Here is a 144,179-nt window from a genome sequence, read left to right as displayed (position 1 = left end):
ACATTAATGCAAGCTGCATGGGCACTGAAAAAAAAAAAAAGGAAAAGAAAGAAAATACTTTTACCTCTTTTGGAATTACTTGCCAGTCCGAGTCATTGTACCCATTTAACCTGATTTTGAATCTTAGTCTTTTGATTTCGGCTTCCAACTGCAAATAGTTGGGAAATCTGATCATATGTACTTCATCAGCAAAAATAATTTCCCTTTCATAAACTTCGCGTTTTCTTCCTCCTAATCACAGTGAATATGCCCTCATTCTTTTGAAGATGAGACATAAGCACTACACATATTTTGCTTATATGAGTGCTTATTGTCATCATCATCTTCCCCACAGCCTCATTTTTTTTCATACAGCTATGATTCCATATCCTTAATTGTTTCTGAAGTAGTTTTGTAGTACTCTTTTCAGGTCTGTACTACTCTAGCCTATTGGACGTCATCTCCATTAAGAGACTGACATTTTTTTGCATTTACTACTGTTTTAAGAAGAATAAAGATTTTATTGATGATGAAGATTTAAGACAAATAAATATTCTGTTTCCTATCCAGGCATTTACTTGAAATCTGTAGCAACCAATGAAGGACTCTTACCTTTCAATGACCAGATTTGGTGTTGTTTAGTATATGGAAGTTGTCCAGGAGCTAACTAACTGCTTCTGCTTACATTCCATCACCCTGGAGAATGTAATTTCCATTATACAGATTGAATGAAGGAGCTTTTGGGGTGGAAATAGCTGTAAATCTGAGTGCTAACATTGAATTCATATAGGCGTAGTTTACAATACCTCTTCTTGTCTTCAAGAAAGCAAGGTAGCCTTTGCTAAGGGTAGGTATTACAAGAGCAAGTATTCTTGATGTAGGAGTACATCTTTTAAAGTGTTGATTATCACACCCATTTCTTTAGTGTATACACTTGGAAAGGCAGTGATTCTAGGAGGAAATATTCTGAAACAAATGTATCTCAGGTTCCTCATAAGAAGAGTCTTACATAGCTCAATTACCATAAGCATTGTGGAAAATAATTTGATTTTTGCCCTGAAAAAAACCCAAACTGTTCAATGTTCTAGCAGATATAAGACTGAAATCGGAATCTGCATGTATTTTAATTGAATTGGTGAATTGGTACACATTCATGGTTAATGAATTCATGAGTTAAATATCCCAAGAAGCTGTGAGTCTTTGGACTTGAAGTCATTCTTAGCTTTCCAGACCAAGCAGTAATAACAAAAAAAGTGTCTTTCTTTTTCTTATTAAATCTATCTATTGTAAATGTCACCTAGCAGTTGTACAGCCCACTCTATCAGGAAGTGTGCTTTAGTTCAGATAAAGTTTATCTGTCCTGAAGTGGCCACCCTGTTAGATAGCAGCACCCCGTGTGTTTTCATAACTCACAGAACATCTTCTTCAACATATAATCCCTCTGTTCTTCTCATTACAACCTTAGAGCAGAAATTCAGTTTTCCAGTGAAACAACATCCCCAAACTACTTGAATCTAAACTCTGGCTGCAACAGCCCATACTCAGCAACTGTAAACTTGCCAGGCAACCTTGTTCGTGGTTCTAAAGCAGCAGGAGGATGTGTCTCAGCTACCTGTCTTGTCCTACATCTTTTATTTGTCTGATAACAATATCCAGGGTGGAGAGCTTCTGCAAGAGTGTCAGTCAAAACTAGATAAAAAGTGATCAGTTCTGAGCAAGACGACTGGCTACCTTGCTGGTCAGATTTACAGTCTGTCTCAGTACTGGCCATATAGCAGGTATTTCTGAACAGTGCAAAATGCAAGAAAATTTTTCAGGACATAGGGGAAAGGGACTTTAGATGCCTGATCAAAAAGCCTGATCAATGGAGAAATTCCTTGACAATTCTAAGTTCTGGTCTGACCTCCTCCAGGCTCTGTTTCAGCACACAGATCTATGAAGGTTCTAGCTCCTCATAAATAATAACTGGTGGCTTGCGGCTTTCACAATACTGTATGTTTTGTAAACTTTATTTGAGGTACCTTTTGGTAAAGTTCATGATTTGATTAATATTTCTTACATATTATCTTGTATTTCACCTTTAAAAACATGTCTACAAACACCTCCCAACCCCCAAAAAACCTCTGAAAAAATCCACCACACCAAAAAAACCAAGAAGAAAATGGTAAGTATTCTGATAAATTAAACTAGAGAAGGAAAGAGCAAGAAGAGAAAATGATGCCTAGTATTAGCCACTCAGAACTGACGAAAACAGTCTACACAGTACCTCTTTCTTATCTGCTTTTATCTTCATGGCATGGCTGAGGAGGATGAGATCTCTAATCACCAAATTTTCATAACACTTTAGATCAGAGAGAATTATGTATTCTTTTTATTTTATTTTTTTTCAGTATCAGAATGCAGTGTACAAATGGCTGAGTTCCTCACTAAGTGCATTAGTTCATGATGACTCTGGCATCTCTTTTTCAGAAGCAATCTCTCGGAGCGTCTTTGAGTATAACAGGTGAAAATGAGCTATTTTACAAACTGAGAGAAAGTTTACATTGTAGGCTGGTGTTCAACTAAAGCCCACAGTAAATTCTGTAATGAAATTTTGTGCCACAGTATTTCTCAAACCATCTGTCATGTCATAGAGCTCTGAGAGGACAGAAACCTTGGGCATTTCAGGGTTACAAAGGGCTGGAAGAATTAAAGTGAAGCATAGACAAAGGGGCCAAATGTTTTTCAGACATGTCAGCACGTAACTGATGAACAGTTAATTCTTCAGTAACGGGTTAACCTGCTGCCCTGTTCTACCCATGAGAAATGTTCCAGTGAGGAGTTCCCTCACTTGTCATTTGGACTGTCAACCTGCTCTAATGAGTTTGCTTCAAAGCCCAAGCTAGTTTACATACTGAAGCACTAAAACAGCTAATTTTCTCTCTCTGCTGCAGACATTTTATTCTCAAATCATTCTTTCCTTATCACCTCTCTCTCTCAAATGCTTTCCCAGAGCCTGGTGGCTAGTGGGAAAATTCTGCATTGGGAAAATTACTAATGGGTGAAGGACGGAAAAAAGTCAGATTTGAAAAAAAATTAAAGGCCTCTTGTAGTTTAATGCTTTGGGTTCAGACACTTGCTAGTGTCTGTTTGGCACTGGTTTAATTTTTCATTAAACTATAATGCAGTTGAGATGGTTGTGTACTATGCTTCATCTTCAGATAAGTGTGTTTTAACCTTTCAGAAAACATCATGTAAAAGAGTGGGTAAGGTGCTTGACTGGGAGGTGGGAAACTGAGAAGGGAGATATACAGCACACCTTCTAAATGGTTTACCTGACTCCTGAAGGAACTGGATATACAAACTATAAGTCTGTACCTCCCATAACTCTCAATGAACAAAGCATGTACTTGTTTGTCTTTAATCTGCTTGTGGGAAACATGAAGGTGACAAAAAGAATTCCCTCAATTCTTTGGCAGATCACTGCTCTGGGGCAAACAACCCAGAACTGACTTGAGTCCCCAAAAAACCGATGAAGTATAGCCGTTGTAGCAGGGGAGTCTCTCTCTCCTTTTTCCTTTCAAATGATAGACCGAAATGCTGTAGGAGGTATTTCTATGAGAGCTTCCACCATAGACTTCAAATCAGGCACTGCAGCATGTTGGCATACCTTGTAATTGGGTGTAGTCATAGTAGAAGGGAAAGTGGTACACAACTGTGTGTGCTGCACTGACAATATATGCAAGTAAAAGCAGATCCATAAACATCCATAACCAGCCTTCTCAAGTACATGTTCATCTGTACTTTAACCAAGAAAGCACGGCCTACGTTTGGTTTGTCGGTATTCCTTGGCAACATATTCACACAAGCTGGCAGAATTTGGTCTTTCATCTTTCAGCGGTAGATAATTTACTCCCAAGAAACGTTCTGTATGACCAAAGGTTTTTTTTGGTTTTTTTTGTTTTGTTTTTTTTTTTTTGTTTTGTTTTTTTTTTTTTTGTTTTTGTTTTTTTTGTAACAAGACCAAAATCCTCTGTTCTATGAGAAGTGTAATGATTCCACAGTGCTGGGTTTTTTTTTCAGTACGACACGCTGTTTCCCAAGTCTATGAATTTTCAGCCAAAATTCTCCTTCCCCTGCTGATCTCCTGTCTGCTCTTCACCAGTTGTCTGCTGGGATCCCAACCTCCAGCTGAGGGATGGAGGCATTTCAAGGATGGGCAGAGTAACTCTTTCATGAATATCGTTTGTAAATTGCTCGGGGATGGCAGACACTGAAATATATCATTACTATTAAACTGTCATTCAGCAGCATCTTCCGTTCATTTCTTTCTCTTGGAAATAAGATGGAAATAATCTTCACCATAAGAACTGGTTGATAACATCTACTGAAACAGGTGATACCCTGACTTGTTTAATAGAAGTGGATTCTTATATGGAGCTCAACAAATGAAAATGTCAGTGAACGCTGCTTACCTTTCTTAACATGGGTATCTTAACATTTAGGCATCTTTTGCCAAGAGGATTTCTAAATCCCTGCCTCATGTCTGCCTGGTCATCCGGAGCTCTTAATTGTATTAAAACAAATGTTTGTGGAAGTGGCTATGGACATTGGGTTATATATTCAGTCCTACTTGTGCAGTAGCATGAATATTTGAACACGTGTGTGTAGAGATCTTGTGAGTGTGGATTGCAGGGAAAGAGGGCTTGACTGAACTGAGGGAGAAGCCATTATTTTGCCAGCTGGTGTTTTCTGGGAGGAGTGAGGGAGGAGGTGATGGTTTGAGTAAGTATAGGACAAGCCACAGCTACATATATGAACCTTCAGAAGCTCTGTAGGAACAATATAACACAAGGTGCTAAAGGCATCTGTTTCTCTCATAAAAAAAAACACCATTCAATGCATCCACCACCAGCTAGTTTGCCTTTGGATAAGGTAGCTATAGAGCTCCTGAGTGTCTCCACGGGAAAGACAGTGTTAAGCATGTGCATGCGCATGTGTGTGTGTATGTGTCAGCCTTCCTGCAGGAAGACTGAGGCTTCCTATGGTAAGAAGCACACCAAATAAAGCATTAATTTCCAGGAAATATCCCAGCCTAGCCAAAATCTGAGTAGGGAGGTGGGGGGAAGCAAAGATGGAGGGAAGATTTCAATTTGGGACTTGATTGATCACAGTTCACCTGTTTTTATCCGAAAGAAGAACTGTCTATATCATTCATCTGTTTCTAAACGGGATCTGTTACAAATCCAGACTTGGCTAGTAAAATCTCTGCAATAAAAGCATGTCTTTGATGTCCAGCCCAGTACATAAAAACCAAAAGTATGCTGTTACCAAGGTGAATGGGTGAATGGTTTGGGTTAACATCTGAGCAGTTACAAATGTCACAAGCTTGGAGAGATTTAAAAAACCAATTGAAACATCCACTGGAGCCAGGTTTCTGGTTTAAATTTAAAAGAAATGAAAATATCTAATATATTTTAAGGAGTTGTCAGGCATGAAATTGCATCTTTGAGAGTTTAAAAAACACTGAGAATTTAATACTTGTACTTTAGGTAATGACATACAAATAAAAGAGATAGCAAATGATTCATGATGCATTATGCTAAATACCAGACTATGCAGCAGGGGCAATATATGTCTGAAGATGGCATGCGGCACGATTATGATATTGTCCTTCCTTCTGATAAGTACACACTAAGAGAAAAAGAACACCTGACAGGCTTTGTCCTCATGTGATGTGAGCACGATACTAAACAAGATAGTCACAAGCTTTAATTTGCAGAAAAAAAGTCTGTGAAGCAAGGTTTTTGTTTTAGGGGATAAACACCTTCTCTAGCCTTTCCTAGGAGAAATTATAGGTTGTTGCTATTGCCCTTTTCTGCTCATGAAGGAAATCAAAACTTGGTTGGACAGAGCCACCTCCTGTGTCTTCTAGAATCTCAGCACGTGTCCTGTCTATATGCTTCATTACCTGGAAGAAGAGGGCATGAGACTGAGAGGGAGGCTGAACTCTGTACATTTGCCTGTGGGCGGGGGGGTGGGGTGGGGGGTGGGGTGGGTTAGTTTCCATCAGCAGCTATAAGTTTCCATCAAAGCTGTGCTCCCAGAGACTATACAATTGCAAGCCATAAATTAATACACACACTTCATATTTTTCTGCATGAAGGGAAGAATGCCTTTCTTGCATAATCTTCAGGATCAATAGAGTTTTCTGATAACAGTTTATACTCCTTGAAACTCCACCAGGAGATACTAATGGAGCATCGTTCACTCTTTGCCACATGATGTTAGTATACAGCCCAATGGTCCCAACTGGTCAATATGTTTTAGACATAGCTTCTTCTGCACAGAAATGCCAAATAAGGAAAGAAGTCCGGGTCAATAATTCAGATAATGTAAAAAAAAAAGTTAGGTAAAGCAAAACTGTACTGAAAGAGTTCAGTAAAACTTGGGGAAATCTTTGGCAATTCCTGAAGTTTTCATGAAATGTCAGTGACTATAGCAGGAAGCCATGTGTGAGTTGTATGACCAGTTGGATAGCAATATTTCCATCTAGAAAGACAAAATCAACAGGAATGTTGTGTGGTGTTAGTGGGAACAATATGGGGAAACCTCAAGCTCTTATTCTTTCATGAGGGCTTAATTTTGTTGGCATCATTCAATCCTGAAATCTAGTATGCACCTCTGTGAGTTACAGCAGCTAAAAGAAGTATATACCAAACTGGAAAAGATGAGAGAAATAGACTACTTTGGAGCAGGAATGTGAGCCAGAAGTTGACAAGACAGTGAAGTGAAAGTTTTGTGGATTTAGGCAAATTAAAATGTAACCAAGTCTTCAGCATCATGGCTCTTTGTCCCCCTCTGGTGACTGAAAAGTTGCAGAGGTCTGTGAACCTGATACAGCATTTGGGCTGAAAGGAAGGAGGTGTGGTTGTTACGTCTATTTTGTTTTATATCCAGGCAGTTGCAGCCAATCCTGGGCTATTCTTGTTGCTTCACTCCTAACAAGCCATACAGGAGTCTCCTGTTTCATGAGTAACACATGATAAAGGTAGTCACAGAGTATTTCCAGTTAAGTGTGAATTATCTTCTGTGCCTAATGGGTCTCAATGGAGGCAGAGGCAGGCAGGAACCTTTTCCTATGGCTAAATAATTTGCTCCAAATGGCCATTTTTCATGGAGTGTGAAGGTGGTGGGTATTGGCATTTCAGAGTCACAGAGGTGCTTTTTCAAGGACAGTTGTGCTCACGTCCGTGTGCTTGTGGGGATCACAGAGTGGCACGCCACTTTGTGCCTGCTCACGTTAGAATTCAGAAAAGGGATTTTGGGGGTCAGACCTTTTCCATGGTGTAGCTCTATTGTATCCTCTTGCTAAAACCCGAGTTGTTCTTAGCTATCTATTAAAAGCTTAGTGTAGGAAATGGGTATATTAGTTCATGAAAGTACAGATCTGTCCAATAGTCAGAGTAAGCATTAAAAAAAGATGTCTGCAGTGAAATATGGAGCTTAATTCACCAAACCTGTGCCTAACTCCTAGATATCTAGGAGTACACTATTGGCCACTACAATACATTTAGTCACCCAGGTATCCTAAAAATTGCAAGGGGGCAGAAAGCGTTCCAGGAAAAAAAGTGCCAAAAGGAAGCATGTTAAGTGGGGAGCTGCCTAAAATAGACAGTAAGAAAAACTGAGGACAGATGTGAGTCTGAAGACCTCCCTTCCCCTCCCTATGAAAGTTAAATGCCCACATTTGCTTAGCCTTCACCTTTGTGGTCTTTCTCCTACTGTAAAAATGAAAGGCTGGACAAACTGTTCTCGTCAGAAGAAGTAGTGGTGGTATCACTCCTTTCTCCCCACTATCACCATCTACCCAGAGCCCTTGCTTGGGCTTGGGAAGGCAAAGGTCCTGTTCCTTCCTCTGCTTGGTTTGGAATGAGATTGTTTACTTTCTTAATTGTTGGGCATTGCTGTATGTGGCATGGCTTACCCCTCACCCAGCTGGCTGAAACTGTTCCACTTTTCTGTAAAACGTGTAAATATTCACTCAGCTAGGTCAAGAGTAAATTATCAATATAGTAGCCCAGTGTTAGAAAACTCATCTGATGTGTCTGCCAGGGAGGTTCAGGTCCTTGTGCCAGAAGACTTATGTGCCAGCAAAACATAACAAATTCCAGAGGAGATGATACCCAGTACCCTAGGTTGGATTATGTTGCTGGGAGATGTGATGTTTAAATTTCCTCCTGCACAAAAGGAGGTTTGAGACTCCAACACCTTAGGTAGCCATTCTTACAGCTAGTATGTAAGAGGGCATTGCCTCCTTTTAGGTGTGTCTGATACAAATGTAAGTATGCCTAACCTCACCTCTCATATAGGCCCTTGAACCAGGTAACCGAACAGGACCGAAGATACGAATTTTATTTGGCAGTCATGGGATCAGTGCTATTTAACTTCCTGCCCTGAGGATAGATGCAGTTCTACTGGTGTCCAATGGGAAAAGTATAGATGCGGAGGGCACTTCGTTGGCCTTGGGAACTTTGGTAACTGCAGAGTAAGGAAGTATTTTTGCTTTTCCTTGGTGGAACTGTATGTTGGGCATATGCATCTGAAGTGGCAATTATGAACCTCTTTCCCTTGCAAATCTAAGCTGAAAATCCCATTGCAGGTGAAGCAATGCTGGCATACACAGAGTTAGTAGGTTACTTTCCACCAGCTGGTGCTACACTAACCCACAAATAGTATCATCTGGATCTCAAACACTAACTGCAGGTACTGTTTGGAAATCTTATCAACCTGCTTGTTTACTGATAAAACTGAATTGCCAGCATGATACATAATTGCATTGTTTTATTACCCATGTCTTCACTCTGTGAGTATTTATACAGAACTCATCCTTCAAAGAGTCTGTCGTTGCATCTATTTGGCTCCATGTAACCACTACGAAAGATTGTTTTAGGGTGTGATGGTCCTTCAGCATTTTGGGTACACTGAGTCTAGTTCAAAGCCCATGAAACTCAAAATGAATCCATGAATTCAGTGGACTCTGCAAAATGTTTGATTTTTCCACCATACTAGGGTAAGAGTCATTTTTTCCAAAATATGTAAACATTTCTAGTAGTGTTAGGCTTAATTTTATGTATTATCCCACCATCACTGAGATCACCTACACTACCAGTAACGTGTATGCCATGAGAGCAGTGCAGTTAAATAAATTAGATAAAGATAAATTTATACCTGAAGATAAATCTATTGTTTTGGAAAATGCTTTTAGATCCTAACTTATGTCACAGGGAGAAATACAAAGTGCAAACCCTTAGAGGTTTTGTTAACACACTGACTCAGGAAAAAGCTGTACTAGAAAAGACTACCGAATTATTGCTAATGTATCAAGGGCCACACTAGTCTACCTATTTGTCTTCTCACTGAGTCTTACAGGAGGTAGAATTGTACCTTCTGCATAGCTCCAAAGTGCTGCTGCAGGTCTGTCTGCCTGTCCGTCTATGGCTTCTGAAAAGACTGGAATCCCCCCAAATACCTCATTTCAAAGCAGCTAAATATTGAGAAAAATGAGAAGTGATAATGTCAAGATCCTTAGGTCTAATTACTGAGCCCTGGAACATCTTTCAGATGTTCAATTTGTGACTGGTCAGAAAGGGTTAAATCTTCAGGAATGTTGGAATGATATATCTTTGCACACTCTTTGTGACAGCTTTGCCTTTTATTTATGGTAATTGGGAAGTAATGGCATTCTGTCAGGTCACCTGTGAAACATCTGGCTTCAGTTTTGGTAAAGTAGTGCATCAAAGGAGTTAAAATTTATTTGACTATGTTTGGCACAGGTCAGAAAACATTTGGCTGTCAATACACCAGGTAGATTTATGGTTATGCATGGACAGAAAGAAAGGATTGAACAGATTTCAGAGAAATAACAATGCCCTTTTCCTTTGATAAAGCTATTGGAATTTCATTTTTGTTCAAGTCAGCTTCCAGCAACAGATGCAAAATGCATCTGGTTTTGATGGCACAGTACAGAGTAATATAAATCATAAAGAAAACAAGACAGAAAAGGTTGCTCTTCAGTCAATAGAGGGACAATTTTGTTTTGATCACCCCCCGTACAGTAGATAAATCAAAGATATTTCATGTCAATGCGATGCCTGAGCTTGAAGTCATGTCTTAGCTAAAACACTTTCTGAGTACAGTATTAATTTACTGTAACTTACTCTAATTGTGGATAGCAATTACAGAATGGCTGAAGTTGGAAGGGACCTGTGGAGGTCATCTGGCCTAACCCTCCTGCTCAAGCACAGTCATCTAGAGCTGGTTTCCCAGGACCATGTCCAGACAATTTTCTAATATATCCAAGGATACAGACCACAACCTCCGTGGGTAATCTGTTCCAGTGCTCAGTCACCCTCACCGTAAAAAAGCATTCCCTGATGTTTAGATGGAGCCTCTTGTGTTTCGGTTTGTGCCCATTGCCTTTGGTCCTGTCACTGGGCATCACTGGAAATAACCTGGCTCCAACTGCATTGTCCCTTAGGATATTTCTATTCATTGATGAGATGTCTCGGAGCCTTCTCTTCTCCAGGCTAAATAGTCCCAACTCTCTCAGCCTTCCTCACATGAGAGATCCCGCAGCCAGTTTACCATCTTAGTGGCCTTTTGCTGGGCACAGTATGTCCATGTCTCTCTTGTACTGGGAAGCCCAGAACTGGACCCAGTACTCCAGATATGGCTTGATCAGTGCTGAATAGAGGAAGGGATCACCTCCCTCAACCTGTTGATAACACCACTCCTGATACAGCCCAGGATACCATTAGCCTTTTTTGCTGAAAAGGGACATCGCTAGCTTATGTTCAACTTGGTGCCCACAAGGAACTCCAGGTCCTTTTCTGCAAGGCTGAAGTGGTCATTTTTGCAATAGGCATCAGATGTCCTATTTTTTTAGTTTCCCACATTTTCTTTTGTCCAACTGCTTCTCCCTGCAATATTCAGAGTAAATTTTATGTAGAAATCTTTCATATTGTATTGTGTTTGTCTCAAGTGAAAGTTATCCATTCTACTCCATCAAATAGTAGGTTATTCCTTCTACAGAAAACATACAAAATTTCTTTTTCTTCTTTTCCGTTTCTACTGTATGCTCAGGACTGAACTACACTGCACTTTGAGAAGTACCTTCACACTGACATACATACCTCTGCTAGAGACTGATCATGATGCAGGTGCCAAATAGTTCTTCTAATCTGCTTCCTCATTAGTGAAGGGTTTTGGGTGTTTGCAAGCAAGAGGATATTAAAGGGAAGTTACTGAGGTCAAATGTAGGTGGAAGGGATTAATAGTCTCCCAACAAAAAAAGCATTTAGCATGTATTTCCTTTTAGTGTATCTGCATCTCTAGACTCACAAATATGAGGAATCATAAAGATATTTTAAATCTAGAAATGGTTCTATGAAGAGATATGATCTGTGTTGTGTAGGAAAGCAAGAAAGATGGCTATTCTCACCCTTACTTGCTTTAAAAATTTGTTTACCAATATGAGTGCAAAGGCAAGGCAAGGCAGGCAGGGCTGCAGTGATGCAGATGATGGAATTGGTTTGGAGCTGGTCTGTTCCTGCCATGGGAGGGAGAGTAGAAGGACAGAACTGGGGTAGGGGGTGCTGGACTCTGGGCTAGGTATACCTGCTGCCAGAGGACTATGAGGCAGTGCAAGTAACTAACGTCTCCCACTTCCTCAGAGAGGTCATCTCCACACACTGATGCCTGGCTGGCAGCAGGAATAGCTATCTTGGCTCTCTGGGGGCCTGCACACACATAGTATGGGCAGCAGTCCATGGCTCTGCAGAAGCACATACAGAGGTTTTGCTCCCGCTGCAAGTGGGGCCATTCTGAACCAATGTAATCTTACCAACAGCTCTAGCAGTCATGAAACATGAGACAAGAAGGATGGGGAAGAGTTCAGCCTAAAACACAGAAAATTGCTCTAATGTGTTTGAAATCCTTCAGCCTTCTCAGTGCATGTGGAATCTGAATTTTAAGTAAAGCTTATGCTAACTGATGGTTTATGAGAGATTATTTTAGAACTCGGTACTTCAGTACTGTCTGAAGGCAGCCAGGATTCAGCAGCTAAGGCAAAATTGTCCCGACAGCATTTTCATTTGTGCCATCTCAATCTCTAGGCTTGTGCTGAGGCTCAAAGTCTGAAAATCCAAAGGGAATTTGGTACTTGATGGGGACTGTTTATCTCATTTCCTCAAGTTCATTGACAAACCTGACCGTTGAAAACTAGTCCAAAATTTCATAGGGTTATTTGAACACTGGTTTGAAGTCCAGCTTACAGCAGCAGAAAGCATACAAAATTTCACAGAGGTCTGACTGAAAAAGTGGGAGAACTCGGGAACTGAAAACAAGTGGTGGCACAAGACTACTGGAATCTCCAGTTCGCTCAGTGAATAGATCTCAACGACATTTTCATTCAATGTTTTCACTTTTTTTTATTCCAGTGTAAAGGATTGGGCAGAAGCCCCCCCTCCTTGCACATTGTGAAAGCATCTACCACACAGGCAGCTCCTACAAAGTTAGGCTGGAGAAAAAGTCAGGAAAAAAAGTACAAAGGGTCCAACAAAAAAAGGATTCATAAACAGAAGTCCCAGCAACAAACGCATTAAATAGTTCAGGGTGATGATCTCCACACCTACAATATCAGAGAAGTAACTATAGACGTGTGAAACACGGTGTTATGTTTTCCAAGCTAAATGCATAGGGGATTGATTGAGGGCAGTTCTAGGCAAAGGAGAAATGACACTAAGAATATTTCATGGAGGCCAAACCCACAACTTTACAACCTGCAAAGGGAGGCATAAGACTTCCTAAACACCCTGGCTAGAAATAAGTGTAGCTGGAAACATAAGCTGATGAACAGGTTTTTTACATTAAACCTTAAGCTATTTGAAAGAGGGTGGTATGGGAATTAAGGCTAGAAAAATTCCCCTAAGGGAGAACACTGATGGAATAAAAGACAATGCTACAATTATTTGAAATGAGAGGAAAGTAACAGAATTCAAAAGTGGAATTCTTTCCTTGAAAGGAATCTGCTTTGGGCAGGGGGTGATGGGAAGGACTGTAGCTGGAGGGGAAGAGGCGGCAGCAGGGTGAGAGGGGGTGAAGGAAGAGGGAAGCATCTGGACACCTGGGCAGTCTAATAGGAGATGGTGCCAGAAGGTACTATTTTCTCTGATTTTAACTCCATTGTATTCTATCTTGCAACAGATCTGTATTATGCCTGCTAGCACGTTAGTTACCACCTGTACTGTGTTTCGGGGGCATAAGAAGAGAATCCTATGCATTTTGTATTTCCAACATGTCTTGCATCCACCATTCCATGGGATGGACTGGACCAGGTGACCCTGAACTCGTCTTGCAGCCAGTCTTCGTAGGATCAGGGGCTGATTTGTGTTGGAAAGGACCTCAGAAGGTCTCTAGTTCAATCCCTTGCTTAAAGCATGGTCATCTCTGAGGTCAGACCAGGTTGCTCAGGGTCTTGCCAGTTGCCAGCCAGGTCTTGAAAACCTCCAAGGACGACGACAGCACAACCTCTCTGGCCTATCTCCTCCACTTCTTGACAGTAGTCATGGTGTAAAAGTTTTTCCTTAAATCCAGTATGAATCTCTCCTTTCAGATTATGCGTGTTATTTCTGATCCTTCCACCATGCACTGGCGGCTCCATCTTGTTGATGACCTCCTCACAGGTACTGGGGTCCTGCTGATAGGTGTCCCCAAGCCACCATTGCTAGATAATACCGGCAACATCCTCCTCTCTCTTTATGTTGCAACACCAAAAGGCTAAAGGGTAGTAGTATCGACAGTATACATATACTTTACCTTTCTTCATCAGAGCAAGAACTTTCTGAAATGGGCACATAAAGAAAGCACTGCAAAACAGCCAGAGGTTTGGTCTTGTTAAACTCTAGTTGCTTCTCCAGGTTTTCGTGGTGCTGAAATGTAAATCTCCCAAGAACAAATTGACTTCTGAGTTTTCTGCTACATCTGTATTTTTTGCCTTGGCATCTCAGCATTCACTTAAAACCAGCTCTGTAAATGAGGAATATATAATTAAATACATTTTGGGAAAAGTAATTTTTTTAAGGCTTTGTGTAGACTTCGGAGCCTTTTTTTTTATTGTTATCCAAAGTGGCTAATGGTGCCTGTCAAAGATAATCTGAAGAGATGCACGAAACAGAATAAAAACTAGCTTTAGTAATTATTTCTACCAGAACATTCTCAGAAAGAAACTGTAGCTTTATTTCCAGGCTTTTAGCACCTACAGAAACTTTCAAAGCAACCCATCAATTTTATCAGTACTTTGAACATTATTTTAAAGGAAAAGCAGAAAATTCCTGTTAATTTTTATCAGGCATATAATTTGTCAATAAAATCTGTACTGAAAAAGATAAAATATGAAGCCTCAAGAATTGGGAAGCTATATGAACATGTTTACAGCAGGTTCAACATAGACTTATTTAAGCAAAAAAGGGCAGAAGAAAATGTCTTACATAAAAACCTTTATCCAGAACTTCACGTTTTGATAAACTTTATAGAAAGGCAAAAATAGAAACTAAAGGCTAGGATTTATAAAGGACTCCCTGGAAAAGAGGGACCTGAAGGTTCACAAACATTTTAATGACCAGCTCCTAAGCCAAAGTTCCTATCTAATATAAATAGGAAGAAAATTCCAGCTAAAGCCAATATGAGCTACAAGATGAAACAGGCAGTGATCCAGGTCCCATCAGGCATTCAGAATACTTAAAAAACAAAACAAAACAAAAAACCTAACAAAAGAAAAAAAACCAACAAAACCCCTCAAGTTCTTTGTAGGAAAACTATTTTGGCTTCTGCCAAAAATGTTTCAACTTTCCTAGATCCCATCTGTGAGACAAGGACAAAACAAAGGGCAAGGACAGAACCTGGTCAGGATCTGTACAGTCATTCACTGCCTTGTAGTCTATTTCACTGATAAATCTGAATGAAAGCTGCTGGCAAGCAAGCTGGAAAATAATATGTCCTAAGCTGATAAATACTTAAAATGCAGAGCCTATCTCAAGCTGCACAGATGAACTAACTGATTCCAACCATTCTTATGAAAGCAAAGAGGAAAACAATATTTTCTTCCCGTAAAACAAAGCAGGAAAAAAATCTCTGGTGCTGGAGGGAAAAAAGGTCAGCTTTTCTAAAGAAGAGATTTGGGGGGAAAGGTGTTTTTTTTTTTTTTATTCTCCACCTTATTGTACTGACACATAAGACAGGATACAAACAAATAGTGTCAAGATCATACTTGTGTTTAAATTTTTGCAAGGTCATTAGGCATTTGGAGGTTCAAGGGAGTTCACTGAACGGAAGAGATTCAAGCAATAGTGTGCTGGATCTTCATTCTTAGAACAGAGCTGGTATCAGTGGCTGTAGAAATATTTTAAAGCTTAGTACAGAAACATTAAGTTATATCCTCTTCAGATATTTTTTTTAAGTCTAGGTTGATAAGCAAAATGCTAGAGTCCTAACTAGTCTTTTTATAAATCTACAACAGCATGCACAGTATATATGCTGGATATAAATACATATTTGCTTGATTTCTTTGGTAATTTAGCATTTTATATGTAGTTACATAAAATTCCATTAGATCTGCACATATATATGAGCATAAGCTCATCGTTCTGTTCCAGCAGCAAGTAAAACAAAATAAAAAATCTCTGGATGAGAAACACTAATATTTAATCTGCTGCTCATTAAGAAATGTCTAGGGGCCTCTGGTAAGATGACAAGCCATTGTGTTTGTTTTAAATACTTTTTACTTTTTTTGTAATAATTGCTTGACTATACTTGATTGATACTTTACTGAGTGGTAGGAAATACAAAGATATCTCCCAGAACAAGAGTGAGATTTCACTAATGTGAATAGCTCTTATCCTAGACGAGAGCTTTTCCTTCTGAAGTTTTTTAGTCTATTTGAAATAATCCTAACACTGTCTAGTTGTCAAAAGCAATTGCAACGTTTAAAATGAAATTGTTGATCGCTGGAACAACCACATAAACCATAGAATCATAGAATTGTTTAGGTTGGAAAAGACCTTTAAGATCACCAAACCCAACCATTAACGCAACACTGCCAAGTCCACCACTAAACCATGACCTTAACCACCACATCTACACATCTTTTAAATACCTCCAGGTATGGTTTCTCAACCACTTCCCTGGGCAGCCTGTTCCAGTGCCTGACAGCCCTTTCAGTGAAGAAATTTTTTGCTAATAACCAATCTAAACCTCCCCTGGTGCAACTTGAGGCAATTTCCTCTTAGGGGTTTTCAAATGATTGTGACAGCTAGTTCTGTGGTCAATAGACTCATTCCCACACATAATGTCTATGTGTCTGTAGATCTCAAACATGAACAAGGTTAGGAAAAATCCTAGGAGAAGACTGTAAGGGTATTTTGTCCCCTTCATCACGAATAAATGGGAAGTACTTGTGTGTGTCAACCTGAACTTCATCTTTGGCTGCAGTGCCATAATACACCCAGCAATTCCCTGCAGTCGGTGCGATACAGTCCACTGCAACTTCTGCCCCAGCACAGCTCAGCTACGCACACCAGACGCAATGTCCCTACAGTGGCTGCACCAGGGTATACTCAATCTTCTCTTCTTTGTGCTCTGGTCCAGTGAACGTGTCCCATGCGGCTGATCTGCATGTGTGCACAAGGTGAGTTTGCTGTTTGCTGTTGAAGTGTGGCAAGGGCACTGCCTTCTGCTTGTATGGTACTCACTACACACACACTGCAGCTCCCTGACCCCAGAGTCCCCATTTGTTGGGGCTGTGGGATGTCCAGAAGCTCTGCTGGAGGTGATGTCACAGCCAGGTTTTTCCAAAGATCCTGGACAAATGGTTGAATCCCACTGAAATAACTGTCCCAGGAGGCAAAAGAGAATATGCGCTAAAAAAAACGCAAACAACCCTGAGTGCATTTAGTCCTGCTCCTGCTTTCAAGTCACTGTTATTGTCTCATCCATCACAGGCACCCCTTACTGCTGGATGAAGTCTCTGCCTTTAGCTCACTCAGCTCATTAGTGAACCATTCAATGTGTCTTCCTATTATGATGCCAGTATTTATTACTCCAATATGGGAAAAAACATGCATGAGAGAAGGAAAAGAGCAAAGACAGTAGGGATAAGATTATAAATACATTTTCTTAGCTTTTTGCACTTATTCTGTCAAAAAGATTCATAACTGAGCAATATAACAGTAGGATAATTAAAAGGCCATTCTTTTGGAATGTCTTCAAAAGCCCCTGTTTCTGGCATATTGCTAAAATAAAAGCCAGCATGAAAAGTTACAAAAGATTCTATTTTTATTTTCACTCCAGTGATTTTTTCCCCCCTGCTATCCCAACTCAGATTTCTTTCTTTTTAATGTGCTGAGCTGGAGCAAATGAAGCACACATCAAAATACTTCAGCTAAGAGAGGAATCATTGAAAGGATCATTGCTTTAACAAGGATCACTCTCTTTCCTTCCATATTTTCTACAACCACCTTCATTTTTCTTCTGAAGTCAGATGACCCTTGGCAAAACTTAGCTAAAAAAAAATAAAAACTGCCTCACGTTCCTGCAGTCCGTATACAATTAAGCTTGTATTATTTCTCTACAATTTTCAATAAAATTGTGAGCTATTTTTATTTACATTCATGTTTTAAATAGACTACTAGAATCCTCGGATATCTCTTTTTATATCACATATACCCAGGTCACCTCTCAGGAAGAGCCTGTGGTCTGGACATTTTCAACTCTGACCTTTAATCACAAAAGCCAGATTTGGGGAGTTAAATAGTCTTACAGATTTCCACTTTAGCTGTCTGAACAAAATTCACAAAATTAATGCAACTCAGGGCCTGGAAACTTCTTTTGGTTGAGGTAGGCGGCTGTGTCTGAATAGTCTTATGCTTCCATTGAAATTTTACAGCCTATCATCTGAATTTTAAGGAAAAGTGTTGTGATTCTCTTCTTATTTGTTTATTACTCTTTGTGAGGAGTTGAGCTTTCCTCAGTGTTAGAGACAGGTCACTGAAAAGTAAATACAGATTGGTTTTTTATTATTTTTTTTTACTCAGATCAGCTCTGACTTTGACCTACCTCTGAAACATCATTAAAAGAATGGGGATGCAGATCATGGCATTTATAGAGCTCGATGTTATGATATTCTCCCAGTTTATAGCATTCATTTATGATGTTTCATAAACATCTTTTGTGAAATTCTAGCTTCACTCATGATAATGGCAAAATTCCCATGAACATCAATGGAGCAAGGCAGTCACTACTCAGCTTTTTTAGGGTCTTGCTGATTGTTTTTCAGCCCTTTTCTGCACTGTAGAGTTTCTGCTATCATGGTTGTGTTAGTAAAACCTCTTCATGCAAATGCAGCACAAATGCAGTGTTTGCTGACTGGAAAAGTGTTTCGTGGGTGTACGTAAACTATCTTCCCAAAAGTCATAACCAAGGTCAACTATAACTTCCTTCTAGCAACATAGTGATGTCCATGTCAATAATTTTGCCGATATCAGATCATCAGTTCAAGGAGGATGCACATCAGAGCAAGCTTATAGGCTAGGCACAGCCCACTTGAGGGGCTTATGAAATACGTGCATTTTAAAATTAGCTGTTATGGAAAAAAATTATACATAATTAGGAGAAGAAAAGATGTTCATTACTTTGATTTGTGTTATTGGATGACTCAATTACCCTGATCATGTTCTAGAACCCCACTCTGGCAGAACTTCATAGTACAGCACCTGCACAAAACACCTACAATGTATATACATGAGGCAGAGCAGAAGAGAAAGATACAGGCACGCTATGGGCATGCATAAAGAGCATTAGCACAGCATCAGCATTAAACCATTTTTAGATTTTTTTTTCAAAAGAGATCTAAACAAGGAATCAGAAGAGAACTAATAAGTGACTGTCACAGCTAAGAAGTTTTTGCCAAGTCTGAGGGTCTGCTTGAAAGCAAGTGCAAAAATGGTCTTGCATGAAAATGCAACAAACAGCCGTAAAGGTTAACACCATAGGTCAATCAGAGGTGGAAGCTGATGTCTTGATAATGAATAAGAGATAGGTGGAAGAAAGCCATGAATGGTCATAGAAGCGAAGTCACTTCTGTTTGGGGGGGAGATGAGGAGCCAATTGTGTGCATAAGGAAGGAGTACCAAGATCAAAGCAATGGGCTGGGAAAATGATCATTAAAGCAGCATTCTGAAAGGCTCTGACCAGACAAGACTGCATTTGTCAAGGTCAGGGGAAAGGATGTTTAAGATATGAGTGTCTGTGTGACTTGAACTGCCTGTTACAAATCTTGTTGAAAGATAAGATTCCTTGAAAATGTAGGATGTCAGGAAATGTCTGGTTAGTAGCGTAACGGATTGTGCACATTCGTATGGGCATTAACAGAGCATTTCAGCTCTCACTCATTCATGACTATGGCATTATACAAAAATGAGCAAGAGTGGGAATAACTATAGTCCAAAATAGAATATAATATAATGAACATGAAGTCTAAAGTTCCTGCAATCTAAATAATGTTTTCTTCCTTTTTATGGCAGTCGATATATTAGGTGCAGTTAGTACTGTGATCCTTAGGTTTAACAGAAGAAATCCTATATATAGCAAAAGATGTAGCTTTCTAAAAGCATAAAGAACAAGGAAATTTTAAAACTTGCTTAGTTAATATTACAAAAAAAAAGAGATTATTTGACTCTGTGGTGCTGATGAAATATATGCTAGAAACATAAGCATGCTGAACAAGCCTTCTCCTAGTACACTATTCAGGACACACATGTCTAGAGAGCTAAGTCGTGGTCTGGAAAAGGTCAATAGACCATCAAATATCGTGCAAATTATGAGTGATGGGTTGCTTACTGAGAGAGTGCTGAAATCCATCTTACCAACTGGGAAATAAGAGATAGCTCTGGTAAAGAGCTAGTAGAACCACAAGAATTTTTGAAAAGAATAGTGGGTAGATACTTGTTTTGCTGAGGCCCGTTGCTAAGCTTCTGTCAGCATCATATATAGTTTTAATTCACCACTATATGCCTGAACTGCATAACCATGTTTAAGCAGCAATTCTTTGTCAGAAAGATGCTCTAGTTGTGTCACATAGCATGACAAGCAATGCATACTGAATTTCAGGTCATATGTTTGGCCTGACTACATGTAGTGGTTTACCTCTATGCCCAAATGTAAAGCAAGTAAAGAAGAAAACGAATCCGAAACCATTCCTCACCACAGAGTTGGCCTCCAGAGCTGGCTTTTCTGAAATGTAAACAGTGAAGTGAGAATGTTCCATTTGCAACTGCAGTACTGTTTATTTAAACTCAAATCGGCAAATATGATTGACGTTTGGCTTGGTTTCAACAATTTGATATGGTATTTAAAGCTGCAGTGCCATGTTTTGAATCATAGGCGATTTACCTTCTTCGGTCTTTCTATTATGTCATTAGGTTATTTCTCCTTCTTTTACTTATTTTAAAACTGTTTTTAAGAGATGTTAAAAGTGGAACTGTGGGAAACTCTGCTATAAAATTCAAAACCACACACAAGCCTCGTCTGCTAAATAGAATCTGGGCCTCAGAGGCCCTTGTTGAGTTTCAGAAGATTTGCAAGAGTTTGCTCCAGGGTCATCTTGGAGCTTCTGGCTAATGTGAAACTATAACAACAAGAATTTTCAAAGAATTTTAGGCGCTAGGAAACTACAAACAAAAAATTGTCCTAAGATCTGTAAGCCCCAATGGAGCAAACAGCATTTGGAACCTGAAGCACTTCAAAGCGAAAGGATTTTTTAAATACATCAGCAACATTTAATAATTCTTTACTCTTAGATGGCCTGATAAAACAGGCTGAATTTAGCAGAAAGCTTTCAGTGAAGGTCAACACTCCCTAGATTGCAACCACATAGTATTCTTAATTGAAAAATATTTAAAGACTGAACAAAGAAAAGAAAATGTCACTATCTCCTATTTCCACGCAGTAAAATTAAAGCACTGCATAAATAACACAGCTTCCCTGAGGTCACCCCAAAAGATCAGTTGCAACGTAGGAAGAGGAATAAGGATTTCAGACGGCTGATCTCAAGCTTTATCCTGAAAATAGCACTGTTTCTCTAATTACGAAAAGCCTGACCATCACTCAAAGAAGGAGTCTCAGATATTCACTGAATTCCTACTTGTTCTACTACCTGTTTTGAGGAGAAGACTGTAGTTTAGCTAGGTATTTGGAAACAAAGTGAAAATACACACACTATTTGCATTGATAACAACAGAAGGTCTGTTCTGAACTTCTGCTCTCTTGAGGAGGCGATGATTGGATCTTTTTATTACAACTACAACTGAATCTAAGGTATTTTTACATCACCTGCTCTTAAAAGCAGTTACCTAAATGGGCCACATGACATGCTTCAAATTGAAATTCAGCTGACCAATATTCAGTCTTCTTTTTTTATTCATTATGAATTTAAAAAACACCTACAACACAACAAAGCAGGGTATGGAGTTCAGTAAACAACATCACTAAGCATTTGGGAGATCTACACAATTTAAAGTTTGGTAAGAATACTGGACTTTTCTGTCATATAGAAAATTTCTTTCTTCTCCTCCCTTGACTAAGTATACTGTTCTCAAAATAGTAATTTGTAAGATATGCCTCTGCCAAAGGGACATGGCATTTCATACTTACATGTTGGAAAGTTACATGCCAGCATCTGCACGGAGGCTACTGCTGCTACTCAAAGGAATCGAAGGCATTTTTACCAAATGCCTAAGGACTGTAATTCTCCCAGAACATCCACTAGGCTAGTTTTTCTTCATTGGAAAATGGAAATGTGTCTTTCCCATGTGGCAGTTTCATGCCAAAGAGAAATTTCTTCAGTTTGCCCACAACATCCAGAGTGGTTCAAAGGATCTGCAATCAAGCATTGTGGTATATCCTAAATGGTGGGTCAAATCCAAGCTGTGGATTGCATGGATTTAATCATGGCAAAACTGAAGTCAGCGTTATACCATTTTACCCCAGTTGAGAATATGGACTTCAGTTTACATCTGGACATTTTTCGTGTTCACAAGACACTACTGTCTAGGAATTTTTGAAAATTAGTTTTGTCTGGCAGAAAACAGCCTCTACGCTGTGGATCACAGCTGCCTCACAGAGTCTTTAAGTGCCAGAACATTCAGCAGCTAGATGGGCCTCTGCCGATGGATCCATAGAAAATATTAAACTCACAAATGTTAACATTGAGCCAGCACCATACATCAACTGTGTGACAGTGATGGCTGGAAAACAAGAATTCGAATACATATGCTTATACAACATATATACACACAGGCATATGCACACCAAGTTTCAGCATTTGGTTTTATTTTGTGCAAGGAAAAATCTGGGATATCTTGAAATCCTCTTTTTTTTTTCCTTTGAAACTCAGAAAAACACAGAAGCTTGATAATGAAAAGCTGCTCCCTGAGCTCCTGGAGCCTTGTCACCAGTAGCCTCAGAACTCCAGACTCCAGACCACTTGTTAGCATGGGACACAGCATGTGCTCTCTCCTTCCCTCACCAGGAATGCCATCCTGGACCTGAGACTACAAAAAATCTTGTCAAATACTATACTTTTTCCTGAAAATTTACAGTTTCAAGAGATCAACATTTTCAAGGAGAGATGTGTTTAATCAAAAAAAAAAACCTGACCAGTTTGTATGTGGAAAATCCCTTGAGAATGTGTCGATCGGCAGCTTGATGCGTGATCCATGCCTGCCTCACCAAACCATATCCTTAAGATTATACACATGTAATGTTATCATGTCTTTCATCTTGAAAGAATATGAAAGCAGTCCCAGGGTAGCATAAACATGATGCAACTGACTCAGTTCTGCCCTCAGTAAATCTCTGAATTCCACTTGCCCTTCAAGCCAGGGTAATAGGGGCTTGTCCTCATGTGGAAATGACCCTCAAAATTAACTGGAAATTTTATGTATCCAGGCCAGGAAGACAGCAGTGCGTGTGGCACAAGGTCTATTACCTTAGATTTGGACTTCAGCTGTTGGTGCCAGTAATACAACTTTGTGCAGTTACATGATATTTATCTTTGAAAGACCATAATATCATATGATCTTTTGAAAGATCATAATACTCACTGGCGTATGCTGAATCCATATGCCAGTGAGTATTATGATCTTTCCTACAAGCATGTACTGCATCCCTCCAGACCCAATTACTTTAAATAAACCTACGTTCACAAATGGGCACACCCATGTCAACACCAATACATAACATACAAGTTTCAGTTAACTCCAGCCCAGTCAGAGCCAGGTCTTAGCTGTACCGATCTGGCAAATTTCTCATTGGAATACTTTATTCTATTAGTTAAGTATAGAAGTGGCTATTCCAGGAACTCTGAGAGAGACACATGTTTGGCTCATTTTTATTAGGTAAGTCTGTAAACAGCAGAGCTGTTCTAGCTGGCACCAAAACAGTCTTTGGCCCTAGACATTGCATAGGGAACATAAACTTGGCAAGTCTGCCTTACAAATCACATATAAATCAGAACTGCCCAGCAAAGCGGGTCCCATTGCTTGAGTTCCTATTCCCACACACAGGATTAATCTTTGAAGCCAAGTTGCCTTAAAGATGTTTTTGTTTAAACTGTGGCAATGTAAACATTTAGGTTTCCAGGAGTTTATTCCTTCAGAAAATATTTTTACAAGACAAATAATAATTTGACTATTTTTACATTGTTTCTCATTTTCTTTGTGGAATCATAAAATTTAATCTACAATAATCTGATGAGAAAAATATACATATCTGTGTTAAATTTCTTCATTACTGCCACTGTTTCACAATTGCTCTCATCCCACATGGTTGTGGGTATTTGTTTTCCTCTCTAACATCCATACATGCATATTAATCTATATGTGCTTGCAGCTATGTGTATGGAAAGTACCATGTTAAACTTTTATCTTGTTGGGACAAAAGATGAAATATGGTAGAACTGATATGAAGAAGTACACATTTTGGTCTATTAAAATCTAACATATGTTAGTTGTTTCCATGAAGGCTTGACATTAACAAAGTGGAGTTAATTTTTCTACTTCATGAAGTTTTTTGAAAGGTGATTTTTTTCCTGATGTATTCATGATGTTTCCAAACACAAAAAGTATAGGTATTCACACTTCCAAGTGAAGTCAGTAGGCACCAAGTTCGTCAGTCTCAACTAACAGTCATAGGACGAATATTCAGAAATCACTTCTGAAAAATATTAACTTCATGTTCTAGTTCAGAGTAGATAGTGGCTCAAATAGGGTTTGATTTTCTTAGCTCTGATTAGCGTGTGGCTAAGAGTTTAAGTATTTTATCCCTTATCCTTGTGGATTACCCACAAAAGAGAGAGACTGAAACCCAAGCAGAAAACACTTCTTGAAGTCATGTATAATGTTGCCTCAAAAGATTTCTGGATTGCAGCCAAAATTCACTAATTTGCAGAAGAGACTGATATTTAAATAAATACCTATGTATTTATGTATCACATCATGTAGCTAGATGCTCGGGAGGCGAAGTAATACTTCTCCGCAGACTATAATATTTCCTCTATAGACTGGAGGGAGTTTTATTGGCTTGAAGAGAAGATCTCTTAATGAAAATATCTACAAAGAGAGGAGTTCTGTTTGACAAGCCTGTTCCAAAGTAATACTCCTATCACTAGTAACAGCTTTTATAATTAAAACAAACAGATCGCATTGGTCAGAAAATCGTTTAAGTTACAAAGGCTGTAGCTGCTGCCATTAACAATTACATTTGCTACAGCTGTGTGGGAATAACTTACAGTACTGAGTGTAAAATTTAATTTAATTTAATTTCTCGTGCAGCAAGAGTTGTGTTGTTAAACGAAGCCAACATAGTGATAAGGTTCTCAAATAGCAGTACAAGTTCATTAGTGCAAAAGACTCAAAACTGGCTATTTTCTCCAAATTGTGTAAATATAAAATTTACACATCCAATACTGTGTGTTTTTGAAAGGAAAAGTATCAGCATTTTTCTTAGGAAACTGCTACTAAAGGAGAAAGGTGAAAGAGATGAATACTAAGCACTCACTGTATTTTCTCTGCAAGACATTCTCCCTCAAAACCTTGTACATAGAAGATGCAGAGCTTCTCAAGCAGTGACTTTTTCAAGAACGTTCCTCCCAATCCTTGTAGAAAGGTGCTTGCCAAATTCCTGTCTATGTTTCCAACAAAGGATGCACTTAGAAACCTGGCAGATCACTTACAAGGCAGAGGGGTGAAATGTGCCTGGAATGGAGAAGGCTCACTCTGGATGCTGCGGTCCCACAGAAGGATGAAGAGAAATATTTATTATTCTTGTTATCTCACTAATGATTTTGAGGGCATTTGTAATGATTCTGACTGGAGATCAGCCACATCAGTACCAAATACCTGATAAAACACAGTTCCTGTACCAGAATTCCCTCGTCAGAGAGAGAATATACAATTTAAACTGAAGAAATACAAGACATAGATAAACAGAACTGAAATTATATCAAGTACCAAGCTTAAACGTTAAAGTGATCTAATTACACAAGTAGTGACTTTTGATACAGAGAAGCATGTACTGTTCAGGTGGGGAACAGTAAGCAGCACATTAGGAGAAAATGATGTGGTACAATATCAGCAACAGTGGTACAGAAGGAAAGATTTAAATGAAAGAAAAGGGTAGTTTGCACACTTGAATAAGCATGACCCAAATACCACATGCAAGGATGGGAAGGGAGGATACAACAATGAAACAAGAGGAGCAGGAAGGGCAAACAATCATGATAGAAACCACATAGGAGGTTATAGTAGAAACAAAACTTCTGTCAGTGCTTTTGAAATGGCTGTAGAAAGAGCGAGAGAAAAAGACACTTAAAGCAAGAAAGCAACATTGATTCAGCTGAAGGAGAAGAAACTATTATAGCTGGTGAGCATTGGGTAGGCTATATTGGGGAAGCTGAGTGCCAGGGAATGCACAGAAAAGGAGACTGAAGTAGGCCTGGAGAGCACAAAGATGAGTGACACAGAAGAAAAATAGAGCGGCGGTTTTAAAAGATTATAGAGGCACAAAAGGCAAAACTTGATGCAGACCCGGATATTAGGAAGTGAGGAGTGAAAAATAATTTCATGGTTGTCAATCTGAGTGTCTGGGAAGATGGAAGAGTTGTCAAAAGTGGCGAAAGAAAAGGCATGGGGAATGGGTTTGGAGGAAAGACAAGAATTTCCCTTCTTTCTGATTAGTTAAACCAGGGACGAGGGGGGAGGGGAGGGAGCAGAGAAAAAGTCTGTACAGAGGAATACGATGAATTTAAAGAATTAGATTACAAAATTGCAGTATAGGCATTAGACAAGACATCAAGGTGGTTGTGAGCTCACACAGGAGAACAGTACATATGAAAGACTGAGAAGATTAAGGAAAAGCACTTAGGAATCTGTGAGCTCACATCAGCCAGCAAAAGATGCTCAGTTTACAAACCTGCACCATGGCACCAAGCCAGCATGCTACAACTGCTGCATCAGCAAGGCTGACAAAGTCTGAGGAAGGGTTTTGAATTAGCAATTTCACTGAGGTCTGCACTTGACACAAGTCCAACAAATACATGTTGAGCCACAAACTTTCCATATGTTAAAACTACTGATCCCCCAGAAAGCTGTGCACATCTCATGGAAGCCTGAAACAATATCTCCCGAGAGACTTCAGCCCTGGCACCTAGAAGGACTAAACTAAGAGCAACCTTCCAAAAGTCCACTCTGCATTAAAGACAAGTGTTCGAACTGGTCCTAATCTGACAAGTGTTATACTGTTAAAACAGAGCAGAAGCTTCACAAAGCAGCAACATGACGTTCACATCTCTGTTATCTGCCCTGCAATAACTGACATAGAGACCTCTGTATTTCTGGTCCACAAACTTTAAATTGCAGTGCTGTTTTTTTAAAAAGACAAAAAGCTATATGATGTAGAGGAGGCAAGAATTTGTTTAAATCATATTGGACACTTACATGAACCCTAAGAATATCTGGAATAAATATAATCAAAGTTAAAATAAATATTGGAAGGGACATTAAACCTCACGCTTCCAGGCCTAATCCATATTGTGACTATATAGTGTTAGGAGAAGTTTTCCACACCTTCCTGCTGATGCTGGTCACAATCAGAGACAGGACACTGGGCTGCATCGCGCTGCGGCTGCCATGGCAAGCTGCTGTGCACTTACCTATGCCTACTGCAGGTACTGACAGCCCAAATAGACAGTTCCAGAAACGCCCAAAACAGAGACCTGTCAATCACCCTTAGGTAGCTCACTGCCAATATTTCTTTTTTCTCGCTTCTCACTTTCTTTTTTTTTTTTTTTAAAAAATGCATATAGACATCCACCATTATAAGGAAACCATAGCCTTAAGGCAGAGCTTTTCAGAGTCAAGTGGTAGAGTCAGCTTGTAAACACAACTGAACATAATAGAGTTTGCTGAACCACAGCAGAGCAGACATTATTTTTGCCATGTAGAGTCTTGACCTTGTAACACACTTGCATTTAAGTGTCAACTTGCAATTTTAAATGGGCAAAGTCAGAAAATCAAATGATCTCCGAATGTCCCTTCCAACCCCTACAATTCTGTGATTCTGTGATTCAATATACGACACCAATCCTCTGCCTCGATTTACTCCTGTGAAAAGCAATTTAGTCAAACTTCCAATTAATTTCATTGCCATTCTCCTTGCCATTCATCTCCACTCCTCTAGAAAGAAAACAGGCTGTTCAGAAAGGAAGTTCATCGCCTAATCCTCCATAGGAAGGTGGAGGAGAAAAGCATGAGGTGGAAGAGGATGAACTGTTGAAGCCTGTGATGTGTGTTACCATGGTTGATGGAGTAGAGGGGTAGCTGCTCAGTAGTTCCAGCAGTGGAGGGGAGTGGAAAGTATTGCCTCACAGGGGGCTACGGTTCTCTCCTGGCACCTCTACCACTCTAACAACCCAGTCTTAATCAAGCAGACAATGTGAATCTAGCCTTGGACCTCCTGTTGCCATTCAGCTGGCTGGTGATGTACACCCTCAGCAGATGGGTCAACCTCTATCAGAAGAAGCAAATGCCTGACTGGGGACTTTGTAGGGTTCTAAGTTCACCTGAGTGGTACAGTAACACTGTCCCACCAGGAGGGAAGACTTGCTAGCCTCTTTTATCCTGCCCACTTAATCTGTGCAGGCATGCTATGTCATAATGCAGGGATTCAAAAGTGTGCACACACACATAATGTTACTACTGGGCGTCCCTTCAGGCTCACTTATTTCTAACATTGCACCCTTAGCATTCCTACAGCCCTGCTCTCCATTAAATAGAATAATATCCTGATGCCACATGACAGCAGCAGCCACCAGATGAAGGAAACTCACCTCAAATCTACATTAAAGAGCACAGGAAATTTAGTGCTGAATGTAAGGTCAGCAAAAAAGAAAAGGAGTATTTTCTCAAGGAAAAATACTCCTTGAGAAATACAAAGTTGAGGAAAGCTTAGTGAAATCAGACCATTTGTCAGAGGTAAAGAGCACAGAGAAATCATGAAGCCTACACAAAAAAAGAAATATTTTCAGAAAGTAAGAGGTTATGTAAGGATTTATCTTGCCTGTTTGGGGAGAAGAAAGTGGACATGAGTATTTCCTTAGGTGTTGAGGGGGATCATGAAGCATGCTTGAATGTGAAAGAACTTGTAAGACAAAGGAAAAATGAGGGTATAATGAAAATTGGCAGACAAACAAGGAGACAACTGATAGGACTCTGAGATGCTTTGGACCTCACATGATTAACAGAAAGCAGGGAAAAAGGAATAAAGGACGGAGAGTTTTTTCTAGAAAATGTCTGCCAGGCCTTTAAACAAACTATCAAAATACTGGACGGGGGAAATGACTGAACAGAAGGGAAAAGGCTCAGTCAGTCCATGACAGCAAACAGTATGACAGTGAATAAGAAAGAAGGAAGCTTGTCTGGAAAAAAAAAGAGCTACAAGTGCATAGGATGCTGTCAAAGTCATGGTGCTTCCTCCAGAGATGCTGCAAAAGGTAAACTCAGTAGCAAAGACAGCAAAGACGAGGAGAGAGCCAAGAAAGCATCCAGTGCATCAGAGGGACAGACAAATGGTGGGGAGAGAGGTGAAATGTCTGCCAAGCGTGAAACTGAGGACAGCGTTGAGGTTGGCAGGTAATACAATCAAGAAATTCTCACAGCTGTCTGACAACATGGTTTATGAAAGTCTTATAAATGTTTGTAGTTTGCCTTAACATTTCTGAGGAAATACCTCCATGACTATGTTAATGATCTCATTCCCTACCTTCTCCTCTGGCCACACTGCCTTTGAATCCCTCCATCCTGCAACGATTGCATAGCTCTTGAGTGGTGTTAGAGGTATGTGGGGGGGTTACTGTAGGATTTCCATTTAGAAACAACTGAGAATGGGGTTAGTCATGTCTAAAGGTAAAATTCACTTTTTCATACTGTTGCTGACGCAACAGACCTTTCCTCAAAAAAAAACCAAAATAACCAAAAAAAGGACAGTTTTCCCCATATTCTGTGATTCTTTCACTAGAATTTATGTAGCAAGTCTCAGAATTGTCCCTTGGTATTCTAAATTAAGCTGAATAGGTCTTTCCCTTCATCCATGGGATTGACTTAATACACAGAGGGTAGAGTTAGTCTGCTGACCTTTGGCATTGAAAATGCAAATTGAATCCTGGCGTTGACAAGAATGTTTGGATTTGGTATAAAAGAGACTTAGTCATGGTACATTTCCAGCTCCTGATTATGCCAAAGCAGGAGGGCTGAGCGAATGCCAAGAAACAGTGGTTGCCACTTCCCCCCCGAGGGAAGGAAAAATGGATAGCCCACTCCTGGCCCACACGCGTTTTCTGTATTTCAGTCTTGCAAGCTGCCTGAACAGACACTTCAAAATAAGTAGATACATGCAATTTCAAATTGTCTGTTTCTTCTTACTTCTGATATTTGTGCAGAGGAGACTCGCAGAAGCAAAGCCCTCCGCTAATGACTGAACAAGCACTTCACTGACACCAAATGGCTTCTAGAGCTTTCAAAAAAGAACATGTCAGATAAAACCATTGATGGTTCTTCCTGTACTTATGCACCAATACAACAGTCCTTTGCACTCTGTAATATGGACTATATTAGTTTAGGTGCAGGACTTCTCAGTTCTTGCACAAAACTCAAGTTGCTCTGACTCTTTCTAAGGACTTCTGCCTCATCTAAAGGATGGATATGTTGCTGTTACCTGCAAAGTTTCTCCTCGTGTCTCTGCATGCTTTCTGCTTTATAAGGCAGTAATGGGTGAGCCTTTCCAGATCCTCAGGTGAAAGGACTGATAGCAACATTAACCATCCTTAGGGATCCAGTTGCAAAACTAAGGAAGAACTTCCAGTTTTTACATAAAAATAAAAATCCAGGAAACATATTTTTAAAAAGCAAACTCAATTCTTCTTAATCAAATAAATACAGACAGTGCATTTTTTCTCATTTATATTTGCATTCTGGTTCACGGACAACACATTCTAAAACATAAAGACGGATATAAAATTGGAAAAGTCCCAAATCATATAGAATTAGTAAACTATGCTAGATCTTAGTTTGCAGGAGACAGAATTCATAAGGCAAATTAATATCACTTGGTCTCCTGTACACAATCAGTGTATCTGAATAAATTCAGTGTTTGCCAACGGTGGGAAGGGAACAGGAATTGTATATTTCCATCTTCTCTTTCTGATAAATTAAGATTCATGGGAAACCTGTACCTCAATTATATTTAATGTTTGAAGGTTGCATGGTGGAAATAACAAAAATGACTGACAAAAATGGGAATTTAGGACTTGTATCTGCATGAGAAGGGGAAACACAAAAGACTACTTAGATTTCCTGGGGACACCTCTTGTCTTGAAGTTAGAGTTTCTTTGCTTGCTGACGACTCCTGGCCATGTTTTAGCTTCTTTTCTATACCTGTTATGTACCATAAAATCAGTAAAAGAAACAAAGATAGTTAAGGTGGTGAAATTTTCTGCCAGGAAATGAAGGAGTGTTGTTTGGGTTGGGTTTTTTTTTGTTTGTGGTTTTTTTGGTTGGTTTCTTTTTCTGTTGTTTTTGGGTTTTTTTATGATAACACCTGTAAAGATTACTTCAGGGGAGTCATTAATTATTATTAATGACTTTGAGAGTTTCACTCCATTTCTCAGAGTAAGTTTAGCTCAGTCCAGCAAAAGGTGCATTGCCTGACTAAGGACTGAAAGCCATGTTAAAACTAAAAATAGACAACTATGCAGGACAGACCTCCTCAAAGTTGACTTCATTCATTAGCATGTGAATAACCTCTTTTGCAGCCTTCACATCATTGAAGGCTTGGCACTCCTTTTCCTTGTCCACGAAGTCTTGCTTTTAAAGGAAAGTGCATTTGCCACCCAGATGGATGATGGGAGAGGTGCAACACTGCGTTGCCTCCTTTAGGTAATCTTGGGATTACTAACAGAGGGAGGAAGATTTTGGTCCTCCAAATGAGCTTTCTCCTCGATAAAGCTAACTTCAACTTCCTGATTGGGTCTCAGGGGTCTTTTATGTGAAAGACAGATAACCGTCCTTTCCAAATGGTTAAGAAAGGACCTTCTTTACAGGGAGCACTCAGGGGCTGAGGCTGGCTTCTCAATCTGAGGAATATTACTTTTCCATTTTTTATAAGACTAACATAGAACATTTTCATATCCACTGTTTTCTGAATATGTATGCTCAGTGAAACACCATAAATATACACTACCATTTAAAGAAAGGCTATGCTTAATGTAATAGCACCACTCTGGGAGGCAGTGGAGTATTCTGGATATTACCATACAAGTCACTGAACTTGTTTCAAATTCCCATCCCTGTAAATATTTTTCCCAGGATGTTACAACATCACAGGAAATCCTCAGATGTTCTATTTCCTTCGCAGCTTACTACTTCTGGAAAAGCTTCGGTATTTTCAAAGGTAAGATATTTGTGAAAAAAAAAATCCTTCTTCCTTTTTTTTTTTGTAGCCTGTCTGCCTTGTAGCTGAACTTGGATTCCTTGGGATTTAACAGCTGAAGATACTTATGCTTGGAAGAGTCTATCCTTTGTGAAACAGAGGAGCATATGGATTTGTGAAGATAAAACAGCACAGCAACTGGCAAAATCAGAATTGAATAGAGTGTTAAACCTTAAAACTCAAAAGGATTTTGAAGTCTCATGCTGACAAACTTGGATGCAACAGGCCAAATTCCACTTTAGTTGTGGGAACCGAATTAATGTGGGAACTCCCTGCCCCTCTCCATCCGCAACAGAATTGTCCTTCAATGGTTATAAAATTGGGGGTTCTGGTCTTCATTAGGTACTTCTTTGCCACACGGGGGACCCTTGGATTTCCAGCTTTCATTTTCCTTATCCTCCTCTCTTCTTTTCATCCTTTTTACTTGACTTTTTGGGTGTAGCTCTTCTCTGAGTTAGTCACCCTCAATTCCTTTCACACCTAATGGAAAGAAGTGGGTATTTCAAGGGTGTGATTCATCAGAGACCTTTAAGATGTCTGACTGCGGTTTAGATGAATCCGGACTGAACCTAACTGACCAGAACTTTGTTGACCGTAACAGGAATACAGAATTGGTAATTGTGATGGAGGTGTCCAAATTGCAGATATCACCATTTATCCTGTTGAAACACACCCTTTGTCTTTTTCCTCACAGTGGAAATCAGTGCTGATATTATGAGCTATTTCTGTGGCACCCTAGGGAGTTTACTGGGGGCCCAATGACTTGAGCCTTCATGATGAGTCTTCACCATTAAATGAGTGAGCCTTCTGTGATTCAGGCTGTCTGTCATCTCAGGAACTTCATACGAGTTTGCCTGAAATTTGCAGTTGGTAGTTTTGCGCACATCCGAAAGGGCAAGGTATTTACTCTAACTTTCCTACTTTCAAAGCAGAGTGTAATACGGCTGTATTATGCCAGCCCCATAAATTCAGTTAGCAGAGTGCAGCAGGTGTGCCCCATTTCATGCTCTTCAGCAGCTCGTTTCCTTTGCTTTCTTCATCTCTTCCTCTCCCAATGAAGCTCACAGATCTCCATCTCCTGCTTGCTCTGAAGAACATTCCCATACCCTTAGCTGTTTCTGACCATGGCCATCAAGGACATCCGACTGGTCGAGCAGTCTCACATTGACAGCTTGGGACTCCTTAGCCACAAACACACCTCCCTGCCACAGACCCTCGCTGGCCTCTCAGACAGCTCTTCTCTTGCCTGAGGAGTGGTTAGCAGTCACAGGAACTCAAATACAAAGGCTTTATATTTCTCCTGCATTGTCTTCCCACCCTCCAGTATCTCCCCACTCCTCCTCTCCATTTTGCTATTTCATTAGATTAACATTGTTTCCTTTTTCTTCTTCTCTTTGCTTGTTACTCTAGCTCATGCATCATGTAATTAGCACAGCTGTTGACTGGAGTGCGGAGCATGGTCCATGCCCTTTCTCCAGCCCTTCTTGCCCATGGTTCAATCCTAGCCTACTTTTCCTGAAGCAGGCCCAGCTGTCTATGGCTAGGATGTGACAAGGCTGTTGACAGGAATAGCTGGCTTCCCACTATTCCCCTCTGAGCTGACTTCCCTGTCGCTTTTGCTTTTTATGAGAAGCACTGGGTCATTCGTGGACAATCCACTCAGTACCAGGCCTGTAAGCTTATGATTTTAAGCTTGAAGTCTGGTGAGTGAACGACACAAAGGACCCTCTTGATTCTTTACGCCTGCTACTGCTTTCCCTACAATCACTATTTCCAGAGTGCATCACACTGTTTTCTGAAAAAACAGAGCTAGAAACAAAAGGGAGGCTTTGGAGACTCTGCACAGCTACTGGCTCACCACCTTCCACAGCAGAAAACAAATCATCTTAGATTACCCCACACAAATAAATACATCATAATCAGCCAGAGAATTTTGTGGACGCTCAAAACATGCACAGTACAAGCCACTACAAACCAACTTCCACCGCCAAAGGAAAACAGTTTTCCAGTCAAACACTCTGTGGGGAAGTGTTCTTCTCCTGCATGGGGTATTTGGAGTGGTAATGTTTCAATCTAGTATAGCATGCAATTACCTTGGAAAAAGCTATTGCATTTTAGCATAATCTTTGATTTGAATGACCTCAAAGTCTACACAGATGATTCAGAGACTGTTTTGAGACATAGGAGATGGGAACTCCTGGATCCAGCTTTTTTTTCTGTAAAAGAAAATAAACTTAGTTCTACCATTGTCATGAGCTTCCCTCAGACAATGACATCAGCTGACGTCAGCAGGAAAGATGACACAACGTATGTTTTTAGTTGAAGATTTTTTCCTACGTTATCATGTTAGTTTAATTATTGATGATTCAGAATAATCCCACTGAAAGTAAGAGCATTAATCCTGATTTACACCAGCAGAGAGAAGTGAATTTAGCTCCCTCTTTCTGACAGTGATCATTTCACAAGTAGCGCAGCACTTTGCGATTTGTGGTGGGTCCTTTTTGTTTATTTTGTGTGTGTGTGTCCATATCTGTTTTGGGAGCCTGCATTAATCTTGCTATAATCTGAAGTCCCAAAATACCACAAGAAAGACTGTCTTACAGTGTCTCCAGCCTAGCCAACGATAAATAATTCCTAGGAATACCACAAGGAAGTTGATTTATGGTTTGATTTCTCAAACAAAGAGCTCTGGACAAGGTTCAGATAAGCAAGTAATCTTATGGATGCTTATCTGGAATAAACTGGTATATCTCTGGGGCTTCACTCAAGACCAAAATGACCACAAGATAGAAAGCAGAGAAATTGAAAAATGTATCTCATATGAAAGTACAGAAAGAGTTTAGAAACAGGCATGTTTCTCTTCAGGTCACCAGCACATTTCAAAAAAACCTAATTAATTTTAGCGTGTTTAATTGTTGTCTGTTCCCCTCCCTCTCATTTTTAATTTCCCCTTTATATTGCTTATAAGCCAAGAGTTTTTAAGACTTGTAAGGTTAACCCTGAGTGCATGGAATGTATAAACCAACTTTTCAGCAGTAGGATTTATATGAGGGGGAGAATGAAGGATTTGCCAGGTGCAGACAGACGTAGATGATGCCTGCACGGCTTTAATACCCTGATGATGGTAACTGTAAACCTGAGAATATGAAGAGACAGTGGGAAGGGGCAAAGCACGGCACCAATCTGAGCCTTGCAGCATTCATGGGTTGCAGGTGACAGAATGACAATTCTCCTCATGTTGCGTCAAGCTACTGTCTTAACCTCTGGTTCTGACTAGGCATGAAATTAAAATGGTTCTTGTTTGCCCATGAAGCTGAACTCTGCCTCGTTCTGCCTTGGCTAACCCAGGTGCTGTCAACTATTTTCAAACTGGTTTAATTTTGCAGCCTAAACACCACCTATTGCTTTCCAAGGATAACAATGACTTGTTTGAATCCAAGTAATCTTAGGGCACCCGGGGGCATACATTAACTGGAATGAATTTAGTTGCGTTTGGCTATTGTGCTGTAGAGCAAACCATGGGGAGCGCTGGGAGACCTGCAGATCTGCTGCAGGGGCTGGAGGGGCTGAGGGAGCAGCTGGATTAGAGACAGGGCAAAACAACTGTGATTCTTAAAAGAGTTCAGGCTGGCTAGCGTGGATGCATCCTGGCAGCCATTCCTAAAAATTTGTGGTTGAGAACCTGGTTGCTGGAAGTGGTAATCAGTGTATCTTTGAATTCCTAAGTCCCTGTATAAGGTATGTTACACTTTGTACGTATACTTACCCCTACTAAGTATGTAGTAAAGTAAAAAAACAACCAGAGAATGTTTTGACTTACTGCAGGATAAGACACGTGGCATTTTGATCAAATTCCCAGCAACACATTTGGGTGTGTGCATCCCAGGGATGCCTTTGTAATTAAGGTGAAGCTTTGTATGCTTTCATCCAGGCCACAGACTAGATTATATGCCAGTCACCCATATTATTCTTCCAGTTGAAACCACAGCACCTAAGGCTTAATATCTTACTAGACAAAACAGGAAAAACTAATCCTGGTTTTGCAAGGAGGGGACAGAAAAATAGTTCCTTAGAAATTGCCACATTTGTTCAAGAGTTTAAAAACAGTTTATGCAGTGTGCTTGCTGTACAGGGAGTGAAGAGTGGTGTAGTGGAATGGTTTTAACTTCCATTTAGTTGATATGATCTGTATAATTCACTTAGGGCTTTGCTTCCTGTGATTAATCCCATGATTCAGTATGAATGACCGTACAATTCTTTTGCTGCATGACATAATCATGCAATTCGTTGTACAAATGAAACTAAAGGTCATTTTATTGTGGTACAAACTGCAAGGTGACATTAAAAAAAAACAGTATAAGGCAGAAAAGCAAAAAATCTGAAAGATGGGAGAAAACACCTTAGTTCAGTGTCCTTTAATATATGTATTATAATATAATTTTTAATTTCGTGACTGCACAGCATTTTTTCCATCCAGTGCAAGGAACAGGCAGTTCTCATTTACTTAGCAGCTATTTCAGTGGTGGTTTTATTTCCCACTGTGTCTATTATTTATGTTCTCTTAGGCTTTTCTATGTGCTCATAACTCTAAAACACACAATTACTTTACAAATACTATTTAGTGTATCTTCAGAAGTTCCCTAAGGCATGGTATACATTGCCCCTGCTTCACATACAAGGAAATGAGACTTGCACAGAGTAAGGTCAGAAGTACTCAATAACTTCAGATGCCAAGATTGAGGTGTCTAGGGCCTATGTTTTTAATGTATTATGCAGCATTTCTTATGTTTGACAGCTCCAGCTGATACGCACTGCTGTTGGGAATGCAAAGACCTTTGTCTTCAGATGTAACTCTTAAGTGGATGTACTTATATACGGTGCCTGACTGATGACCACCACTGATTGTTTTGATTTATGGGAGCTTATTGGATGCTCTTGGCTGAGGCAGGGGTAAGGTCTGTACCCTACAACAACATCAGCTGCTTTAACTGGGTCCACCTTGTGATTCTGAGCAGATGAAGAAGAGAACTTTTGAGATGCTTATCTTTCATTATATTGCCTTATTGTGTTCTGTGTTTGGTGGGTCAGTGTCTACTAATAGTGGATCTATCAAGGTGAGAGGGAGTTATCAAATCTATTGTGATATCTGCCTGGAGTAAAAGTCTCAAACTACAGCATTAGGGTACTAGAGCAGTAAGGACAGGCAGAACTAGGGAATCAAAACCTGTCCTATTTCTATATCATATATTCACATGAATCTGATGCCACGTAACACACTCAGCAGGGTGGTGAGAGGGTGTAGCTCAAATTTTCTGTCACATCTGCACCAAGAGGGAGAGTGATCGGTAGGAAGACTAGCTAGGGGCTAGGGAAATCTGTCCTTTGGTCCCTCCTTTGTCTCAAACATCTGTGACTACGGACTCATTCCAATGTGCTGTCTACATCTCCTGCCCATGAACAGGACTTGCTGTATTCTCCTCACTTGTATGGATATGTTTGAGGATTAATGTATTAAAGATTAGAAAGTATTATGCTGATACTGCAGCCATAGAGATCACACAAGAAAGGCAGGGCTTTGAATTATGCAATTTCTGAAGGTTCCTCCCAGCTTTACATTCACTCAATTTTAATGTTTGTAATGCTCATATTACATGGGTTATTAATACATTAAAATCTGATAATAAATATTTTTACATGTAGAGACATATCAAAAGCTGTCTTTTGGTTTCAGTGGGAAGTGTCACTGGATTTGATGTACTTTACCAGACAAAATAATAAGTTCATTTCCTCCTTTATTTGACTTCCAGAACTTGGATTTGAGGGCATATGTTTCCTAGGGCACAAATAACATAATGTCTGAAGTGAGGGGTGCTGGGATTCTTCTTTGTATACTATTGTAAAATATGTAGCAACAGATGAGGTTTCAGTCACTACAAGATAAAAATAACAGAAGCCTGAACTTGGGTCTCAAAAGGACCTTATATGATTTTCAAATCAATTTTAATGTTTTGTAATAACATATTTAATTAAGTTTTTGATAATTTCATCTGGAGGGATCATGGCTTGATAAATGAGTGTAATGCAGACACAGAGAAGTTCAGGCCAAAATTTGGCAGCTGTTTAATAACTGCAGGAATGATTGGAGATTAATTCCTATGAAAAAATGTTCTACATGATATATAAATGGATGAAGCAGAAAGAACAACAGAATCTGCGCTTTTTCAGTTATTGGCACTGAAGGTGAACTGCATAGAACAAGACATTTCTGAACACCTTATCTGAACTTCAAAAAGCTTGCCCAATTCCCAAATATTTTGAAAACTTTTTTGCTCAGATTCTTAGTTTTTCATGACTTATTTCCGTACAATAAACAGTCCATGACTGATGATTGAAATAACAATCGTAATAATCTTACCACATAGAAAACGAACAAACCACTTTGCTTATATTCAGATATGGGACGAATGAAAAAAAAGTAATCAGGAGAGTCACATAGAAATTAAATTTCACTCAGTATTCTATTTCGGTCTCTGATTTTCCCTGTGTAAATATGAACTCATTACCTTAGCATCAGAGAAAGACTTTATTGTTATTATACCTGGAAGCAATTCTTATCTTTAATGCACCAGGTCTCAGCACCAATACCAGTACAGCCATATGCTGGTCATTCTATCTAACTAAAAGAAGATTGCTTTTTTTCAGATCTATTGCAGTTGTGAAAACAGGAACACATGCAACGAGTAGCATAGCAAAAAAGCGTGGGGTGTTTTTTAAAGTACTTGGCTTGGCTAAACTGGAATAAGTATATTGTGTGACACTGTACCCACTGAAATGCAGCTTCAAAAGAACTGAAAATCCAGATGTGGCCATAGCAACTACTCTTTCACAAAGAAAAAAAGTATAAATCCATCCCTCAGGGCAGAACTGAGCCCCTGAACCACTTTGAAGTCCCATATCTCAAGCAGGTACTTCATTCCGGATTGGAACCAGAAAAAGAACACCACTGACAGTGATGCTACAGTGTCCCCTGAAGTTATAACAGACATACAATACTGTGGTTATCTAAGGAATTATCTCACCTGCTTTTTAGTATATGAAACAATGATGACATAAATGTGTTCTGAGGATGATTAATAGCTGAAGTGGAGCTGGAGCTTTTAATTAGTCTGAAAAATCAATTATTAAAACTAGGTCCTACTGTAAAAAAACTCTCATACTGGATGAAATATGCCTCCTGTGCAAAGGACCAGTATGAGGTCTAAGCATCTCTTAAGTCTCTAAATCTCTGCTGCAGGGCATGACTGTTTCTTAAGGATCCCATAGGCTTTCAGAACAAAGGTGAATTTTATGAGACGTGGACAGACCAGTTTTTAGCAGTACTGCAGAAAGCAGCAAAAAGTGTAAGAGGTAGCAATTTGTTCTTAGACTCTTATTTCTAGAACATGAGCCTAATTTGTAGTGCAGAAAATTTGCTGTGTCATGGCTTTTCAGTGAAGTGAAATGAATATCATTGCAGTTTCTAAGTGAAGCAGATAAAAAATGCAAACAGTATGCACAGCTATACTGAATATTTCAACAAGAAAAACAAAACACCGAACAAGAAGTGAAGTTAATATGGTTTGTTGCTCACTGCTTTCAAAGAGTGTACCTACAATGAAGAAAAGTCTGGAGAAAGAAGCAGTCTCCATTCACTTGGGTCAGCTCATCGTGAAACCCAATGCCAGGAGAGTGTGTAGATGCTATAATGAAGAAACTTGAAATAGTGCAATATCTAGTATAACCACTCTGAGAACAAGAAAGAACAAGACAGCATATTTTACGAGACATCAGTTACTACTTCATTTGATTTTCTAGTGCCTTACAGGAGGAAGAGAATAAGCCAATATACAGCTTTACAAAAGCACAGCACTCAGTGGATCATCATAGTTGTCCAGGAGATGACTTCAAACTACATTTTTTCTTTCTATATCCTTCTCCCTCCTTTCAGTAATGCCGAGTTTATGACAGAAAACCTGAACACAGGAGAGCTTGTTTGGTTTGTTGGTTTTTTTTTTTTATATTGTTGCACTCAACAATGCTCATAGCTGCCATCGGCTTTGTCTTGGATCCACACAGAAGGCGCACAACACAAGTGAGGTAAAAATTGTTAGTAGAGACACCCTGATGGATCCTGGGAAAAGTTCATCATAAAGGAAAATGTGTCAGGTCAGAACTAAAGTTTAAGGAACTGAGAGTTCAAAAGACCAAGTTTGGGCTTTGAGTTAGAGAGCCCCAGTTCAGTGGCAAAGGGGTAAAAAGTGTCATCCTGAGAGGAAGCAGAGAAAGTCTTCAGCACAGGACTTCTGGAAAAACTTTTGATATTATGTGACTTCCACATGCTTTGAGGAAATAATCTACCTGCTTTTCATTTTTACTGTGTTTAGGGAAATGGGGTTATGTATAACTTGTTTGTACATAAACATCATCATAATTTTTCCTAAACCTGTAAGATCCTGAACTTTGGCTAACCACTTGGCTCTAGATGCAAAAAAACCCCATCACAGGTAAAAGCAATGGACCACATGAAAACTAATACTAACAGAGGTAGTTAATTGGAATGTGGTAAATTGGGCTCCAACTGTATTATGGAAAAGGGGATTTTCTGCAGCTGAATAACCACAGATGAGATAATATAACTGCAAGGCCTCCTTAACGTCTGTGTAGACAGAAAATATAACACTGTTTCAAACATGCTGGTAGGTCACAATACAGGCAAAGGGAGGCTATTAAAGGTGCCCACAGTATTAATTTACATTTGGCGGTCAAAAATTTATGCAGACAGGCAGACTTCTGTGGACAGACTGTGGAAAACAAGACTAGGGTCCAGAAGGTCAATTAGGGCATGAGTGCCATTTTAAGGACACAGTTGGAATATAGCATCCATGCAGCCAGGATGCTTGGTCACACGTAAAACTCAGTGCAGTGCGGTGACAAGAGCCACACTAAAACTTCTACAGATAAAGTCAGAATAGCAGCCAACTCACTGGTCCTTGTCCCGTAAAACTCAACTGAAGACACTCAGTGTGACATTTTTTAACAGACTGAGCCCAGAAGCAGAGTCTGTCCAGTCCAGTTATTCTGAAAAACAAGGTCTTTTCCCCCCACTGTTCTGTTGCTTCTATTTTAACTTTGGCCAAACACAAAAGTACAAGAGTTTTGGGGCTTGTGCTTTGTTTTGTTGTGAAATGCCTATTTAAAACAAAAATAATTTTTATCTTTTCCCACCATCTGTTTTCCCGCTTGGGTTGGTTTGAGTTTTATAGGGTGATCTGCATTGGTGCTTGTCCATTCAAACTTGTTCACATCTCTAATTTTCCATCAAACTTTGGAGACGTCAGTCTTGTGGCCTCAAGTTGGAGCTATGCACTCATGCTAGCTGACTATGCAAAATGGGTAATTGTAATCCACAAACCTTGTTTGTGTATGCAATTACCCATTTTGTAGATGCCAATATTGTCTGGTTCACCTCCAGTCCCCATGCTAGAAATTTCAATTTTTTCAATTGTTTAAAATTGATGATACGATTTACAAAGTCACAGTTAGAGGTTAATAAATTAATTTGGATGTACCTCAAGCAGCTTATTGGGGTTGGGCTGCACCTAATTTGACTGTCACTTGTGTCTAAAACATAGTTGTTAAAACTTTGTATATCTTTTTTGCTGTGTTCAATGAGCCTGATTTTACAATCACTATACAATGAACAAAATACACTGCTGATAACAGACATGATCGATATGTGTGTTTTGTGCTTTTTATCATACTAAACGGCCTTATGACTATTAATAAAGGGGAAGTGAATTTCCTAATAGGTTCATTCTTCTTAGAAGTTGGTGTTCCCTTGCCTCTACCATCCCATTCTACAGATTGTGTTGTTCTACCCTCTGAATTCATTAGAACAATAGAAGCCCAGTAAGTGTTCCTTATCAAGCATCTACATGTGGTATCCAGAGATCCTGTTAATTTTAAGTCCTTTACTCCTGATTGCCATTTAAAAACAGCATAACCAAAAACATTGTTATAAATGCATAGCTCTAGCATGTGCATATATGATATTCTCAATCTTATTGCCTACCCCATCATCTTACCTTATATCTAATAATTTCATAGTGAGCTGTAAATAGGAACTATTCATTTCACAAACGCCTGCAAAGTGTGATGAATGGCCTGCACCTTCACGTCCCAGTCAAAGGCCTCTGACACTTGAATGCAAGAGATACTTGAGTGCAAAGATCCAGCTGCTCACCAGTGTTTTGCTTGAGAAGTACTGCAGGATTGGTCCTAATGCTTAATGCTACACATGTCAGTAATTATTGCAATGTTGAATTGCATGCAGGGCAAAATAGCCATTTAATTTTATTTCTCCCTAAGAAGCCTGGAGTAACCAAAAAAGGAAAGAGAATGAGTACCCCATATAACTCCCGGTTTTGACGTGACTTTGCGACCAGGTCTTTAACAAAACTAAATAGTGCCCTCTGGTGTTCTCTTTCTCATTTTCCCTCGGAGAAAAGCGATTTTCATGCAACAGAAGAGGCTTTCATTTCAATTCTGTAATTTAAGTCCTCTTGCAGGGTTTAGAGTAATGTAGTCCTGTACTTTCCATGGCTCAGGTATCAGACATGCAATATGCTTTCCTTTGAATTTCTAACATGATATATACAGCTTCCCTCTCTGATGGAATCAAAACTGAGATTTGCTCCCTTAAAGTCCAGAAGCCTCTCCAAAAACACACTGTTTATATCACATCTGCCTGCAGTCAAGACAAGACAAGACAACACTGATAGCAGAAAGGGCAAGTACACAGTGGCTTGACCAGTGCAGTTTATTTACATGTGCATCTCCCTGAGTCCCCTCAGGGGAAGTATTACTGGCAGGAAACATTTCAGTATCATTTTTTACAGGAGATCAATGCTTTCATGCTGCACTGGGCATTTTCTTATTACTTTGCATATTACCTACCTTTATCTTATAGTGCTGACTATGTCATCTGAGTAACAAAGGTACAAATGACTGGAGTCACAAGATTTACCATTTATGGAGGAAAATATCTCCAATTGTTAACAGAAAACTACAGTTAAACCTGTCATTGTTTATAGCTCACTCTGGAGTTGACCCAAAATGTGGGTCTTGTGTTTCCAGTAAGTATCTGCCAGGATATAAGCAGGGTCACTGCATTTGGGTGTTTATTGGCAAGTCATAAATGACTAGTTAAGACCAGGGTGTCCCATTGCTACTATGAGATACAGACTGACATTCTGTGGCTTTCCATCCCATGTGCTGTCTTAACGGCAATTCTGACTGACTAATTCTGGAGCTAATTTACCTTCTCTTTTATTAGACCAGCTGTGTAAATAACCTGAATACATCCGTATTCAGCAGCTACTTTCTTACTTGTTAATGAGAGATTATCTTGGTCATGCTCTTTTCTTGGCCCTGAGAAACCATACCAGTACAAAGGTTAAGGGATAAAAAAACCTGAAAAGGTCTGAAAATAGTTCAGGAGCTGCATGTCTGCCCCGTGCCATGTTGCAGAGATCCTAACAGGTTGTCATGGCTTCTGGTTTGCCTGAAACATAGCCAAAGTGACCTGGTGCCCACATGGAGCCTACCACACAGGGAAGCGTGACCTCAATGACACGCTACTTAGCATCCACTGGCCCTGTGCTGACTGAAGGCTTGTAGGCCATACCCTGTTAGCAGTTATAATCGGGTGAACATGACCTGTGTCAGGACTGAAAATGAGTAACTTTCAGACAAATCCATGGAAGGCTCTGCCACACAGCTTCCCAAAGGTCTCCACCTATGCCTTCCCCATTTGAATGGCCATCGCTGTCCCACCACAAGCACTTACCACTTTGCCACAGTTCCCTATCTCTCTGTTTCACTCCCCGATCTCATCCTTTCAGGTTTTCCCTGTTTTGTCTTAAGCTGATGCCACCCATTCCTATCGTCGACATCTGCTGCCGTCTTGTCTGTGGGCTGCTGACGGCCATCCTGTTGTGTTTCTTCCACAGCTGACAGTCCCAGCCCCTCGGGTGGGGGTCCAGGAAGCAGAAAGCAAACAAACAGGCCAACATCAAAGCAGCCCTCGGCAGCATGTCCCCACCCCCATCTTCCCCTTCCCAGCTGCTGACAATGAAAGGAGCTTCCTCCAGAGAATGCAAGGGCTTCTGAGCATTACCCCCCATGGCTGGGTAGCTGCGCTCTCTGAGCCGCTGTTTTGTCTTCCCTCCTTTCCTCTCAAGGAAGACAGAAGGAGAAGGAAGGATGGAGACATTTTGTTGGAAAACCAGGGCTGAGACTTTTCCGTGCACTGTGGCCATGGTCTAGGTCCCACAGCCAAATGAGAATCCTAAATGTCAGGTGCCAGGCCCAGTAAAGGACCTAAAACCCTAAAGCCAGAGACAAGTCAACCCTAGGCTGCTCAATCAAAAATCACAGCACTTAAAATTCCTACTCAGCTGCTAATTGTGGTGATGTGCGGGCACCACAAACACAGCCGTATGAAATGTCGCTGCCTGGCAGCCTGCAGCTGTGCATTCCCAGGACAACAGCATACCTAACAGCTCCGAGAGGCCCCTGACCCACCTCGTTGTCTGGCCTGACTGAGAGCTAGGAAATATGTTTTGCTCTAGGCTAGGGAATTCAACACACCCAGGAACATTTCCAGACACTGCGGCAAACCAACACAGAGTAGCCCATAGCTCATGTTGAAGCTCATAAACCTTCTTAGGATACAAAGACCCGCGGAGGTAGGAAAGCTACATGTTGGCAATGGCCCCTCAAATGCTCGCATTCCTGAGCTGTGCATTGGGATATTTCTGGGCACCACCAGTCTGCCCAGGCCACAGCCATGCTAGGAACTATTTTAACAGTTTAACCATCCACATATCCGACTGGGAGCATTTCACAGCGTTGGTTTTTTATTCATTAATGCAGAGGTAGGGAATGTCTTCTGGACCCCATTGTTGGCCTTGGCTTGGTACCCAGCCAGGAACATATCAAGTAAATCATCCTGCCCCAACAGATGTTCTTGTCTTTGCTAATTTCTTTTTAATAGTGTAGCCTTGTTTTATATGAGTTTTGTATATATTCATAGTGTTGTATGGGTATATCTCCAGATATAAAGGAATTTGAATTCTGATTTCCCAGCCCCTAGGATAAGACCTTTTGCAGGTTAAGTGGGAACTGTGGGGGCTGATAGAACTGATATTTACAGCTCTTGGGGAATTATTTTACTGTACAGAAAAGAAATAATCATTAATGAGATAGAAAGAGGCAAGAGATAAGAAAGCAAAAGAATATGACAGGGGAATCTCTGGACCCTCCTTCCTGGTGCACGTATAATTTCTGTATTTTGCTTTAAGCAACTCCTGCTGTAAACACCGAGTTATTACGTAAACCAGAAGAGCAGCCTGACTACACCACACCATACTTTACAGGAAAAGGTGTAAGACATGTGGCTGGGACTCTCAAGAGTGCAGAGGCACTCCCATGCAGCTTTCAGGATAGTCCTGCATGCTGGAATTTTAAATATATCCTATCTTAAGTGTCTGGTAGGCATGCACCTACTGTGCATGCTGCCTGTTTTTAGCCCACTGGGGATTTTCTGAGTCTATCTATCTAAATTCTGTAGTAAAGTAGCTTCTGATTTAATTTCTATTATGCTGCTATGGTCCTAATTAAGTGCTCAGATATTCAGCATTACAACACACTAGGTCCTTGGTGGATCTAGCCCATGTGATGGATGCACTTGACCCCTTAACCAAACTAGCAGTAGTTTGGTACAGACTCCAAAACAGGTAAAGGCCTGAGCCGTAGCCAGGCCAAGAACTCCTCTAGTTTCAATCTGTTCTCTGAAAAAACAGAAAGTAGTAGAGTGACACAGTGAGCATCGATGTATATGAGCTCGGAACACCAATCATGCGATTAACACATGAATAGCAGGTGGCTTTTCTGAGACTGATTTATCAAGGAACAAAGGCGGCTGTGGGTACAAGGAGTGTCATACATACCTTTCCCATCACATGTAATTTGACTAAGAGCCTCCATAAGTATGACAGCTTAAGTGAGCCTTCTTTGAGCTCTCTCTGCTAGGCAACGTGGCTGCATGGCGGTGATTTCCCCTTGACCTGGGACACCTCTCAAGGTTATTCCTCGAGGCAGAGAGACTTTTTACTAATGGCAGATCTTTGGTAAGTGACTGAGAGCATGTTGAATTAATACTAATGAAACATTACTAATCCATCTAGATATTAAATATTAATTATTATAAACTTTGAATACATAATTCCATTAGACATAAACTGTTGTCCAAGTCTGAGACTAAGATTGGACCTGGCTGCACCTAAGCTCCATCAGGAGTTTGAAAGCAAAGGGGTCCACTCTGAACCTCATGACTCAATGGGGGGTCTCCCTTAGCCTTTTGCATCTCTGATCTCTGTGTTAATCATCCTAACTCGTTCTAACTCAATTTTCCTTTATATGTTTCTTCCATGCAGTAATTAATAAGGTGAACCTTGCCATCAAACCTATTGAATCTTGATAGACCACTGTTAAAATTTGTTAAATTCCATCAAATTTATTGAACTCTCTCAAATTATTATTTTTACCTCAATAAAACACATTGCTACTTCTCTCTTTTGAGTGAGGTGCATTCCACTAATTGGTGTAGTCAGCAGGATCCTAAATCAGAATTTGCAACAGCCTGCAACCCATAACAGAAGATAGGGGGCCAGATTCCGATCTTATTTAATATTGGAATAGCATCAGTTTCTTTTTATTTAATGAGATTATAATCTGACTTCCTGTCTCTTCACGGCTCCACCATACTACTTATTGCAATTTTCACTCACTAGGCTTAAGTAAACATCAGCTTAATACTTAGTAAACCAGTTCTATTTTAAGATAATAGCATCAATTTGCAACCCGGCCCATGTCTTTAATCTCTATGTACTTGGCACCTCGCCGAGCTTAGAAGGCTATAGTTAAAAGTAAATGTAAAGAAAGAAAAACAAAATTTCAAGAGCTCCAGAATGAGAGCTCCTATAATAGAACTCCTACGAAATATCCTATTTTTTTAGTGGTAACTTTTCTCTCAGAAATAAATAAATGAATAAAGCTGGTCTGGTAGTAACCTCAGAGATAAACAAAGTAGAAAGAGAGGAAAGAGAGAGTGGACTTAGTTCTCCACTGTGATTCTTTCCAAATAATAGATCAGCCTCAATCAGTGGCATAGTGAGAACCACTTGAGAGTTTAAAAGCCAAAAGCCCAAAGTGCTAATTGCAGGCCCATACCAATTTCAATATTTTCAACTGGTGATGCATATTATGGACAGACTGGAATTTCACACAGAAGCACAAGACAAAGCATAATCAGCTCAGCCCAGCATAATTGAAGGCCAAGTATAAGTCAGACAGAACAAGAACTTGCATTTGGCCTTTCTACCCCATAGGCCATACTTCCCTCCCAAGACTAAGAGCATAGGCGAGGGTTACTTTCTTGCTTTCTCATTTCTCACTTTTTTGGACAGTTTTCTACAGGGTTTGGGTTTATTCCTGCATAGAATGAACAAAAACAGTGCCTCAAAAAAACAATAAATGTTCCTTTTTGAAGAAGGATCTTTGTTACCGGGGAAGCTTACAGGAATCAGCTTCCAGACATGATACAAACCCACTCAGTCAATGTATGCAAACAAGAATTTTAGCTACAAGTAAAACTGGAAGTCAGGTATAATGGGATTGTTTTACAGTTTTTCATTAAGGCTGCAGAGGGTCAGTATTTCTCCTTTCACATTTTTAAGTCTCTCTCACAGTGGTGTAAGAAATTTAAGCATATGCCTTGTATTTCCATTCCTATACTGATTTTGTATCACTAGCTATTATATCCAATTCTAGTGAAACCCGTCCCTGCTGTTGTCATTCATTTATTTGTTCTTATTTTTAAAAACAAAACATTTACCACACTCTTATTAAAGTTCACTTAATTGCAGTGTCATTTTGCATTGACATCCGTAATGTCATCCTCTAAAGGCAACAGTCTTTTTCAAGGTGGTTTAGAAAGGGTGCAGAATATGTACTTGATGTTACAACTGAAAAAACAGCAACAAACAAACCCAAACCCCAAGCTCTAGCATGCATGCCAGTATTTTGGCTTTCAAAAACATAATGGAAAAGATAATAACTGCAGTACAAATGGACACACACAGTCGGCGAGACCCACGCTGTAGACCGTAGCCCAAACACTGTTTTTCTATAAAGCTATAATTCTCTAAATGAGAAGCAGGAGCTGGGGCTCAGCTTAACAATAAATAAACTGATTCTGCCACCTACCGGCTGTTTGGTAAGAACTTGGTGAAAATCTGATTAATTATAAATGTGATAAAAACAAAGCAAGCTATACCTCAAAGTATTCACAAATTCCATCAGGATGATCAGTATAAAGAAAACAAGGTACACAAAATATTCTCAACATGTCAAAATATTTTGGTTTGCTATATCATTAACAAAATGAAAATACATTCTTGTTTATTTCAGACGTCACCTAATGTTTTTACTAAAGGTAAAACTGAAAAAAAAAATAATTACATTAAAATATTTAGGTCTGACCAAAAAGTTTTTTTCCACTCTTACAATTTTGTGGTTCAGCTACCAAGTTCCTAACCTTCTTTACTCATAAAACTCTTTCCTCTCAATGTTCCCTAGGTTTATTCCTGACTTCTTGTCATTTCTGTCAGGTTATATTTATATATTGTGTATATATATATTGTATATATATGGTATTTTCTTTAGTGGAAGTGCTTCTGCAAAACATGAGATGACCCTCGATAAGACTTTCTTAGCCCACAATCAGGAGTAGTGACACTTTTAAATAAATAATAATAATAATAAAAAGTAATTTTTCTATGTAGATTTTTCCAGATTTTCGTTCAAGATGCAGAAGGCTGGCTGGTGCTTAAGCACGTTAAATGCTCCAGAAGCCACCAAAATTGTTGAGGTACCTCAAAGGTTTCTAAGAACTACAGAGTTTAGAAGCTTGATACAGAAAATAACCAGCTTTTAAGTGGGAATTTTACTTGGTGAAGGTAGTGAAAAGAAAGAGCTGCAAGTCAATGCAAACCACAGACAGGGTCACTGATCCAATGTGGAGCAGTGCTTGCTAACCGTGCTCCCAGGACCACTTTGCAGTCTTGTTTACTCAACATGAGAGGCTTTTACATTAGTCTCTGGAATAGTTTGGGGGACTGTTGGCAGCGTATGGTAGTATTTTTGCTGATGCAAACCAGCAAAAATGGCTTTGGTCCATGGTAGTTTCAGTCCCTTTAATACTCTCTTCTCATTAACACACAAAACTTGTGGGTTGAAGGTCTGGGGTTTAAGCTAATATTTACTGGTGAGTGCTTGGTAAAAGCAAATCACGGATATACTGTAGCAATAATTTATTTTAAGATGCTAAACTTGAAGTTCCGAAAAGTGTAGGCATCATTTCTGGATTTGGGAGACCCTCTGATGTCGGTATAAACAGTAACTCCCCTTTCATATGAAAAATAGATGGGACTAATCATCTTTATGGCAGTGATTTTACACCAGAGCCCATGTAAGCCCAAATGTCTATGTAAGAGTGAGGGAGAGATTTAGCAGGACTGACTTGCACTGGGTGAAATCCTGTGCTTTTGCCAGCTCACCAGAGACTGTGTTCTGAATAAAGCAGCAGCCATCTCCCCATGATTTCCTTTTGTAAAGGGAACACCTATACAAGGAGAGGAAAGAAAGGGATTCCTCAGTATCCTGCTGCATGCAATGCAATGGTACATTAGGTAGGGCCTAGAGGCAAAGACCCCTTCTTAGATGTCCCTGGTTCATTGCACATCCTGGAGGACTTAAAACGGCATGTTCTGGCACTCGTTACACATGGCCTAACTGACACTTGGCCCTCTGAGGCTGCAGTCTGACAGGTTTCTTCTCACCACGTCGCTCATGTCTTCCTTCTGGAGGGAACTCAGCACAGAATTCAACAGCAGCAAAAGCAAACATGGAAGTTCACCATAAAGAAATGGTGAATAGAAATAGCATGCATCTGTGGGGAAAAAACACTTAAAGATTTCCAGCAAAAGCCAATGCTGAAATACAGGGCCCCAAATTCAATCCCTTTGAAGCAGCACCTATGATTTCTGGCTTAATCCCTAAAACAGAGCTAAACTCTGTGATTGAAGATGATTCTACTGCACTCAATTATAGACACGAACCACACAATTCAGGCTGAAAGTTGCCAAGGGAAGAAAAACACAATTTCGTCAGATCTGCATCTGATGCCCTCTGCATCAGGGTGCCCTCTGCAAGAGAAGGATTGACTCCCTTTATTGTCCTTTGTTGACTAAAATACAATAGGCAGTGACTGTCCTGTGGTGCAGAACCTAGCTCTGAAGACAGAAGATGACCTATAAGTATAACCGGGACTATTTTTGTATCACAGAAGTTCAGGCATCCAGGGTACACTATACTACTCCCCACAAGCAGATCTTGATATGACATCCTGGAGTACCCTATCACATAAATAGCTTTGAACGTGGCATTCTAACTTTATAGTCTTATGAATTCAACAGATCTAGATAAGCTAGTTTCAGGACAGCTAGCCTGTTTCTGCCTATTTTATTTTATTTTACTGTGGCCTTCAGCACACAACTTCAATACATTATCATTTTCTCTTCCTCTGACTCACCTTTATCTCAAGAAGAAAACATGAGAGATTATAAAAATTAACACATTAGTAGTGAAGAAAACAAGCCTGTATCAACTCAGGCCAGTGGAGGGGATTACTCTGACAATAACATTCATACTTTCATCACATGCAGAATAGGGAGCTGTAAGGTGGCATCTATTTAGCCTGCTTCATTGGTACAAGGGAAGTCAAGATCTTTCCATCAGGCTGAAGGCTATCAGCTAACACTGCCAGCTCCTGGTGGGATCCGGGAAACCTGCAGGTGGGACTGGATCAACTGGGATTTTCAACCCTGAGACTAGACAATGAGAAGAGGTGAAAGAAGAGGCTACAGCAATGGGACACAGAGGTTGCAAGACATAGTTTACACCACCTATTTTGGGAGTAGGCTATGCTGTTTCAATCAGACAGTCTCTACTCCATTCTGGAATGGAGTAGAGAATGACAGCAGTACTACTACAGCAGACTACTAAATCTGTCATCTGTGTTACTTTAACATGTCATGTATGATGTCAAGGAAGATGCAAACCAGGGTTGTTGAGCTCGATATAAGATACGTTGACACAAGTATTTCTCATATGACATGATTTGTAAAGTTCTGGAACAGCCTTGGAAACTGTGTAAAAGACAAGCAGGGTAACTTAATCTGAAGAGAACATGACAAGCAATGACTATGCACTAAGTTTATAGAAAGGGGTAAGCCACAAAATCAGCCAAAAGAGAAAACTTCCTTTTTAATTACAGACTTAAACATAACAGTGCACATACATTATTACATTGATCTTTGTAACTGTTTCTAATTTGCTAACCAAAATTTTAACCTTGCCTTTTCAAGAGTGAATTTATTTTCTTTTTCAAATTGGTGCCATGTGAAATGTCAGTTAAGGCAGCTCTAGCAAACACAAGATTTGTTTTTCAGTATCATTACTGATAAAAAAGACAGCCAGGGCCCTTTCTGTAATCCTGTGGCCAATTGGCAGACTGTGATTGTGTCCATACTGCTAAACACTTTTAGTCTCCAAACAACTGGACGCATGAAAATGGCTTTGGAAATGGTCCATGGCCCATAGCCACTACCAGCTCTCTGGGAATCGCTTGTTACCTTGAACCAGAGCTGAGATAGAGACTCTTCTGGTAGTTCAAGTACAGATAAACAAATTTCCCAGGAGACTCCTTGGTGCTGTTTAATTAACTGTATTAGTCTGTGTCTTCAGAATTCCCACATAAACAAGCAGTACAACTTTTCTGAAACATTTTGAGGTCCCTGCTATCATGTAAAAGATTAGGAATCCCAGGAGTACATGTTTATTTTCTACCAGGGTCAGTTTGCAGACAGGCAGATGCATCTCCTGATGGTTGTTATCCTCTGCCCTTTTTCCGGATGGCAGGAAGTGGAGGCATCAACCAGCACTTCAGGAAATCTCCTTTTGTCACAGCAAGTCCCTGGCTTTTAAACACTACAGTACTTGCACAGTGACGTTGCTCCCACATGATTAACTATTTTTTACAGAAACAGTACTTATCATCATAAGCTTGAGTGGCAACTGTCCACGTGTACAAAATCATATGAATCCAAGAAAACTGACTGCAGAAGTCTTCTCAAGTATTAACCAAAGAACATGAAGATGAAGCATCCCTGCTTTTAGAAATAAGATCCACTACGTAGTCACAACAGAATTGTGAGATGTTTACTGTGATGAATATTTGTGTGCATGAGGAGTAGTAGCATTCCAGCCAAGCTTTCCATGTCAATGGATTTGAGGTCACCTCATAAACGATAGGCTTGTAAAAGCTACGTGGCACACGAACTATCGGCAGCAACATAAATGTCTTGTTGACCATGTGACTGGCTGGGGCAGATGGCTCAGTAGAGATCACATGAAAATGAGATTGCGTTATGTGTCAACGTGGTCTACATACTGCTCCAAAGGCATATCTGGAGAAGGAGCCAAAAACTCAAGTGCTTCCTAGTAGAAGCGCATACAAACTTCTCGATTCATAATCTAACAACCACAGACTGATGTCATCACAACAACATCAGTTTTGAAAAATTTTCCAGGTCCTAGTGGATCAGAAATTCTTGCTATTAGATGTGCTTAGCTACTTCTTTTTAAGAGCTGGGCTGAAATACAGGGATAAAAAGATGAAGAAAAACAAGAAAGAAAGGAACTGAATATTTTTAACTTCAGGGGAGGTTTTGTCTGAGTTTGGGAACATGGTTTCATTTAGTTTGAAAGAATTTTTCAGCCAAATCTAATGAGAAGAGAGTTCATATTGTTGGCATTTGCACAGGAATTTTGCATAGTATTTAGCCATTAGACAATTGTTTTCTCATCTGGTTTACATTTGGGATTTGAGGATGGAGACATACAGCCTCTACTGGTGGTGTTTTATATTGTAAAATCTTCCTCAGCTGCTATATTTAGAAGCAACTTCCATCACCTTGTCATAAGTACTTTCTTGTATGCACTGTTACCAGGACAGGAGATTCAGCTGGGGAACATTTGAGGGCTACTTCATCTATGCATTGAACATAGGGAATCGGCTCTAGCAGTAGACAGAAAGGCACGGGTTGTACTGTGAGCCCCTTAGAAACACATGCTACTTTCTGTTGCTGCTGTGAAACACCTAAAACAGGAGTTCTCTGACTCTGAGCAGCTTGCAGTGTCAAACAGGGCTTTCGGGGTGACTAAAGAGATAAGAAGCTGTTGCTAAACTAAAGCCCCTCAGTATTTTTCAATGAGGAACACTTTTTGTACCTGCCTCATTAACTCACCAATCTCTGAAAGAAAATTCTGGAGTACACCTATAGCTGGACTATATTTTGCCTGACAATTGCTGTTGTTTTCCTACACTTCATAACCACCTTAAAATAGTAAATGAGCACATATGCCATGTCTCTCTTCACCCCTACCTGGTATAACACAACACATACCTTGTTATGGCACTCTAGTTTTGTATTTTAAGAGCTATAAAAAGAAATCATCAAACCTAGCTATAACATATCCTTTGAACGTCATTTGGTCGTGAAATGCCCCAGTCAATTTTCTGAGATATTATCCAGATGTGTCAAACACGTTGAACTGTCCAAACTGGGATTTCTCACCTTTTCTGTATGTATGAGTGAGACCATCCACCAGAGGGTGCCCGGAATCCATGTCAGTGGCCTCCACGGGTCCTACATGGACATTTAGGTTCATCGGCAGGGCTGCAGCGAGCCTTTCCTTACTGTACAAACCCGAGCATGCACGTTCTTTCAAGGTTATGAAGCCAACTCTTGAGAAAAATGAACAGTATAAAAAATTACAATATAGAAGAACAAAAAGCTATCCAAGTCAAAGATAATCCCATGAAATAGGCAGGCTGAATTAGACAAGCAGAAGTGAGCCTTTCTACGGGACATATTACTACAAGACATAAGTGTGACAGAGAAGCTGATTTTAAACCATTCAATTTGTATTTTGGTTATTATGGTTGCTTGAATATTTTCAAGTTAATACAGTCAGTTTTTCTCAATGCTTTGTTCAATTATCATTTCTACTTCAGTTCCAGGGCCTGATACATTATTTTTTTTTCAGTTACTCTAGTATAAAACTGAAACAATTCCATTCAACATAACAAAGCTGCAACTGACGTGTCCCAGAATGAGATCAGATTTGGGACATGACTGCCAAATCTGTACACTGAAGATTGCTGACTATCTTCATTCTCTAATAAAAAACATTAAAGTGTACAGATTAGGCACTAAGAGCAAAAAGTGAAAATGAGCAGGAAGTATTGATTAATGTGGTTGCTCTCAAGTTTTTTAGATCAAGCCTTTCCCACTGCACTTTCTTCTCTTCTGCAAAGTGGTTGAAACTTCTGCCTCCTGTAGTCTCCGTTCCTCTTTCAACCTTTCTGCCAGTGTCTGAGGGAAAGGTACTTCTTTTCAACTGACGCAGAGAAACTAAGTACCTCCACAGACACGGTAAAGATAGTGTTTTCCCCATCAGCAGGTACATACACTAGCTTACCAAGGAGAGGCCAAGTGCATGAAAACTCCACAACTTTGTGAGTTACAAGGCAGCCTTAGACAGCCCCCTTCACCACAGGGTACTTCTGTCCTGAGCTCCCAGACTGAGAGGGTGATACCTTACTTACCAAGAAATTCAAGCATTAAGAAAACATTTTTCCATCATTATTCATCCAACCAAAGAGACTAGACCATTGTTCAAATACATCACTCAAATTGTGGTCTTGCCTCAGACTTCACAGGATAAATAAAAAAGACACATATAATTGCAAAGTTTCCTTATTTCAGTTCATCCACCGTGTACTGGATACACGCACCCTTCCTGCTCCAGCTGTGCTGGCTGAAAACGTTATCGTTACTAGCCCAATGTCAGCTGCGCAGCATCACCCAAGATCACCACGCCTGCAAATCTGCCAATCAAGTGTCAAGTGTGATGACTCTTTGCTCTACTTCAGTCCAAATAAGCCAACTGGCAGAGACACTATATTGAAATAGCTTCAGCAGTTCTGGCTCATTTTGACTGGAAAAAGCTAGGGAACACTTATAAGAGTTGTTTTGTTTGAACAGTATAAGAAGTAGCGGGGGTAGTGATGAGCAGTTTAAGGTGGTCTGACAGTGAAACTTCACAGTTGCATCTAGAAAAGGACATTAGTTGGGAGAGACAGAATTTGCAAAGCCCGTTGGACAAATATGGTGTTAATCCTGGAAGTAAAAAAAAATGTCTCTTTTTGCAAAAAAACAAGCCCAGCATTTATTAGTCCTACATTTAATGGTGGTGGTGATGAAATAAATTCTTTACTATTATGCTGAAGTTTCAGAGTTTAGAGTAGATGCTTTCTTTTTGTGCCCTTTCCTGAACTCATAGTGCAGGCAAGAGTCAGGTTTCCTCTTTCTCAGGAATGGCCAAAGAGGATTTTCCAAAGACCTAACAAAACTTAAGTCACTTGGCCACCATCTATCAGTTCAAACTGCCAAGAAAAATAAGTCTTTTTCAGTCAAAAAGAATAATTTCAATGTTTGGATAAAGCAGCGAGTAGACTTTCTCAAGTTTGAGAAAAAAGTCTCTCAGATAATTAGTTGTCATACAGAAGTCCATATCAGATGTTTCCTGAATAGTTTAATTTAGGGATTATAATTGATTTCAACTGATTCATTAACAGAGCTGTTAGTGAGTTTCTGCTTCGTATTACTTCCAAAAAAAGTAATATTATTTAAAAAAAAACTTCTTCCCTCCTGAATACTGAAATATTCAGTTTGTGTTCATGGATTGCTTTAAACTCTGCAGTACACTCATGTGATTACAGAAAAAAAAAAACACAACAAAACACAGAAGGTTATGCTTTCCCCCTTGCTAAGCATTTCCACAAAGAAAATGCACAAAAGCTTAGACTTAGTGGAGGTGAAATCTGAACTCTTCCGGGACATAAAATACACTGGATTTCCAGGAAATACTATAATGCATTGTAGGAATGCCCTGCAAACACTCGAAATGACTTCAACCCTTTGAGGACATGGCATATTTGGCTCCTATCAGTAGACTGCAGGACTGCATGTGATTCAAAATCTGAGTTGCTCTGTCCCTGCTCTTCTATAACCTCATTAATTTGTTTCTATGCACATGTCATCATATAAACAGAAGTTAACGAAAATTTTTGGCTGAATCTTTAGACCAGCCAAGAGATGAAAAATGGCATTGTAAGAGGAGTAAATTGGTTAGAGAATTGTGAGAAAAGATCTTTTTTCGATTCCCACCCAGTAAAGCACATTTTCCAAGTGATGCTGAGCAGAAGCCTGAAGGGAGCAGGAGAGACTTTACCAAGGGCTGTTGGCTGATGTCATGTGCCAAGCCCACACCTTGCTGTAGCTTTAATGACACTCTAAACCTTCCTAGCCCTGGCCACAGCTCCTGGCCACTTGCCTCATGTTGCTCCTTGGCACCCTCTCACCCCACAATGAGCTGGTGCAGGGAGCAAAAATGGTTTTCTGCTTCAGTGGAAAAATAGTCCCAGCCACAGGTGAATAAATATTGTCCTTTCTACTAGTGTAGGAAGGCACCCTAATGGGCCAGACAAGTGCAGGTCCCTGCAAAGGGAGGACAGGGGTCAGGTGACAGGGAGAGCTGGTGGGACCAGCATGCTCACAAGTGAGCAGATGGGTTGGTATAGTTATGTCTTCCAATGGCACCCAAAGACACAGAAGAAAAGTGACAGAATTAAGACAGTGGCCCTTGACTTTTTACAGCCACTAGGGAATAAAACCAGATCTTGTCCCTTGTAAACCCTATGACTTCCATCATAATACCTTTACAAGAGCTCAGCTTGTTCCTCTAGAAGATCTGTGTTTGTAAGTCTTGAGACTTTGGAGCGTATAAGCAACTTTCATTTTAAGGGAGCTAGATCAGAGTACTGGCTTCTATAGCCTCCTGCCCCTGATCTCAGGGGGTAGTTTTTGATTTCACTGTTTCAAATAAACACACACTTAATAGCAAATTAGGGCAACCTTAGTGAGTCCTTAAGGGCTGAGGAAAGGCAGTTCCCACAACTTCAAAATCACAGCTGAGCTAAATGTTAATTAAAGCTCCATGAACCTTTCCAGAATCAGTTCAAACTGAGTTCATGAACATTTTTTAATCAGAACTAATATGCATGTTTTTGCATGTAGTAAAATTAAAACTAGATCTGGATACTAGGTCATCATATTATTCCTTAGTAAAATATTGATGCAAAAGGTAATTTACAGAGTCGGTGGGTACCTCAACAGAGTGTCAAAGTGATCTATGTAATTTTTGTTTGACAGAGATGGAAATCAACTTGAGGCCAGAATAAAGCACATGCGAGTGAAAATTATATTTTTTTTCTTTTTTTTGATGCTGAAATTCAGATTCCCTAGTGATCAAAAGCTTTGTGAATCTGATGATTAAATAGAAGCTCAAGCCCTTTGTGGAAAAAGGTTTTAATGAAAAAGGAGAAGGTTACAGGCTGAGCACTAACTCAGAGTGGTCTAGAAAAAAGTAGTGGTTTCTCTTGTACAGTATTTAGCAAACTTTTGAGAGGCTGAACTTCAGAGCTGTTGAAGATGAATCAAGGAAAGGCTTTGAAGTGAGAAGGGTATTTTGAAATCTCTACTGAGATCGCTACCTGAAAAAATCTGAACGATACTGTAACATTTCTTTCTCACTCAATTGTGGAGTCTTTGAGTTCCCTGTCTTTTTTATTGGAAAGAAGCTGAATTTATAGTCAAACCTGATTTTAAGGAGCTATTAAATATTATAGCATTAAAATTCATAGCATGATGACAAGGAACTATATACTAGATCTCACGCTGTAGAAGAAAAAGAGAAGTTGAGAGGCAAGGAAAGGAACAGTGTCAAATTCCATAAGAAATTTTCTCTTTCAGAGAAAATCAGAGAAAATCAATATGTGAGGTCAGGATTTTGATATGGATACTGAGAGCTGGATGTAGAGAATTTCAGAGCTCACGGTGCTAGCGATTGCGAATCTCACTCTTAGGTTCCATGCTATCCCCGTGCAACACAGAGGAACTGCCTGTCACCTAGTTCAGGGCTGTGGATTTTTCACTAGATGAATAGACACTGGAAAAGTTAATTATTAAAGTATCTTGGCTATTCTTTCCCCTAACTCCCCTCTTCCCCCAAAACAGCCCCAGGAAATGCTTTTCTCTGCATCTGAGCCATTTTTGCATATTTGTGCAGAGAAGAATAATGTCAAGAAGCTGTTTCAGCATCCCTGCCCAAACCAAAAATTTTCTGAACATTTATACACTCGCCAAGTTGTTTCCATTCTGATTTTCAGCCCTGTCCTCTAAGAGACCTCTCAGATTGGACTTCAGACTCAATTTAACATATTTTATCGTTTTGTTTCATATTGACCTTCCAAAATGCATTCATAGCAAATGATAGACTATATGGCACCTTCTCAAAAGTGTTCAATGTGGAAAATAAATGATCATAAATGTTTACTTATGGTAAAACAGCAAACTGTGGGAAACTCTAGTTTGCTCACAGAAACCTGCTATAGCTTCATTATTCTATTTCGTTTGTTCAATTATTTTGGCAAATACTTTAGAAAGATGTGAGTAATGATCAGCATATGCTACTAATTGATGAAAAATAATTAAATGCCACAAGAATTATACTTTCCTTAAATGCAAATGTACTGCATTTTGAACCAACGAGAACAAAACATCATGGGACATAAATTCTATTATTATTGATACAACATACTTTTCCTAGAGACATCTGATGAAGAGTGCACTATATAAGCTGACATTTGATAATGATTTGCTTTGACTAGTGTGGTCCCACCTCGAGTACTGTGTGTAGTTTTGGGCGCCTCAATGTAAGGACATCAGACTATTAGAGTGTGTCCAGAAGAGGGCAATCAAGATGGCGAAAGGCCTCCATGCAAGTCTCATAGGGAGCTTCTGAGGTCACTTGGGTTCTTCAGCTTAAAGAAGAGAAGGCTGAGGGGGGACCTCATTCCAGTCTACACCTTCTTCGAGGGGGGCAGCAGGGCAGCAGAGGGGGAGGTGCTGATCTTTCTCTTGTGACCAGCGACAGGAGACAAGGAAATGGAATGAAGCTGCGTCAGGAGAGTTCAGATTGGATGTTAGGAAAAGGTTCTTTACTGAGAGGGCGGTCAATCGCTGGAACAGGTTCCCCAGGGGAGTAGTCATGGCACCAAGCCTGTCAATGCTGGACAATGCTCTTAGTCATATGGTTAATTTTAGGTAGTCCTCTAAGGAGCAGGCAGCTGGACTTGGTGATCCTTATGGGTCCCTTCCAGCTTAAGACAGTCTATGATTCTAAGGAACACCTTAATTTGGTACCTCAATTTTATACAAACCTTTTTTATCCGTAACTTTCTTCTGATATTTTATGTATAAGGCAATTGCTTTCTTTCATCAAAGAAGACACCTTTTGTTTACTGAAGATCTGGGAGCAATATACAGTACTCAGTTCCAGCTTGCGCCTATGTAGAAGCAATCCGTCTAAGACACAGCTGTTGAGAAGAGTGAGAGGCCATAAAAAAGTGGTTCATGGCAGCCCATTTGTGCATCCTGATTTACCTTTTCCCCTTATGCAAAAAAAAGAGGAAATATGGTAACAGAACAATCCAACAGAAGTAACTGCAAATATTTTTCATTGAACTCTTCACCAAAAATGATTTATGGGATTCACTGCTATTCAATGTATTGGCTTTTGTCTCAGGCATATTTTTAAAGAGACTGTTGGCTGTGTATTCAAAAGGTAGTTCAAGAACAATTTACATTTTTTGCAGTAGGATTAGAAAAGCAACTAATCCTCATGCTTCAGGAGACAACCTAAAATCAGTGACTGAGGTCAGGAAAATCTTTTCATCAAGGCACTGTATAGCACTATCCCTTCCAGCCCATGATAGAAAGAGTTGTGCCTTAATGTTGAACAGATCTTCCCAACCTAGGGACTGAATAGCAAGCAAAAAATCCTGGAAACCTTTGCTCAAAAACATGCATCCTCTGACAATCAGTTTGTATAAGCAGCCACTTCACCAAGATCTTGCTGGGCCAATGGAACTAATAACTGCAGGGCATATAGGTGTCATTTACCTTTCTTCAAGACTGAAGTGCGAAAGAACCATGCCATTGTAAAATGTAGTTTAACAGCAAAGGAAATATCCCATTTCTCATTGCCTCAGGTGCTATTTGCACAGATCTTTGCAATTATTCACTGTAATCATTCAGTTATGACTTGAAACTGATCCCCTTTGAAATGAACAAATGAAAAGAATGAACAAATTGTACCAGTAGCTTAGTCAAGGGTAGAAAACAGAAAACATTTTTTTACCACTTTCCGTCTGGGCTGTACTGAATTCATTCAGCTCTGGAACATGAGTTCAGTAAATTTGCCAATCTTTTCATTTACTACCATGCAAATGCATTACAGCAGTGCTATCCTAACCCCACCCCACTCCTCTCTCAAGGTGAAGCTGGGTCTGACTAAAGTGGCAAATATTTCCTCCTGTTGTAACTTATGGGAATCCACCACTGATAAATTCCACTGCTCTGTCATTTCATAGAATCATATGAATCATAGAATGGTTTGGGTTGGAAGGAACCTTGAAGATCATCTAGTTCCAACCCTCCTGCCATGGATAGGGACACCTTCCGCTAGACCAGGTTACTCAAAGCCCCATCCAACCTGGCCTTGAACACTTCCAGGGATGGGGCAACACAACTTACCTGGGCAACTTAGTCAAATGTCTCACCACCCTCACAGTAAAGAATTTCTTCCTAATATCTAATTTAAATCTACCCTCTTTCAGTTTAAAACCATTAATCCTCTTTCTATCATTATACTGCCTGGTAAAGAGTCCCACACCATCCCTCCTGTAGGCCCCCTTTAAGTACTGGAAGGCTGCTATAAGGTCTCCCTGGAGCCTTCTCTTCTCCAGGCTGAACAATCCAAACTCTCTCAGCCTGTCCTCACAGGAGAGGTGCTCCAGCCCTCAGATCATTTTTGTGGCCCTCCTCTGGACCTGCTCCAACAGGTCCGTGTCCTTCTTGTGCTGAGGGCTTCAGGGCTGGACACAGTACTCCAGGTAGGATCTCACCAGAGCAGAGCAGAGACACAGCATCACCTCCTTCAACCTGCTGGCCATGCTTCTTTTGATGCAGCCCAGGATATGGTTGGCTTTCTGGGCTGTGAGCACACCTTGCCGGCTCACATTGAGCTTCTCATAAGCCGAGCCATCACCCCCAAGTTCTTCCTCAGGGCTGCTCTCAATCCGTTCTCCACCCAGCCTGTATTTGTGCTTGGGATTACACCAATCCATGTACAGACCCTTGTACTTGGCCTCGTTGAACTTCATGAGGTTTGCACGGGCCCACCTCTCAAGCTCATCCAGGTCCTTCTGGATGGCATCCCTTCCCTCCAGTGTATTGACCACACCACATTTGGTGTTGTTGGCAAACTTGCTGAGGGTGCACTCAATCCCACTGTCCATGTCGCACATAAAGATGCTAAACAGTGCCGTCCCAATACAGACCCCCAAGGAACGCCACTTGTCACTGGTCTCCACTTGGACATTGAGCCATTGACTGCAACTCTTTGAGTGTGACCATCCAGCCAATTCCTTACCCACTGAGTGCTCCATCCATCACATCCATGTGTTTCCAATTTAGAGACCAGGATGTCATGCAAGATGGTGTCAAATGCTTTGTACAAGTCCAGGTGGATGAGGTCAGTTGCTCTTCCCGTATCCATCAATGCTGTAACGCCACTGTAGAAGGCCACTAAATCTGTCAGGCATGGTTTGCTTTTGATGAAGCCATGTTGGCTGTCACCGATCACCTCCTTATTTTCCATGTGCCTTAGCATAGTTTCCAGGAGGATCTGCTCCATGATCTTGCCAGACACAGAGGTGAGACTGACCAGCCTGTAGTTCTCCAGGTCTTCCTTTTTCATGCTGTGCTGCAATCAAGTCCCAGAGACATGAGCTTGTAGAATGCAAAAATAGAGGGTTACTGCACTCCAACTGCTACAATGTTCAAAGACAATGTTATGAAAACTAGCCAGTCTCCAAAGTCCAAGATGAATGTAGTTTTACTTTTCTTTTTCATTAACTTAGAGGGCTGGCTAAACTGACTGTTAATGACAGTACATGTATGGCTAACTTTAAGACAAGATTCAGAGTGGCTAGGTGAGATTACTAAAAGCCTGTCTCCCTTTACCAATTAAAAGGTTCCCTTGAGAAAACTATCCCTCACTAAACTTAAGTTGTCCTTGGGTTTTTTTTTTTTTGTCAAAAATGCTACTTAGGCAACAGCTTCAATTCATTTTCCTCTCTCTGATTGCTGTATACACAGCAGTATGTATTTTGGAAGCATGCCGTGTCTTTTTGGCAAATACTGATTTTTACTTCATATTTCTAGTAGAGGACTTTCAAGTCCATCTGTCTAGATTTCAAAGGCTTACTAGATAGAGAGATTTCCCTTACAAAAGTTCTTCTCCTTGTTCATCATTCCTTTTCTTGATGGGTAAGACATTACTGTTCTCAGACTTTGACATTTAAGTAGAAAAATTAAATGAAATAGAATTTGTCAACATCAAGCTTCATATCTCTGTGTCTTAAATAGCCACTCACTTTCTTTTGTGAATAAACTTCTCCAACTTAGAGGCAAGAATGTTGTGGGGGATCGTGTCAAGGGTCTTACAGAAGTCTACATAGATGAAATCTTTAGCTCTTCCCTTGTCCGCTGATGCAGTCACTCCATAATGGAAGGCCAATAGATCAGTCAGGCATGATCTGCCCTTGGTGAAGGCATGTTGGCTGTCTCTAATCGCTTTCCTGCTTTCCATATGTTTTCACATATCTTCCAGGAGGATCTGTTCCATGATCTTACTGGGCACAAAGGTGAGGCTGACTGGTTCCCAGGGTCCTCCTTTTTACCCTTCTTTAAAATGACCATGATGTTTCCCTTTTTCCAGTCACTGGGGACTCCACCTAACTTCCACGACTTTTGAAATGTGATGGAGAGGGTCTTTCTTTTTAGCCCAGTTTTCATTGATGAAATCTGTTAATTTCATCTAGGTGATGATGGTGGAAGCAAGTGCATTTAGCAATTCTGATGTGAATTACTTCTGACTGTTTTGTTATTCTTCTGACTTGAGATAGCATCTACCTGTGATGTTACTGTTGGATTAATACCATCTTGAATTTCCACACAGAGTTTCCTAATGTAGCCGCAACTTCAGTTTCAACCACGAGGTTTTCAGCATATCTCTGTCTTCATATTTCTTGCCCCTGCTTTGCTTGCTTGCCTTCTTACACTCCTCTGTGGCTTTCTCTAATACTCTAAAGGCCTTTGTATTATGGGCTTTTCATTTCAGTGTTCTTTCCTCAGTGAAGCCCTGCATCTCTTGACTTTTTCAGTTTGTACTCTTCTTATGCTAATATCTGGCTGCCATCACTGTAGCTTAAATCATATTGGCTATGACTGCTGCCCATTTCCTTTCAGTTGGAGTCCAGTCTCCCTTTCCTATGCTTCTGAAGATGTGTCTAATCACCTGACATTCAGCTACAATTTCTTGTATTTGCTCCTTTGCTTTCAATTTTGCACTGTTGATTTTCTTTGCTGATCTCTGTTCAGTATTGATCTTTCTCAGTTGTTCTTCCAGTTTGGCAAAGACTGTGGTTGTGGCTGATATCTGCTGCTTGGAGTACCTTAATATCTTGGAAAGGTGGCCTGAGTCTTGACATGTTGCAGATGTGACTAATCCAATTTTCTGTATAGCCACCTGGCCAAATCCATGGTTTTGTGTATGATTTTGTGATGGAAGAGAGTTCTCAAAGAACAGGATAATAATTTTCTGGGATGAGGCTTCCCAGTCCCTGATCTTTGTGTTCAGCGGTAGGGACATCCAGCTTTAACAATGAGATCCTATATTGCAAAAGATAACTAATATCCTAGCATACACTTCATAGGCAACAAAACACGTTACATTTTAATTTGAAACTACGCTCCTTTCCAGTTTTAGTCATCTAATTACCCTTCTGGCATATATTGATTAGTTCGTGTCTCATCAGTGAGTGTCCTTGCCCTCCTGATGAGCAGCACTGTCTTTGATCATTCACTGTTTTTGTGATAGAAGATGCTTCTCTTGCATGGTGGTTTTCATATTTTTATCTCTGAATGTACACCTGTTGGCCATATGGGTTTACAGTTCATTCATAAATATTATTAGCTTATTATAGCTGCCATATGTAAAATGTTTGCTTCCTGATAATTTGACTCCGCTGAATAGCCAGATACACAAAGAGTCATTTTCAGCAGGAAACATTAAGCCACTAATGGATTTTTCTGCAGGTTGTTCAGTAATGAGCGGTAGCTTGATTCCTTCTCTGTAAAAGTGGTGTTTTTACTACTTTACAAGACCTGGATCTAAAACATTATGCAGCAAGTAAGGTTCATAAATACATCACAACCCACAATATCTCGCTTTTCAGAATAATAGTTTTAACTTTTGGGCAAATGTTTGAAATTTGAAATGAGGGGAGGAAAGAAAGAAAACATGACAATTTATATTGGAAAAATGAGCTGTTCCCCCTCTCTAAAGAAATTTCTAAGTGTTTTGTTTGGGTTTTTTTTCTAGTTTTTAATCTTCTTCTGACTTAATTAGGGATATTACTTCCTTGGCAAACAAGTAGAAAGGGGGAAAAAGTGTCTTTCCACAGCATTTTTTTTTTCTCTGGTGCTTTAGGACAACACAGCTACACCTAGTCCTTTTATAAAGCTAAATGTAAGGCTGCAGCATACTGCAATCAAAAGAGGTACCGTAAATGGCTCTTATCTTGTTTTTAACTGATATTCATCTTCCCTCAAATTCTACTTATCTAACTTTTTTCAGCTAGTACCAACACTTAAGGTGTTGTGTCATGATCCTATATGCCTGTTACTGCATGCCTTATTTCCTGTGAGGTGTTGAATGAAACCTCAGTATCTATGAATGATCCTTGACATAAAGTCCTTTGGTTTTTTTATGGGTTTTGTTTGTTTCATCTGCTTAGCTTTGTTTTCTTCTTAAAGTGCACGGAGAAACAGATTGACGTATTAACCAGCCAAAAGTAGCGTACCAAGGGAGGATAATCTTTACACTTTTGAGAAACTTCTCTTTGATTGTGTTTTGATTTTAAAGTGACAGCCAACAGTGGAAAAATCAAAGCCACACCACAATTATTAATCAGTCTATTATTTTGGAATGGTTTTCATTGTTTTTTTAACATCTGTTTTATAGCAATGAGTTTGCAGATTATTCATATTTTATGCTGATTTTTGAGTTTAATCAGATACCTTTGGAATGATCCATCAGCCAAATTTAATAAGCCATGTGGAAAAGCAATTAATATCTCTTATTCTGAGATGATCATACTTCTGATGTTTCTAAACCTTATAATTATTTTGACAGAGAGACTCTGTCTAACAAAATTAATTTGATGATGACACTGTTGGATATACCAAGAAGCACAGATAGAGTGAAAAAAATGAATGCTCTGTGAGCTCTGTGACTGGGATTACTACACTACAAATATTCATATTACAATTTTATTCTCTGCTGTGAAAAGAGATACGAACAAGGCAAAGATGCAGGTTTAAAGCTCTGAAGAGTATCATAAGGTTTTTCTTTCCACAATTCCAACCTTTACATTCAAACATTGTAGATGGAGACATCGGGACCAGGACTTCTGTTTAGAAGCACGAGGTTATAAGGCATTTGTAGTTACTTTGATTGCATTTTAAATCATTCAACTATTAAAATCTGATCTAAATTGAGTCAGAAACAATGCTTATAAAAACTATTAAATTCTGTATTTGTAAACAATGGACAAAGACTTAAATATGAGCTTCTCATTTTTACAAGTAAAAATGGCCAGTGCTCTGAGTTCCACTACAAATTAACTACTTTTCAGAGGCAGACAAATTTAAAAATACTTCAAGAAGATGCAGAAGTCTCATTTTTCTTCTCAATGTCTTTTCATTTAATCTCAGTTTAGTCTTACAATAAGAACCATAAACCAGCTCCCGACACTAACAGACCTACCTGATTGGTAATACATTTACCTATGAGCAGTGGCTCGCACTGTGAAATTAAATATTTTTTCCAGAGAGCTTCCAGTTTCAGAAAACAAGGCCTGAATATTCAACAGAAAGGGCTTCTTTTGGGTTTTCATCATCTGCTACACTTGACTATACAGTATATATTCAGTAGAACTGAACAGTATATATTATAATAATACACTCCCAGTCTCAGCCAAAACTGATAAAGAAATGCTTACTGATATATGAAAATGCCATATGAAAGTGTGATTTTAAGATACTCCAATTCATTTAACCTCTCTATTTACACTAAATTATCTAAGAGGTTATTCTGGAGGTGGGTGACTACACAGTTAATTATGACAACTCAGGTGTTTTAAATCTTCATTTCAATGTGGATTTGTCACCCAAACTTATTTTTCTACAGCAGTACTAAAAAACTTTTTCAGATGGTTTAAATTGATTCAGGAATAATTTAAATATGAAAATGAAGGAAGGAGCAGAAAAGGGAAAATAGACCTTCTGCCATTTTGCCAAAATTTTTAGACTACCTTGTGTATCCTTCTGTATAAAACCTTACTCATTATTTTAGTAAGACAGTTTTGCTGAATAATGTATTCTTTACTGTGCATGAGTGAATATATAATGAATTAGAAAATCTAAATACTTTGCTATGCAAGCTTACTGTTAGGACAGCTTTATCCTATAAATCTTCTTAATTTCCCAGTTCTAAAATAGCATTCTCAAAAAAATTATATCTTCTATCAATATTTCTCTCCTAAATTAAAAAGAAATTAGTACTGGATTTTGATAAAATAGCAAAAAAAAAAAAATTCTAATATAAAATATTTTCCACTTTGATATATTTATACAGTCTAGGCTAAATCTGCGTCTAGATTCAAAGTTCTCTGAAATAAATTGAATTATTTTAATTGGTATTCCCGGGCTTTGGACTGGGTACTATGAAAGCCTGGAATGGAATGTTTGAAGACTATCTAAAGTAGACCTGAAATACAACTTCATTCTACCCTTTTTGAAACATCACAAACATCTCAATAATTGTTGACCTTTCTTGGTTTATAATTCACTTGTTGAACATACAGGCAACGCAGGTCCATCGTTTTTGACAGTACAGATAAACAATACATTGTACAAGAGTGAATTAGTAGTTTCAGTCAAGATCCATTTCAAACCTAAGTAGCCAGCAGAGGTTGCTCCAAGCTATTTCAAAACACAAGGAACGATCAGTTTCACTAAGTATTTAAAAAACAGATGTGAGGTTATAACCAAATATATTAAGGTAAGTGTGACTTAGTTTGTTCAGACAGCCATTAGATAAAAAGCAATAAAACTGCAAACCATTCATCACATAGACACAAATATATAAAAAACACAGAAGCTAGATCCTCTCACACTGATCTTAAAGCTCCTGTTTACTGCAATGGCTTTGCAATTACTCAGGCTGGTTGTCATTATCCTACTGTAGGTAAAGGATCATCCAAATCACATTTCATAAGCAAAGTCATGGAAGAGATACATCCAACGCTTAAAAATGAGGTTTTCTGGCAGAAATTGGTATGTTTTTTGGCTTGTCAATTAGTAATGATTTTCCATGAATAGCAATAAACACTCCCCACCACTGTTTCAGACAGCAAGGACTAGAAGTGCCTTTTCCATGTAGGCTTTTTTGCCTTATATTCTACAGATGTGTCATTAAAGAGGTCTTAACAGTAGCTATAGGCTTTGGCACTCGTTCCTGCAGCCGCATGATCCATCATTTATTACATATTACTTTTTCCACACATCTCTTGTCTGAATTCTTAAGTCTTTTTCAATGACAGCATGCTTGAATGGTAGTTTGTCATATGGCCCCATAGAGAAAATGAGATGTTTTCTGTGAACAAGTATACATTTGCTTTATTTAAGAATGTGAAAAGATCTAGTGCATTAATGGAGCAATTCGTGTTCCTTGAATTAAGTGTTATGTGCCAGATGTGAGAACCAGGAACTTAGTGGGAAACCCCAAACGTAAATTCTATCATCGAGTCACATGAGATGCCAATTATATAGCTACTTCTATATAAATGCTAAAGGTGTAAACACCAAGATAGGTGGACGAGGATGGCTACTTTTAAGTGACAGAACAGACATCTCAGGAACTGGAACTTTTGCAAGTGGTATGGAGTTTGTTAATCTCAAGGTAAATGGATATTCCTTATGAAAAAAAAAAGCTAATACAATGAAGAAATTGTGGCAAAGTTAACCTTCAAGAGTAAAGGAAACTATAAGAAAAAAAAATAAAAGAAAAAAGAAAAAAAGTCCTTCAAAATTTTGAACTTGTGTCCAAATGAAAATATAAGAACAAAAGAAAAAAACAACAGTACACCAAAATCGTTGACAAGTTACATATAAAACTGTACATATAAAACTGTACCAAGGCAGGCCAAAAAAGAGTGTTGAGGAACAATTTACTAAAGGCAAAAAAAAATTGAATAATGCTACTCCTTAACCACAAAAGAAAGAGATCTTGCCACAGAGTCATTAGGACTGGTAAATGACTGAGATGTAAAAAGAAGATTCATAAAAGATAAGGCTAATAACTAGGTTATTGTTATTACTTACAGTGAAGGAATTTAGAGACATTGCTACACTGAAGCCTTTCTTTAAAAAAGTGACTACAAGGAACTACCTGAAATTATAGCACCAGTGGAAGAGCCTTTGGAAAAACACATCTGGAAAATAGTCTTGAAGATTGGAGGAATGGAAAGTGATACTTTTTTTATAATTAATTTCAAAGAGTAACAGAGCAGTGTGAATGACTTCCATAGCAGTACAGCAAATGCAAAGTAAAATAAGGTTTAGGTTAATATACAGATACATATATATAATCTTGAAGGGAAAGAGTCAACGTGCCTCGTGGAAGGTAATTACGTTTCACTGTCTATTAGAGTGCTCTGAACAAACATCAGACGTAGCTCTAAGGATAACCAGTTTGATATAAGGCATTTGGGATTTTGGAACCAATTTTGACATGATCATTCACAGGAGTCTTAAAACCTGAGTCAAACTGTGTGAAGATGAATCCCAAAGACCTGACTGAGTTGCTGTGGACTTATTTCACATGTGTTCCCTAGCAGATGAAAAGAGGTGAGAAAAGGGAAAAAAGGAGAAAAGGTCTTGTTCTAAACTGGAGAGCATACTTTGTGCTTGTATTTCATGCCAGAAAGGAAAAAAAAATATCATGGTGTACGTGAAATCTGAATTTGGATTTAAAATTAATGAAAAGAAGGAGCAAAAAGTACATAGAAATTACTAATTTTCCCAATGGAGACATTTTATAGGTATAATGTTATAGAGAAACAGTGAGACTTGTATTGTTGAACATGCTAATAAACAACCAGGACACAGAGATGCATCGTAATGTAATATTTTGCTAATGATGCACAGCATCAAGAAAAGTCCACAAGAAAATATGGAAGAAAAATTGCCCAAGGGTTTATTGCACACTGGTCGCAGACACAAACTGCAGTTGAAGAAGTCCCTAAAAAACACCCTGCCAGAGTGCTGCTATTTTAAAACTCTTGCTTTGCTTGTATTTGGCTTTAGAAGCATTTATTATTTTACTGTCATTTGACTGAGGATACTGTACCACTTGGGCGTCTGTCCTGGGACCTTTGTTGTTATTCCTACATTCTGCAGAAGGGACAGAGTGGAGGAGCAGAAAGATACTCTAGTATCTGCTCAGAAAGTAAAATCTACCTGCATGACCACCAAAGCCAGATGATGACCCCAGATCACTGTATTGTTGAGAAAACAATTGTGCAGTCTTCTTGAAATTGCCTGCTCTTCAGCAATTGTGAATATAAACACAAGCTCTGTAGAACTTCTCAGGATTAAAGCTGATGTCTTGCAAATGCTGATTTACTTGTGCTGCTGAAATGAGGAATCACTGTTAATGAAATTTGTGAGTTTGAGAATCTCTCCTTCCCTGCCCCACTTGGCCAATGGATGGTAACATTTGCACATCAGCTTTACTAGTGTCTTTCTAAGATGAACGTAACAGTGTCTGAGAAGCCTGTGCAGACTTAAAATGTGAAGACACAGTCCTGTTCGTCCTGAGGAAATTTCTACTGCTAACAAACCAAGAAAGCCCTCTGTCAACACTTTTAGAATTTGTGAAAAGTAAGTACCTTGTTTCACTTGATTTACTGGTATCTCCCATAACTTTAATAGCTGCAGATGTTCTTATGTTCCATTACTTTTTTTTTATGACTACTGAGATTTTGAAGACTGTAGTAGCAGCTTCAGGGATTTGATGTATTGTTACAAGTCCTGAGCAGAACTCTTTATTTTAAAATAATATACAACAGAAGCTTTACTGAATGATCACTTTGTTGACAAATTCTGTTTTAGGCAAAACTATATAAATATAATTCATCATCACAGTCTCGAGTTGAAAAATTCAGACCATTTGAATCGTCTGTGATTCTGATACTGAGAAAGTATCCTTTTGGACACTTTTGGAGGAAGGCACCTGTAAACAGTGTTTTTCCTCACTCTCTCTTTCTATTTGATTTTCACGGTCAATGGATACTTTCTGGTTTGTGGATATACTAAAAATATAAGTGTAACTGAGATTTACCTTCTCTTGAATTAGTGGCAGCCAACTATGCTGCCTGAAAGCATCTAAGTGGGATCATAGGATCATAGAATCTTCATGGTTGGGAAGGACCTTTGAGATCATCGAGTCCAACCAAACAACCTACAATCTCAGCCACTAGAGCATGCCCTGAAGTGCCACATCTAGACATTTCTTAAACACTTCTAGGGATGGTGACTCAGCCACCTCCCTGGGCAGGCTGTTCCAGTGCCTGACCACTCTCTCAGTCAAGTAATTCTTCCTAATATCTAATCTAAACCTCCCCTGCCGCAACTTCAGACTATTTCCTCTCGTCCCGTCATTATTCACCTGGGAGAAGAGGCCAACACCCACCTCTGTCCAACCTCCTTTCAGGTAGTTGTAGAGGGCAATGGGGTCTCCCCTCAGCCTCCTCTTCTCCAAGCTAAACATGCCCGGCTCCCTCAGCCTCTCCTCATGTGACTTTGTCTCCAGACCCCTCGCCAGCCTGGTAGCTCTCCTCTGGACACGCTCCAGCACTTCAATGTCCCTCTTGTACAGAGTGGCCCAGAACTGAACACAGATCACTTAGCTATGCCATAGAACAACATTCAGATTGCTCATGCAATATTCTTTTATTCCAGAACAGGTAACCTTAGATGCTCTTTTAAAACACACATGACCCCTTCCTTAGATACAATATATTTCCCCTTGCAAAAAGCATGCATACACATTAGCCCTGCATATTCATTTTTTTCCAGATGCTATATTTCATTTGTGGTAGATAAGCCTACCCAGGACTTTGGTGTTTTTCAACCATAATCCTTTTACTTATTCTCTTTTAGATATTAAGACAATGCACCTGCTATGTATTACTGCTTTTGTGAGCCTAACTTGGGACAGAAACATTACAGGAATGTAATATTTTCAGGGAAGACTGTTTTTCAGACAACACTGAAGTGGACAATCTGGACTGGTGAGAAGATAATTCTTGAGGAGATAAAGAAATGGGATTAATTGAAGTGTCAGTGCCAAACTATTTCCTTGATAGTGCAAGAACAGACATGCAGTTATAGCTTCAAGCTAGAATATCTAGAATCTGTTACTGACTTCTTTCTTTAGCTTCTTGTATGGCACATAGCAGCAGTCATCCATGTCTTCAGAGTCAAACATGGTCTCTAAGAAGTCTTAAACAGAACTGCGTTGCTTTTTTTTGTCTATGCTGTTCCACTATGAACAGCTGACTTCCATTACAACCTGTTTACCTCCAGTATTGTACAATCTGATTTATTAGTAATTTTTGAGACTTGAAAAACTGAGCTACTGAAGTGTAAATAATATTGGTTTTACAATGATCATCTGCATGGCATAACCAAGACAAATGCCTTCAAGTCATTTTTGAAAAATCTCTATGAAAACTATCCAGATTTTAAGCAGATAACTTCTGATTTTCAACTTTTTTCCATTTTTTCATTTCTAGTCTTGAAATTTTACAAAAAGCATAAATGAGCATAACAGACCAAAAATGATTGGCTTAGATCAGACAATGGTCTAACCCAGTTTTCACAACTGTGGCCAACAAATGATACATAGGGAAGAATAGATGAATACATGATGCATAGATCCATAGATCTGACCTTCGTTTCCAGCAATTTGTAGATTAACACTTTCAGATAACTATTCTACTGCCCTCTGAAAAGAAAAAAGAAAAGAAAAGAAAAGAAAAGAAAAGAAAAGAAAAGAAAAGAAAAGAAAAGAAAAGAAAAGGGAAAAAGAAAACAGAAAAAAAAGAAAAAAGGAAAAAGAAAAAAGGAAAAATAAAAAAGGAAAAAGCAAAAGGAAAAAAGAAGATGAGTTTGTACCTGGGATATCTTTGACAAAGGTAGGCACTTAGGTGCTTGAAAGTGTATTTAACAGTCTGGTCTTAGGGTTCTCACTCCAATGGAACATATTCACGTATTTACTCTTTTAATAGCATTAAAATTCAGCATTTAGGTATGCAATATGATGTACATGGGAAAAATACTTCTAAGTGGTGTGCTACATGACCTTTTATCATTAGGAGGGAGGTCTCACTGTGGATAGTCCTCTAAAAACATCATCCCCACATTCAGTGATGGTCAAAAAGGCAAACATAAATTATTAGGAAACAAAGCAGAATCAAACAGAAAGTATCATCCTGACAGTAAACAAAGCTATGGTGTGCCTGTGTCTTGAATAATGCACATGCAGTGTGCATTTTTAGTTACACAGGAGAAAAAATAATCAGCTAGAACTTTGAAAACTGCAGATAAGTGCCGAGGACAGGCTGAGGTATCAATGCCTTCTGTGGATTTCGCATGTAGAAGGACTGTTTGGTATAGAAAAGACATGACTGAAGAAGAATAATCATAAGGGCTGCAAAGAAATGGCATGAGAAATGCTTGTCTTGAAAGAAAAGATCAGGAATCAAGTTTAAATCAAACAGAAAGAGTACCTTTTCAAATGGTACTGAACTAACTGAGGTACTCCTGGATACAGAATGTGGTGGAAGCCAAAAATATCAAGAAAGGGATTAGACAAATTTGTGAAGGTTAGGCTCACTGGGGAGTATTAAACCTGCTAGTTCAGATCCAACTTCTGCCTCAGGAAGTCTCTAAATTGCTAATTGCCAGAAGCTGGGTGTACAGGGAAAAGCTTATTTCCTCCTTCCCCTCTGTTTAGGAAATAATTTCTCTGCTCCAGATTGAAATTTCTGGTTAAATTTAGAAAGAGCTGGAGAACACCTTGCAGCTGAGTGTGCCAACAGTTTGGGCTGTAGTCAGACTCTGTATTTAAAAGGATTTTTCTTGGTGAAGCATAGGAATTGCAACTCTCCTTTTTCAAAGCCATTCGTAAGATAAGAAAACATTTCTTTCTGGCCAGCTGTAGCCTGGACACATAACTGGTGATCATAGCAATCCTGCATGTTTTCAGATGAGCTGAGGGGTGGTAAATGCTTTCTCATCTCTGATTTATTGCTGAAAATTATTATCATTACTCTGCCATTTGTTCATCCTTTTTTTTATTTTAATGGCAAGAGTGGATGCTTGTACTTGATGCCATATTATTATTGGCAGAGATGATTCACAACACATGGTGTTCACAATAATGGTCTCATTCTGTGGTATCTCAAACACCACTGGTCTCACAAAATGATATCAGATTTGCTGGGTTTGTACTGCTATTTGTTTTATAAAATACTGTCTCATCTTGCCTGTGTAAGGACCTTCTATTTCTCCATCTGCCCTGTTTCCCCAGCTGTCCTGGCCAAGTGCTGGAAAGCTATGAAATCTTTTGTTTCAAATGATAAACTCTGTGCTATTAATCTCTCTCAATGCTGTTTAGTGATTTAGAAAACATTGTATTCTGAAGTTTCCATGTGATCCTTTAGACACCACAGCCACACAACCATCAGACCAATTCAGGACCAACTCCCTCTGCCTGCTCTAATTAGGAATTTCCCTTTCTCCCAACAGGAGGAGAGAGAAAGTCACAATATTTCTGTCACTGTCACTTCAATGATGAGAACCAGTTTCCTGAATGCCAGAATGCAGGTCTTTTTCCCCTATGGCTGGAAGAAACTCTGTGTGTAAGTTACATTTCTCAATGCTCTTCCCTTCCTGTGAAGTTTGCTTGAGGTGACTGAACTGAGCTCTGGGTCAGTTGCTTCTTGGTAGCTTTTATTTCCCATCCTTCCATTCATATTACTCTGTCAGGCAAAGGAGCTGGTACGGGTGGTACGGCATGAGATAGTCCAGTCTTCAGCACCAGCCCTGCCCTGCACTGGCAGAGGAACATCCAGGGAGGTGGGTGAGGCTGCTCCAACAGCCAGTTGTCCTTGATCCTCTAGTGGTTCTCTCTCCATGAAAACATCAAGCGTTTGGGCTAAGTACAAAACCAACTCCAAAGTACCTCTGGCTTTCAGTGGTGTTGAGTAAATTTTACTAAAATCCTTCCCTCTCCTGAGTTACTGTGTGGTCTTCAGAACGATCTGAAACAGTATGGGTGGGACTTGCCTCACCTGGTTTTGAACAGTGTCAATGCAGAGGGGTACAGCTAAGGGAAGTCAGTCTCTGCTCTCCTTACAGTGAGGAGGCAGCAAAAGGCACCATTTGAGCATGGATCATCTGCCCTATTTTAGATACATAGTTTGGGATGAGACGAAGCATGCCCTGGAACTGCCTGTTTTACATCAGGCAGCCTGCAGAGGCTGGTTGGGATGTGGGCTAAATCTCCCTGAGGGAGGACAGTTTCATGGTGCAACTTAGCTAACTTAACAGCAAGCTGCCGTCAAATAAGCAAGCCTCATGTCCTCCTCTTTACCACTTCCTGGTCCCTCCACACCTTTCCTTCGGGCACTGATTTGTCTGATACCACAGTGACCTGGTTTTTCAGGGCTAGCTTCGCACTAATTTGGTTTCTGGAACCAGGTCACAACTAAAAGGTCCAACAAATGCCCATGCCAAATCAAAGAAATTGTTGGGAGCACACTGGCAGGGAGGAAGAAGAGGACTTCATTTCAGAAACAGACAGTAGTTAGACTTTTCTGTACCATCTTTTTCCATACATGGATAGATTGGCCACACCAGTCTTATAAATAAATATTTCAGTGTAAAAACCTTCCCAGCCTCATGCACAGTTGCAGTCCAAGAACTTCGGTGTGGGAGAAAGGCAGCTGACTTTGCACAATGGCTACCTCCCAGGCTGGGCTGGGGAGGAGAGATGAGAAAATGAAGGTTTAGATCTGGGTGCCATCAGACTGACCACTCTCAAGAAAAGGTAAAGGAATTTAAAATGGATCTCAATGAAGTTACCCTAAAAATGCCTCTTTATGACGTAGCTCTATCTCTCTGTTTAGCTTTGCCATTTAAGTAGCTGGTCTCAAATGTTGATTTCTCTGCTATGTGAGAAAGAGCATTTCACTGACATTTTTGTTTTTACAATTATTTTTGAGCTGTTAAAAGGTCTAGTTTGAACAAAGGGACAAAGATTTGAAAAGAGATGATGTTTTCCACTGAGAGTTGTACGAGGAACTGGTGAAGACTATATGAAGTCACAATGTCATATGGATTTGCTTAGACTGAAGGAATAATAATTCACATGTACACTTTATAGTCTGTGTGCAAAAGCTTAGCACAGCCTTGCTTTAAATCCCGACATGTGTTTTTTTCCTAGCAGAACAGAACCTAAATACTTGGTAAGTGGTGTAATGCAGTGGTAAAATGATAAAAGTCATATTCAGCTAAAATTGTGCTTTACTGCCCTCTTGTTTCTTTTGGCGCAAGCAAGAAGAACAAAGAAAAAATGGAAAAGAAAGTCTTAATGAAAATAGGGAATGGTGGTGCCAGACGGAGGATGTGACCTGTCAGAGCACTGATCTCAGGAGATTGCTCTAGGAATCCCAGCCAGGTTGGCAGCTACTGTTTGCAGTTTCTTGCTCCAACATCACACAGAGGTTCCTAAAGGCAAGCAGTCGGAGATTTTCTTCACTGAGTTTTTACTTACAGGATCCTGAATCCTTTTAAGAAAATTGTGCTTTCCAGCAGTTTCCAGGCACAATCTTATTTTCTCTTCTAGCACGTGGCACATCAGCGATGAAGACCGAAAGGATTTTGGTTTAATTTAGCTTAAGCAATGCACTTCTGTCTTGTGTGTATTATTGTACAGATGCCTTAGCTATTTCAAACTGGATCGGGCAAAAATTTCGAGGAAAACTTTAAGGACAGGCAGACGGACGTGGAGTTAAAAACTGCTCCAAAGCCTGAGGAAGCCATACTGATTTTGTTAGGCTGTTGTTTGGACCTTAAATAACTAACCTGGTCTTTTCCACCATTAAGTGGAGGTGTATGAAAGAAGAGGGAGGCAAAGGGGACAACAAAGTCTTGTTAGCATGGCTTCACATGGCAAATGAGCCTCAGGGCTTGTGATACATTTGTAATCCTGTGAAGCCCTATTCACAGTGGATTAGACTCCTCTCATTGGAAATCCCATCCTAGGCCTAAACTTGCAAAACACACTTTCCCTCAGGCATTGATAATACTTCTGTATGTAACAGTTGTCATGAAGTGTGCCCATTCTCCCCTACTCTGAATGCCACTTCCAACACAAACAAGTTTCAGTACAGCAGTTCCAAAAACTATTTAAACACCCATTGAGAAGTTAGCATTTAATTCCTAAGCCCTTTCTGAAACATCCAGCCAGTTAAGAAAACTGGGAACAGAGATATTTTGAGGAAGATGTTATTGAAGAAGTAATTTTAAAATAATCAGGAAAACTGATTTTCCACATTCCTTTGTTAAGAATAATATTAGCTGCCTCCTGACAGCTGATAATAAACAAGACGGTATTGCACTGAGTTTTGTAGAAAAATGCCCTTGAGTTTCTCTGGTCTGTAAACTGAGCAGAAATCTCATGAGAATGGAAGTCTTTCTCTTATGTCTGAATACAGACAGACTTAAGTTATTATGAGAGTGGTATGCATTTATCTATTCAGTCGTTTTAGAGGAGAACCATTTCTGTAGATGTTAAGGAGCAGTAAACTGAACATCTCTGAATAGATATATACATTTTTGAACCTCAGAAGCGGGAATATGACTCTCTGAATAACATATGCAGCCATAAGTGGTTTGCATTTATGCCTTTTTTCTTTCTTTAGCCCTTCCTTTATCCTTACACAAAATTAACCCACCTAGTTCTGTTAGCTTTGGAGAGAGATCCTTTGACCAACCTTGTTCTTTTGATCGATTTCACTCTTTGGGGAAAGAAGAAAAAGAAAGTAATTAAATTAGCAAGTTGGCCAGCTGCAGTGGAAAGAAAATAATGATGGGCTGTGCTCAGGACAGAACAACACACCTATTTAATCTGTGCCTATTTTTGAACTGTCATTTGCTTTGATTTATAACCATGGTTTTGAAATATTTTAATGACAAGAATGTAGCTTGCTCCAAGATTTGAAATAGCACAGATGTCAAAGGCGATAAATATCACATCTTGAACTCAGACAATAAACTGCGCACACCAAGAAAGGGCCTGCATTTTTAATTAATTAGGTTTGTGGGGGAGAGAAACTGTTTCTGAAGAACTCCAAGGGAAGGGGCACTCTTCACGAAAATACCGGACGCCACTTCCATGAAAAGCATGTTTACACGGACCCTATCAGGAAAGATTCCCTACCTGGTTTTGACATGATACATCATATTCAGGTGCATTGCGGTATGTGTTTAAGTTCATACCAAAAACAATTGCCAGACTTCTTGGCACATACGGTAAATTTACGTACAATGCACCAGTGACAGATCTGCTGTAAGTAAGTGTCCAAAAGATTCTTTAACTTATTTCTATTGAGTAAACAGATAATTATCAGTGATCAATAAAGTCATGAGAAGACTCTTGTGTGGAGATTTAGGAGGCTACATGGCTTACCATCCTGGTAAATGGACTGAGAGTTTTTCACACATAGGTCACTGGCTCAGATGTATCTAACTCTAATACTACACATAAGTCACTATTATCTTGTGTTGTTTAAAGAGTATCTGCTATGAAAAAGATTAGGTGGTCTCTATTTAACTCTTACTGGGCAAATAAGCATATGTCAATTGACACCCAATTGGTAAAAAGAAGGAAGCCAAACTGGATAAAATAGGAGCCCATATACATGCCCCTTTCATTACCACTGTTGAACCAAACGTTTCTTTGTATTACTGGAATGTTTGCATAAGCTTTATTACTTTCCCATTTCCAGACAGCACTCCAACCTGAGCTGAAGAAATACCACAAGAAAATCTGCTCTTACTCAATTTCCAGATGCTTGAAGCAGGTTAGCCTGGGAATTACAGTGTATCCCTCAGACCTCTTCCCTCCTTTTTTCTTTACAGCCCTCATGATCCTGGTAGTTAACCACCTTCCAGATGTGGTAAGCAACATGGATATCCTCGTCTCACAGCTGCACTGTCCTTTGTCTATCACCTAGCAAGGGAGAGGGAAGAAGGACCCAAGGGCTGTGTGTAAAAGATGGTAGATATTGCCCTCCCCTTCCTTTATGTTCCCCCCGCCACATCCCCCACCCCGCAACCCACCCCCCCAAGCAGTTTCCAGATTTAAGACTGAGCAGATGGAGAGATATGGCTGGAATGAGCAGAGAAGAGCTTCCTGACATATTAGAGATGAAAAATACAGCTCCCAGAAGAGGGGTCAGAATAGGTGATGGAAAGCACGGCTTAAACAGCAGGGAGAGCAGCTTGTTTTAAGCTGGTTAAAACAAGCAGATTGGGAACCAGCTTTGGTTTCAACAGCCGTATACCTTAGCTCCTCCAGCTCAGCCTGTCCAGGACATACCTTTTTTTTCCCTTGTTCTTCCCCCACAGGAAAACTGTGAGCTAAAGCCCAGATCACCAGGTAAGTTCACGATGATGAATCAGGTGGTTCGTGGTTGTGACCGAGGTCAGGCTGGGATGTCAGCAACTGGGTCAGGGTCAGGTTCAGCAGGGCACATGGACAGCCAAGGGCGAGAGATTGTTCGTCAGCTGCCAAGGAAAGGGTTGTCAGCCCTGGCTGAGGCCTCCACACAGCACTGAGTGGACATGCTCTTCCAGGGTCACCATCTTGCTATACGCATATGTGAGAGAAAGCAAGGTTCATGCATGCTGCAGCGAAAGGTGGCAAAATTTGCAGTGGTCTATAATTTCATGTGAGGTTGATGGTTCCACTGTTTCTTAGTGTCCCAGCTAATTCACCCTTGCCAAGGACAGGTGCAAAGACCAGTACCACCTGTGTTCCCTCTGTCAAGCATTTTAGCCGTGCTAAGATTAGATTTTTGGATGCCTGAAAGATGGTGAGCAAAAGCCATTTCAAACTTTTCATTTACAAACTCGATTAAAATATTTCTTTACACTGCTTGCATAGAGATCCAACCCTGTAACCTCTTCAGAGAGTGGGCAGGATTGTTCCCCACAATTTCCTTCTTAAATGCTATAGTACTTTATTTGCATTCTTCCTGGATATTTTGTAATTAGAAGGATTCTGCTTAACCACTTCTAGAGATGCACTTAATGTGGTAAATGCCTAATTTAGAGTCAACGAGTGCAATGTAAAGCACGCACAATCATAAACTTACAGGAAGCATGCGGATCACACTTAAAGGTGGCACATTTTTGGTGAGTTAAGTGTTTTAGAGCCCTTATGCCAGCTACACAAAGACCCTTTCAGAGCAAATGAATCCTCAGGTGGTGCAAGAGGGTGCTCTCCTGAAAGTTGCAGTAATAACGCTTGGGGCATAACACTGTCACGCTTCACAGCCCTCCCCACTTCACTGAGTCACCAGCATGATTCAGAGCAGCCCTGGTAAAATGCCCTAAAACTCTCCTATGCCCACCTGCACAGCCTCCTCACGTTGTGTCAAGCTTTTACTACCTGTCAACAAGTAGTATTTAGAACTGTTGACAAATCAGAATAGAAATTGCCTCCTGCCTTTAAAAAATGATATTCATACAGGACTTGGCACTTGCTCTCACATTATTTCAGGAGTTTCACTTCTAGTTCCAACTTAAAACCAAGAAAAGCAGAAATGGAAATATTTTTTAATAGTTGATCAAGAATTTTCAGACCTTGACATGGCTTCAGATTTGATCTAGCTTGCCAAATTTGGGATGAAGGTTTGAGCCTGTTTAAAAGTTTCACAGGAATGAAAGGCATCACAGAGAAGTAGTCTGAATAAGGAATATTAAGCAAATGATCTGAATTATTTTTCAGATACTGTCCTGGGATACTTGTGCACCCGCAGAAAAGCTCTGAAACTCTCTGTCTCTGTTTCTAAATAGGTATACAGAAAGTAATAGCAATAATTATGCCTTGTATAATAAATACAGTGTGTTAAAATGATTATTTAATACTGCTCCTATTAGTACAGCTCTGAAAGGCAATATAAAAGTAGTTAAACAGCAAACAAAAGACATGGTAAAGCTAAATTGCATTAAGGCCCAAATCCAGCTAAGCACTTAAGCACATGCATAACTTCAAGCAATAAGTATTAATGTCTCTTACATATATAATGTTATGCATGTGCCTAAGTGCTTAACTGGACTGGAGCCTAAATTCACAAAAGCAACAAGGATTAAATCTCTATCTTTAAATTTTGCACTTTTGCCTAATATTCACTTTAATACTCTTTACATTCATAATTTTCTTTATATTTACAGAAAACAGTTTGTACTTTAATGTGGTATTTGTGAGCTTGGGCATGTGCACATGTGTGTGTGTGTAGTCTAGGCATCCTTTTTAAAATGCTCCATATCGTTCCTGGTGTAAATATTTTCCTATAGATCAGACCATCCACATGCTACTGCATTTACTCAAGTAGCACCAAAAGATTTTTTTTATCAGAATTTTCCTACCAAAAGGACTGCACTAGCGTGAATCCCACCATTGCATTTGCAAGACACAATAAAGCCCCACAGCCATTAAGAAACCGAAATTACACCAGTCAGCCCTGATCTGAAAGCTGTACTTAAGGTTCCAATTTAATTTCACTAAGGGCCCAAGTCTTTAGATGTTTATCTAAAGTTCCTCCGAATGAGTCAGATCTTCAGGCAACAAACTGCCATAAGGGAGTCTTTCTCATGATCAGTCATCTTCTCTTCCTTGGATGCCCTCTGGAACCTGGAAGCATGATACCCTTTGTGTGACTAAATCATATCTCCCACTGGAGAAGGTCTTTGAAAGCATCAGCAGCTGGAGAACTCACTGCCTCTCTACAAACCATTCCATTTGCTATATAACTTTATTATTAGAAAATTGTGACCTGTTTCCAAATTGCATGTATGTGAGGCATACATTTTTCCCTTTGACTTGAAAACCTTGACAGTTAGTAAACTGTACTTTCTCTCCATGAAGGTACTTAGACCACAGTTTCCTCAACAACATTTCTGTACATTCTTTTCAACCTTCTTTCATTGTCTCCTCCCAAAAGCTATTTCTAGCTGTTGTCAAGAGAAGGAAAATATTCATCTTTTCTCTCTTTTCCCCCTCATCAAACACGTTTTTATGACCCGCTTCATAAATTCACCCTACCACCATGTTTCTTTTCCATCTCTTTGATGAATTCTAAATTCTGTGAAACACCGCAGGACAATGTTAATCTTGTTCTTTCATACTTTGAAGTCCTGTATATACACTCCCCATCCTGAAAAAATAATAGTATTTTTTTACAAATATAGATTCAGTCATAATTCAAATTCCTTCCTTGGCAAAATTATTCTGTAAATGGAAATACAATTGGAAGGTAGGAGAATAGGCACTAAGAAAGAAAAAAAATTATTAAAGGTATTTTTCGCAATATTAGGAAAGAAAAAATCCTTTCTCAATTTGTCTTTTTTTTTTATCGTGGAACAATCTAGGATCAGATAAAGAAGAATATTTATGTGTCCATCTTTGCGACTCTTTATTGTTACATTGGTATAAACCACATATTTTAGGGTGGTGTTGGCCAGAAACAGATCTAAGCATATGCAAAAAGGTCATCTTTGTTTCATATTTTGAATCTGTGTTTCAGTTTCAAGTGTTCCTGTAGCAACAGTCACAGTGCTTTGTGGGCCCAGGTCAGTTTAGGAGTTGCAGGGTAATGACAAGATCTCGGTGGGCTCTGTGGCTACATTTCAAACAACTGACACTTTAAGCTTATCCAAAGTTTGTGTGATAGATTCAATATGGAGAAGTTGGACTGAAATGTTCTAACAAGCAAGATTTTTCATCAGATTTAAATACTCTGTGCTTTGGGTTGGATCATGACTGGAAAACTTTGTTGTCACATTTTCTGTTAACTCTTTTAGTCTTCACTGAAGCACAGAAATCAAATAATCTATTAGAAAAGTCTCCCAGAAGTCTTGTCTTTGTATTTTTTTAACTGGAGTTTGACTATAAATTTATTTTTTCCATTCCATGTATGACTTTACTTCATGTCTGTGTCCAAAAGCACCATTGAAAAAAATGATGCATCTGTTAGATACTCAGACTAAGATGAATCTGGAAAAGAATTGCCATAATAACTCTAATGCTACAGACCAATCTTATTTGAGCTTCTTTGTCCTGAGGGTGAGACAAAAAGAAGTCATGCTAACACTTGTAGAGGATGTTCCTGTTAAAATCCAAATATTTTAACTCAACTCCCACCCATGCTGTGTATCTAGATGTTGTGAAACACTGTTATCTTTCATCACAGGCAAGTTTCTGACCCAAATAACCCAAGGGCATGGGAATTTAGAAGAGAGAAAATGCAGAAAACAAGGATGAAGAGATGCCTCAGAGGTACTGGAGAAGACTAGATGGAAGAATATTAAAAGTTATTATTTCTACTAAAGAGGTCAGCTGAGCAACTGGTCAGCACCCTTATACTACCAGTGTCTCATGACTGTTCTGTGGCTTGACTGCTCAGAAATCCCCTGTTTTTCATATTTAATTTCATGTTATTTAATCTCATAATAGAGATCACAGATGATATCACACCTGAACTCTCAAAAGAGTGACACTCCTAAAAATTTATGTATAAACAAAAGCAAATTTGTACCTACTGAAAGGTTGAACAGGAGACATTTCCAAAAACCTTGAAAACATGATAGAGTAAGTTTATATTTCAACAAGGTGTTACAGTTTGGCAATTTTTGTATGAACTATTTTGCTTATCAGTGACAGTGATTCAAACACACTCCTATAAAATGTTGGTATCGACATATTTATTTTGGAAGAGAATAATCCAAACCTTGATAGTTATTCAAACTAAATCAGTAACAAAATGCAAGAATGTCTGTATTTGCAATGTAACCAATATTATCAAACAGGTAAATGGATCACTGTAGAAGAAAAATCCAGACTATATGGAATAATCTGTAGTTTCTACAGATTAGTCAATATATACAAAAGCTTGAATTTCTTCCTTCAGGTATTTTAATTAATGATAAATGCATAAAACCACTTTTCTTTTGGGCAAACCGAAACGTCCTCATCTTTTAGTGTCCTGCCATTAGCAGACATTTACTATATCTACCATAGCAAAGATTCACCTACAACTGCAACCTCTAGCTCCTTGGAAAACACTCAGATCTTAAACCCTTTTAATCTAATCACAGCACAGCAGTATCTTTCTTGCTTGAGTTTCCAACTCACAGGGTGTCTTTTAGGATTATTTTTCCTGCTTTATTTGAAACTTGGAAATATGTCAGTCTAGAGTGACCTTAGCCACAGAGCTTTCCTTGCTTTTATGTCTCTGAGAGTAAACGAGGTAGCATTTGTAACTGGCTGCAAAATGGAATTTCTATGAGTCCCTTCCAGACCTCTGATTGAAATCTTCTTTCCCACCCTCTCTGGTGGGAAAGAGAGCTCTGAAAATGTCTTATTTGTAAATCAGTGACCAAAAAATTGAAAAACAGGCAAATTTACATAATTTTGGCTTCCATAGCAGTTATTTCATTTATATTACTATGTAATGACCTTAAATGATTATCCAAGGTAAGCTTGTGAGTGCTCATGAGTCTAGGGGTAATGCTTTTCAGTGCCTCCTGGAATACCAAGTAGTGTATATTTAGATACAGGTTACAGAGCCTTCGCAGAAATTCTATGCAGTATTCTCTTGGTAATTATTTTCAGATCCCTTCATCCATTTCCATTTGGAGCAATTCTTTTAACTGGCACTAGCAACTTTCATTGTTGTGATTACAATTAAACTCTTAAATATCAATTGCTATTTTTTAGAATTATAAAAATAAAATTAAACTTCCTGTAAAAGTTCACAACATTGAACTGATAATACTTTACAGTGCTGTAGATTTACTAGAGGTACATGATTTCCAGCAATAGCAAAAGACTAAGCTCTCTGACTCAGGTAGTCTTTTCCAGTCCTAAATTCCTATATTATAGATCTTTATACAGTAAAAGCAGAGTAGATGTTGTGAATTTAACCTTAGTGTTATTATAAAATATAGTTCAAGTGGAGAATCTATAAAATGTTACTTGCTGAAGAATGATTTTCTGTCACAATTTTAAATCAAAACTTGACATATTGAAATGTCTTTAATAGTTCTTAGTTGTTTTCAAAGTTTTAAAAAAAATGAAATCATATATCTATTAAAAGAATTTAAAAGATTATCCACTAAATTCCTCAAACATATCCATTTCCATGCTCAAGTTTGCCCATGCAATTATTACTACTGCAAGTAGAAACTGCTTTACATGTACATGCTGAAGTTACATCCAGACCAAGCAAGAGCCTACTCAAACTCTGTGTACAAATAGGTTCAAAAGCCATTTCCCATGCAGAAAATTAATAGAATTTAATATCTTTTGGGGGTATTTGATATGTTTTAGAAGTTTTTTTTCTGTATTTACTGAAATTCATTTGACTGAATTAAGGTAGAAGCCAACAGGTCACGTCTAGTCATGGAAATATTTATTTATCCATTGGCTGGCACAGGATGAGATGCAGTTGACATTTTCCTCAGCTTCTCATCCCAACACATCTTACAGTTTCTTTTGTTCTCTGAAAACTAAGTAATATTTGTCTGATGGAGTTCTCATGTATTTTCCGTAGATGACTTGCCAACTATTTTGCCCCTTGCAGGGGTCCCATCCAATTCAATATACCACAAATGCACCATTCCCTAGCTCACTGACAAGAACTTGTGCCCAACTGATGTCCCGAAACAAGAGCGGAATAAAAATTGCCTTATAACTTTTATTTATCTTTCTTTTTTCTATCCTTTGTTCTTCATCGTCTGTTTTTACAAGCCTACAGAAGTCAAGAAATAACTTGGCTGCTGATATAAACCTACACTGATGGAAGAACTTGGATTTAAAACAAATCAAAACATTTTCCAATAAGTCAAATGTTGTGCCAACAGCAGGAAAAGCTCAAACAATGATTGCTCTAGCTCACCCTCCCCATAACTAAAACAGAACTGACATCTAAACTAAAAGAGGATTCACAGTTAGATGATGAGGAAATAAATGAGACAATAAAAAGATTAATAAAATTATCACTAATAGGTGATAATTATTTACAGGCAATTTACCTGCAGATGATATATCCCTAAGGCTCAATTTTAACATTTGCAAAATTACCAAGAGACTACAAAACAAAAATGAAACATCCACCCTTAAAACTCTTCAATAGTTCAGTTGACTTCCTAATATATATTTGGTTGGAATATATAAATTCAAGCAAATTAGATTAAATACCAGAACATAGACTTTTGCTATACCTGTAATTCGAGTGTAAGGTAAAAAAATCAACAAAAATCGTCTCTGGTAGTATTACAGAGATGTTCAGTTTAAACATACTCACATTAACAATTACAGTTAATTCATCACTGAACAGGAATTGTATAGAATTTAAATCATAAGCTCTTTTGGTTTTATGTATCCGTATGTTATTATTAATTATTAAAATTTTGAGTCTACGTTTGACTTATATATATATTTATGCATGTATATGGTGCAGACTTTTATCAACTGCAAAACAGTTTCAGGGCTTCAGTAATATTTTACATTGCAAATGCAGTCTCGGGAAAATACACTAATTGCTTCCTTCTTTAGTAAGTTTCAATAGATACTGTTGAGTAATGGAACAAAAGTGCTTAGGAAAAAGCGTTGCCCTCAGACTTTCCTTGTATTCCATGAGAATTGTATCGTCATGTCAAAGAGTTGGCTCCCACATAATGTCACATTGAGCAAAAGGGTGGTGTGAGGAGACAGGGTGAGGCTGGGATTGCTTGCAGAGTTTCGTTTCCTCTCCCTGGGCAGCTGTCCACGGCATTTGTTCACCTGCCGCATAAATGTTGTGAAAGAATGTGATACGTTGAAAAGATGTTAACCTCAGAGATGATATCTGAGCAACTGTCACTATGCTTTCAACCGTACTGTAATCAACAGAGGTTTATTTTAGAGACATGATAAGGGTGGGGTTGACTGCGGCTTTTTGTTTAAAATGGTCGGAAGATTGCTATGGCAGTGACTAGGGCAACAGAAAAAACACAGAACCAGCCAATATAGCATACACCTATATTACATATACCACCTCTTTTACATCAGCTGATATGGCAGAGCTTCAACTCCCCTAATAGCTTTTCCATTTGGCCCATGGAAACTTAATCAACCTTAATTTCAGATGGAGTGAACACCCGTTTCAAACGTTCAGTTCAACTGCCACAAGCAGCCCAGTGCAAATGAGACTTACAGTATGTCCAAACTACATAATATTCCTGGAAACTCACACTAATGTCTTTAAGTAAATGGGTAATATGTAAGATTTTTGAGCATGATTTTCTGTTCAGCACGTGTCCAGAAGTTTAATGCACTCTCAAGTATAATAAACACGAGAAACCTGCTGAAGTTCTGAATATCTTTCTCCTCCACCCCTACTTTCACCCCTACTTTTATTCTTTTGTTTCCTTATTCATCTATTGTTGATGAAGAAAACAAAACAATCATACATACACTCAGAAAAGAATTCCTAGAGAATGCCACAGAGAATTAGCATCCTTAGCTAGCTTTTTAAAGGCTTATTGCAAAGTTCAGCTCTACCAACTAATTGTGTTACTTATCAGACAATGGTTTATATATTTTTATTTCTTTTTGTTTAGAGTTCTGGAACCATAACCCTATTATTTATCCTCATCCAATTCTAAAGAATTATTCTATTATCCATGCTTTTGGTGGAAAACAATACTTTCTACTTATTTTCATTCAGAACAACTGATTACTCTTGACAGTTTTTCAGAAGCCAGGAAAAGAAAGAATCAAATCACACATAACTTTTGCATAGCTCAATTAAGTAAAGCATAAGGTGAGAAAAACTAGAAGATCTGGACTCACTGAGGATCAATGTCTTTCAAGAGCCTTTAATTTTGGTATATTCGTGTATTGGCCCGTACATGTTTACGAGAATGGAAGTCTCTTAGGTGGTGATGGGAGAACCTACAAGGGAAGATTTGTGACAGGTTCCACCTCATGCACACGTCAATAGTGACACTGGCTTTCCACTAATGAAGCATCTTGGTATGAGTGAATATAGGGCAAGGGTTCCCAGACCTGTTGAATTCAGGTTACTGAAATTGTGAAGTTCAAAACCAATCTATACTATGGTTTATAAGAAATGCAAATATTTTCAGGCAGCTAACTTGGGTTTTTCATATAAATTAATAAATCTGTAATTTGGAAACACTGCTTGCTTTCATCTTTCTCACACTCTTAAATGTAACTTTAAACATTTGTGGAAATGGGTCACCGGCTGAAATGTAATAGTTTTGCCAAAGGTAGAAGTCAAACAAGGAAGACAGATTAAGTGTAAATTCTTGGAAGCTGGCAGAATTAACTAGAATTCTGTTTAACAACTCAATTCTGAAAATATTAATGACTTGTCCTTGCCAACATTAAAAAAAAGTTTATAGCTGTGGATTTCTTCTAAAGCCATATATCTTATTAATTTTAATATATTTTCAGCATAATCAGTCATAATACAATGGAAAATTCATTGACTATAAAATAATCCATAAGGTGCTATCGGGATTTCATTTCTTGAGAGAGAAAACTCATAAGGAGTCTGCTCTTTCACGTTAACTGTTCCATAAGAGTGAAATCATCAATTTATAATATGGACAAAAATCAAAGAATCAAAGCATGTCTTCTTTTACAGACATAGTCATTTGGGATTAATCCTTGCTCCCACTGAAGTCAACAGTATATTGTTGCTGTCTTCATCAAGAGCCTAATCAGTGCTGCAGTTTGGGACAATAAAACACAGTCTTCTAACTGTCCCTACAAACAATATTCCTGGACTTGGAGCATCACCCTGTATTTGCCCTTGAACCGAGATTCTTTGGCTTTGCAGGGACAGTTAGCTGTGTAAATAATGTCAGAACTATGTGCTACATCTGAACAGCCTAAAAATTGGAGTAACTAGTTTTGTATAGGTGTTGGCTGGTCTGGCAGCCCACATCTTCAGAAGCTCATCATTGTTGCATTCGGCAATCACAGTTTTCAACAGAGTGTTTTAAGTGAGTAGTTTTGCATCTGCAATAAATTACTTCAGTACTGCAAATACCATTAGCTGAGGGAGGGTGTTTGCCTGTGTATGTCTAAAGACCCAACTATATCCCAATCTGACATGCACGTTTCTCTGTGATACACAAATGTGTCTAAGTATTCATATAGAAATTAAACTTATACACAGATTTATATAAAAAATAATTTTAGGCATATACATTGTTGGTCTCTGAATCTGTAACATGCGGGACTTCTGTGACTACATGGATTCATTTAGAGGTTTTGCGCCGCGATATGAACTAAAGAAGAAATAATATTCTACCAAATCATGGTCATTTAGTATGCACACATTATTATTATTGATACCTTAAGCTACTGATATCACAGACCAATGCATTTAATCTCATATAATCAAATTCTTGGTACTATTCCCATATCTAACAATTCACCGAAGGTCTATTGCTGAGAAGCCTCATGCTGGCCTTTTAGATGTATTTTTTTTATATATCAGTGCCATCAAATGTTATTTCTTGACATACATTTTATCTCAGACCATAACGTGTAAAAACATAATTGTATAGTCTGAAAATCTATGACCAGAAGTTCAAAGATGGGTAACTTTGAACATCTATTGGACTAATGTTTTATTTACAGATTATAAGTATTATTGTATTACTTGTCTGTGTGTTCATTTCTAATACCTTTGTGATTCACAGTTCAATTCTGCAGAATTTCAGCATAGTTATTTGAAGCTTAAATTGCAGTTTACTTAAATTAAATTTCCCTCTCTGTTCAAAACAATAATGAACTTCAATACTTCCTTAACTCAGAAAATGTTTAGTTAAATTAATAAATCACTGTGCGAAGAAAGAATTATGCTTTTTGACCTGAAAGAGAGTGCAAATGTCACCAGAATGTTTTGATGCATTGTTCTTCCAAAAGTTCTCTCAGGAAAAAAAATCACTTACGAAACTCACAATTCTTCTAAATATTTAAAACGTATTTATTTTATTGGACCTTCCCTATGCTACCATATATAATCACTCATAAATTGGATAATGTAGGATATTCTTTTTATTACAGTTGAAATTTATGAAGTCTGGGCTGCTTTTTCTTTCCCCTATGCAGCAACATTCAATGAAGACTCAACTGATAATGAAAATTTTTTATTGTTATAATATAATGATATAGCTGCACTGGAGAATTTTCAACACTGTTTAGTTTAAAAATGGCAAGCCAGAATGCGTTCTGTGTTAAAGTGATCATTGGTTCCTTGGTAACAATGACAGGTTATAAAATTATGGTGCTTTGAAGGAAAAAGCCTAGGGACAAAAAAAAAAAAAAAAAAAAAAAAAAAAGAAGGAAGTCTCAGCTTTTTGTAAAACAATTAGATTAAAATTAGAATATTCAGATAATATGTAAAACCGTGGTCCAACAAAAGAGAAAGATCCAGAAAATTTTTTCTCATTATTTACAATTTGGATGATATTCTGATTCAAAGCTGTTTACAGAAGAACTTTGAGCAAAGACCTTAACATGCAGTTTTATTATTTCTTAAAATAACATTTTCAACCAATAAAAATATTACTTTTATTAGATACATTACAAATGTGTTTTTCATCTGCACTTCCGGTGAATAAACTTTTGAACTTTACATATCTGTTGTCTAGTCCATCCAACAACTGAGGGCGAACAGATTCCTACCTGTCTATATAGTGTGTGTATATTAAAAATTCCCACCAAAAATGCATACACCTTTCAGTCAAACATTCAGGGTTGAAATGGCCTTACATATAAGAAAAAATGAGTTGGAAGGAGCGGTATTTCAATCCCAATCTTGGTATTTTTCTCCTCAGCTGGCAAGAGTTGGGAGAGTATACACTCAGTTCTGGAATGCCCCCCGCCCCACACACACACATTTGAGCTCCTGCTTGCAGCTCTGGTTTTGTCGAAGTATACACTGACAATTATTTTCTTCTCCCTGTGAATTGCTGACAAAGTATAAGCCATATTTAACCCAGGATAGTGGCGCCACATTTTCTTTGGCTAGCTTTATGCCATCCTAGCCATGAGCCATTTTGGATGTGGAGAACAAGTGAAGATAAACTACGCCATCTGTAATTTTAACCAGCCTTTCACTGTCTCGTAAAACAGAGGTCTGCCTGAGTTCTTAAGCATAGCTTCTTTTAAATGAGAAAAACTTCCTCACTTTGATCTCTTTCCTTAAGACTGTGTAGCTCTATTGAACAAGTGTTTGCAATTTCACCTCTCGCTCCCATTCAGTTCATCCTTTGTATTCCTCTACCCACTGCCATATCATCATTTCCCCTCCGTTCTCCTGCTCCATCCCAACGTGTGCCCTTTATTGCTAGCCTCGTGACAAGCCCTTGGCTGAGATAGGGTCAGCCCTTTCAGCTGGGCAGCAGTGCAAACTCTCGCTCTTCAACTCCCCTACCACTCATGCAAGGTGCGCTCGGCCAACTGCAAATGTACCTGCTGCTCCAGCGCTCTCCGTGGGAAGCAGAAAGCACGAGAGGGTTGTTTTCTAGCTAAGTTTGTGTCATCACTGGCAAAGGGCTTTGTTTCTTTCTTTCTCATCAAAAAGCCAGCAAATTTTTCTCCCCAAGACTGAAATCCAAAAAGCATCCTGCTGAGCAGCTGTGAATGAAATAGAGCATTGGGTCCAGATTACAGCCCAGGGTGCTACTAGGATTTTGGAAGGGTCTGCAGGTGCCACAAAAGGCAGTATTAGTCACTGGATATACTGGCTAGTAGTCAAAGTAAATGGTTATTGTGGGTCTGTGGTCTATAAGGCTTACTAAGGGTTCCTCACAGTGGATGTTATTATTTGTACGACTGCTGTGTTCCACAGTCATTAACACAGGCCAGTGTGCTGGAGGCTGTACAAACACAGACCCAGAAGCTGAATCCTGCCTTAAAGAATTCGCTCGGTAAGGAAAGCCATGGAGGAAGGCGGAGACTTGTAAACTTCAGATAGTAAAGAAACCAGGAGATGATATTCCTCAGCACGGTATGGCAATGCTCTCATCTGCTTAAAAACTGCCACTTCTAGGAGGAGATGTAACATAGAAAGGTCTTGTCCTCACACGAGTACAGCCATGATTTTTAAGGGAAGAAATTGTTTTTTGACCATCTCCCCTGTGGCACGTGTTTATGCTGTGCCAGCTAGCGTTAACTGAAAAACTAAATCTCCCCAAATACGTCAGTAAATCTGTCCCCCTCCCCTTTTCAGCCAATGTGTACAGCTCCTTTTAAAGTACTAATTACTCAACCAAAATGTTTCTTCTTGGTTGGTAGCACTTCAACTCCAGTCGAAGCACGAGCACGGGCATGCACTTGGGTTCAGCAGGTACTCGGACCCAGCGCAGCCCAAGTACTTCTCTCCTTTCCAACCAGCATGGGGACAGCCACAAACACACACCAGCTCCCAGCGACACCTGCTCTCAGGTGTTAAATCCACTCGAAATGTGGAGGGAAGAACAGCAACGGCACAAGATTTCTCTCTTCTTTTTGCTTTGTTGCAGCAGCAACAAAAAATATAACTGCAAAGCACAGGGCTTTTTTTGTTCATATCAGATTTTGCTTAGAAATAACGCTCCAGGCAGATGGATTCAGTTACACAGCTCTAAAATGGTTTAATTTTATATACAGTTCTTTAACACTGGACAATGGATAGAAAATTAGCTGCAAAGCAGGTGAGTTTGAACACCAAAAAAAAAAAAAAAGAGCTATGGAGGAGAAATAGTAAATGCAGATTGCGTTGCCTTTCCCCTCTCCATTTCTTCATATCTTTTTATATAAAGATTTTGAAACACTTAACCAAGTTGTCCGTAGAACATATTCATGCTTTCAGTAATTTATTCCACATGCTCAATACTATTTACTTTAAAATCTTTGCATGCGCTCTCTCCTTGTTTTCAATTTCATTCTTTTTAAATTACACTCTCTTATATATTCCCCTTCAGAACACTAAACCCTTTTTTTTCTTTTTCATTTCATTGTCTTCTCCTCTGTATTGTATTCTCTTGTCTTGCAGGTTCCTCTTCCCTCAAGCTTAAAAGAAAGGTTAACTCCCTTTTGCTCAATGTAGTGTTCTGAAAATTCAAAGGCACGTGGAAAAAAAAACAGGATTTACAGGAGTCCCTTCCCTTCCATAACAGTGGGGTTCATAGGCACGGTGCTGGCAGAGCCTCCTGGCAAGAAAAGCTGGCTCGTGCCCAGCCAAGGCAAGCTCACATCTATATGTGCCTCTCCAGGCAGGCCTGCCCGAGGACTCGCCTCTCTGTATCACAGATGTTAAGAGTTTGGGTTTTCAATGAAGCGCTCTTCCGCACATAGAGAAAACCCTGCTCTTGTCAACAGGAGATACAGTTCTGAGCTGTCAGTAATTTATAGATGAGTGACTTGATCCTAACACCTGAAAGATTTAAATATGTTCTTGTGCCATAACGGTGAACAGATTTTCAGCATGGTCCTGGGATTCATCTAAATGGGACAATTCGGGCCTATGCCTAAACTCAGAGTCAATATATACCTGACCAAGCAGTTATTAAAAAAGAGACAGTTTTCACTGAGCCCCGTTTCCTGGACCAAAGAACATTTCCAGTCCCTGTATCATCAGTCCACTGTGAGGTTTCTTCCTCTCTTCCCTCCTCCAAGTAATCTTTAACCTCCTTCGAGAAGTCCAGTTTGGCAAAAAAGCCCAGACACTTGTAAAGCACTAGGCTTTTAAGAACACCATAAAAATCTGCAGAGGAGCAGAAAAGCTGAGTCAGCGTCCCCACTGGAAACCACCGCATGGTCTGAGCAGTTCCCTCTCCGGTGCTCCCCAGCCACCACTCAGCCGTGCAAGGCAGCACACAGCGGGCGAGCAGGCGAAGCACGCTGGCTGGCGCACCGACCAGACGACCAGCAAACACATAGCTCCAAAACAGCCCAGAACACCCCCCTGCCCCTTTCCCTGGCAGTGGTTAGGGGTCGCTGGGGATCTGAGGTCATTTCAGCAAGTTGCTCTCAACTTACATGCGAGATCAAGCTTGAACTGTGCGGAACTGTGCTCCATCAGTGTCCATCTGATCTTGCAAAGATATCAAATGCACACCCAGGAAAAAGATCCCTTTCATACTCACTCCTTTTTCTCGAACTCACAGAGCTGTCTGCTCCTTCTTATATCTCCATCTTTGCTGCTGCTTTTAAAAACACCGCTTCTGCCCTGCTGGCAGAGGTTGGGGCAGGAGAAGGCGAAGAGGGACCGCACGGTCAAGCACGGCTGGGACAACTTATTTTGCAGTAGCAGCTCGGAGCACAGCTTTCTGGACATGCTGTGTAACAATGGTTATAGCAAACGGAAATGAATCTCCTCCAGGACTTGCTTAGATGCTCAATAAGCAAGTCGTACAAATGCTTTAAGCCTTCAAAAAAAGCCGAAGAACCTTATTAAAATAAATTCTTGCCCCACCCCTGAATTTCTTGTTTTTCACGCAGTACATTTTAGAATCCTATGAAGCATCTTTCTCATAATCATTGAGAAATGTTGCTTGTGGCCTCGATGACTGGAAACGTAGAAGTGCAATAAAATGACATCAACAAAGGGAATCTCTGACACGATTGAATCCAGCTTTTCCATGAGGCATCTGGCAGTTCAGTCTTCCCCAGCCAGTTTTCCCTGTCTGTTTTGTTTCAGTAAGTCTCTCCAAGAAAACTTGCAGGAGAGAGTGAGACAAAATAAAATTTGCACACATGGTTCTTCTCTGCTTATTTTTCCTCTTTGTCTTCAGCCTTGAGGACAGACCAATATTATTTATGAAAATGCCAAAATCCACCAACCTCAGATGGTGTCACCCGTACCCTCCATCCCTCTAACTCTTGGTCTCACTTTCTACATTTGACATCTGTTCCTGAGGTTGCCTTGGGACGTCATCCACAATTACAGAAGGATAAGAGAATAACAGAAAAGTCATTCGGATTGATGGTATTAGAGGGAGAGGGTCTCTCAAAGATATTTCTGAAACTCAGGTGAGAATCTGGCTTATTGCGAGTTTGTCATAAACACAGTGCCACTATCTAAAATACTCCGTGATCTCTTCTGGAAGAGCCAGTAATTCATTGGCTTCAAAAGTAACAGCCTTTGTGGTGCAATCCTGGATAGAATAAAAAAGCCAACTGCATACCTAGTGCTCAAATGCCTGAAAAAAAGCTAGGCTTGAGCAGCGGCAAAAATGTAAGGCAAAGTTCATTTAAGTTCAGTAGAACTTATACCAGCTAGGATTTCTGTACTTTTAACAAATATCTAAACTGTCACCTTCAGCTGGCTTTTAAATGAGTAACTATTCCTATCTAGCAGAAAAATTCTATTGCAGACCATCAGCTGCCAATAAACTACTCACTCTTGCTCCAGGATAATTGAGCAATTGTTATATGTGACTGATAGTTGCAAATTGCATCAAAAAGGGTAAAATTCTGGCATACAAGCTTTTTTGTTACTGAGCTCAAGCAAGCCAGAATTTTACCAGTCATCTCAGTGCAGTTCCCAGAAGAACTAGAATAACGTTCATTAAGACTTGTCACGGCAGATTGGATGTGACGTTCTACTTGGCAGACTTGCCAAGAAGGCTACAGGTGTAATGGCCAGTCGAAATGAATTTTTCTTTCCCTGGCTTCCTATGTTAGAACAGGAACAAGTGATGAAATAGTACCAAGATCATTACCACCAGGACCTTACCATCAACTGTTTTAGAACTGTACTGCAGAACCAAACAGCCTTCTGAATAGCAAGTTAAAAAAACCCATGTGCCACTTAAGAAGTCATTCCAAACCTTCCATGGTATAAAGGAAAAATCGGATTACATGGTGAATAGTACTTTTTATCTCCAGATATTTCTTTCTTCCAGAATAACTGGGCAGTCTCATTCCTGTCATTCATGAAGTGTCTTTTGCTACTTCTAAGCGTGGATTCTGCAAATGAAATAAAGTTCAAACACAGATTCCTTTGGATATTATCCTGTCTTCATCATCCCAGCAAGTAACACTGATTTCTCAAGGTCAATGTGATTTCAGAAGTTTTATCATCGTTTAGGAGGATGAATAAAGTATTCGAGAAATTACGGCAATCTGATTTAGTCAGTCACTTATATACATATATATTAAAAATACATTAAAAACTTAATGTATGTTATTTACCAGGTTAAAACAAGCCCACAGCAAAAGGAATTTCAGTGAACTTGGAAATACTGAAAACTTGTGAATTTAATTACTTAAATTCCAGAAGTTTAACATTTTTGTCCATATAGCAGAAAATTTTGTCCATACTATGCAACTGCTGACAGATTTCTTCAAAATTTGTAATCTGAAAAATTAGTTTCTTTGCATAAGAAGACGTTAACATAACAGAAGCAAATCTATAAACATTTAACTGTGGGTATCTAAAGTGAAATTAAAGTCTACACTCTAATTTCTACAATGAAATCCATCTTGTTTCAAGAGAAAAAAAAAGCCAACAACTAGGGACATTGATGCAAATATTGTTAAAGATAGGCTAAAATGGCTTGTGAGGAAAAATAACTCGTCTAGAGAGAAACATTGTCTAGACCAATACGTGACTAACAGCACCTACTCCCACACAACACAGACAAAACAGCAAGACACAATGAGTTTCAGAGCTATGCTCAAAGTCCGCTGAGGGATAATAAAGGGGTGAATTTTATGCAAACCTGGAAGATGAAATCTTTTATGTTTCCACCGCATTTTTTCATTTTGAGGTTGCTATCTGGGATGTTGGTGGGGTGCATGTCTTAGCCTTTTCTGCCTCTCTCGTTACTAACTGAAGGAAACAGGGCTAGAAGAGGGTCTGCAGGTCAAGCGGGGGGACAGGACTCAAGATAAAATCAGAAATGCTTCTTTTGGAAGAATAAGATTCGGAGAAAGGATGTGTCTCTGCTTATCATGAGCTACTTTCAGAACTTCCCTGTTGAGCAACTGCTGCTTCTCCATGCTCTTATAGTTCATCTGTGCTCCTTGTTTCTTCCTGTTCAGTTGTTTTTTTGGCACAGTGAATGCATGGTTGCACCTCTTCTGCACAAAATAAATCCTGAATTTTTTAAAAGAATCGAGTAATATGCAGCGTGGCCATATCATCCAGCAGACAGCAGTACAAAACCCGCTGGGAAGTACCAGTCTGAGTTGGATCAGCCTTCCATGGCTCAGCACTGCACCTTGCAGCTAGAGATGCTGGATCCAAGAGGAGTCCCGGAGGGACATTTTAGTACCTGGCTGGCACCCAGCTGACACAGCTACATGGTTTATGAGTCTGCTCAGCTCTCAGCCTGAGCTTGACGTGTACGATGCCACACTGAGAATTACTCTGGCGGTGGCAGACAGTTTGCAAACTGAAGTGTCGTATGAAAGCAGAGGAAGAAGACTTAACTCACGGACAACATTTTAAGACCAAGAGCACAATGAGGCAGCACTTTCCCAAGCAAAACCTGCCACAGAGAGTGGTGTATGGTCAGTCTGCACACACCACTCGCTCTCCTGACTTAGAGAAGGCACACAGCTGCTGAACAGCATTTGTTCTCATTCAACAAGCTCACTACATATTTTGATCAATAACATTTTCAAGAGTTTTGTGTCTGTTATGAGATCACAGTAGCTAAATTTTAACTAGAAATATTTTGAGTAGATGACAGAAAAATGCAGTTTTTTTGTTTTTAAAATAACTTTCAACCCTAATCTTTCAATTATAATGGGCTTAGGAGCTCTCTGTGTCTGTCTTTGAGTGCAAGAGAACACCTACATATTATATTTGTTGGTTTATGAGCGGAATTACTGAAAAGTAGTGTTATGCTAAGAATTGATAATTACAAGAAGTATCGTTCATAATTATAAGCATCATAATACAGAGGGAGATACTATTGGTTTTCGTGATGTAGAGTATGATTTTTATTACCAAAATGGGTTGCTGTTACAGCTACCAAAATATATATTTGCAATGCCGCATTCATCATAATGTTTCAACAGTGGCCTGTTACAATAAAAATGAAACAAAATCCAAATGAACCAAAGATAAGCCCACTGAAACTGAGGGAAAAAAAATCAACTTTGGTGTAATTTCAAAAATCTCCAAGATCAAAGGAATGGAAAAAATAAGCACATGAAGGAGATACTGAACTACTAATTCACCTCTTTTTTCCCTAATCCTTCTGTCAGCTCAGCATTTGAATTGGACAGAGGTATTAGTATTAACTCAGTGTTTATATTGGATTAGAACATTCCTGACTTTTACAGAGTCCAAGGTAAATATTTTAAACAGGCCCTTATCAGAATCAATTTTCTTGATGGCATTGCTATTTGTACATTTTTTTTCTGCTGGCTTAAAATGCATCTGATTGTCTCTAATCCATCCAGGGAGGAACAAACCACTTTTTAAATCTGTAGCAAGGTAAATATTACCTTTTTGAGGGTATTTTAGTCTAATTTCCTGTGTCTGTGTGGAAACAAAATTCAGAAGGAACTCCACGTTTAACTGAGCGAGCATGAGGAAGAGTCGGTCCTTTTTATTTTGTTTGATTGCACTTGTACAGTGAATTGCATTCAGTCATGGATTAGTTTCATGTGACCACATTTCTGCATAAAAAGGGTCATGAAAAGGGCCAAGGGTCTCCTGCTAAACACATCTTAATATTGCTCTGACTAGCATTAAGCTTGACTTTCGGTGTTCTAGTTAACGATGTGCAGAACCTAGTGGAAATCTTTCCTGAAAAAATAATAAAAGTCTGATTTCCATTAATCTAACTGTTGCTATTATTATTTTTGAAGGAATGACCTCATGGAGGGTTGTGACAGAGGAGCAGACTCACTCTGGTGTCCGGGAACGAGGCTTTATGTCTTATCTGAAAGACAGTGTTGCCTTCCTTTTCCATAGCATATGGGATATTTGGCAAAAAGCTCTCTTTTGCTAATGCCCCAGAGGGCGAGCATTTAAAGTAACTCGCAAACCTGCAGTTGATCTCCTTACCCCGAGCCTTGAGAGAGTGAAAGATGTTGTTTGGAAATGTTTCATAAAACAAAGGTAAGAATCTTTCAGGTTCGCCGAGTCTACAGGACGTAGACTGTATGATGTAATCCAGATGTAACTCAGACTGACACTTTTATATGGAAAGTCTTTTTTTCCAACTGACGGAAAGGAAAAATAATTCCCAGAGAAATCTGAGAATTATTTAGTAGTTTCATTCCACACATTTTTTTTTATTTTACTTTTTTTGCCAGTAACTAGTCTGGACTTTATTGTACTGATATAGTCAGGAAACGCAATTGCTTTAGCTACAGAAGTACAGAAGTGACCTCAGTGAAAAATGTTAATGAAGACTCACTCTTATTTGCCCTCGGACAGAAGAACTTCACTGGGAGAAGACGGGGAAGAAACACCTTTTCTCCCAATCCTCAACTCCCATGTAAGTTCTGGGAAACCAGCATCCCCTTTATTCAACAGACACAAGTGAATTTCCCCCCTTCCTGGTTTAGGACCTATGCTGGCAAATTTGTCTCACGTGCACCACAAATGCTTAGCATCTGGAAAGCAAATAAAGGCAATGCAAAATACATTTCTACCAATTTTTTTGACACTGTGGGTTTTTTTAAGCCAATGTAATGTTTATAGGAGAGGAACAGACCCATCCCACTGTTTTCAGGAATTTGCATTTACTAAGATCTTCTCATATGCCACAAGGTATTTTTTCTGTCCTGGGATACTGCATCACAAGCATTTTAATTTAAACAATTTATAGGTCCTGTTGTCTCTCTATAGATTTATTTATTGCAGTAAATTCATCGATTACTGTTGTGGCGCTGTTTTGAGACTTCGTGCAAGATGACACTTCAGGGGACTACATGCCCTGTTAAAAATGTCTCTGTAGTGCTACTTTACATTAAATTTACCTGCAATTTATTATAGACAAAGAAGGACTATCCCTAGGCCAAAGAGTTTACACAATCATTAAGCCACAACATATCGTATTTCATAACAAAAAATCAGGAGGAGTGGAGGTAGGGAAAAGAGAAAAGAAACCGTAGAGAAAAGAAACTGTAAAGAAAAGAAAGATTAACTGACTGATTCTGAGACACTATGGTAAAAATAAGTTATCCCTTCTTAAAACCTGCCTTACTGTTCAAGCCCAGATTTACAAACAAATTTAGAAGAATAGCTCTTTTTAGGTAACCTTGATTCAAATAGTAATTAAGGAAGATAGAATTTGTGTACAGAGTTAGGACTGAATCCTTAACCACTGGTAGGCTGATGTCAGTGGATCTGGGGATAAGATTTTCTTGACTAATTTCAGTGGGATATAGCATGAAATAAATGCAAGAAAAAGCTTGATATAGAGACAGAAACTTTATCAGTGGAGTCTGCCATGACTGTTGGAGATTACAGGACAAAGAGAAATGGAAGAAAATGAAAAAAATAGCTTGGCAGGACATCAAGACACCAACAGCTGTCAAAGGGAGATAATAGGGAGGAGGGTGAGAAGAGCAGTAATGAAGGCAAGGAAGAGGTGAAAGTAAATGAGGTCTCTGGTCTTGGGCATGGTGAATTTAAGCTGGTGGTTTGACATCAGGCAAAAATATTTGAAAGGCAGGGCATAGTGTAGAACTAAAGGAGAAGAGGCATGTCTGAAGGGACAAATGTGTGAGTTATCTACTTGAAGACATTGTTTTGAATGGATGGAGAAGAGATTATTCAAAAGGAAGAGATTTAGTGTGCAAAGTCCTTATTTTCAATCAGCATTTCATCCAGGATTCAATTATGTGTGGATAAATATCTTGAGCAATTTGGTCTAACTATAAAGGGTGCTACTGACAAAAAAAATATAATAAAAATAAGCTGGTTTCTTTTGTGAGCAAAATGATCTCCTACCATACTACATGGCATGGAATCAGTTTAATGCATAGTGTATTTGTATGCGGGCATGTCTGTAACCTACCTGTAGGCACCAAACTTGAAAAGTGTCAGTTGCCAGAAATTTAATGTTAAACTCCCAGAGTGCGCTAATCTCTTTTCCTAGATTGATGGATATTTAGAAGGAACGGTTGAGTTCTCAGGCTGAAAATCACTGGTTTATATAGACGTATTATACTACTGGTTCGTAAGAAGCTACTTTGTTTTATCTAGTGCTGTAAGTAAAGTACATATGGACAAAGACAGTTGATTTGTAGTGCTTTATTTTTTGGTTTTTTTACATGCAGACTGGGGTTTTTGGAGGCTCTGTAAGAGCTTTAGGATTTTAAATTTGCGTGATATACAAAGAATAGTGTACATCTAATACATCCTCAATGGCAGACAGAAAAGTGCTTAATATCCTTACATGCTACATGTTCTTTGAATTTCTAAGCTGTATTCCTGTTCACTTTTTTTCTTTTTTACTGGTTATATCGTTAGATGGAAAATAAATGTATGTTTTCAAAAGAAGCATAGATAAATTCTGCCTTTGTTTGCACTGGTAGAGACCTAACAAGAGAATTATTCACATAGATACAGCTTGGCGATGTTCCCATGGCTGTTCTTTCTCTCGCCGTAAGAGCATTTTTATTTTCACATCTTCTGTCAGAGTCTAAAGAATAATCAATCAGTGGCCTACGGGATGTGGATTTTGTAGTCTTAGTTGATTCCTACATGAAAGGAGCCAGTGTCAAAAAGAAATCATCCTGCCTTTAACATTATTGGCCAAACACAATAATGCCAAATTTTATGTTGATAAATGGATATGGAAAAACAAACTCCAATTCATTTCATTGGTTGTCTCCTTTAGGATTAAAGGTATATTGGGAGAGAAATATGATGAGACTTGCATAGCTATTGGCCTTCCTCTTTTCTGGAACTAGATAATGAATTTTGTCTGTAAGGTTGGCACATTTCTTTAGCAATAATTTGACTTTTTAAATGTTTCCTTCTAATCTAATGTAGATTCAGTGGAAGCAGTGACCTCAGAATAGACTAAGGACTGCAGCAAGACAAGCCTTATGAGTAGAGAAAATATCATTTATTAGAAAGTTACTGTAGCTGGAAAATCACGCAAACTTTCAAGAACACAAAGCTTCCTTAGGTCATTTAGTTACTTTAGCAAATATCTTTCTGGTAAAAGAACTTAACAACACAATTAATTCAGGGTTTATTTTTTTCAGATGCCAGGATATTAGCTGTATTAAAGGAATGACAGTGCCAAATTAGTCTTTTATTACAAAACAGAAAACACTCTTGGAACCTATACATAAAATAATTATAAGATTAACTTAGAGACAGGTATTTGTTATCTAGGAGTATTAAGTGTTTTCACTTACTGTGAAAAAAAATAATAGTGAGGAATATGCTACAAGATAAAACTGAGTCTAATCTTATTCAATTCTCTAGTTTAAAAACAAGAGCAAGAAAAATGACATGTCTAAAAAGCCATGTTTGTTTTAAGGAAAATAAATCTTTAAGGCCATAAGAATGGTTAGATATGATCAGAGCTGGGATAAAACTGTGGTAAAGTCTGAAAACTACCCTAGAATGTTTTTAGTAGGATTTGTTCCAAAAAGGAAAAGGAATTTGAAAGCTTGCTCTTTGTGTTACAGTTTAAATTGTGTCACCAGTGATGTTTGGAAAAAACTGCTTGTCCAGGGAAAATTCATGAGCTGGAGGCATGTTTAGAGCTACTGAGGTAGCATGGAATTTGGACTATCTCTGATTCTTATCACACCTATGTAAGGTTTTTCAAAGGCAGATGTTTAGTTTTTGAAAAAGGGACTAGGACTGTGCCAGAAACAATACAGGACAACCCAGAAATGTTTAACTCTTCTCTGAGTCAATGTAGCTAATACCATGGAGTTCAAAGGGAGCTGACTCAGAACTTTTTATACTATAGAAAAATGACACTTTGAGTTATATACACATTACTTTAAAAAAAAAAGTTTAAGAAAAGGTATAATCCAATATGACAAAGTCTCTTTAGACATCTGTCAAGGTAAATTTCAGTCTAATTATGTTCTAATCTGTCCCAGCCCCCTAGCAATCGCTGTTAGAGTGAAGAGGATTTTAATAAAAATGTAGCTTCAACAGACCTTACGCATTTTTTTTGCCATACAATTTTGACCCACATCAGAAAAATGAAAAGTATCACGCAAAGGTCTAAAAGCAGAAGCATCTCAGTGATGTCAAAATGACCACATGTAAGCATTCCTTTATCTAAAGGGATTTAGATTTACAGCGTACTTATGTCATCAAAACAACTTCTAACCTACCTGCAAGAGTACTTAAAGACTGCTTTTTTTTCTCCAAAACTGTGTTGAGAAAGTTGTAACTTGACTAAAATCCTAAGTTTTGAGCTGGCCCTCCTTTCCTGTGGTGTTCCACAATACCTAAACAATTACGATTCCTTGCTTAGCTTCTCATTTCCATTTCCACTCTGCACTGTGTTTTCCTTCTTTGTTCCTGAGCTGTGGAATGTGAGTTATGGAATCCACCCATGATGTAATGTTAGACATCTAAACTGCAATTGTGAGATAGTCACGTTAGACCAGGGCAAATGGGGAAAGACAAATAATTCTGCAGTGGATTCATCTGATGTAGAAGATATCTTTGTGAAAATGAGATGAATTGCACCCAACAAACGCCTGCTTTTCTCCACTGACTGTAGAAGGAATCCCAAAAGCTAGCTCAGATATAAGAATCTATACTGAGGAATATTAACCTAGATGTTTATGAAAGTCTGTGTTCTTTTTCAGAAGGGACCTAACAACATCAGTGCAATCAAAACAAAGCATCTGGGGACGCATTCTCATTGGTATAGAAACGAATGAGAAAGTAAACAAAGCAAAGAAACACAATCAGAGAAGAAAAAAAAAGTCAGTGGAGAAACTGTGAATACACAAGTAACTTTGTTGTGTGTTTCTGAAGGGCCTAGAACACAAAGTGAAAGCATGCGCGTTTGTGTGTGTTTCTGTGTATAGAGACGGCGCTGGGAAGAGTGGAATAAGTACAGTGAAATCCTTAAATCACTGTGGTTGATATCAGTCATTCCAGTGGATTTGTCAATATTGCGTGGAAATTTATTAAGTGGCACTTAGTTTTCTCTACCGGTATATTGCTTCAGCTAACAAGAGTCATCTCATACCAGTTTAACTGAAAAACTAATGCATCTCATACTGAGATGGTTTACGAGTCTTTTCATGAAAGTGCAGGGTAGAAGCCATAACGTACTGAGAACTGTGTGGATCACATGGGGATCACAGTAGTGAAAATATCACCCTTCTGCTGATCCAAAGACTCATATCTTTCGAGATTTGAACAGTCTGGCAAGAAAGAGCAACAGATACCTCTGATTCTTGGAGATTAGCTAAGGGGCAGTAGTGACAGGAGAGAGAGGAGGTTTCGTGATATATTTTGCGTAGTGCAAGGGCATTCATGTTCCCAGTCATTCTTTGCTATCCCTCTGCACTTCACACTGAAACAGCTTTGAAATGGAGACCAAACAAAAGACTGACTGGCCAGAAGACAGGAAGGTTTTCATTTTGCAGAGTGACAAGGAAAAGTCCCGCAAAGGCTAGGAAAGAGGAGATAATAAATAGAAAATTCTAGGTAAATTTCAACAGCTAAGTGACAACAACGTGAACTGAAACGCAAACACATATCTTTATGAATGCTAAGCCATCTTAACATTATGGCTATAATAAAAAATTAATGGAAAAGCCAATATTAAAAATTAATTAGAAATAAAAAAAATTTGAATAATTAATTTATAAATAATAAAAAAAAACCTGTAAATAATGTGTAAGTAGGAAGTTTTCCAGGGCAAACATGTATAACGTTTGCCCATAAGAATATCAGATTGAAGTTTCCCACTGAATTTACCGGTTATATCTGTAAACTTGAGGGACTGTTCATTGGCAGCAATCCTCACTATGCAAATATTTCTACGCAAAGGGTCAGAAGCACTACTGTGTTGAGCAAATTTATTGCAAGTGATTACACTTTATGTGGCCTATTGTGCTGCTAGTCTTTGATTTTAATGGCACCTTATCTGAATGTTTTGATCTAAGGAAGAAAAAGGAAGTGTATCAGTGGAACAAACCCAAAATACTTCTGGTTTTGAGACACAAATGAGCATTGCACTGCTTAAGTGGTTTTGGATTTAAAAATCTCCTTGAGGCATTTGCTTGAAAATTACGTGAGGAATAAGCATATGGCTCTGAATGATCAGGGCACCGTGATCTAAATCCCTTCTTCGGGGGAAGCCCGATCTAAGCTGAGTTGTTTAGTTCAGCCATGAAATGATGGAGTTAACGCTGCCCACAGACTTTAGGCTTCCGATGATCTCAGCTGCTGGGTGGTTGCTGGGACTGAGGTACTGCTGTTTGCACTATACAGTGCACAGTGACTAGCATCGCTTCTGAAGGAAACAAGATTTGTGCAATTATTGCATGTTCGTTGGCATACATCTATTCATCCTATCACATTTTGAATTTGTTGGCTAATTTAAAGATGTCTTAGGGAAAAAAAAACTCTTGAAGATTTAACATTCCAAAGTATTTTCTGCAGCTGATGGCAGGGGAGAGGAGAAAAATTGTCTTAAGAGAAAGATTGCAGCATCAGTTCAACTCTTGAACTGACAAGGGAGAGGGTTGTTATGAATGTCCTACTAACCAAAAACTCTTCAGGCAGAATTCATGATCTGCTTGACAACAAAGCAGCCAAACATGAGACAAATCCACAGAAATTAGGCTTGATTATTTCTGCTGCTTACTGGATTCCTTGTTCTAGTGCTGGCAATGGGGATTTGCAGTCATTCTCCAAGTAGTAACAGGAGATCAGAGAGTAAATCTGGTGGCCCTTAAGGAAAACCCAGAAGCTATTAGGAAATTGTTGAGGTTTGGTGACCTGTACTCCTGAGAAATGGCAATTGCCTACATTCATTGGTACCAGACTTCTCCGTAGCTTAGCAGAAAACTTCCCATCCTTTGCTGAAAACATTAAAAGCAAAAAGTGTTTCTGTAGCACTTCGAATTCAAGATACCAAAGATATCATTGTCCAAAAACTTTAGATTCAGTTTCAATTTCATGTTTTCCATTCTAGGACAGGACTGCAGACATTTTATAGGAAAGCATGCTTGCTTATACCTTTCATATAAAAAAGTTTAATTTATATAGAAATAATCCTATTGCCCTTCAACTTCTCAAACCTATTATTTGTTTTTTTTTTTTTTTCATATAATATCTGAATCTGGAGCTAAAATTGCAAATTTTAAATTTTGTCCTTTTAAATCCTGACTAGAATTTTAAACATACCTACTAACCATCACACCTTTATAAAAACTAAGTCTAGTGACATCTTAACTGTTAATAGCATTTAGCTCAAATTTTTACTATCCAAAGAGTGAAAAATGGTTTCCTCATCACATAATTACAGTGGAAATTTCTGTGAGCAGATTCATCCTTGGCATCTTCTATGCAAATCCTATGCGGAATTGTTATTGCCACAGATACATCTGCTTTATAAAGACTACCCTAGAGTCCCTTATAAGTATCTCATCCTCTGTTTTTATTAATCACCTCTCAGTCCATTAAGCATTTACATAGTTCTATCTCATGTTAAATAGCATTTAAAAAACGAATTTGTCTGGAAAATGTATCACTACCTTTTAACATTCACTAGCTCTCTTGTGACATCTCCACTGAATTTCCAATATATTTTTAACAACCTGCAAGTGGATCAGCTAGCAATAGTCTCCCTGCGTTTGCTGCTACAGCTGCATCTAATTTGAGCATCTAGAGACAGCCAGAAATCTTGGTAAACCTTGTACAGACATGCAAATGCATCATCACCCTATGCCATTGATCTTTTAAGCAGGCTGAATGAAAACAGCAGCAATCTTCAACAGCCAACTTCTTCTGCCAGCGAAAAAATAAATAATTCTCAGGAAACTGATCAAAACAGACTTTTCTTTCCCTTTAGTATACATTAGTAGGTTTTGTGTTACATTCATGTATGCTTAATATTTGCCCAAAACGGCTGTCAATCTAAGGTGCCTGATGAAGGGTGGATAACATGTCAGTCTCTATAATAAACTGTGGAGACTCACGTGGCCAATATTCCCATTCACCCACTTTCTGAACCTGTAGGCCAGCTGATCCGTTAAATGTTTATAGCTGGGACTACTTCCACTGCAAATCTCAAGTCAGGCTCCCAACTTCTAGCCCTTCCTGTACTTCCAGTTTTTTGAAGGTAACAGTCTTACATTAGGAACTGATGTGAAATAGGCCGTCCCCTGTTGTCTCTCTAGAGCCTGCTGCGAATACCCAACCCTGTACCCTTTACGGATATAAGGTATTCTGCAAATGCAATGCGGATTTCCACTATAGCAAGTCATTACAGAGGCCAAGGTCTTGCTGACTTCAATCTTTTTCATAATTATATTCCCTCCCTTCATATAAGTAGGTATTTTTCTGTTACAAACATACAACACACAGCTAAAAATTATGTTCTGGACATGACATGCTCAGCTTTCTCAGCAAATCCTTCTAGTCACCGTTGATCCTCACTGTTGTGTCCTAGAGATGCTCACAGAAAATGTAGTAATGCTTAAAACAAAAAAAAACCAAACAGGGCAAGGACTGAGTTAGAAGAGTTTAAGCAAGCTTGTCTCAAAGAATATTTGGGTTGTATCGAGGTTCCCTGTTCCAGAAAGCTATGATGATCATAGCAAATATATTGTAGTCCTTTGCATTTCTATGAAAATAACATATATAAATAAAGTAATAATAATTATATAAAGTAATAAACTATATAAAGTAATATAATTGTAAGAGAATTTGAACCTCTACTAGGAATGAATGAATACAGACCTTTCCAGAAGAACTTAAATATCTACCTATGCCAGCAATTAATTTCATTGTGTCTTACTGAGGTCCTTGTATGGTGCTTGTTAGATTATCAAATTGCCTTATCCATGTTTCATATCCCCTAGATATGACTATCTAAAAGCATAGTGTCAAGCCTAAGCTGTTTTTCCAAGATCCCTTTCAGTAGCCAGTAAGGCTTGATGACTAGGCCGTAATTCACTCTGTTTATATTCAGCACCTATTTTAACACAGAGTGACTTATCACCTAGGAATGTTTCCCCATTGGTTATAGAATGGTGGACGAACTTAGATGAAACAGCGAACTTTTAGGTAGCTAAATGGGTTAAGATCAGCCATGCCAGAAGTGTGCATTCTTCTATCTTCTTCCCAAAGGAAGGAATATATAGTGTGACATATGCATTTTGGATGTATACAGTTTTTATGAGTTTGTTCTGGCTGGGGGTTATGTTTGCTCAGCTTTGCTTTCATATTTTAATAACAGAAAAGAAGAGACATTCAAGAAATACCCTTAAACCACTGCCACAGTATTATTCTTATTTCTGCTTTTTTGGGGGCAGCTTAATTTTTAGTTAATATTATGAATATACACTTAAGATTTTTGGATGCTGGAGGTAACTATAGCCAAAAGCACTAATAGGCACCAGGATGCCTGATAGAAACAAAAAGAGCACATGTAAGTTCATTGTGTTTTTATACCAGTATATGCCACGTACAAGTAGTGCATTTCGCTTGCTAATTAACAGGAAGCAGAGAAGTTTAAGAGATCGGAAATACAAATACTTAAATACTCTTTAGTTTTATTTTGACTGTGACAGGTGATTCATTATTTGTTAGAACAATGTATTTATTCCAAAAGAAGTAATTCATGTAATTGTACATTGCTGTAACAAAGGTTTTACTACCTTATAAATTATTCCACACTCAACAGCTTCTGTTTTGGCCATGGCTTTAGATACTTGCTGCCTGCTGCTGATGTCTCTAATGAGGCTGGACCGAGATTTTAGGCACAAATCTGCAATATAATATAAAGTCTGGAGAGATGTTCTCGCCTGGGCTCGGGGGAAGAGCATTATGAGCACGATGTGCTCTGTGTGACCGCAGCCCACACTCAAATCCAGCCATTACGGGGTTAGTTCCCATCACCCGCATGTAACCAGCAGCGAGGACTGCAATAGCCTCACTGCTCATGCAGCTGCCTAAAGTCACAGGCTGGAGAAGACCACACAGGAAATGTTAAACTAAGAGCTGGATAGCATCTTTGGTAGGGTAAATCTGTTTAATTCTCTTTTGTGCTGCACTGCCTAAATAGATCCCCAAGTTAGTGGAGGCTGGCAAAGAATTAAAAAACATTCAAGAGATGGTGAGGATTTTTTTATCATTGTAAGAGGAAGTCATTGCTGTTCTGATCTCTCATGCCAGCAGTGTGTGTGCAGGGAAGCAAAAGCAGCCAGTGAAACAAGTCAAAAGGCATGGCAGAAAGTCTTCCAGAAAGTGCTCTCTTCACTGTGTGCAATGGCCACGGTCCTATCATCTGTCCCTTGTACTTTACTGATGAGCCGGTTTAATTAGAATGGGCAAGGAGCCTGGGAGGGAAGAAGGTTAAGCTGTCCAGGAAAAACTTTCTTTTAGAAAGAACAAAGAAAGCTAACCTTTTCAGGCAGAGTTTTCCTGAAGCCCTTTCAGAAAAAGACTACGCAATACATCCCATTCTTCTCCAGGAATGGCTATTTTCGAATGTTATTAAGCTGTCAGCAGCTGGGAGTGAGAAACAGAATCAAAGGCAATACACAAATATCACTTGTGTGGTTTGCATTTGATTCCTAGAAAACAGCTGTGCATTTGGGAGCTTTTCCATGAGAGACAGAGGGGACATCTCTGTCAGGGGCCAACATTTCCATTGGATGTATCACAGGAGAGACCATAACATCAGCATTTGAATATGTGATTATTTTTATAGAGCTAGAGGTGTAATTTCATTGCTACATATGTATAGCTTAACCTTAGCTGGGTGATAAGCAGCTATTTCCTCCCAGAAAAGCTGATGAAAAAATTAAAGTAATATACAATTCAGTAGAAGTTTTCTTTCAAAATGTTGACTTTTATTAGGAAAACTAAACTGCAAAATATATTCAGCTTAGCTGCAACCATAATTGAAAATTTGCCCCCTGTTGGAGAAATTATTCATCTAATCACTTGGAGACAACTTCATGCTGTGACGTTTTTAATTGTAACTACCCATTCAGTATAAAACACAGAAAAATTATTCATATTCTTGGTGTTCTGCAGATATAATGCCTCCAGATATTGCCTAACTACCTGTTTGAACATGAAAAATGCTCCCCGTTCAGGAACAAAACTTGCTGTTTTCACTGTTGTCTTGGAGGAGAGGAGACTGAAAAGAGACTCTGTAAACAAATACTGTTGTTCCCATGCCTGAATTGTTGAGATTTCTGTTCAAAGACTACAATAATGATGAAGTGCTCAGGTCACAATCGATTGTTTTCTGATGCCCTCAATTTTCACCTAAGACTAGATCTCTGTCTTCCACAACCTAATAGGACAACAACAACGGTTAAAACATGTGGCATACAAAGAGAATAGATCCTGGTAGTCAGTAAAATTGATCTCATTAACACTATTATCTAATTACAATTCTGGCAGAATAATGGTAATTTTCAAGCAGTCCACCGTCTTCTACTGTTTTTAAAACCTTCAATTACATGTGTCATATACTACGCAGGAGGAAAAGAAGCTGCCTTCATAAGGGTTACCCCATGTTGTCACTCATGCATAGATGGGGACATTCACCCTCTCAAGCAGCCTGTTCGCTCCATCAGGTCCTTGTGGTCCGGCAACCACTTATGGAAAGAAATGTCCAAACTACTCCCCAAAAGCAAAAATAGGATGCCCTTGTCAGCATAGAACATATGGGTTAGTTAGAAATCTGGAGAATTAAGATTTCTCTTGTTCACCTAGAATCTAAGTTTTGGAACTAAAGGGTCAATCAGTTGATATAGCTGATATAGTTGATATATATCTTATATATGCTTGCCATATTTCCTAGGGTGTCCTTTTGATCATATCTGCAAGAACATGTCAGAAGAGAGTTCATTCTGACATTGCTGTAGAGTTTTCTTTTTTATTTTAATTTCAAATGCACATAAAAGTGACTTAGATACCTTTTTCATTACCTCAGGGGTACACCTTGTTTAGTTTCATGTTTGCAAAAGTTTTGCAAATGCTACATCATTTGTGGTTTTGCAAAAGCCTCCTGCTTTCACTTTCTGTGTGTTGATAAGCTCACCTCAAAAGGACGTGAATGCAGGTCCTGTAGGAGCCATAATTAATGGCTGTCATTACATTGGCAGCAGCTATCAATTTTACCTGTCAGTTTTTCAGTGCATTTCAGGAGTTACAGATTGTTTGTGCTCATCTTTCTGGGATCCATGCAAAATGTGGTATCTTGCTACACATCAGAGGAAAAGGAAGAGGATGCAGACAGAAACTCTGCCATTCGCTTTGGCATCACGTCAGCTGGTGAACAGTTCTTTTAATGATGTTGTGAAGCCATGAGGTAAGTGGCTATTCCAGTCACTCAATATCGCTCTGAAATGCACTGAGAACTAACTTTGACCATGCCCCTAGAAACGTCTCTCTCCCTTGCCCAATTAAGCACTATAAAATAAATTCACTTTCTTAATTTAGATCTGGAGTGGCAATAATAGCTCTGATTGATAGGCAACACCAAGGATCCGGGGAACTACAGGCCTGTCACCCTTACCTTGGTACCAGGAAAAATCATGGAGAGGATCATCTTGAGTGAGCTCTCACAGCAAGTGCAGGGCAGCCAAGGGATCAGGGCCAGCCAGCATGGGTTTAGGAAAGGGAGGTCCTGTTTAACCAACCTGATCTCTTTCTATGACCATGTGACCCGCCTTCTGGATGCGGGGAAGGCTGTGGATGTTGTCTGTCTGGACTTTGGTAAGGCCTTTGACACTGTCCCCCACAGCATTCTCCTGGAGAAGTTGGCGAATCATGGCATAGACAAGTGTACTCTTCGCTGGGTTAAAAACTGGCTGTTTGGCCGTGCCCAGAGAGTTGTGATTAATGGGGTGAAATCCTCCTGGTGTCCGGTCACCAGTGGTGTCCCTCAGGGCTCAGTTTTGGGGACAGTTTTGTTTAATATCTTTATCGATGATCTGGATGAGGGGATTGAGTGCACCCTCAGTAAGTTTGCAGATTACACCAAAGTAGGTGGGAGTGTTGATCTGCTTGAGGGTCAGAAGGCTTTACAGAGGGACCTGGACAGGCTGGATCGATGGGTCAAGGCCAACTGTATGAGGTTTAATAAGGCCAAGTGCCGGGTCCTGCATTTCGGTCACAACAACCCCAAGCAAAGCTACAGGCTTGGGAAGAGTGGCTGGAAAACTGCCCGGCAGAAAAGGACCTGGGGGTGCTGGTGGACGGCCAGCTGAATATAAGCCAGCAGTGTGCCCAGGTGGCCAAGAAGGCCAGCAGCATTCTGGCTTGTATCAGGAACAGCGTGGCCAGCAGGAGCAGGGAAGTGATCGTGCCTCTGTACTTGGCACTGGTGAGGCCTCACCTCGAGTACTGTGTTCAGTTCTGGGCCCCTCTGGACAAGAGGGACATTGAAGTGCTGGAGCGTGTCCAGAGGAGAGCTACCAGGCTGGTGAGGGGTCTGGAGACCAGGTCATATGAGGAGAGGCTGAGGGAGCCGGGCATGTTTAGCTTGGAGAAGAGGAGGCTGAGGGGAGACCCCATTGCCCTCTACAACTACCTGAAAGGAGGTTGGACAGAGGTGGGTGTTGGCTTCTTCTCCAAGGTGAATAATGACAGGACCAGAGGAAATGGTCTGAAGCTGGGGCAGGGGAGGTTTAGGTTAGATATTAGGAAGAATTACTTGACTGAGAGAGTGGTCAGGCACTGGAACAGCCTGCCCAGGGAGGTGGCTGAGTCACCATCCCTAGAGGTGTTTAAGAAACGTCTAGATGTGGCACTTCAGGGCATGCTCTAGTGGCAGACATTGTAGGTTGTTTGGTTGGACTCGATGATCTTAAAGATCCTTTCCAACCATGAAGATTCTATGATTCTATGATTCTAAGTTACAGTTACAGGGAGTAGCTTTTAGAGATCGTATAACTATTGCTTTGCACTGAGTTCCAGCACACATCTCCAGAACTGTCTGTAAATCAGTGTCAATGTTTGGTGATTTCAGACAATACTTTGATCCTTACCTGGACAGAGTTGCACAGACCTCTGCAGGGAGGTTTCTGTGATCTGTGTGGCATTGCAGGGCAGACACTGTCTGGTGCACACTAATGCCTCTGCCTGAAACTACCAAATCAAAATGGGGTCCCTGAAGAAGAGGTGGGTGGGTGGTGCTGCCTCTTCTCACATCTTAACCACTGCTTCAGTCATCCACATGAATCTCAAAACTTCCCTTTACCTCATTATGTTTAAAGTGTTCGGAGACTGGCTAAAACCAAAGGAGTGTTTGGTTTCCCAAATGCACGTTCCCAGTGCAACACATGAAAAGCCTCACAACTGTATAAATTGTCATCTGAGAACTGAATACTGACTTTGTTGAATCTAATGTTAAAATTCCTGTTGATTTTAATGAGAACAGAAATGACCCGTTGGGGCTTAAAATAAAAAAAAAAAAGAAAAGAAAGGAAAAAAAAAGAAAAAGCTTAATCTCTTCACTAACTTGGAAGGCAAGGTTTTTATAGGATTCTCCAAAGCGCTGATCTAATGGCACCTTATCCCATTGTACAGTTTCTGTCAGTCAGTGCAGCTGTACAAAGACTGCTTTGAGTCAGATGCCAGAAATTAGCTGAACACGAAGTGTCACTCAGCTAACCATGTCACTTGTTCAGCCCACAAGCCAGAAAAATATTCTGATGCTGTTCACAGAAGGGGAATAGTACTTTGCATGCGGTTCACATTTTGTTCTCTTCCTTGTCACAGCAGCTGAATCTGAAGGACATCTTCTTTAATTGTTCTGCACAATTTCTAAACATGTGAAGTTCTTTAGCTTTTGTCCCTATGCATCGCTACACCAAGTTTTAGAAAACAAATATTGGGGTGGGGTGAGTTACCGATGTAGTTAAATTTCAAATGAAGAAAGTACGTTTTCAAGCACAATCAATTCCTAACCATCCGGCTTCGTTCAGCTGTCATCTGTGGTATGCTTTGATATGTTTAACAAGCTGTTTCTGTCATAACCACAATACCTTGGAATATTACCATTTTTACATTTATCAGCACACTGAACCTAACTCAATTTTTTTCCTGTAAGAGCAAGAATAGGCATACTTTCTCCATGTAACACAAACAGCTGTGAGCTTTCAGAGCTTCAGAACACTGTGTTTGTTTGTTATAACAGAAAATGTATATGTAGGAATTGTGACAAAGGGGCTGAAAGATACATTTAATTAGTAGCAGATGGTACATAAAATGATATCATATCTTCTCAAGCAGAAAAGCAAGAGAAATCTTAAATCCAATCAACAAAAGACAATGTAAATTTGTTTAGTTGCCCCATTTAATAGCTTTGATAATCTTTTTAAGTTCATAAAATAGACTAACATAGCAAACACGGCATTTTAGGCACATAATTGTAATCCAGAATTCAATGCTTAAGTGCATCAGACACTTTTCAAAACTTGTGGTTGTCTCCAACAGCACTTTCCAAAAGCAATGACTAATTTTTTAAAAGTTGCATGAATTTTTAGGTACCCACACAGAAGGCGATTCATGATGTTAATGAGAACCCCCAGCAAAACCTCTGCGAGATGAGTATGTGCAATCCTTGCAGAAGGACCTAACATCAGCTATCTTTTAAATTGACTGATTAGCCACCCTAAAAATACTAACCTGAGCAGTTGTCCTCCTCTGTCTGTAATAGTTCCTGAAAGAAAAAAAAAAAAACAAACACAAAAACCTATAATCAAATCTTGCCATTCTCTCTGCCCCCCAGGGTAATGGACAGGGAGAAAAGGGGAAGGGGAACGGTTAACACTTTTTCCGTTATAAATTTGAGTTTCACCAGTTAGGATGAAATAAAAATAATCCGAGAATAAATTTAAATATCTGGGACTATATGATAATGAAATCTATTGCAGACAAAATATACACAGCAGAAAACCCACTATGTAAAAGAATAACAAAAAACCCCAACAAAACAACTATGAAAGCTAATAATGGGAAGTAAGAATGAGAACAAAGAGAAAGGATCTGAACTAATGTTTTTTCCACTCATCCAGTTATCCATAGAATAGCATTGCAGTCTACAAGACATCTGAGATCCATCTGCTAACAGCCAGGAAGGAAGGAAGGAAGGAAGGAAAGGAGGGAGGGAGGGAGGGAGGGAGAAAGGAAGGAAGGAAGGAAGGAAGGAAGGAAGGAAGGAAGGAAGGAAGGAAGGAAGGAAGGAAGGGAGGGAGGGAGGGAGGGAGGAAGGAAGGAAGGAAGGAAGGAAGGAAGGAAGGAAGGAAGGAAGGAAGGAAGGAAGGAAGGCAGGCTATCAGTAGTAATCCTAGTTGTTTGGTAATAAATCAAAACTTCAAGATTCACAGCTTATGTTTCAGTTTAAAAGCTACACAATCCTTTTTATTTTTATTTAGAAATAGTTATGTAGCATGTATCAATGGAGGAATGCATACGGTATACAAGATACATCTTTAGCAGAAGCTTGTGAATGCTTAGTCTGATTTATGTGAATTGCAGCAGACCAACCCATTGGCATAGGACCTGTGAGAATTGAGGTTATGAGTACAAAATCGCTCCAGGATTTCACTACAGAATAATCCTGAACACAGAGATGCCTACGTGCTTAATTCACTTTAGTGGAATCTGGATGTGTTAATTTAAACACATCCCCTTGAGAATATTCCCTATATGTCAGATTTCCAGTTGTTACATTTCTCTTCCAGTACTAAATTAACACATTCCTCAACAGAACCTAAGGGCTGTCCAAAGTCTTTGACTTAAGACTGGAATTTTTTCTTTCTCATATGATTAAAAAAAAATCAAAGCTCAAACATTATGTGGGTTTGTTTTGTTTTGTTTTGTTTTTTACTAACTGCTGAGAGTTTTATTTAACAGCTGCTTATTCTGCTTTTTGGGTATGACCATATGACACATTTCCTGAAGTCCGGCATGAGACGCACCCTCTTGCCTCGGCAATTCCTTTGTGCTCACAGTGATTTGCACCTGCTGCTCCAAGAACCCTTATCCTAGACAACCTTAGTCTTCTGAGAGCCCATAGGACTCCTTATATTTCATTTTTGGTTAAATGCATACAGAACAAATACTGTTTGCATGGTGTGTTTATTAATTTGAGCTTTTTTTCTCTCTCCTGGTTAAGTTTTCCAGTATGAGAAGGGTCCCTGGTGTATTTCAGATTTAGGAAAAAAACACCCTATAACAGTTTGTATACAATAGCAATTGAAAATAAGCGTCTCAGGGCTCATTAAACTGTGACATATTAAAATGGTTTCCAAACAACTTAAATAATCTAAGACTTTGCCTGCTGGATAGCTATCAATTTTTGAACTGGAATAAAATGTGAGATGATCAGGAAAATCTAATTTAGTTTTCCTCAGTCTAATCTACTCGCCAATCTTCTGCATTTGCCAAATGTAAATAAACACTTCGCTCTACATTTTTTTTTGTCTCTCTCCAGCACACTCCCAAAATTATATTGAAACATAATTTCTTTGAACAGATTTTAGACCATAGATTCATAAAATGATGCTTTGGGTGAACAGATGTGCGGAGGACTTGGTCCTCAAATGACCAAGTTAAGCACATGCTGGTGTTTGGAAAGTATGAACTCTTGCTGTGTGGGAAGTGGGAAATATGAAAGGTGCAAGTTGCTGGCTCTCAGCAAAAATCATAATATAACATTAGTTATATTATTTGATTTATTTGTGTTTTACTTTGCTTTATTTGTGTTCAGTTGTTGTGGCGGTGTGTTCTCCCCTTTTCCCCTTTCCCTCCCACCCCGGCTCCTGCTCAACCCATGGCCATCAGCGGGAGTTGTTATGAGTTGCACTTGAACTGTGGGAGAAGGCTGGCAACGTAACCAAAACACTGTCTGGAGTAGGAACCTAGATATCTTGTTCCCATGTGAACCTGACTATAGGTCAATTATCTTACTCCATAAATAGTGGACAGCCCAAGAGCCCTTTGAGCTCTCCTGCACGGCAGTGGGCTGCACGACAGGATCTCCCCTTGAGTGGAGAACCTCGCTTAAGGTTCTGCTCCTCGAGGTTGAGAGATTCCTTGCCACAACAGGTTCTAGGTAAGTGACTAATAGCATGCTAAACTTTGAAATCTCAGCTAAGTGATAAAAAGGATTGATTGCGCATATATAATCCTTCAGACATAAACAGTTGACCAAGTCTGGGACTAGAACTGGATCCAGCTGCACCTAGACTCCTCTCTGAGAAGGAGCTTAGAAAGCAAGGGGGTCCTTTCTGAACCTCGACTCAACGGGAGGGTCTCCCTGACAGCTTGTCTGACCCTGGCCTCTCTGCAGTAAATAATCAAGTGTACCCTGTCATTGAATCTCGTAAAACACTGTCGCATTCACTACTAACTTTGTTAAAGCACTGTTTTATTTTAATAAATATTTCACTACTTCTCCCTTACAAGTGAAGTTAATCACTCCACCCACAACAGTTGTGTTCATGTTATGCTAGATATAATTCCTGCTACAAAGCATTTACATTATAAAATACTATTAATGTTTATGTATCATTTTTGCAGATACCATTTTTTTACACTGAAATTAGATAGTCCATGGTAATTTTTTTACACTGGAATTAGATAGCCCATGGTCTAAAATATTCAGTTAAAATATGCAAACGGTTTGTCTTCCAATCTGCTGTGGCATCTCTCTAGCAATAGCACATTGAGCAGATTGTTCAGATAATGTTTAAATAGTTGTATCTGAAAATAATTAATTACTGTCACACATTAATTAATTTAGGGGAATGAGAAGTTGGTTTGAACTAAAAATGGAATCTTTGTATTAAAAAATAATTAAGCCAAAATTTTTTTGGCAGTGTCAGTACTTTTCTTTTAAAAATCAAAAGGTTTTTGAAAGCAACTCATTCTTAAAAAGCCTCTGTTTCAACAGCTTGCCATTTTCCAAAGGAAAGTGTTTCATCCCAGAGTTCTCCAACAGCTCTAAACATTTCTCTAGTGTTAGGCCAGCACACATGGGAAGTGTTCATTTCCACTGGCTGCAAGAAAAATTGGTTTCAGGACACAGATGTTTGCAGTACAATAAAACTACTAATTTGTATTTGAGTATTAACTTCTTTTCAGATCTTCCATTACGGAAAAGTATGCTTTCTGCAATTTTCCGTCTTCCCTCTTTATAAAACACCGGTTTGCCTTTCATGCCAGAGTTGTAGGGTCATTAAGAACCCAAGTTAAACAAATCCTGAGCTTTTCAGAAGTTTTATCAAAAAGCCAACTTTTCCATATAGCCAAAAATGCAGAATTCATGATTCCATCCATTCAGTAAATTATATTCTACTTTATGAGTACCTGTTAAGGAATAAATTGAAAGAAAGAGAAGTTGTATCATAGCACAAGTCAATTCTGTATTCTGTGTAGTTCATAACACTCCTGGGTATTTCACACTTCATTCCATTAATAGCCCACATTGTCAATTACTTAAATAGCAATCCCAATTTCACATTTCTCAAGGAAGATGTTGCAACTGTTTTGTTTTGGTTTTTTTTTCTGTCTTGGGTATAGCGCAGGCCCTTAAGACCATAATTTAACATTTCTTTCAATTATTTTTAATGTATTTGAACTGGGGGTTTTATATCATTCCAGTTTGGCATTTAATGCTTAAACATATGTACTTAGGGTGAAACTTGTGATATCTAGATGCCACTACAAATTTTGCCACAGATTCAATGGAGTTGGGATGTCAGTTTCTGTCCAGGTAGACTCCCAGGTGGGAGGAAGGGCTTCTTCATTCTGCACATGGAAGACATCATTGGAATACGTAGTTCTGCTGGGTTGAGCAGGGCTCTGTATGGAAGTGACCTTTCTTATTACTTTCCTTTGGCAAAGAGGTCAAAAAAGGGGCTCAACAGATCAAAAATGCTTTCCTTCATTTCCATTTCTCTAGATGTGAGAATGGTAACTCAACACACGTTGAGGGACTGGCATAAAAATCTTTCAATGGAGAAAATTTCATTTTTTCACAACATTACAGTTCGTCCTTCCTAATCTTTAACAACTGATTTTCACATTATAAAGTCTCATGAAGCTATGCAACTGCTTTTTAATTTCTACTAGTTGGAGCTTTTTTCGTTTTTTTTTCAGGAACTTCTCACATCGAGACATAATATCACTGAAATTTATTTCTGATACAGGGTGGAACATCTGAGGTTCCAAGTGAGTTCAGAAGTTAGGCTTTTTACTCCAGGTCTCTTATACTGAAGTGACATCTTCATCTGCTATCATTTCTGGGGAAGTTCAATGACTGGGCCAGGGTGTCCTGTTTTGTTCTGTTGACTTCTCTAGGACCATTTCAGACCTGTTTCTGCAGTGAACAACAGCAACTCTGATCCTCAGGATAATTTTCAATACATGGAAGTACCCTTTGACTTTTTCAGAGAACCAGCAGCTTTTAGAAGATGCCTCTCTGCACTGTACTCGTAAAACCTTCTCTACCTATGAGATCGTCCAATGTCTCATACAGACACTAGATCAACACTCTCACAAAAATTAATCCTTTCTGAGCATTGCTAATTCTGAGAGTTGCAGGAGCATTTATCTCTTTTTCTGACAGATCAAATCTCTATAGGTCTGAGGGATAAACCTCTAGTCCAAGCAAAAACAGCATCACTGCTAGTCAAGCTCAGTTAAATCCTTTTATCAGTGTCAATATGATTTGTCAGGCATTTTACTGCCTGCTTCATCATTAACAAATGCTGTGGATACTTCCAAGAGCAGAAAGCAGAATTACGGTTTGCTTGGAATCTGATGGGGTTTTTGAGCTTTTCGTGCAATAATAATGCAGCTGAAAGTTGTATGCTGAGGAGCTGGATAAATACTCCATTACTTTTAGAGCAGGTTGATGCCAGGAGGGAAGTCACTGCTGTGCAAGATATTGATACATTAGAATCACTGAATAATCTGCAAAACTGTTCCCATCATTTTATAATTTTGAGACAAAGTTTGTTACACAGAGAATCAGTTTAGCAAAGGTTGATTGCTGGATACAGATCTCTTTCCCACCATGCAGAAAATGATGGGCAAGATCCATACCTGCCTGTAAAGTGTTTTCAAATGAGTCACAAAGATTACTTTGGCAGCCAGTAGAAAGAGATAGGATCTTTCAAAAGATGATCCTTGCCATCTGAGACACTGGTCTTCAGAGGTAGCAATTCATCTTTTAGAGGCGACCATGGACTAGAGTCAAAGAAACAAAAAAAAAAACCTCCGAAAAATTGGGTATCTAACTTTCATGAAGTTCTGCAAAGTCATTACCCCCACTATTACTTCCCCCTCATATGCAGCCTGACAATAAAGACAACATGTCATGTAAACAAGATCGTTCTTACCATGTCTGCTTTGTATAGAAAATTGCAGAGATTTTTCATGTCTCCAAATGATCCCAGAAATATTTCATGGTGACATCAGGTGCACTGTCACAAGGTACCTCTACCAGTGTACGCATTAAGACTTTAACACACACTAACAAAGTTGGAGCTCTGCTGAATTCAGTGTAGTGCATCTCTTTTACCGTTGATGTAATCTCACCCTCTGCAGACATTTTTTCCCTGTTAAAAGACGGGAGTTTTAGAGTTAACTACAGAACAAATCTATTTATTCTTGAGCTGAAGACAAGAACAGATTCTATCTTGTGGATTTGCATGGGAAAATGAGTCCCTAGTTGTAAAGAATAAATCCTGAAAGCTGCAGCTGTAATTACTTCAGAATGGTATTGAGAACATACAAAATAATCCTCACATTTAAGCTGTAGAGAGAAATCATTACAACAAATCAGAAAATTGTCTAGGAAATATATAATATAAGGCAAAGTTTCCTTCTTAGGTCTTCTACGTGCATTCCAATACAGTTGAAGGAGGCAATTTTCCCTTACTTTTCTCGGACAAAAAGAAATTCCAGATGGCAATAGGCTAATTGTGAATGAAGTCCAAATATAAACCAGTGGGAAAGCTACAATCACAAAACAATCAGACATGATTCCATTACAATCCTGCAGTTAATGCTTCACTGATTCATCACATCCTGACTAAGGATATTTCCACAGATGTTTTGAGCAATGAGGAAGAAATCTCCACTGGGGTTCAGCAGGCAAGTGGCCAGATTGCAGGGTTGGCGAGCTCTACAGCAGTGCCACGTGGACGCCTCCAACCACTAGATGGTTCCTCAGGGGTTGTGTCCCCCTCCCTGCTACTCTGGCCACTTCATCTATTCATTTGTGAACCTCCTTTTGTCTCTTCCTCCCTATAGCCTCACTACTATTAACAGAAGCTTTTGTACCATTAGGGAAAAACTTTTGGAGGTTCCAAATCATTGGGGTTTTGGTGAGGGTTTTTTTTTTGCTTATATGTCTTATCAAATAAGTTATCACACCATTGCAAAGGGTTGGAAAGTCTCTGAGATAGAGATTGTCATTGCCGTCATTAGATTGTGGAACCTGGACATATCTTTACTTTTACAAGCAGTAATTTCTGTTGAATGCATTTACAGATGAATTATAATCCCCAACTCTAATTAAGTTCTACGTAATCACCACAGATCTAAATTCTAGCTAAATGGTTCCATCCAGCTTTCCCAACCGTTGACTTTGATGTGCATCCATTATTTGCCAGCTCATACTACTTATGAATCATCTATTACTGTAAATGTAAAAAAAAATAATCTCAGCAAACAATTATTTTATAAACTCTTTTCCTGGCTGAATTTCCAGCAAGAAAATTTCTTTCCAAAAGTCTTTCTCCAGGGCATCTGGCATCTATAAAAGAAGTAGGAGCCATTTTTGCTTTATATATATATACACACATATGTATATGTATATATATCTCCTATATCATCTGCCAGATCTTACCATCACCTCTCACATACTAAATGGATCTTTGCCTGTTACAAGCTGTACTAAATTCAAAGATGCCTTAGAAAATGTCCTGAAGCTTCTATTTACTTTAAATTGGCTGTGAACATTGATACATTACTTAACTTCTGTCCTCAGATTTAACTTGAATTGCTTAAACCTCCAAATCTTTCATGCTGTATCACCTATAAAGTAGAACTTTAGTTTCAACAGCATTCCAGTAATTTTAATGTAACATCTCCTGTCAGTGTCTGATTTTGTTTGATGCATTTTTCTGCTTCAAAATATTTGATTTTTCCAAGATCATTATGGTGCGACAACTAGATAATTGTTCAGATATAAAGCCACGATATGTGCTTTCACGCCATACAAAGTTTACAATCAAAAACAAGAATTCAAAAGTGAAGATATTGCTTTTCTCAAAACAAACAAACACAAGACTGACAAGGAAAACACGCAAACACCACAAAAAGTTGAGGCAAATGCAGAAAAAAAAAAAGCATCAGATAATGTTCAAATACTTACCCTAGTGGGGATTGATTTTGTTTTTAAAATCAGTAAAAGAACATTATAAAACGATACATGAATGTATGACTAACTTCTAATTACATAGTGCATTTCATCTGTGGTATGTTTTTCTTCTAACGTTGTACAGCCTACATTCAAAAAGGCATCAGACACCTTGGCTTCACTTTTAGTGAAACAGATATCAAATGCTAAATCCGTGAATAAGAAACACCCTCCCTATGCACCAATTAATTATTCAGTAAAAGAGGTCTGTAATTACTCAGTGGAGCTCCCATATTCTCCAGGAATACAAATAAACAAATAAGAAATGGTGCTGTATCAAAATTTAAATGCAGGTAAGTACCCATACTTCCCAACACATGCAGAAAAGGGAGGATTCAGGTTAGTTTTTATTTTTATTTTCTTGTTTAAAGAAATACCTCTATACGGCACCTTTGTAAAACTTGTTCTGTCACTGGAAAATATTTGAAAAACCAACCTAACAACTCAGCCTCACCCCCAAAAAAACCCAACCCAACACTTACAGCCAGCCAAATATGCATATATTTTCCAGTTTGTTATCCATGGACATTTTTTGTTATTGCATACAAATCTTTAATAGAAAACAGACAGATATATTGCTAAAGATTTTCACATGCTAATAAGCATAATTCAAGTTGCCATTACATCACTTCCCAACAATATAAACATTTCTTATTTCAAGGACCAGGGTCTGGCACTCTACTTCCACTAAAAGGTACCTGCTCTGCAAGCAAGCTCATTCATTTAAAACAGCAAGGCATAAATCAGAATGAGTGGAGTCCGAACCAGTAATTGCATGACACTGGCTTACAGTTGATGATGTTGTTTAAAAGGTAAACTATTCTGCCGCACAGTTTGTGTGATAGATTTACTTCTGGACAACATCTAAATGACACTTTTCATGATACTTGTAAACTATTCGCGAGTCCTTGCAGAACAGTTGTATTGAGAAATGACCAGCTGACAAGAGAGAAGGCTTTGCAGCCTTGAAACGTACAGAAAACTGAGCTCATTGAGAGCTTGCCACTGTGCATTACTATAGTGGATGGTCTATGGCTTATCCAGCCTATCTAAACTCAGAGAACAAAACATGGATAACGATCATTCATCTACAGAAGCTTTGACCCACCAGCATGGGAACAGCTACCGCCGGTTTGACAGAAGGCCAGCCCACACCAAGCCACAGGAGGCTTATACCCTGGCAGTCCAGTATTATAATAGGAACCGGGTGAATGTTTATTTTCCCCAAGTAGCTCGTTCACTGAAATCAGCAATTTTGTGACCACTAAAACTCTTCACAAATTCGTATGTAATTTGGTAATAAGATCTGAATGAGGGTAAGAAAGGTTTTATTGTTTGTTTCCAAGTGGTTTATTGAGACCACATGCAGTTATGTTTGATTTTTAAATATTTTCAGAAGAAAAAAAAAAAGTCAAATTAGCAATTTCATTTCAACCAAAGAGAATGTTTTGTTAAGCTGGAACAAAAGTTTTGAGGGCCTCTGCTTTATAAAGTAATTGGAAACTTTTTCATTCTGGATCAGCGGAAATTACATGTTGAGTGTGTTTGGGTTTGTACACCTTAACCAAAAAATCAGTGGTTTGCACAGCTGTATACTAGGAGGTCTAGAAGAGATCCTGGCAAATTCAAAGAATATTCTCTACACCTTCACCTTCACCCATTCTTACATCTCAGACACACCTCCTCCACTACCCGCAAGGCATCACCCTTTGCTCAGAATCTGGTCCTTGCTCTAGGTGATCACATTTAAGCTATATCTAAACATTCCAAATCCTGTATGCCGAACATGTGATATCCAAGTGGGGACTTCCTTACCTATCCATAGGAGTAAAAATCCCTCAGCAGTTCTTTTCATCTCTCTGGTATTATCTGAAATAACCTTTGCTAAGGCAAGGCAATTGCAGGTGTTGATTTCATCTCGGAGTGCTTCCTCCTCTCCTATCACCCTGACCAAAGCATCAAATATCCAGTGTTTGTTTGTACTTTGAAAACTGTTCACTTACACTTTGTGACTCGTAACACCAATCTTCTTTCTATAACTGCTAGCGGTGGCAGCAGCAAGCACTTTTGTGCTTGTTCTTAGTGAACCATCCCATTAGAGGCTACCTCCCCTGAAATATCTAACCTCTGTAAAAACATTCAAATTTCCTTATACAAATCTTCATTGTGGGTTAAAAGAAAACCACCAAAACCACCAACCCTGACACCAGTTACCTTTTCTGTGCAGTGATGCCCTTGCATTTTGACTGTGTTGTGAGTTTTCTGATGTTCCATTGAATCTATCCATTGTCTCTCACTTCTTGTTTAGTTTTCAGGTGTTTGTTCAAGAGTCCCATATATTGCAGTCTCTTGGATATTCTGATAGCAGTAATATTGATTACCATTGTTATACCTCAAATGCCTCTGTCCAGAGCCCCACTGTTCTAGGTGTCAGTCCTCTAAAAAAATCAGTTACTAGCTTCTATTCTTTTATATTGTCCTTCCTATCCTGTCTCCTTTACTGGCCTTTCAACATCTTTCATGCATTTTGAAGACAAACTTGCACTAAATTGATCCAAGAAGTCCTGCTTTTCATCTGGGATCAAATAATCAGAAGAGCTAATGTTAAGCAAAAGTCTATGTTCCTCCAGGTGGAGCAAATCATTTTGCCATAGTCCTGCGAGAAGAACCAACGAGCCCCACTGCACTGCTTAGCGTAGGACTTAGCACGGTTTCACCAAACACCTACATGCCCCATGGAGACAGCAAACGACATAAGCTCCCTGGATGATTTGCAACAAATCTACTTCACTTTGGTGCTTCCCTACTCTGACTTGACATGCTCAAGGAAAATTTAGTGTCCCCAGAGTTAATCAGTTTAGTGAGGCATATATCACTTACATTTACACTGTAGGCAACCAGTAGGAAACTTTGGGGATTTGTCTAATGCCTTCTCACAAGGAATACCTACCCAATCAAGGCATAGTGGCAGTACTACCAATATTGGTCCTTTTGCAGAAAAGATTCACTCAAGAATTAAGCTACTCGGGATCTACAAAGCCTTATAGCCTGACAGCCTCAGGCCAAGCTGTGGAAAAGATTGTGCTCTACACTATTTTGAAGCTATGCCACTTTGAAGGCAAGCAAGCAGGGGTGTTGGAGTTGAGAAAAGAGTATATAAAAAAGTTTGATCCTAGCCTACTAGTTGCTGGAAGCGTTTTTATTTAAAATCTTCATAAATTACCTGGAAAAGCAAGAAAGAATTGAAATTTTCATGTTTGCAGATGATTCTGAATTCTTCTGGGTAGTCAAATGATGTGCTGACGGTGAGGAACTTCAGAAAAATTTCACAAAACTGAGAGAGAGGGCGCAAAGACAGCAGAGACATCTTGTTGTAGGTACAGGCAAAATAATACATATGGGGAAACTAGTCTAAACCATGTACACTGAATGTTGAAATTGGAGTTATAACTAGAGATGAGTGTTGATGTCATCACGGACAGTTGTCCAAAATCATATTTGAAAAGGGAAAGGCTCAGGAGCAGCATGCAGGAGGATAACACTGAGGTTTATGTAACCATGAAGGCTGTGAAAAAGCTGAATAAGTAGCTGTTCATCAAAACCTGCAACAAAAGAACTGAAGGGCAGTCCATGCCACAAGTAGGTAGAAAACAGGTGGATGAAATTTCACCCAAAACAAGTAGGTGGATGAAATTTCTTCTTTACTTAGTGGATAGTTCTGGAGTTTATTGCCAGAGGAGATGGAGGAATAGATTTGAATGTTAGCACGTTCAAAAAAGGTGTTAGACAAATTCATGGATAATGTATCTGGAAATGGATATTAAAATCACAAACAGGAACGTTCAGACTAATCTCTCTAATAAACAGTTTTCTCTCTCCCCATTGTGATCTCCATTTGGCATAGCCAGAGACTGAATAAAGACAGATGGACCCTCAGCCTGGGCCAGTAGGACATTGCTTATGTCCTTAGTTCTCCTATACACCAGAAGCTAAATGGAAATAAGTTTCAAAAATCATTGGGAAAGCAGGCGTGATCTCCTTGAAATTAGGTTATCTCTGCCCTGTAGTACAGCTGATTCTGCTCTGCAATGTTGATGTTTAAATACAGATGTTTTGCATCTTCTCTGGAACTTGAGTAGCAGGGATCAACCAACAGATTCACCTCTTTCAAAACTTGTGTACTGGAAGCCAGGTTAAAGCCTGCCATTTCACTGGCATAAATGGAGGTACACTAAAGCTTAATTTTGCCTCTGCGTTTCCATCGAAAAGAAGATTCAAGAAAAATTGTATTTAATGCCAAAAGAAAGGTTACCCATCTAGATACACACATACACACACAAACACACATGTAATAAAAAAATAATTTTATTGCAATCTATATCTATTCTTTTTTCAGGTCTCAGGTCTTATTGCTACTGAAGGTACATGTCTTCCATAAGGAGATCAGGGATTAATTTTCTCCTCCTGTCTGCCCGCTGCTGGCTGTCGTGCTCCTTCCTCTGGCGCTTTTCATAGTGATCAATCTCAACATTACTCCCAGAAGATTAGGTCTCATCCAGTCCATGAGTTTCCATGTTTCTCAAGCCAAAATGCACAAAACTATTTGGAGTGCCCTCCCCCCTAGTTATCGTGAAAATACTCTCCAGAAGTGAGGTGAGAAATCCTTTTCCTCTCACCTGCTTAATTTCTTTATTAACATTTTTCCACCTGCCTCATCTCTTTAGAAAGAGAAGCCGTCCTCTTGACATGTTATCATGCCTGTGACCACCACCTCTGGCAGGCCAGCACTAACACCGCACTTGGCTTCAGTTCACTAAAAAATTTAACTCCCCCATCACATTTGCCAGGCGGGCAACAGAAGCCCCATGCTGGGGTACCACTGCAGACGCATACATCTGTCCCAGCCCCACCAACCTACGCCAACTTTGCACATCTTCCCACCAGGAGGGACCCGGCCTCAGAGCCGTGCACCAGTTGAACAATTTAAACTGAGATAATTTTTCATGATCATTAACATAAAAAATCAATAAATTTGCAGTGGGGCAGAAGGCACACGGAATGTCAGAATTTAATCAGAGAAGCTACTTTTCCTAAGGATTGTTCTGCCACCAACCTCCAAAGGACTGAGTTGCATCATTGCTCTTGAAGCGCCCTTCTGGGTGTCTCAGATACTCACTGAAAGCTGCCTTCCAGCTGTGGTGGCTGATCTTTGTTCTCCCAGTTTCCTTTCCAGACAGAAAGACATTCTATCAGGTCAGGTTGCCTTTGCCTGAGAGGAATGTGCAAGTGACTACACAGATGCATAGTAAGAGCCTGTGAACAACTAAATAAAGATGCTATTGTAGCACTAAGAAAAGTTAAATACTGATATCAAGCATATAGAAGATTTATGTTTATGTTAAAAGAAATTAATACTGAAGAAGTTTCTCTATACATAGAAATGCCCCTTCTGAGATGCCTGTGGTTAGACTTTTGTAGTGATGTGTGATTTATGAAGCAGCATAGGAGAATAATGGCAACACTAAACAACCAGGCTCAGGTTTTACTGGAAATTAATATTCATGTTGTTATTTCTATGTCATAAAGAGATTGATAGACAGAAGTTAAACAGTCGATTTATCCCTGCAGAGAATCCAGTGATAACAAAAATAAGTGGATCAAACAATATTATCCTTACCACAGCAGACTAAAATTTATTACAAATCTGAACTCCATATGGGACTAAATCCAGCCCTAGAAATAATAGTAATGTGTACTCTGCTCAAATTTTGATAAGGGTTCAGACTACAAATTGCCCAATTCAAACGCAGGAATGTAAAATCCAGTCTGTAAACAGACTTATTTTTAATTCATTTAACACTACCAAGAAAAGAAAATTGATTAACTACCTTGGAAGATAAATCTTCCAAGCTTCAGGTCATAAGGCAGTCACAAATACAAATTCCTGACATTTAAAGCATGCATTGACATCCAAATTGTACATATACATGAAACCAGAGAGGTATGCAATGCTTGGAATTTTTTAGTTATGCTTACATCGTCGTGCAAGTCCACCCTGTTTTGCCCATGGGTTAAAAATTAGAGATATGTTCAAGTAAGGAAACAGAAAAATCTAAATAAGCATTCAGGTGATTAAATGGTGTGAATCCACAAATATTTTTAACTGAAAAAACACTTAAGATTTTCTTGCTGGCCGTCTCTAAAATCACTGTTATAATGAATATCTGCTCATAAGAAAAGAGAGAGCAGTAGAAAATGTAAGATGGTAATATTGTAATCTATCAGCTTCATTAGCCACAGTGATTTACATGTGAAACTGTTAGATGGAAATCACTAATATTAAGGGCAAGCGAAAAAATCCAAACAGGTAACCACCTTTCAATTATTTTACTGCCTTTTATCTATTCATATTGTATATTCAATCAGAACTATGGACTCAAGCTGACTCTAGAAATGTTCCTACCAAGCTTTTTCCTCTCAGATAAAATCTGTTAGAATGAAATAAAGAACAAAAATCTTCTTGACCTTTGATCTCAGGAGTTACTGAGATCAATGCAATACAGTAGATATTATTCAGGAGAATATGCATTTACTCGCTTCAACTGACTTTGGATCACAGAAGTTCCTGAACCATTTTCTGCCTCTTTCCTCATCCATCAGGTTAAAATAATTTCAGGAAGGAAAATTGTTTTAAAATAAAGTTTCACTGGGTTTTATAAAAGACCTAGTAATATGATTTTTCCATTATTGCCTCATAGCACTGTTGAGAGAGTATTTTCACGTAAGAAAATATGCTGTACCATGGACCCATGTCAATAAAATGCAAGTTATTCTCTACTTTAAAATGCATAATCTCAAGGCACAATTTCTGTGGCTACTGAAATATGAGCACATGCTTGCACACCTGCTGGGACAGCTGAGTCAGGGTCTTTGGGAGCCCTATGACGCAGTGCATATCCTAGCTTATCTGACTAGTTTCAGGTATCTTCTTTTCTTTCTATTACAAAATGCTGTTTAATTGTGGTGCTTGGAAAAGATCAAGCAAGCAAAGAATGAAAAGGATGACATCAGCATGAAAATGGAAAAAAAAATATTTTGAAGCAACAAATGAAATATAGAAGTCAAACCCTCCAACCCATGCAAACCAACGGAAGAACCTGAGCTCTGTGGCAGTCATCTGTGGAATGAGTTTAAATCTATGGGCCATTAACTTTACTCACTCTCTTAAAAAAATATAGAAAAAGTGGCTTAAATTGCCTTTACTTGGGACATTTCTTTCTTTTGTGTTTTTTTTTGTTTGTTTGGGTTTTTTTTTTAAATATGAACTAGGAAAATGCAAACTGATTTTTCAAAGCTGAAGATTGTGCTCTTTAATTCTTACAATCTTTATTAGGGTTTCATGTTATAAAGTAGGGTTGAGTTAAACCTCTAAGAAATACCTGTTAAAAACAAAAAACAAAAAAAACAAAAACCAAACCAAACAAAACACATACACACCCCAAACAAACAAACAAACAAAACATTCTGCATTTGACTTACAACAATAGATGCTGAGGTGAAATTGTTTTGGTTTTTTTTTAAATACTTTATCAAGCAACTCAGATTATAGTAGTTCTTTTGTGACAAATATTTGTGAACAAGTAGCTAATCCTCCATATCCACTTTCACTATTATAGGAACTTTTATTTTTCATTTCGTTCAAAAGCTCTATTTTAGTTTGATCGCTAAATGTTAAGCAACCCTAAATATGTTAGGTTTTAGGATTATGACCCTTGAAATGGACCTTCTTCAGAAACATTTAGGACTATATGACAATATGGGAGGCAGGGACATTGCTTTGAAATAGCCTAAACATGTAATTAATGAATTTGTATGGTCTTTCAGCTGGTATGAAATTCACTGATAAAATTAGAGGCTCCACACCTTGTGCTTATTCCTTCAGTGCTAGCAGCAGTACGTGTATGAGTGTATATTTGCAATCCATATTGCCTAAAAGAACAACTGAACAGAAAGTGTCAAGTGGAGGCCAGTGACAAGTGGAGTCCCTCAAGGATTGGTGCTGGGACCAGTCTTGTTTAACATCTTCATCAGCAACATGGACAGTGGCATAGAGCGCACCCTCAGCAAGTTTGCCGACGACACCAAGCTGTGTGGGGCGGCTGACATGCTGGAGGGAAGAGATGCCATCCAGAGGGACCTTGACAGGCTGGAGAGGTGGGCCCATGTCAACCTCATGAAGTTCAACAAGACCAAGTGCAAGGTCCTCCACCTGGGTCAGGGCAACCCCAAGCACCGATATAGGCTGGGCAGTGACTGGCTTGAGAGCAGCCCTGAAGAAAAGCGCTTGGGGGTGCTGGTGGACGAGAGGCTCAACATGAGCCATCAGTGTGCACTAGCAGCCCAGAAAGCCAATCGTATCCTGGGCTGCATCAGGAGAAGCGTGGCCAGCAGGTCCAGGGAGGTGATTCTTCCCCTCTACTCCACTCTCGTGAGACCCCACCTGGAGTACTGCGTCCAATTCTGGAGCCCCTCCTACAAGAAAGATATGGACGTGGTGGAACATGTCCAGAGAAGGGCCACGAGGATGATCAGAGGGCTGGAGCACTTCTCCTATGAGGACAGAGAGTTGGGGTTATTCAGTCTGGAGGAAAGAAGGCTGTGAGGAGACCTTATAGTGGCCTACCAGTATCTTAAGGGGGCCTACAAGAAAGCTGGTGAGGGACTTTTTAGGATGTCGGGTAATGGTAGGACTAGAGGGAATGGATTAAAACTAGAGATGGGACGATTCAGACTGGATGTTAGGAAGAAGTTCTTCGCCATGAGGGTGGTGAGACACTGGCACAGGTTGCCCAGAGAGGTGGTGGAAGCCCCATCCCTGGAAGTGTTCAAGGCCAGGCTGGATGGGGCTCTGAGCAACCTGATCTAGTGGGAGGTGTCCCTGCCCATGGCAGGGGGGTTGGAACTAGGTGATCTTTAAGGTCCCTTCCAACCCTAACAATTCTATGATTCTATGATTCTATGAAATATTAATCTATATTCCTCTAGCTTTATTGGATACACATATATACTATGTTATGTAGACAAATGTATGTTTAATAAGTTTCTGCAAACAAGAGAAAATTTCTCCTAACTCTGGAGACAGTGTAGTCCAAAACCAAAAAAAACCCTAACCAAACCCCAAAACCTCAAACCCCCAGGTATTTCAGAAGCTATAAAATATAGGTATTTATTCGCTAATGACTATGCTGAAAAAGGAAGAATACCCGGCAAACATTTGAAAGCATGCCAGGAAATATAGCAATTCCTTTAATAAATCATTTCCTTCATCAAGTGTGAAGGAACAATTAGACTCAAATAATTTAAACAGAGGAACCATTATTTATAATAGTTTTTAAATGTATACAGAATGTGTAATTTTTTTTTTCTCAAAATACTTAAATCACTGAGGATGAATGAAAGGTACTTGTTTTGAAATTCAGATTCCAGTGATAACCAACACACCTGCTAATTAAAGTGAAAGAGTAGGCTTATTTTCTGTTGATAGGCTTTGAAAGACAGAAAGAAAGCAAAAGTAGAGGAAAGAGATGTTTATATATTTTGACATCTGAATGCATGTAACAGACCACTATCTTTTGATGTTACCTTAGCTTCCTTTGGATTGAAGTTACAAACGTGCAGCAAATACCGTGTAACCTCAACTTCTAAGGTAGCTCCAACAAAGCATGTCTGTTATATCTTTCGAAAGTTATCAAATTAATCACAGTCTCAGAAACACTTCAAAACCAAGTGTTTCAGCACTGTCTTTTCCATCTCATGTAGCTACTGGATTCCTATCAGCCCTACAGCATGTGCGTTTGCTGACAGTTAACTCATGTTGTCAGCTCCGTTCCTGTACAACCCATTAACCCCATCTACTGAAAACATTCAAATAAATTGTTTCCCAGGCATGTCCCGAAGAGCCAATGTTGATTATGACAGCTACTAAAGAGATCAGTAAGCTACTTTCCATTAAGTTCTCTTCTCATTAACGTAATGTCCTTATAAATGGTTGTATTAGAAATGCATTGACAAACGTTGTGCAGCTTGATTTTTATTAAGTTAAAATTGAATTAAATGTCCTCAAATAGCCCTTATCTTACCTGGGAGAGAAAGATTCAAGCAAATGGTGAGACAGCTGTCATTCTCTAATAGCAAAAAATGTCCAAAATGTGTTGATAATAGAGAATATATGCTCAGGTCACCACCCAGTGTCCTGAGCATTTATTCATGATACAGTATGTGATGCCATCATCCATTGTTCTATATATCAAGTTTTAGTGGGATTTGGTCTGGTTTTGGTTTTCCTGAACACTGTTGCAAATCTGGCTTAAAAGGGTCAAAATTTGGCCACACATATGCAGATCATGTGACCCAGAAACTTTCTGGAATGAGGGAAGCAATTGGCCTACGTCTGGACCAGAGGCTGAGGAGCTTCCTGGGAATGATTTTCCCCATGAAGATGCAGCAGCTTTTAGCTGTGATAGAGGCATCTAGATGACTCCCTAAACTGAGTCTTGTAAAACTTGTAAAAAGCTTTTTTTTACAAAAAATTTACTTGTAAAACTCTCCAAGCTTTGATGCGATATGTCTTCCATACTCAGTATTTTGAAACATTTGTTTCAGTGCCTAGCTATGAAGTCTGTAAACTAAATATTGCTCTGTGTGCTGGAAAATATGAAGTGGAAGAGCATTAAGAGTAATTGGATAAGTAAATTACTGGAAGATTCTGAATGTGGAAAAAGAGACAATATGTGTATAATTGTTTCAATGTACCATGTAATTAGAGTATACTGAGTATCTGTAATTGCTTGTCAGTGCAAAGCAGAAACATTTTCTATAATGCTGTCTGCTTTTCAAAATGAGGAACACATTTTACCCTTAAGAGTCGGTTTTCCAAAATGCAAATTTTAGAATTATAGAAAAACAAAATGGATCAGATTTCTCCATTTTAATTATCCATTTTCCACTTCTTTTTTTTTAAATTAACTATCTCTAAATTGAGAACAAATAAACTATTTAGTTTATTCATTTCAGATACCATACTGAAGTGTTTCATTTCAGGTGAACAAAGGAAATGTTCCTTATTTTTGCACTTACATTAAAAAAAAGGCGTAGAGAAGCTAAAGACTAAGAACCAGAAGATATCTATTTCTACTTGTAGAAAATACCTAAAGCATTTCCTTATACTTCTAAAAAACTTCTATGTTTGTTAGTTAGAAACAAAGCATTATGAGAGTGAACAAGACCTGACACGGCGTTAAGTCTAGATCCCCATAGCTGGAAGTAATCATGGATTTTCCTCGTAGGTCAATGAGCACGGAAACTGAGTCAAACAAAAAATCCCATTTTTCTTGCTAATATATTGGGCTTGAAGGACTGAAAATTCCTTTAATTGTGAAATGGAGAAACTTGATATTAGTCTTAAAGTAGACAGACATAGTAAAAGAGAAACCAGACTTGAAGCACCATGGGATGAGCTGAAAAAGAAAACTGAAGAAGGGCATATTAAACCAAATACACACGAAGGTTGGTTTTTGGTAAGATGTTCTTACATAAATTGAGTCAAGAGATGGTTTTGCATGGATCCTGAGAATCACAAGGTACCATTTCCAAAATGAAGTGTTACAAGATGAGATGAACAAGCGTACCAGAAACTCCAAAGGAAGGGACAACGCTGCTGTCTTTGCAGGCAAAGTTCAAGAACAGCTGAATCTGACCTAATAACACTGAAACACAGAGAACTCCTGAGCACCTAGTCGTGAAAGGTTTACCAATACGCAGACACTAGAACTAATAAAAAAAAGTCTCATGATAATTTCTTTTTTAACAACAAGCATTTCCAGAACACACAATGTACCCATAAGGGTATCCTTAAGACCCTGTTCCAATGTGCAAGTTTCATTCCAGAGCCCAGATGTGGGATGGGCTGATGTAATAAGGCATCAGCCTGAGGCCTTAGCTTGAAAGGAAATATGTGATATAGAGAGTCTACTCTGCCAGACTCTACAAAGGGAATGTTCTTAATTCAGGACTGAAGGATTATCCGATTCTAATAGCTAAAATAAAGTAATTAGAATGTTCTTGCCAACATATTTTCCCTATCATCAATTCTATCTTACATGAATGCAGATCTTTGGAGAAAATGTATGAGCCTGAGAATATTGTAACTGTTTGTTTATATTACTTTATTGGAAGCTATTGGGATAATTTTGCCATTTTTTTTATTACTTCAAGATGGGGAAGTATCATATGGTTTGTAAGCAGCAAGCTTTGTGTGCTTATTGAAAAGGCCTGTTTGCCTAACTCTTCATAGTATATCAGGTTTGGAGACAAATTTTCAAGAAATAATTAAATATAAGGAGGCAGAAATAGGGAAAAAATATGACATGGGTTTATCAGAGGTAAAATACATAGCGCTAGTTTGATGTCTTTCTTTTAATGAGAAAAATTACTATCTAAACTATATAGCTCATTTATCTGGACTACTGGCATCTGATATTGCTTAATATGGGAAGTCATTAGTTAAACTGGAGATCAGTAGGTTCTCTGATGAAAAATGGACTAATGAGGGGAACATAAAAAGAGGAGTGCTGAATCCAGCTGGAGGAGTTTACCAGGAAAGGTCTCCCAGGACTGGATTGAGGATTGATCTTGAAACTTTTGCATTAATGATGCTGCCTCAAAGACAGTAGCAATGAGCTCATGATTTGCAGATGAAACAGAATCAGGAAGCATCACCAGACTGGAGGAGGCATGGGATATCATAAGCTGGAAGCACCTGAGTACGAGAGTGATGGAAACGGGATGAAAAAACCATTGTATATGGGTAAGGTCAATTCAAGAGAAAGCAGGTAAGAATTTTTGCTGTAAACCAGATATGCATAGGCTGAAAGTGTCTACAGAGAATACGGACCTGGCAGTACTGACTGGCTGCAGAATGAAAAGACTCTTCAATGTATGCAATAGTGCAGGTGGGAAACCAGCATGAGCACAGACTCATTGCCACAGGAACGCACCTCCAAACCGAGCTGTTTTCTTATTTTACCATGAACATATAGTTGTCTTACTTCTGATAAGTCAACCAGATATTCCTACCAGCCCATTTCCTAATCTGTACAAACAAACAGACCAATTGTTAATACAGAGTTATCTGTTTCTAGCTAAGGAAAATCCATACAATTGTTTAAAATCAAGCTGGCTTTCTGAACTTTGACTATGAAATATCACCATTCTTCATTGTTGGTTCTCTTATTGCCATTAGCAAAACAAAAGCCAAATGAAGACTACATTTTTAAAAATTTTACTAGTTCTTTGATAAAGTATGTTACTATCTTTTATTATTTTAAAGTTATGCTACTGATTGTACCAAAGAAAAATAAATACATAAAAGGATAGATCTATGTTGCACCACTGTGACGAAATAAGGAAACTCAAAAAGCATCAGTGTACATAACCTGTCAGAACAAAGGGTAAGGAAGGTATGATTCCTTTCTGCAGACATTTGGGGAAAGACAGGAATGGGATGCAGGAGGAAAAAGATCTTCCAAAAATGGCAACTAAAACATGCAGGCAGGCATTAGCGATGGATGCTTTTCCGCTACAAATAGGGAGGAGTGTCATTTTTCATAAGCGCAGCTCCAGTGACTGTAGTAGAGGTAGGAAACCTAGTTAGTTTAAAGATGATTCCTCCTAAATTTCTGAAAGGAATTGCTGTAAATGTGTGTCTGCAAATAGATAGGATGGGATTTGATATTATAGGTCTCTTCTAGTTCTGTGTTCTTGTGTTTTTCATTAAAAGTATTTCAAATTCTGGTCTTTTGCCTCATTTAGACTTATTGGTGACAAGGTTTGCTAAAAACTATAGAGATCAGAGATCACATTGAACAGGACCTCAATGGACAGCATGGTGTGAGTGGATGTGTGTACATGTGTACACGATCATGTATATATCCACAAGTTACAGTATAGGCGCCCAAACTTGGCTTAAATAAAATATTACTAAATAGGTACTAATATGAACTTGGTAAATCAGATGATACTAAGAACACAACTCATTCTTTCACTATGGCATTTCTGGGTAAAAGAACTATTACTTATGATATAATGTACATTATATTTCTGCTATTCACATAGATATCAAATTTAATGTCTTAAAGGTTGTTTGGACATCAAATCCAGTAGCATGTTTGTCTTCTTACTAAACTATGGGAAACCATTGGGAACATAAACATGTAATTATAGATGAAAGAGCTCTTAGGTCATCTTGTATTATTCTGGCCAATGTATGACTCTTCCCTATAATATATGCCTGAATCCTTTAGATGGGGTGATATTTTACATAATTTTGGTGATGGGTCTTCCACCACTTCCTTTAAAATATTATTCTTCTATCCTCTATATTTTATGTCAATGTGAAGCTTAAATCATATATTTTGAAGCAAATGTATATGATATAGTTAACTGATCTGCAAGTACTGGAATGCTGGTATTACTCCTTCTATTTGTAAAGAATATTTCTGCGTGCACAAAGTAATACTAAACAATAAACAATAGCAAAGAAAACAGTCATTTATTTTGGAATAAATGCTCTGAAGAACCTTTGTTTGTAAACCCAATCCTCTGTAATCAGAAAAAAATAGGCAGTTCTAGAAAGCCACTCCATAGCTGCTCTGCATTTTTCTATACACGCTAGGCCTCAATGCATGTCTCAGCAGTCTATAACACCCTCACAGTCTTCAACAAAAGACCAAATGCTACAACAGGAGACAGAAGACCCAAGGATACCCCTGTGCCTGGGAAGGTCATGGAACAGTTCCTCATTGAAGCTATGCTAAGGCACATGGAGGACAGGGATGTGATTCAAGACAGCCAGCATGACTTCACCAAGGGCAAGTCCTACCTGGCCAACCTAGTGGTGTTCTATGATGGAGTGACTACATCAGTAGACAAGGGAAGAGCTATGGATGTCTGTAAGGCCTTTGACATGGTCCCCCACAACATCCTTCTCTCTAAATTGGATAGGTATGGATTTGATAGGTGGACTGTTCAGTGGATGAAGAATTGGTCGCATCCAGAGGGTAGTGGTCAATGGTCAATGTCCAGATGGAGATCGATGACAAGTGGTGACCCTCAGGGGTCCATACTGGAACGAGTACTGTTTAATATCTTCATCAATGATATCAACAGTGGGATCAAGTGCACTCTTAGCAAGTTTGCAGATGACACCAAGCTGAGTGATGCAGTTGACACACCTGAAGAACAGGATGCCATGCAGAGGGACCAGGACAGGCTCAAGAAGTGGGCCTGTATGAACGTCATGAGGTACATCAAGGTCAAGTGCGGGATCCTGCACCTAGGTTGGTGTAAGGCCCAGTATCAATACAGGCTGGGAGATGAAGGGATTGAGAGCAGCCCTGCCGAGAAGAATTTGGGGGTACTTGTGAATTAAAAGCTGGACATGAGCCAGCAATGTGTGCTCGCAGCCCAGAAAGCCAACCATATCCTGGGCTGCATCAAAAGAAGAGTAGCCAACAGGTTGAGGAAGGTGAATGCCTTCTTTGCTTTGGTCTTTACTGCTCAGGCCAGCCCTCAGGAGTCCCAGATTTTGGAGGCAACAGGGAAAGTCTGGACAAAGGAACAATTCCCCTTGGTTGAGGAGGATCAAGTTGGAGATCAATTAAGTAAACTGGATATCCACAAGTCCATGGGTCCTGATGGGATGCACCCAAGAGTGCTGAGGGAGCTGGCAGTTGCCATTGCTGTGCCACTCTCCACCATTTTTGAAAGGTCCTGGAGAACAGGTGTGGTGCCTGAGGACTGGAGTAAAGCCAGTGTCACTCCAGGGCAAGAAGAAAGACCCAGGGAACTACAGTCTGGTCAGCCTCACGTCCATCCCTGGAAAGATGATGAAACAGCTCATTCTGGGCATCGTCTCAAAGCACGTGGAGGAAAAGAAAGCTATTGGAAGGAGTCAATGCGGATTCACCAAGGGGAAATCATGTCTGACTAAACTGATAGCCTTCTATGATGGCATGACTGGATGGATAGATGAGGGGAGGGGGGTCGATGTTGTCTACCTTGACTTCAGCAAGGCGTTCAACACGGTCTCCCACAGCATCCTTATAGGGAAGCTTAGGAAGTGTGGGTTAGATGAATGGACAGTAAGGTGGATAGATAACAGGTTGAAAGACAGAGCTCAGAGGGTAGTGATTAGGGGCACAGAGTCTAGGTGGAGGTCAGTGACACGTGGTGTTCCCCAGGGGTCAGTACTGGGCCCAGTCCTCTTCAATACATTCATCAATGACCTGGATGAGGGGACAGAGTTCACCCTCAGCAAGTTTGCCGATGACACAAAGCGGGGGGGTGTGGCTGACACACCGGAAGGCTGTGCCACCATATAGAAAGACCTGGACAGGCTGGAGAGTTGGGTGTAGAGAAACCTTATGAAATTCAACAAGGGCAAGTGTAGGGTGCTGCACCTGGGGAGGAATAACCCCATGCACCAGTACAGGTTGGGGGCTGACCTGCTGGAGATCAGCTCAACTGAAAGAGACCTGGGAGTCCTGGTAGACAACAGGATGACCATGAGCCAGCAATGTGCCCTTGCGGCCAAGAGGACCAATGGCATCCTGGGGTGCACCAAGAAGAGTGTGTCAAGCAGATTGAGGGAAGTTATCCTCCCCCTCTACTCTACCCTGGTGAGGCGTCATCTGGAGTACTGTGTCCAGTTCTGGGCTCCCCGGTTCAAGAAGGACAGGGAACTGCTGGACAGGGCTACGAAAAGGGCTATGAAAACTGCTGGAGAGGGCTACGAAAAGGTACAATAAAGGGCTATGAAGATGATCAGGGGACAAGAGATCAGGGGACATTCAAGGTCAGGTTCAATGGGGCTTTGAGTAACCTGATCTATTTGAAGACGTCCCTGCTCATTGTAGAGGGGGTTGGACTAGATGACCTTTAAAGGTCCCTTCCAACCCAAACTATTCTATGGGTCTATGATTCTATATCCTCAGTGTCCTAGGCCCTTTTAGTAAGGTAGCATAAATAAAATTCACAGGTCTCAAGAAGCAGACCTATTCCCATGCAACAAATAAGACAATCTCCACCGTTCTCTTTCAAAATCTTCTATGAACATTTCCACATAACTCTTCACGTCTTCATTGCTCTATCCTCCCATAGATCATTCAAGTCCTCATTCTTTTAATGTTTTAGCTCACTAGGATTAGTCATCTGGGTCTTCTCCACTCCCTCCAGTATAACCATGTTGAGCCTCAGGTCAATACATACATCTGTTTCCCAGATATTCTTATAGACCTGTTTCATACTCTTCTTATACCTACACTGTCAGTCAGATAGACCTGATTCTTATTGGTGAGGATATACTTTCTGGTCTTCTTCTGTTTTCTAGCTTGTCTTCTGTCTGGGCATTATCCTGATATGTCTAAAGAACATGAACACCATCCCTCACTGAATTCCATTATATCTCTTTACAATGATTGTCTTCCTCTTTGGGGGATTAACCCTTGTCTGATGCTGCTTGCTTTAACCTCTAACCCACCCAAAATACATCATCACTCTGTTACCATTTTTGTTGTGCTCACCCTATAGCTACCTGTCACACAGAGTTGTTTTCACAGATGTGATTTCCAGCTTTGTAATTTTATGCTCAACCTCAGAGTTTTTCCCTCCATCATTTCCCCACAGTCCTGTACAGAGATCTTTGTTTCTTTCAGCTGCATTGCCAGTCCTCTGAGATTCCAACATCCTATCATCTTCATTTCCTGCAACAATTCTGATATTCCCCATAATGTTGGCATGATTGCCATTTCCGTCTTCTTAATTATCACCAGAAACAAAGTAAAACAAAACATACGTCTATGTATTTGTCTCTACAGGTTCTCACTTCTGTATGCTGTCATGTTTGCTGTCTTCCTGTTTCCTTCATTTTCACAGCTTTCTGCCTCAGGCAGGGGTTCTCTGTTATCATGGCTTTGTTGTCAAACTCACATTAAGATTTTTTTCTTTTTAGCATGCTTCAATTTTCTATTCAAATTTAAAACCCAGTTGCACAAAAAGCACTGGCAAAATAGAGAAAGAGCTGAAGGGTTTTTCCAGGATTATGGGATTTGAGGTGGTTGTTCATCACCAGGAAAACTGCAACATTTTTCTACAGTTTGCTTCCAGCACAAAACTGCCAGAAATTAGCCTATAGAAGAAGCAAAAACTCACTGAACTGTACTTTGAAGGACAAGCATCCAAAAGACTGACCAAGCCAAGTCTGATTTATTATTCAGGATTACGGTTTCCATTGTTGAGGTGGGGCTGAATTGCTTTCGGAGTTTGCTCCTTATGTTCACCAACTTTTGAAAATCTAACAGATCTGGTACAACAAAGGTATCTTTTATGGTCTTTGGGGAGATCGGCTCTTCATTATCATATTGCTGACTAAAAAGGATAGCTCATTACGGCTGAGGAAGCTTGTAAGAAGCCCTAAGCTTCATTTACCTAAGGATAAGATACACCTGCTCTTATATATCTCATCCTCATGCCAACCATATGACTCCCTGCCTATTTCTTTGTTCACCAGAGATGAACTTGAGGTGTCCAGCTTAGGCTTCACTGTACAATTCATTTATTTGAAAACATATTCCTTTCATTTTTTCAGGGAAATGACACACATGCAGAAATTTATTCATGACAATAGTGGCATTTCCTGAAAATTAAGGTTATATTATCTAGTAAACTTGATGCATACATGCCACTCATTGATTTATTGCTTTTAAAGACACAGAGCATATGATCAGCGTTGTGGTGAATGCAGTTAAATCCAGCTAGCATCTGGTCATGAGTGGTGTTCCCCAGGGCTCAGTATTGGTGCCAGTTCTGTTTAATATCGTTATCAATGATCTGGGTGAGGGGATCAAGTGCTCAGTAAGTTTGCAGATGACACCAAGTTGGGCAGGAGTGTTGATCTGCTTAAGGGTAGGAAGGATCTACAGAGGGATCTGGACAGTCTGGAACAACGGGCCAAGGCCAATGGTATGAGGTTCAACAAGGCCAAGTGACGGGTCCCGCACTTGGGTCACAACAACTCCATGCAACGCTACAGGTTTGGGGAAGAGTGGCTGGAAAGCTCCTGGCAGAAAAGAACCTGGGGGTATTGGTCAACAACCAGCTGAATATGAGCCAGCAGTGTGCCCAAGTGGCCAAGAAGGCCAACAGCATCCTGGCTTGTATCAGAAATAGTGTGATCAGCAGGACTAGGGAAGTGATTGTACCTCTGTACTCAGCACTGATGAGGCTGCACTTAGTACTGTGTTCAGTTTTGGGCCCCTCACTACAGGAGGGACATTGAGGTGCTGGAGCATGTCCAAAGAAGGGCAACAAAGCTGGTGAGAGGTTTAGAGCATAAGTCTTATAAGAAGGAGCTGAGGGAACAGGGATGGGTTAGCCTGGAGAAAAGGAGGCTGAGGGGAGACCTTATCACTCTCTACAACTACCTGAAAGAAGCTCATAGCAAGGTGGGGGTTGGTCTCTTCTCCCAGATAACAAGTGATAGGACAAGAGGAAATGGCCTCAAGTTGTGCCACAGGAGGTTTAGATCAGATATTAGGTAGAATTTCTTCACTAGAAAGGGTTGTCAAGCACTGGAACAGGCTGCCCAGGGAAGTTGTTGAGTCACCATCCCTGGAGGTATTTAAGATGTGTAGATGTAGTGCTCAGGGACATTGTTTAGTGGTAACTTGGCAGTGCTAGGTTAACAGTTGGACCTGATGGTCTTAAAGGTCTCTTCCAACCAAAATTATTCTATGATTCTTACACAACGCCTACAGATTGTCATTTCAGACTTGAAAAAGACAAGCAGTATGCAGTATTTTCCAAATGATCACTTTCCAAACTCTGGAAATACTAGCATATTCTCAGTCAAATCACGAGCAGTCCAGCTCTCCTTTTACCCTCCCCTGCCTCACTACCCACCACAGGTAACCCCCCTGCTTGATATTCAGGCGCTCCTTCTCTTCCACATCTTTCAAATCATAGCACTACAAGGGTAACAACAATGTGTCCATAATGCACTGTTCTTCTCTAGTTTATTCCTTTATGAACAATAACACAATGAAGTAAAAACTTCATAAATTGAGTTAATACTCTTTGAAATGAAAAGGGAGAACATTTATGCCCCAGACCTGTCAATTTAAGCTTTCTGCTTAACCAGGAAAACATTGACACTGTAGTTTGCAGATTTTCTCAAAAAATATGGCACCTAGAGCCTACGAGGGTATTTCTCATTTATGCAGGGGCACCTTTCTACCACTCTAGTAATTTTTGTCTACTTGTAAAACTCTTTGCTCTACTTGTTTTTAGTGCAAAGAATTTCTTTTGTTTCTAAAGCAATAAATCCAGTATCTTTCAGGAATATTACAAATCAGCTCAGTTCAGTGTGGTCTGGCTCATTCACATTGCAATTAGTTGTTAAATAAATAAATGTTAAACCTGCATCGTTTGAAATTATGCAGTTCATAGAATCATAGAATCATGGAGTGTTTGGAAGGGACCTTAAAGATCATCTAGTTCCAGCCCCCCTGCCACGGGCAGGCACACCTCCCACTAGACCAGGTTGCTCAAAGCCCCATTTAACCTGACCTTGAACACTTCCAGGGATGGGGCATTCACAACTCCTCTGGACAACCTGTTCCAGTGCCTCACCACCCTTGCAGTAAAGAAACCCCATCTGTACTTAATTACTGCGAGAAAGTGGAAAAAAGCAACCTTTTCAATCCCGCAAAGAAAGAGGAAAGAGTCAGCTATGCATGTTTTTTAGCCATCTTTTTTTTTTCCTTTCACAGCCACACAGATACATCAACATGCTACATCTGATGGATTTGTTATTTTTTTCTCCTCCATACTTCTATCCCATTGGAGTAGCACTTCTCCTTCAGGACTTCAGCCTGCAGAAGACAGGTAAATAGACATGATGTCCAGGAAGTGACTGTTAAAAAGGAGTTGGTTATACAGCTCAAGGACAGCTGGACACACTTACTTAACCATAGGATGACTTACTAATGTTTTTAATACAAGTTCCAATCCAAGAACTATAAACTGTCAAAAGAGATTATGTGGAGAAATACTCAAAATAAAAACAGAAGACGTTCTTCTTTACATAGGGCATAGTTGAAGCATGTGACTTTGCCACGGGACATTTAAAACGCTACAAGTTTACATGTTCAAAAAGTATATTAGTGGAAGAAAAACATACCACATTTAACACAAACTTTTCTTGTTTAAGGATTCCTAATGCCACAAACCACCTGAACGGGATAAAAAATAAGAGCCCAAATAAGACTGCTGTAAGATGCAGAGATTTCAGGGGAATCAACTTTAAAAATT

Source organism: Rissa tridactyla, chromosome 3 (genome assembly GCF_028500815.1).
Source record: "Rissa tridactyla isolate bRisTri1 chromosome 3, bRisTri1.patW.cur.20221130, whole genome shotgun sequence".
In the NCBI taxonomy this organism is placed as follows: domain Eukaryota; kingdom Metazoa; phylum Chordata; class Aves; order Charadriiformes; family Laridae; genus Rissa; species Rissa tridactyla.
The sequence above is the reverse complement of the archived record's forward strand: the minus strand, read 5'-3'. Positions refer to the sequence as shown.